Source organism: Rhipicephalus sanguineus, chromosome 1 (assembly GCF_013339695.2).
Source record: "Rhipicephalus sanguineus isolate Rsan-2018 chromosome 1, BIME_Rsan_1.4, whole genome shotgun sequence".
NCBI lineage: Eukaryota > Metazoa > Arthropoda > Arachnida > Ixodida > Ixodidae > Rhipicephalus > Rhipicephalus sanguineus.
The window spans coordinates 113826420-113970598 of NC_051176.1; the positions used below are offsets into that span (position 1 = coordinate 113826420).

Genomic DNA, 144179 nt, shown 5'->3' on the forward strand with positions numbered 1-144179 from the left:
CCATGAAACCCGCCGGCGCGCAATCTCGGAGGCCATTCGCCATCTTTCGCTGGCCGCGAAAACGAAACCAGTCACATATCGCAGCAGGGGTGCTCTCCTGGCCACTGTCAAATTTCGCCATCTTGTCAAATTTCGCAATGGCGGCATTTTAAGCCAATAGGAAAGGCCGAGTTCTCCGAGTCAATAAGACTTGACCACTGGCGGTATTTGACAATGTCCAGAATAGCCCCTCAGTTCAGGTGCTAGCTGCTGGCTTTTGGTCTTCGTTCTCCGATGAGTTCCCAATGCTTCGTGCGCTGTTCAGGCAACGAGGAGTCGTGACGATGCTGGGAACGAGGTACCATTGAGTTTAATCCAATGTGTTGGTTACCTGAACGAAGAAAAAAAAATCACCGACGATTACGATACTACCTGATGTGAATTCTGAGCGCAGCTTTGTGTCTGGGCAAGGCTAACTGTGTTTGAAGTTTTAGCTTTCCGCAAAGTATCGACTATGCCATAAATCATAATTTTTGTGAAGTAGGACAGCACTACGCCATTATCCGTCTTTCTGCGGATAAGCGAGGCACACGCTACACATCTGTAAGGTATTCGGTGCACTTTGTTGATGCTGAATGTGGCTGACGATGAAGAATTATGGCTAAGCACATTGCAGTGGGCGGGAAGCATTAAAACCACACACTCGTTGCGCAATTAGCATTGTGTAATGACTGGTTGTTATTTTTACTCTTCTGCCACGCTATATTACACATGTTAACGCGATTCCTTGCTCGACATGACGCATGTATAGGTTCTTTTTGCAAATGAGTTTCGAGAAGCAGCGTGGCTTTGTGGTAGAGTATTCGACTGCAACGCAGAGGGCCCCGTTTCAAAATCCCATTCGTTCCTGGGCATTTTTTTGTATGTCGATAGGTTACGCCACCGACGGCAACGGCAACGGCGACGCCGCTCAACGCAGGAACAGGCGCCTAAAATTTGCGCTCTAAAGGCCTGAACACACGTACGCGTTGCAGCGTGTCAGCGCGTGACCTTTTGACGCGGCGCCGCGCCCTCTCCCTAGGGGGGAGTGAGGGCGCGCGGCTACGCGAAGCTGCGCGCTCTCTCTCTCCATAGGGAGAGGGCTCGGCGCCGCGTCAAAAAATCACGCGCTGATACGCTGCAACGCGTACGTGTGTTCAGGCCTTAAAAGTACCTGCGCGAGCTGATTTCGTCAAAAAGCGCACAGCGCTTTGATTCGGAAACGACCGACATGCGCGAAAGCGCTCTAAAACCCCAATTCTTATTTCCGCGTGCAATTTAGTTGCGTTGCCTGAGGTATAAGCTAGACTTGCCGAGCAAAATTTCTATATGGGCATTTCACAGCGGAGCTGTTAAGCTTTTCGTTATGCCTGCTCGCGTCATCAGAAAGCTATCGCCAGGAACGGGTATCAGCCACAGAAAGCGGGCAATCCAAGTGGAATTCCCAATGAGGCTAGTGTTGAATAAAGGTGTCTTCGCCGGTAGGATGGAAACGAACAAAGGTTTAATGGCCAGGTGACGTTGAGTTTACTCGCGTCTATTGTGGACCGAATAAAGTTGTTTCACTCACTGAGATAACAAAACACGTCCATGCTAGGCAAACGTTCGTTTCGGCACACCTTGCGCGAGCTCTCCTCTCGTGCCCACATTTTTTTCTCTTCTTTCTTCCAATGCACATTCAACAATATTCAATACACTCCGGGGCCTGAGGTGAAGAGTTCGAGGGGATACAATTTTTGAACTGGTTGTACAACTTCGGATCCCCGTGGTAACCTTATTTTACATGCGCGGACCACTCCATCTTTACCCTTGATACATTCACTGATTATAAGCAGTTTTCCAGAACATTCTAGGAACGTTGTCCTCGTGAACAATCACTACCTTTCCCTGTTCAATGCCGTGGTTAGTATGTACCTTTCTCGAATGCGCACTGCGAAGTAGAAGTAAATATTCGCGCAGCCACCGCTTCCATAAGTGTTGCAGTACACGCTGCCTGTGAACCCACAAATTCAGAAATGTTGTCTCTGCCCTGGGCTCTTCTAGACTTCTAGGCGTAGACAGCAATCTCCCTACGAAAAATGAGGTGGCGTTAGAACGTTGGGCTCGGTTGGGCTCGAGTAAGTGAAAGTATATAGGCCAGGAATTTACCACTGCTTCCGTTTCTGCTAGCAACGTTATCAGTTCCTGTAGGTTTAACATGCGTTTACCAATTGATCTCCGAAGACAGTCTTTTACAATTCTAATGAGTCTCTCCCAAAAGTCACCCCACCAAGGAGCGTTTTCTGCTGAGAACTTCCAAGTTACCTTATTGTTCACACAATAGTTGGTAACTTCTTCTTTTCTTAGCAAATGGTGCATATAATCTAATTCTCTTGCAGCCTTCTTAAAAGTTGTGGCATTGTCGGAGTAAACAATTCGCGGTGTTCCTCGTCTAGCGCAAAACCTCTTAAACGCCATAAGGAAAGAATTTGCAGTAAGATCTAGAAGATGCTCTATATGAATGGCTCTCACCACTGCACAGCCCGCGTGTCTCATCTGATCTCCAAGGGCACGGCTTCCTGCAGGGGCGACACCTTCGTTCTCTACATCGTTCGTTGCAGCACTGTCAGCGATCCTTGACGCTGGCGCTTTAAGCTCCTCCATGTGGTGACAGAGCAACGACAGCGTAGCAGCAGCGCTGTCTTCATATTCTGCCACGGAGACATAATCTTCGGCGACTTGATCATCCGTGAGGTGTCCTTCAAGCTCTAAGTTGAGCGCCCGCAGGCCGTCGTTGCACACTTTTAGCCTGTCGTGCACCACACGAAGATCCGATGAGGAGAATTGGCTTGATTCGATTAGTTGTCTTGCCTCGTTTCGTAGACGCGTGTGCAGAGCTCGCTGAGTCGTTCGTTTGCCTTTGATGCGCTCCGTCTTCGTTGGCGAAGTCCTTTCGTCGGGTCGCTTGGATCGCAGAGTCCCGGGTTTCGGCACCATAAAATGTTGAATAAAGGTGTCTTCGCCGGTAGAATGAAAACGAACAAAGGTTTAATGACTCAGATAACAAAACACGTCCATGCTAGGCAAACGTTCGTTTCGGCACACCTTGCGCGAGCTCTCCTCTCGTGCCCACATTTCTTTCTCTTCTTTCTTCCAATGCACATTCAACAATATTCAATAGCTAGTGAAGCCAAGCTCAGGAAGATACTGATTACTATTGACCGAGTCGAGCCGAAGTAAGCCCAATTAAGCCTAATTAGTGCTAATTGAGACTAAGTTAAAATAAAAATAATTAAGTTATGTGTGATCGAACCAAGCCCACTCGAGATACTTGAGCCCAATTAACCTAATTAAGCCTAACTGAGATTGAGCCAAGCTTTGACTATGGCAAGGGGACCACGAGCTCCACTGTGACTCAGCCTTGCCCCTCTAGTGCAAGTGGGGTGCTTTGGGCGTGTTGGTATGACATGACCTATAAATTCTAAGCGCACAAACAGACGAGGACAAAGAACACGTATGACACACAGGCGCTGACTTTCAACACTTTATTGAAGCCAGGGGAACATAATATATAAGGGCACACGTGACCTTACATGACGCCGGCGCAGAAGGCATAAAATACGACACCATCAATGACTTCGCAGGTAACACAATTCTTTGAAAGAGCAATCGACGGCTTGGACACACATCTATCTCCTAAGCTATCTATCTTTTCCGCCTCAACTATCTCCCGCGAGAGTTTACTTTTGTTTCTTGTTACAATTGTGCATTTATTAAACATTGGTAAGCGCTTCTTTTGCACACAGTGATCTGCATTACGGTCAGCACTGGAAACACCAGAATCATCACAACCATCACACCAGCAGCAGCACAAGCAGATCACTGTATGGAAAAGAAGTGGTTACCAATATTTAATAAATGCACAATTGTAACAAGAAGCAAAAGGTAACTCGCGCGGGAGATAACTGAGGCGGAAAAGATAGATAGCTTAGGAGATAAATGTGTGGCCAAGCCGTCGATTGCTCTATCTTTCAAAGAATTGTGTTACCTGCGAAGTCATTGATGGTGTCGTATTTTATGCCTGCTGCGCCGGCGTCATGTAAGGTCACGTGTGCCCTTTATATTCTGTTCCCCTGGCTTCAATAAAGTGTTGAAAGTCAGCGCCTGTGTGTCATACGTGTTGCTTGTCCTCGTCTTATTGGTCTAGTGCAAGCTGCCCACATTTTTTTAAAAACAAACGAACGTAAGTCGTGCATGCGCAAAATAGCATAAGATCTATCAATGTTTGCTTGATACTGTTGCTGATCGACGAGAGCAATTGTTTACATATATAGTGTGTAAGACTCCGTCGATGGCTTAAGATGAGAAGGAGATATATTAAAAATCAGGGCCACAGGCGCTGCTGCGCGCGTCCGCGGAAAACCTCCAGTACTGCCACACGAGACTCGACCGGCGCAAAGCCCTCACATGTATCTCTATGCAAGCTTCACAAGGTAGTGTGTGCCGACGTGTATTGTCCGCGTGCGGCGTCTTTGCTTCACTTTACGCCCCTCTTAATCCCACTCTCTTTCGCTTCCTTTAGTCAGTGTGCGCTGCGAATGGCTGGCGCTAGAGTTACATAGCCGATACGGTGGAGCTGTTTGTTGGGTAGATTATCGCACTTACATTTCCACCGATCGCGGCCCTCGTATGCTGTACTCAATAGCGCACGGTAATGCAACGCCGCCGAGGAATACGAAACAAAGACTGCAATATTTTAAAAATATATGTAAAGGAACGCGCACAGAAAACAATAAAAGTAATACTAAATCCGCTCGATAGATTACGTCTACAACGCATATATGCAACTGGTATGTATCGAGCATATACGTACTCGTGCCGCTCTCTTTGCATATACAGCTAAACGGCGCGATCAGTTTTTTTTTTTCTTTTCTTCTTTTTTTTTTTTTGGTGCACTGCTCACGTACATGTCCATGCCTCGCTTCTTCCGAAGAAACGATTAAACACGCAATTGTGAAGGGTATAGAGGCACCTGTGGCTAAAATGAGCCGAGGAAAGCTGCAGAGCATTGCCTTGCAGAAACAACGCGGATTCGATATGTGACGCGTGTTTATGATCGCAGTGGTAAATGCAATGGAGATGTATTGCAGCACAAGCTTATTTTAGTAGTGTGACAGTCACACCTCCTCAGCAACTAATAGTTTCCTTGAACGCCTGCCTCAGATCAGGAGTTCACGTCACCGCAGAACAACACTTTTCGGCTTCGCGAGGCGATGCGCCTCTTGTAGCTGCCGTCAAGATGAGTTTTCAAGCACGCAGAACTCCGATATTGTGTTCTGACCATTCGGCGCTGGATTTCGAAGAATACCGCCGCATTTTTGTGGCCCGACTGAAGCTCCGCAAACAACTGCTTCTCAGCCTCTCCTTATATTGAGCCGTTAGCAGACGATTCCTCGTTTTCACCCAGCACAAAATGGCGAACGCGCCCAGTGTTGCCGGAGCACAAATCGTTATGGACATCCCCTATTGCTTTCCCGGCACTTTGTACCGAAAGTACCACTAGGTTCATGCCTTTATGTTAATTTTGAGAAAGTCCTGCTTTTCAATTTTGTTGCAATCATCGGTAAAACGCATTCATATGCTTCCCATAAATTCATGTTCTGCAAGTGTGGGTGTATATCCCAGTGGTGATAACGTTTGCCTTCAGACTGTGAGGGCCCAGCCGGCCCAGGTTCAAAACCCGTCTCACCAAGGAAATTTTCTCGGTTTTATTTCTTTATTCCCGTGACTCGCAAGCGCCCAACGCCCACGCCGGAACAGGGTCGACTCAGACAGCTTCGCTGCAAAAAGCAGCGGCCCGAAGCAGAAAGTCTGCTGGCTTGGCGGTACGTATAGAGTGATAAGCGAACACCGCACACCGTGCGCTCACCTCATCGCTGTTAATGGGAACGGAAAAGGTACACAAAATCATTTTCGTTGCACCGATCGAAGATTAAGTCACACTTACTCAAATACGCAAAAGTAAGGGCCATACGATATGCGTATATCGGCAGTAATCGTGAATTTCTGTTCACCTGTTTTCGCCGCCCTGCAAGTGAATGCTGAAATCGACGGGGCATTCTAGTTGGACCAGCTGCGTTAATCTTCACACGTGTCATCGTTGTTACTTTGTGAACTAAGCAGTGATAACATCATACGCGGGGTCAAAATGTGCGTGCGCTTGGCTTTGCTGATATGCTGATAAACGCCGCTCGCAATCTCACAGACGCGTACGTAAACGAAGGACGTGCTAGGGCATTTGTTGTTTCAGTGAAAATTGCAGATAAGATGGCATTCAGCTCTAGTGGGCATCCCTAAAGAGGCTGCTCCCGATGAAAATTCATCTACAGTGGTGCAGTGGTGGTATCCTCAGGCATGGGCGTCGGCAGGGGGTGCAAGAAAAACACTCCCCCCACACATCCCACCCAAGCCACACCAGCGCTGCGTGGTATCCAGCATTAATCTTACGCCGTGATTAGCCTGCACGCGAATGTGGGAACATGTTTCTGTGACAACAAAAGTGTTATAAAAGGCTCCAGTATGCCGGTAGTACTATAAATAAATAAATAAATAAATAAATAAATAAATAAATAAATAAATAAATAAATAAATAAATAAATAAATAAATAAAATACGCTGTAATGACGGAATCAACAGACCAACAGACTCCGGCTCCGGACTCCTATTTACAAATCTTGCTTCCTGACCCTATAAATAAAATAAAAAGTCGGCCTTCTATGTGGAGGGTAGGTAGAGGGTGCAAAATGAGGAAAGTGCTGAAAATTAAAAACGCATATTATTGCAATTTGTGAATCTGGCCGGCTGTTGCAGCCGTTTTGACATTCATTCGACCTTCACTGAAGCTGCAAGCGAATGGCAACCTATTTTGTCCCTTTTGTGTCCGCACAGCACAGCACTGGCTCGTGCCCCTTGCCGCAGTCCTCGGCTGCGCCACATTGCCCCTCGTCGCGGAGGCCGTCGGACCCTACGTGCCAACCTGGGACTCGCTGGACAGTCGACCCTTGCCAGCGTGGTTTGACCAAGCCAAAGTGGGCCTGTTCCTTCACTGGGGCGTCTTCTCGGTGCCCAGTTACACGTCAGAGTGGTTCTGGTGGTACTGGCAGGGCTGGGATGAACCGCGGAACCCAAACCCTGCCAAGTTCATGGCCAAAAACTACCCCCCAGGCTTCACCTACCCGGATTTCGCCAAAGATTTCACGTGCGAATTCTTCGACCCGGACGAGTGGGCACGCATCTTCCAAGAATCGGGCGCGCGGTGAGGGCGAGCTGTTTTTAAATGATTGTGCTTGATTTATTTACTTGAATAGTCGCATTCTTTATCGGTATGACAGAGAGGAGAGGGCGCACCTATGCGGTTTTATATAGAGTTACTGTATAGAGTTGCGCATCTGTCTTCCAAACGCCGCTAGCAACCATGCGTTGTGGAGAAGCTGACGCTCGGGCCAAGTTTTGTATTTCTCGATGGCGCCGCTGCAGCGAACTGGAGTGACACTATTCATTCACAGTAAAGTTAATCACCGGTCTTTAACACGCCAAACATGTCGATCGGAGACCCTGTAGGCATGTCGCCTGCAAAAACGGAGTGCGTCTTCGCCGCATAGCTGTGGTTGCTAGCCAGACCTATGCGCAACTCTGCTACCTAAAGGTAGCATATACAGTAACTCTAGTTTTATACAAAGTTGCGCACAAAATCAGTTTACTGTGGCCGATTCTTCTACATCGTAAAGCTGCGATGGTTTCTTCGCATGAAGAACTTCGATTCTCCTATTTTACATAACCGCCTAACTCCACTAATTGAAATGGTAATTGATTTAACTTTCCTAATTACTGTCCCAAATGATGTCTTTAACTAGGCGCTTTTAGCTGACCGATTCTGCGGTCCGTTCCCCGTTCCGCTCAAACGCTCAACGTTACCGGAGCGCAACGCGCGTTGTTGGTTTTAGCCAAGCGTCTTTCTTTCAAGGCAAGCGCGACGCCACCTGTGCATCAAAGTCAAAAGTACGTTGAAAAATAAAATAAAAATTGTGCTTATCTTGCAGCAAGAAAGAAAATTCTGTTTTAAAACAGTGTGAATTGATTTATTTTCGCGTTACTGTGGTGCTTGACGCATGAGCCTTTTATATTCTTTTGTCACCTTGGCTTGGCGCTCGACTACAATTTAAGCTACAATTATTCAATCTTATGGGCATGGGTGTCTTCATGCTGTTAGGTATACATTGTGCTCGCCCAAGTTCCGCTGTGTTCTCCTGTACCCTTTGTGTATAGCGAGTACTCGTAGACTGAAGGCTGCATTGCTCATACCGGATACAATCCACACAGCCCAAAGGGTAGCTTTGTTCAGAGAAGAGGCACTATGCATAATGCTTCGTGCAACTACAATTCTTATTTAACGACCGCCTCTTGCGTGACTAATTGCGTTATTTACACTGAGCAGTACGATTATAAACTGTTTAATCCATTTTGTTAACTGCAGGCCCGGCATTTTCTGCCTGAAGTGCACATACATACAGGTAAAAGGGTATTCCATTTCGTTAAATACTGAGCAGCTGCTTATGTTAAAGAAATAAATATTTGCATCCTTGGATTATTAATGCTGGAAAAGGCTCATTTTCTGCTCTAAAGCGGGGTTTTATCTGCTCCAGAAGTTGGACTAAAATTGCTTCGATCAATGACATGACTGAAAGTGGGAGTGAACCCGGAGATGCAAATGTGTTGTTTTCTTTATTGTGAACAAGGGTACAGATGCGCTGACTGTGCGGCACAAATGCCTGGGCATCATCTCGCTCTTGGAGTGTGGTTTAATCCTGTCTGTTGTCCACCTGCACTGCAGTGTCACCACTTCCTTGGACTGGTGGCTCAGGTTCCTCATCTCCAATCATTCCCAAGAGGAGTGATGCCGGCGACTGATTTTTGCAGCAGAATAGAGGACAATGCAGTGAAATTTAAAAAAAATTCTTACCCAGCGCAATACTATTGCAAATAAGCGATGAAATCTCGCAATAAGGAAATCACTTCCGGTACACCATACTTCTCGTCCTGTGTGGAGCCACTCTGAAAATTTAGGTTGTGCTAACCCATTAAGCTGGTATTGAGTTTGACGAACAATGAGAAAAGCAAGTGAGAAGGAACAATGTCTACGCACTTGCTTGTCTCCCTTTCTCACGGCCCTTCAAAAAACAGAAATTTAGATTAAGAGTGCTTTCGACTCTCTGAACACAGTTACGAACAGGCACTACGAAATAGGAAGCAAAACGTAATCACATGCTCACATAACGGCGCACAGCCATGAGCATGCAGTAAGCACTACAACACTGAAAAATATTTGAGAACAACACAACGTTAGCAGTTTTTCGCAAGAATAGAACATCAACATGTCATCAGAGATCGCCAAGTTCTTTGGCGTCATTATGTTGTCCTATAACATCACATTACGAATTCATAAAATAGCATCGTCCATTTGCATTGCCTCCGTGATTGGTGCACCAATCACGGAGGCAATGCAACGCAATAACGGAGTCCTATCACCAAGTGCAGCAAAGGCCGGCGTTATAGTCAGTGAAAATTCTTCCGTTCCAGACCTAGCAATGCAAAGTATGAGTTAGATGAGCTCACGCAGTATGGACGCTTACCCCCGTATTCAGAAGCGCTTGAACTTAGACGCCGCCTTTAAGGCAGCACAAACGCGTTTCAAACGCGCTGCCCTGGGGCAGCGCGTTCAGCGCGTTGCCTTGTGGCAAGTCAAACTAAAGAGCGTTTCTGAATAGGTGGAAGAGTGGCTGCTGTTAAAAACTAAATTGCTACTATTGTACATGAAATCGCTTACTTGCGAAGGTTTGCGGAGTCCTGTTGACGGAAGTACCAAGGAAGCAGCTCGAGACGCTCCTTTATGGCCCGATGTGTCAGCTCTCGATGTGCAATGACGTTTCGTAGAACGTCATCCCACATGCACGGATTTTCAAAGTGATTGGCTTCGACGACTTCTCGGAGAAGGCGCAGATCCTTGTGTATCCTGAAGTGCCGTCTGGTCTTGCGTGTTGGCCGAACAACCGCTATGTTTTCCGAGCAGCGCGGACTCGCGGCACAAAAGAGGCTGCCATTTTGGTTGTTTCTCTTCGTGTCACGTGATCCCTCGCTCGCTAGAGTCCAGGCTGACGGCGACGGTCCGGTCACACGCTCAGCGCCTGACCGTCTGACGCATGCGCAGTGGCGCCGCCACCGACTGGCTGAGCGGAGCGGGAGGCAAAATACGGTCAGCTAAAAGCGCCTACTATCTTTAGGTGCCTGTGGCTACAGAAGAAGTAATTGTGAAGACATCGAACAAATATCGCATTTTCCTGATTTTGGAGGATTTTGGACACATTTCTTCACACACCCGGTATGGTGGCTTCATATGGCTGTGTCTAACGATAACGGGCCTATCGGTCAATTCCCCTTCTTCTGGCTTGGTTTTAGTCGTTTATAAAATGTAATGTAATAATTTTAAAAGGATCGATAATTGTGCTAGTCGGTACGTATTTACAGGGCCCCTCACCAGGTTTGACAATTTTGAGCTGACGAGCGCAATGCATGCACTGGGCGTTCACGATTACGTCTGCCAAAATTTGCAACGCTACGCGCCGCGTAAATGGGTCAAATTTCAAGCTGAACGCTGCTTTCCCTTCCTCTCGCGTCCGCGCGCCCAGAGAGTGAGGGGATGACGTACATGAGAGAATGGCCCTACGTAGATGGTAATGCATTGACGTCGCTCCTCTACGTAGACGACTGTGCTCTGACGTCGCCAACAGTAGCACGTGACATTGCGATAATTATTTGACACGACGTGTAGTTTGTGTAATTTGTTGCTTGAATGGATGAATAAAACTTGAGAGCAATAATAAAACACACAAACGAAATGTGTGCGTTTTCTTTTTTTTAATTTTTACTGCGAATCGCAGCGAGATTCGAGACTAATCTACCTCCGTTTCGCACGCGTTCGTGTTCTCGCGCTTTGCGCATCGTGCAGACGCCACCCTTTGCAAAGAAACTAATTTTCTACCGCGTTCCAGCGCTCATTAGACTCATTTATCCTCCCGCGTCTAACTAGATGTTCATGCGGCACACCGCTAGTCTCGCGTCCGTACAAATGTTGCAGCTTTCGTGCTCAGTAATAGGTTAAAAGCCAAGTGATCGGCGAGGGCGCATTCGGCATAACTTGCAGAGATGAAGCTCCAAGAAGGCCGCCACAACACCGCTCGCGTCTCGGGGGGCTCGGGCTGGTTCGGGCAGGTTCGGGCACGTCATGCGCTCGTGACATTTTGTGCGCATGACGTGTTCATGCGTATGCGTTATGTGATCCTTCTGCTCGCGTGCCGAAGAGGGCAGGGAAGGGATTTGGCTTGCGAAGGCTACACGGGGCGAGCGGCAAGGGTTTGCAGCTCGCCTCCTCGCATCATGGTTTCGCGCCGCTACAAATTATTGTTTTTCTCAGCTTCTAACCGACCGATTAGAAAAATTCTTGTGGCAAAATGCTTTTTATTGGGCTCGCAACAACTTGCAATGTCTAACTAAAATTCGTTAGGTCACCTGGTGAGGGGCCCTTTAATCAGTGAACGGAAGCGCGGAAACAGACAAAAGACGACGAAGAAAGTTCTACACAACACGAGTGCTCGTGTTGTGTAGTTCTTCGTCTTTTGTCCGTTTCCGCGCTCCCACTTCAACAGATGCATTCCTAAGTTTTCACCGGTCTTCCTTTCTTTTCGTCATGTCATTTTTCTTCTTTCTTCTTTCTTTCTTTCTTTCTTTCTTTCTTTCTTTCTTTCTTTCTTTCTTTCTTTCTTTCTTTCTTTCCTTCTTTCCTTCTTTCTTTCTTTCTTTCTTTCTTTCTTTCTTTCTTTCTTTCTTTCTTTCTTTCTTTCTTTCTTTCTTTCTTTCTTTCTTTTTGTTTGTTTGTTTGTCTATTTTGTCGTGTACTTAGGTTCAAGTGCACGTTAAAGAACCCCAGGTAGTCGAAATTTCTGGAGCACTCCACTACGGCGTCCCTCATCATATTGCGGTTTTGGGACGTAAAACTCAAACTATTATTAATAATTGTTTGCTTCGTATGCGTGAGCACTAATGCCATTGACGTGTATGTCACTACCGTGTATGTGTGAGCAGCAGTGCCTCTGAAAACTCGTTCAATGTGACAGCTGGAGGGAAGGACGATGCTGTAACATGCCAACGCCGAACAGTAAAATTATCTGTGACAAAGATCGGCAACTATTCCCTGACAATGCAAAAAACCGAAACGTAAGCTCTCTGAACGTGAACGTTCTGATGTGCTCGCGCCGCAAAGTAATGAGAAACCACAACGAGATGACGTGATGCTGACAATACAGGCCACGTAATCAGCCTTTAAGATGAGCAAACAAATACTGAGCACCGCCTGAACGTGAGCACCCACGACGTCTCTGCATGACACGACTGCGGACGTTTTACTGATTACATTTGTTACCACCAAATTCATGCGCTCGGATTGTCGTTGCCTGTTGCAGCTAACTCATCAATAAGGTAACTGCTCATATGCAATTGGTTGCTAAAAGAACTAAGCAACTACAGTGAGCGTTACTGAGCAAAAAAAAAAAAAAAACATGGCTGATCCCTCCATCATATGAATCGGTATAACACGAAAGTGAAACGTGTCTTCAAAAAGGTAGTTGAGCGTTTATTGTGAATTGTTTCGCCGCAAAGGCGAAGCAATGAATGCAATAGCAACAAATTGTATTGCCATGCGAAGAACGGCAAGCAGCTCGAAACTTGCAGCGTGCTGCTCAAGCACAAAGGACGCACCAAAAGAACACGCACAGGACAAGAGCGAACTAACAACTGTCACAGTTGTTATTCCTTTGTGTTTGAGCAGTGCGCTCCCTTAGCAAACGCGGTCGCTGCAGCGAGCGAAGTGACCTTCGTGCACTCTGTAACTTCAACGTAAACTTGCGGTGAAAGCACAAGAGTACAAACCGTCCCCATCACGAGATAAGCGCGCGCACGGTTGACCACGCCCTGCAGGGCAAAGTACAGGTGGGGGCACGCGCGTATGGCAACGAGCGGGTCGACGACCTTTAAAGCGCGCTCTTCTAAAGCCCTCTTCGCGTCCTTTGCGCCATCTCTCTGGTGATAACAAAACAAGTTCCTCCAAGCTCTGCGTACCGCTAGCGGTAAATGGTATGTATAAATAGCTCGCCGTTAGTATGCTGAAGAATATCGGCTCAAAAATATTCAAAAATAAGTTCCGTAACCATATGGAAACAACGTGATCGAAAGGGTTATTATAAGTTCGGTAATTTACAATTGAACCCTTTAAGCACCTACAAATTTCTAATTTTAAGAAAGCTTCTTCCAAGACATATGGGCTCTGTTTTACCGAATTTCATAATAATACTCCTTACAGTTATTAAACGCTGTACCTCGAAGAGAGAAAGAGAAGCAAGAAAACGTACAGATGCTAACCTGATTCACGCCCCACAGATCTCCTAAATGACACAACACTGGAATTTCGCCGCAAAGCGCCCTGTCACCTTACGCACTTGTAACTTTGCCTGCACAGCACCCTTCACGTCCTCAACACCCTACCTCAATTTTATAGCGGCCTAGCGCCAGTGAATAATTGTCTTCCTAAATTTTTGTCTACTTTGTGGTGAGACATGCGTCGTGAAACATGTGCTAAGGCGTGCACTTCGCATAACAGCGGAAGCCTTCCACGACGTATTGTACTAGTATATATACACCATCATTGAAGCAAACAAAAAGAAAATAATCAGTCTCAACCAAAGCAATCTACTCTTGCTATTCAAGGGCTTGTGTTTGGATGTACCCTTAACAACAGATGTCAAAACAAGGAACGTATAATCTTGGTTTCCCTTGCAGGTACGTTGTTCTCACCACAAAGCATCACGAAGGATTCACTCTGTGGCCGTCGAACGTGAGCTTCAGCTGGAATGCAAAGGACGTTGGGCCGAAGAGAGACTTAGTAGGTGCGGTTTTTACAGCTGCTTCGTTCCGGATGTCGAGTATGTTAAATAGGCGACAGACATCACGGATGTGTCTCTGACGCCGAAAGAAAACGGCAAAAGAACGCAGGCCTTTATTGGGCAGCCATTGAATGCGCGGTTCGTTAACTATGCTATGTCTGACTTGTTAACAGCAGAGAAACGCCATCTCTGCCACGAACCGCGCAGCAAAACATCCTGACGTCTATATACCCCGTTTAATTGTGAGTTCCACAGCGAATGGACGAGCCTGACGTAGACATCCATGCAACTCATACAAAAATGCTCTTGTGTCGAGTTGCGATTCGACAATTTCGACATCAGCTTGCTTATCTGTCGCAAATGTTCCAAGGGCAGCGCATCCTACAAGACGATGGATATATGCAGCCACACGTGGCAGCCGGAATCGATGTGCGCTTGGAGAATACAGAGGCTTCGGTGCTGAGGTCCAACGTTTGTGCTTCCAAACCGCATTAGCCCTTGAGAAAAAACTTTGCTGCAGATGTCAAGTTCGTACGAAGAGTACCCGTGACCCTACAGATTGAAATATAACTATTTTGTAGTCGTCTATTAGCAGTATAAACTACTATAATTCGTAATGTACTTTGTGTACAACACAATGGACACCGTGTCACGGCATTCGTGCGATAGGCGTCCTTCACCAGCCGGCCACGCAAAGTCTTGGAGCACGTTCTTTGAAAATACTGAAAAAGTCGGCCTGAGCTACGAATGGTGGTATGTTGATACACTGAACAAGGAACAATGCACCAGAGAGAGAGATAACAAGTCTACTCGGTAAAGATTCGCAGACGTGCGATTGAAGTGAGAATTGCACGTCTCCGTTAAGTGGTGGTATGGAGACTGCCGAGTTGTCGTGCTGGTGTCCGGCCTCCTCGATCGCGTCAGTGAAAAAGAATATAGTGAACTGTACACTGCAAGTCGTGCGCGTTTATGCCTACATGTACGATAACCTCCGAGTGGGTGCTTGAAATAAGAAGCCGATCTTTCTCGCAGGTGAACTGGCCAACGCGGTTCGATCTAAGACCGGCCTTGTGTTCGGCGTTTACCATTCTCTGTTCGAATGGTTCAATCCCTTGTTTCTCCAGGACAAGAGAAACAATTTTACCACCAGCTATTTTTCGGAGGTGAGCCAACCAACATAAGCTTTCGTTCACTCTTCGCAACTCATTCTCTTTCTTTAAATATTTTATCACGGTATTTTATAGATCATATATAGCTTTGTGAGATATGTTCAGTTTTCAACGTGATTGAGAGAAGAACGGAAACAAGAAAAAAAAAAGCTGTTATTTCTTGTATGACGATACCCTGAGTGTTTATAGCTCGCAAATCATGTACTGAAAGAAGTTTTAACATAAATAAGAAACGTAAGCCCAACAAGGACAAGAAATTGCTACCTATACTTCATCTTTCGAAGTAGGGACAATCTTTTGTGACGATTTTTCTCATTTTTATATTTCTTTGTCTTTACCCGCCGTAGAGTCTGGGTAGCTGCTGCTTCGTATCCCGGCAGCGGTGGAGCCGAATTCTGACTAAGGGTGAAATGCGAAAGAGCTTGCGTGTACTTATAGCGCACGTTGAAGAACCCAAAGTGGCCGAAATTAACCCGGAGCCCTCCGATGCGGCGTGACCTCATAACCCGTCGTTAATCATCCTGTCCGGCCGGCTCTTCGCTCTTCGCAGGTTTCTTAAGGTCGCGCAGGAGAAATTCGCGAGAGTTATCATTTCGACGGACACGTGTGGTCTTTGTTACTTTTCATGTTCACCCATATGTCTCAACAAAAGCATTGTCGCTGAAATGATAATGGCGAGGTATACGCTGTACGCTTGTATGACCCAAACGCGTACACGCTTTTATCTCAGGGCAAAACGCTCGTCGAGCTGCGCGAGTTGGTGGAGCGATACAAGCCCGAGATCATCTGGTCGGACGGTGACCCTGCTCCGGCAGAATACTGGAAGAGCCGGGAGTTTCTGGCCTGGCTGTACAACGACAGGTATAAGCGCCTGAAGGCAGTCTCTTGCCAAGAATTGCCGATGTGTTTTCTTTTGTGAAGGCAATTTAGCGCTCTTCTTTGTCGCACAGCCCCGTCCGAGACACCGTGGTCACCAACGACCGCTGGTGCAATGGCTGCAGCTGCAAGCACGGTGGATACTTCACGTGCTACGATCGTTACGATCCAGGCGAGTGACAAGTGTCGTGCGGCCAAGTGCCGGCTGGTCAGCGTTGAGCTCGCACTATGACTGTTATTGTTGTTAGTATTATTAATATCATTGTTGCCGATTTATTATTATTATTATTATTATTATTATTATTATTATTATTATTATTATTATTATTATTATTATTATTATTATTATTATTATTATTTATTTGTTGTTGTTGTTGTTGTTGTTGTGGTAGTATAGTAGTAGTAGTAGCAGCAGCAGCAGCAGCAGTAGAGTAGTAGTAGTAGTAGTAGTAGTAGTAGTAGTAGTAGTAGTAGTAGTAGTAGTAGTAGTAGCAGTAGTAGTAGTACTAGTAGTAGTAGTAGTAGTAGTAGTAGTAGTAGTAGTAGTAGTAGTAGTATGTCCCCTTTAACCCGCAGCAAGAAGAGTGCGTACCGTACTCACGGATTGAAACGCGGAAATTTAGGGCTAAGTAATGCTCTTACTTTCGTTTCCAGCGTCTACAGTTCGCCTCATATCGGCGCAATTTTGACTTGAAAGCTTACATTAGAGCCAACATTACCTTTAGCGGCCAGACTTGCAGTCACATGACGCGGTTCTCACGAGCAATTGCTCACAGCAGTCGTTATACTAAAAAAAGAAAAAAAAACAAAGCCGTCGCGTTTCATTCTGTGATTACCGTACTCATTTAGTAACAGTGGCTAGCACCGGCAGCTCATACGTACCGGAGGGGGTCCCAGCTTCGCGAAGCCGGAGTTGCGTTACTCAACTTGAACTTCGTTACAGCGCAACGCTAGACACGGACAAAAGGAAGGAAAACGAACAACACGTTTCTTCCTTTTGTCCGTGTCTAGCGTTGCGCTGTAACGAAGCTCAAGATGAATTATCCTAAGTGGTTCAACTTGCCGTCTTGTTGCGTTACTCGAAACGGCAACGAAGGTTAGAGGTATACACATCGCATAGCTTTATGCGAACAAAAATAAAAATAGGAAAAAATACGCGTTGGGTAAGAGTATGAAAAATATAAAAAGAAAGTGCAGACCGCGAACACGCTGAACACATTTCAACAGCGTGACCAGGGGCGTAGCCAAGGGGGGGGGGGGGGGGTTGGGGGGGGTTCAACCCCCCCCCCCCCGAAATTTTTCAATTTTGCTTGCATATATATACATGCACACATACAAACGCACGCACGAACATACATAATGTATGGTTGAACCCCCCCCCCCCCCCCCCCCGAAAAAAGTTTCTGGCTACGCCCCTGAGCGTGACACTAGATCATGTATACATCTACGTCCCGTTCAAATTTCCGTTGTTAACTGTGTTCCACAAGCTGAACTCCAAGCAGCGTGGTTTTGGACGCGCAGGAGTGCTGCAGCCGCGCAAGTGGGAGAACTGCATGACCCTGGACCGCCAGTCCTGGGGATACAGACGAGACGCCACACTGGCCGACGTGCTTTCCATACAGGAGCTCATCGAAACACTCGTCCAGTCAATCAGGTACGGCGCATACATAGCCTGCGTATGCTTACGTCTTTCAATGCGCGTTACAAAGGCCACGTTGCTCACCCTCTCCCTGTATCTACATTTGCCGCCCGAAGCTCGCGCGCGCTGTCATCCTTCGTGCTACGGGCCATCGCGTCAACGCTCAAAGTAGTTTAATTTGGAAGCGAGTCTGAAAGCCGCTATATTCCCTTCCCCCTTCCGCTCGTCTTGCCCTCGACAGCTCTCAATTTAAAAATATATATATATGAAATTTAAACAGAAGACACTCTGAAATTTCTTCCCCGCAGGCATACACCCGCGGTGATAGCTTAGCGGCTAAGGAGCTGCGCTGCTAAGTTCAAGGGTCCGGATTCGATTCCCAGCTACGGAGGCTACATTTTATGGGCGTGAAGTGGAAAAACACCCGTATACTCAGATTTAGGTGGTCAAAACTAATCGTATTCCCCTACAATGGCGTGCCTCATAATCATATCGCGGCTTTGGTTCTTAAAAGCACGCATTTTCTCCCGCAGCCACCGCACTGAAAAATCCATAAGCATCTGTGCCCTTATTTGTTCACGTCAAAGGGGGCATGCAAAAACGTTACAGATGAAGCCACCCTCACCGCTCTTGAAGAAATAGGTGCGAGTGGTCAGGTGTTTCGCTATAGACACAGTTATTTCTATGCGCCCTTTCTTTGCGAGCGTCGAAGACGGACACGCTTCTTCACATTACACCTATACCGTGACGTCCTCCAAGATTATGTAAGCACTGAGATTGTTCAGCTTCACGCTAAGTGGATTCCTTGATCACATTCGAAGCACAGTTAAAGTATTAATGTAGGCGGATGAAATCTGCCTTTGGTATCTGCCAAAACGTCTTAGGGGTGGCTATGTTTTAAAGAAAGCAATTTATTATTATACATTCGAAGACTGTCATCTTCGAAATGGTCTTCTTGTACAGTGATACACACGGTCTACCTAGTGTTCCTGTCGCTTCACGAATGTGGCCTGGAACTCTTCCTTCTGAAATGAATCAGGCACCTCAGTCTGCAATTAGAGCTTTATTTCACCAACCGTGTCAAAACGGCCACCCTCGAACAAGGATCATTGTCTCGTCATCGTCCTGATTCCGCCGCCGATGTTGTCATCTTTCGCAGTCATCGTCGCACTTTTCTCGTTGTTACCTCGCTAGTCATTGTTACCGTAAATGAGTCCGGAGCCCGGATAAATTGCTGAAGCCTGCCGATTTATTTGTCTATCCTAAAATAAGTATTTGGAAGTATGTACTGTCATAACAGTTCAGTTACTCTCCCCCTACATTTGTTTTTCTTTTTTCTTCTTCTTAAAAACATTGTGAGACAAGCCTTAGCTCTGTACTAAACCAGTCGTTCTCTCAGCCACATAACGTGGAGGTCTATAGGCTCAGGCCAGCCGAAATTAACTCACCCTTATTAGGGACAAACCCACTTGAAAGGCAGTGGCAGATCTGTCTTGCCAGCAAGTAGGTAGAGTTATGGGCGTCCGGAGGGGGGTGCAAGGGGGGGCAGCTGCCCCCCCTTGGAATTTTGGATAATAATTTTCTATGCAGTAGCAGTAATTCTACACAGCTTGATTAGCACACTCCAGTCCCGCATATCCGCGTGAAACATCATTCAGGATTACCAGCCAACTTTGCACGTTACATACTGCTATGGACTAATCTTGCCGGTCATGTCACGGCAATGAAACAAAAGCTACCTATGCTGTATGCACCCCTCCCCTCCCCCACACTCTGCTGATGCACCCCCCTGGAAAAAGTTCTGCGGACGCCCTTGGGTAGAGTCAAATGTTGCCCTGCACGACCAAGCCGAGAGAGCCGCACAGGTCAGTGGAGCCGTGGACTTGTCGATCCCATCCATCCTTGCCCCAATATTCCAAAGTTAAATAAGGTTTCTACTACTACTACATCTTAGTTCGACGTTTTATTCTCGCAGGCTGCGCGCTGATATAGATGGCGCCGGCAATGACGATGAGTTTCTACATGTCAGGAAACTGAAGAGTTGATGAACACTTTCGATTTACGCGAGAGCACGATCATCGCAGTCCTAGATTGTCCGCCTTTCTATAATACAGTGTAATCGAAACGAACCACTTGAGCGAAAGTCTTAATTTGCAAAGAATCGGGTGCTATAGACGAGTGGCGAAACGAAATTAGGTTAGCTGCAATTGTGCAACAACACTTCGAGATCAGCATATACTGTGCAGCGTAAGAGGCTGCGCAGCACGGCTACCTAACGGAAACTACATATATAGGCGAATCCACGAGAGCTCGTGACCGCATGTTGTCTTAGATGCGTCTCCAAGCGCTGACGATCCATGTTTGTGCTGTCAGTCTGTTGAAAAGCATTATGCGCGCGCAGTTGCGGGGGCAACATCCTCATCAACGTGGGGCCCACTCGAGACGGCAGACTGGAGCTCATCTATCAGGAAAGACTGCAGCAGCTGGGCCGCTGGCTCAAGGTGAACGGCGAAGGTGTATACGGGTCGGCGGCATGGACTTGCCAGAACGATACTGCCACTGGAAAGGTCTGGTACGTGACTCGAGATCATGGCCCCCGCTGCCCCCTCCGGAATCATGTGGCCTATTTCGATAAGTGCAGAAGAGATGGAGCATTCTGCATAAACTTTTTGCATAATTGATCTTAGTTAATTCACTAATTACGCGTAATATAAAAATACCCTAACGAGCGCCACATGGCGGCAAACCATATGTCGGTGGTTTCATTTAGTTGCGGTCAACCACTTTTTTTTTTAAATCCTTGGTTCTAGTTACGTGAAACACCCGGTATACGCTGATACATAGCGTCGGAAAATACTTTTGCTTCAATGTATGAATATGTTATCCCCTAGGAGGTTATACATAACGTCCTTGCTTATCCCTTGCTATAAATATAGTTGATACAACCTCCCATTTGCGATGATTGAAGAATTCAGCTGCACTCGGAAGGCGTCGTGTGGCGCAGAAGCCGGTACAGCGCCGTCTCTTTGGCGCTGCTAAAATCGACAGCTCTTAATAGTCCATTGCAGAGTGGGTGCCGAGGGAACAAAACGCTCTCGAAGGCAGTGGTGCAAAACATAAGCGGGGCGGGGTTCTGATCCCCTTGTGTTCAGGTTGAGGGGGAACACCCCCTGCAAGTGTCCCCCCTTCAGATTTAGCTTTAGAACATCATATTTGAATTCCGTAAAACCAACTCCGGGATCTGAGGCCCTTCCAAAGGCCAGAAACGAAGTCCAAAAGTGAAAGCAGCTTTCTGGTTCAAAAGCCACTGTAGAGCAAATTAGCTTTCTGAAATGTTACGTGTGCTGCAAATATTTATTATGCTTGGCTTTAACATGCGAAGTAAATAAATAATTGCCGATCACCTACCGTTATTTATGTCGATGCTTCGGATGGAAGCCATTGGCAATGTATAGTATGAATCCCATTCGGGCAAGATAAAACAGCGCAAAAGAAGACAGGACGCAGACAAAGACGGACAGATACAGCGCTGGGCCTTTCTCTGTGCCCTGTCTGTTTCTGCGCTGTTTTTTTATTTGCCAAGTATGAACCAACTCACCCAGGCATCCGTTTTAGCTTAATCCGACTACTGCTGGAAAATAAAGTCACCGGTGAACATGAACACGCTTTACAAAGAAGTGTCCAGGGTTAAATCGTGGGAGGCTGTTTCTAACAGGTATGCACGACGGGGAATGAAGCTGAGGCCAGAGGAAACCGTTTCCTTTACGTGTTATAACAGCAAAGTGCTAGCATTTTCATTTGATGATGTAGCCCGAATGACATATTATAACAAGAAATACGCTAGGTCTTTTCGAGTTACACTTAGAAACTAGCTTCAATGCACATCTCTCCTATTGGCTGCTCAGTACTGTTAAGTTAACTTGAAGGGGACGTAGCGCTAGACGACAAGGACAGAGAAAACGTGTCGAGTACTCTGACCACTTCGAATGCATCAAACCAACTAGCCCAAAAAGCCGTACATTTCCCGATTCGGTGCCGAGGCCCATGCTCGTTTTTTTTAAATTTTATTTCAAGGCATGATTTAGTTTTTATATAATTAAAAACAAAGCCTATATTTTTAAAAACAATATGGCCGCCATGACAAGATGTGTATGTGTCTCCTCGTGATTTTTCTGGATTTACACCACTGGTCGAAGGAAAGGTGGAGTGATGAAAATAGGATATCAAAGGATGGCCGTTCGGCTGACACGGGACAGTGGTATATGTTAGCAAAAATAAGCCGAGATGGGAGTAAATGGCTTGTCCTCTAGCGCACGCCCTGATGGGGGTTTTAAAAACACCGTCCGGACGGAGTAAAAAATTTACTCCCCAACAGGACGGGGTTTTTGGATGGACAGAGGGGAGTTTTTGTTTACATCCATAGGGGAGCTTTTCCAGGTAAATATGGGAGTAAATTTTTATAACCATCAAAAAGAAATTAGCATCGAAACACGCAAACTGGATCACACGTACACAAACATGCACACAACGTTCGCAAAGTAATACAACACTCACACTGACAACAACTCACCACCAGCGCTTCACAACCAAACTTTGGTCACCGAGTATATATAGGCACCACATCTTGACCTCCAATGTGCCTCAGATGGGACACTTCTTTCTCCGAAATTAAGCAACAAACATTCATGGCGTACGTGTAAATTTGTGATGAGCTTATAGATACCACTGAGGCACACCTATCTTTTACTATAAACCCGCCTAACATTCAACGCCTTCTTAATTAGCGAATTTTGATTATCAGCTGGCACTCTGTCGCATGGGATGTATCCGCCTTAGCAGTACTGTGCGTGAGTCTGTAAAATGCACATAATCGTACACGAACCACGAGCGGCCGTGCACGAACGCTTCAGCGGCACACATTCACGAGCAACACCGGCGAAGAAATGCGTCGCCCCGCCGGTATATACCGCGTTGTGGCCGACGGCGTCGCTAGGCCTCTCCCAGGAGTACGGCACGGCTATACGATGAACGACAGCTCGCGATCACAAAATACTTGCTGCTGTACAGTTTTCGTCGCCGTTTTTTTTACACACACACTGCCGCTATCCGAGTCCGCTGTCCGCGTTAAGCTACGGAGCGATGCACTTACAACGAACGAGACGGCTCGTAGTCGCGGTTCCTGTTGCTCGCAGTACGTCGGCGGTCGCACGTTGGTTCAATCTGTCTCGTGTCGGCGCTCGCCTTCTCGCTAGACGTTTGACAGCGGTGGTTGCATGGCGCAAAAGAGACAATTTAAGCTTATTCATTCCAGCAGCTTTTATTTTCTGTGAAACATATTCTTTGCTTCACCGGTGGCCGGTGCGAGCTCGTAGAACTCACTACGGCGACCGGTGTGGCGGTGCGAGTTCGCTACGTCGCCGGCTTGGTACCGACGACGTAGCGAAGCCTTCTTACCGCTTAGAAGTTGCAGCCGGTGAAACATCGTTTCGGTGACACTCCGAGAAGCAAGCGTTGCCGGTGGTCGGAGCGAGCGCGTCGCCGGCGCAGCTCTCCCACCGGCCGCCGGCCGGCTTGATGCCGACGACGTAGCGAAGCCTACTTCTTACTGCTTCGAAGTTTTAGCCGGTGAAACTCCAGAAACAACCCGCTGACGATCGCAACAGCTTACTTTTGTTACCGATGAAATTATTCTTCGCACTTCTTCGTAACTCGGCACGTTGAAGCGAGGTATCCGTGGCGTGTCGGAGGCTTGCACTCGTGTGCATGGGCATTGCCGCTTGACGGGAGAATAAACACGGGACAGCCAGCTCGATGTGTTCGCGGTCGGACGCTGGCGCGAGTTGAACTTGTCTCTGACCAGAACGGTTCAGTGGAGAAAATAGTCCTACACGTCTACACAAACCAACCGGCCGTTGCAAATCCTCGCTGCACTGATAACTTCGTTGTCTGTCGACAAATGCTCACACGGCGACCCACACAAGGCACTGGAGCTTCACACCGGCGTGCTACACGCACATTCACACACGCACGCACGTCACGACCAAAAATGGTTTTTAAAACTCCCATAGGGAGTTTTTAACCACGGCACGCACGTCACGACCAAAAATACTTTTTAAACCTCCCATAGGGAGTTTCTAACCACGTGACCTAAAACTCCGTGGGGAGTTTAACAAGGTCATGTCGTTCATAAACTCCCTCATTAAGCACGGGGCGTTTTTCGACGACATGTGCCGACTTCACTCCGCTACCACGGAGTAAATGATTGGGGCATGGGGGTTTTGGGGGCTCATGTGCTGGAAAAGCTCCCATCTCGGCTAATTTTTGTTTACAGTCGCCCTAAAGTTTGCCGTATAGCTATGATGGACTTAATTATGACGACGACTGCTTCATTTGGCTGGTGCAGGTATACGCAAGGCGTGACTAAAGACGGTGAAAAGGCGGTGTACGTATTCATCTTGGAGTGGCCATCGCAAAGCGTTCTCCACTTGGCCTCGTTGCGGCTGGGTGCCGGATCACGGGTTGTCCTACTGGGCGCCGAAGAAGAGCCCGTAACCGTAGTGGAACAGTCGACTCTTCGTCTGACACTGGCTCTGCCAAATCTCACCATGGACCGGTTGCCCACACCCTGGGCCTGGGTTCTCAGGGTCACGGGACCAGCCACCGGATACTGCCCCACGAGGCTCTCCGTTAATTCTATTCTGTGAGAACAGGACACAATGCCAAATAAGAGCGCCTCGATACGTTGAACATTTGTTTTTGCCAAATGTAGGCCCGTACCGGCCGTGCTCATTTTTTTTTTCTCCTGCTCATTTTGGTAGTAATGGCGACACGTTCTCTCAAGGCTGCTGCTATACTGGCGCACCAAACGGTCCAGAATGTACACTCTACGTCCCAAACAATATGATTACGAGGGACGCCGTAGTGGAGGGCTCCGGCAATTTTTACCATCTGTTGTTCTTTAACGTACACCTAAATCTAAGTACACGGGCCTCCAACATTTCTCCTCCATCGAATGCGGCCGCCGCGGCCAGAGTTCGATCCCGCGACCTTCGGGTCAGCAGTGCAGGAACATCACAACCAGGGCGCAAAGTCAGCCCCCCCCTCAATTTTTAAGGAGGGGCCCGGCCCCCCCTCGGCTGTCCGACAGTGGCACTGCGGCACCCATTTGACAAGTGCTGGAGTTGAATTTTTTGGCAGTAGTGCTTTGTGCGGGGAAATTATACTCTGCAATTTTCCGAATAATGATTTAATCGCGAATGTTTGGTTGATGGGGTGTCAGCAAAATAGAAGAAAACAGGTATCGTCGTACTGCTGAATGCAGTTCACTGAGACACTGAACACCACGAGCAACGCCTCCTGAAACCATGGGGCACCACCCTGTTCGACAGAGCTTCTTGGCGCAGCATACTGTTTCACGAGGCACCTGAGTGTGAAGCTACCTGCTCGTGAATCAGTATGGTTCACCTTGATCTGTTTAGTTTGCCACTCAATTTTCATTCTTTTAGTTGTGCATCACAAGTCTGATGTAATTGTAAAGACGCATGTATTTTGCCTACTTTATTATAGGGAAGTGGTAGTGAAAATAAAATATAGCATTGTCGTGCCTGAAGTTCTGAATCCAGTGAGTCCATTATTGTTACTTACTTTGAGATCACATATCTTTAAGCCTTTACATCCCGAGTTATTTTTGAAAAATCGTTCCCAAAATAATTTCATTTAATGCTTGGTTGGATTGACACGTTGAATAAATGCCCGAAATACATGTGCTTGTATAGCATTCATAAGCATTTGTTCAGTTCTAGAGACAGCTGGCTTCACAGCACTGTGATCATCTCAAACACCTCTCTTAACGCTTAATCTATAGCATATATATATATATATATATATATATATATATATATATATATATATATATATATATATATATATATATATATATATATATATACAGTGGAATCTCGTTGATACGATTCTGCATAATACGTTTTTCAGCCTAATACGTTTTTGTTCTTATTCCCGGCCAACATCCCTTGGAAATGCGTTTAATACGGTCACATTTTTGCCCAAAATTGGATAATATGACCGCGAAAGTGGATCTTGACCGATATATCTAGAAATTCTGCGTTTATTCGTCGGTATGGCAGCTCGCACCGCGTTCCAACAACCCACGATCTGCGCATTGCAGAGCCGCTGAGGCCACAGCAGCATCTCGGTTTTGTGGCGAAATAGTTGCGAGGCGATCGTTTCTTCTAGATTTTATATATATGGTCAAAGGTATCATTTGGGACAGTAATTAGGAAAGTTATATTAATTAACTTGTTAATTAATGGAGTTAGGCGGTTATGTCAAATGGGAGAATTGAAGTTCTTTATGCGAAGAACCCATCGCAGCTTTGAGATAAAGAAAAAGCGACCTCTATTAATTATTGCAGCGTAATGAAATTCAACCAATTTCAACGGCGAAACCGAAACCGAAGCACCGATGAGCGCAACACGCAGACGACCACAATGACGTCACTGTTCAAGACAACGAGTACAGAGGTGTATTTCTTCAGCGTTCGTTAATGTATGTGCGCCATGCGTGCTATATTAGCAAGCGCAGCCCGCACACCAGCACAACGAAGTCGGTTGATGCTCGATATAACGACGCTCACTCATTCTGGACGTCTCAGAAGAATATGGCAGTTGAGCGCTCCCGCGTTTCGGTTTCGCCGCTGCATTTGGTTCAATTTCGTTACTTCGCAATTATTACTAGAGGCCGCTTTTTCGAAACCTCAAAGCTGCAGTGGGTTCTTCGCATGAAGGACTTGAATTCTCCCATTTGACTTAACCACCAACCTCCACTAATTAAAAAGTTAATTAATCTAACTTTCATAATTAGTGTCCCAAACGATGTCTTTAGCTATCTCAAGATGCCTGCGGCTACAAAAGAAGTAATTGCGAAGGCGTCGAACAAATATCGCATCTTCCTCATTTTTGGGTATTTTCGGACACATTTCTTGAAACACCCTGTATATATATATATATATATATATATATATATATATATATATATATATATATATATATATATGTATATATATTGCTACTTTATGAGGGCCCCTCCTCCAATGAAGGAAGACTTTAAGCCCTGATCATAACCTAGACCACCGCGCTGAGCACGAGGTCGACGATCAAGAGGTCGCACGGGAGGGTTCGGAGATCGTATCGCACGTGGTAAAAGGTAGCGCCTTCTCCATCCTGTGGCAGATAAGCATCATTTGCCAGCGGAAAGCGCGCGTGAGCCATCGTCTCAGTGCGCGCTGCCTGCTACTCGCCGAACATCGCAGGCCCGACGCAGTAGCGAAGTCTTCGTCGCGGAAGTGCTTGTTGCACACAAGACTCGTAGCCGATGGCTACTTGCCGGTTCTTAGCTTTACAACCCATGCTTCACGCAGTTTCTTGTCCCGCGGTTACCGGTGCAGGCTGACAGTACTGGGCTCCGTTGCGTAAGCCCGGCACCGAGCGGTAGAGCCCCATGTTCGTCGCCTTCGGAGGCAGCCACTCTATTACAATGGTTTCAATTGAGTAGAAAATGCGAGAAAACTTCCGTTTTGAACAGACCGCGGCGCATGTGGGACTTGAAACTCGTTTTCAAAGCACGCGGCAGCGCTCCACAAGCAGCCGACGCAGAAGTTCTATAAACGTTGGCCGACGCGGCCGATGAGACCACGTGATCCTACCAAGAACGCCACGCCGATGGTATGCCGATGGTGGCGCCGGCGTTTCCAGTGGTGGGCCTCGCGGCCAATAGAATACCGAAGCCGTAAACGTGAGAGGCCGAAAGCCCCCAACAGGCTGGATAGGTGGCGCCATCTAGCGGGGCCAAGATGAACCAGGCAAGCACAAAATTGTTATTGCAGAAACATCGCGCATTCTACGTCCAGTGTAAATGCCTTGCAGCGGCATAATTACGAATGAGTTGCCTTTTTAATGATTTTTTTCCCCTGAAAAACACTAGGCGAAAACAAACGTTGCACAAAGCGTCACAAGATGTCCACACCATCGTCCGGTAACCTGGTGTTCCTACTTTCTTTTGCACATACCGGGATACTGCACATGCTAAAAACCTCTCATGATTTTGCTGCAATGGTAATTCAATATCTGCATTAAATATATTTTTAGTGAAGTTGCCATCATCATTTAGTGGTTTGTGCAAATGTAAAGGTATACGTTTACGTATACCTTTACGTATGGGGAGATACCTTTACGTTTACGTATGGGGAGCTAAAATTTTTCTAAAGCATGCGTTCCGGTAACACTGTAAACGCAATCCTTTATTCCGGTAGCTAAAAGTCCCAATGCACGAAATATCAATATGAGCTTTATAAAATCGTTATTGTGGGTTCCTGCAGCGAATACGCACTGATTAAAGTTTATTACCATGGGGTAACTACAGAAGTAATGTGAGTTACTTTCTTTCGGTAACGTGTTACCTTTTTTTTGTAGTTAACATAGGGTAGTAAAGGATTCTTGCTTTTTTTTTAGCATAATGAGTAAAGTATTTAGTTACCTTTTTTTGGTAAAGCCTACAACACTGGTGGTGAAGTGAATTAACCAGTGAAAATTAGGCTTGTGCGAATAGTAAATTTTAGGTCCGAAGCGAATTCGAAGCGAATAGTGATTTGGTCGAAGCGAATTTCGAAGCGAATTCGAATAGTTTATATCACATATTAGAAAGAAAAATGAGCATATTTGTCATGACCCAACTAACCAGCGCAATATTTTTAAAGTTGAAACAAGGCATATGCATATGTCATTCTCTTTGGTTCAAAGGGAAGTGGAAGTAAATTTGAGTAATAGCAGGATTTGACTTTCGGTAGAATGCAAATGATAACCTGTAAAATATGTTACGTTTTAAAATTTACTATACTTAGAGCATATAAGCCGGTATCACAAGCTTTTAAACTTAAAAAAAAAATGATGAATCGATGTGAGGGTAATACAGTAAAACCTCATTAATTCGAACTCTGTTACTTCAAAATCCCGTATAATTAGAAGGGTTTCTTTGGCCCCCTATTTTGCAATGTAAATTTGAGTGGATAATTTGAAGCGGCGGTCAGTACCGGCCCGGTTAATTCGAAGACTTTGGGTGCCATATGTGCCATTCCCCGATCCAGCCGCAAATCCGCAAAATGATGGCCCCTAGGAGCCACAAGGCAGTGCAATGTAGCGATACTAATGAGTGACAAGTGAAGCATACCAGCCTCGCTGCTGCCCCAGCGCAAGAAAAAAACTCAACAAAAGGTGGTCTCGTGGTCAGCTGAAATGTGCGCCTGCGGAAAAGACGCACTGCACTGGAACACAGCGGTGACACGCGGGCAGCATGCCGCATGCTTCTCTCAACGTCAGCGCGTCATGATTTACCCATTCTTTCTGGGAAAATAGAGAAATTAATAAAGGGCGGTCTGACGGAATTCGCGATGTATGCGAACCTCCGAATGGCGGTTGTTCCGGCAATTTGCGCACTTGCACTGCTGGCAGAGTACTTGCCTGCAACGCCTACTTCGAAAACCCAGTTCGAAATCTTCAATGATGATCTTCTCCACCCAGAACACATCGCGAATTCCGTCACACTGGTCATTATTAAATTCTTTATTTTACCAGAAAGAATGGGCGAATGGTCGCATCATGACGCGCTGAAGCTGCGAGGAGCAGGCGACATGCTGCCCGCGTGTCACCACTGTGTTGCAGCGAAGCACGTCTTTCCCGCAGGCGCGCATATCAATTGACCACGAGACCTTTTTTTTCAGTTCCCTTTTTTTTTTTTTTTCTTGCGCTGGCAGCAGCGAGGCCCGCCGTTTCCCCGGTTTAGCGGCAAAACTGGGACCAGGTATTGCTGGAAGACATAACCCTTGTAGCCGCAAACTAGCAGGAACAGCAAACGACCACCTCCGATTACTTCCAGCATAGTCTATGCTTCCAGTAATTTAAATTTCCTTGCATCCCGCTTTTTGTATGTTTGGTTAATTCGAAAACCCACTTAATTAGATTTTTCACAGTCCCAGTGACTTTGAATTACCGAGGTTTTACTGTACGTTCGTTTATACTTGAAGTGGGGCTTCGCGGCAGTGCGGATATCTCCTGGAAAGGTGTACTCACGGTATAGCATACCTCCACTGCAGTGAAACCACCTTTACAGGAAGTTACATGCGGTTTATATGTCGATTCGTTCATTTCGAATACTTCGAAATTTCCTAGAATTTAAATTCGTTTCGAAGCGAATTCGAATACTGTAATATTGGTTCGAATATTCGAAGTGCTCGAATATTCGCACAAGCCTACAGTGAATCTTTCTAATTAGTTGCCCACACAGTGTAACTTCCTGTGCATTTAACTGCAGCTCCTTCCTGAAATACACCTCAAATGCAAAACAGTGCTGGGCATCTGTCAAAGCTATTTGAACCAAAACAGACCTGTGGCATGTCTGTCTTCAGTGTGGTTGTGCACTTGCACTAAAATAACCATTGGTAATTGCACACATGCATTTGCATCGTGCCAGTATGCAAATGTTATAGGATTAGAAATAGTGATAAAATAAAATAAAGGTACACACCAAGAGGTCCCGTCTCTAATAATGAAACATGATATGCTTTATTTATAATACACGGTGCTGTTATTGCTTATTAACAAATGATGGACTGAATGAAGGTTTACAGCCACTCTTCACTATCTTTCTTCTGAATCACTTGAGTCCTCCTCCATCTCTGGGGCCTGAAGAGAAAGAAGAAAATGTAACACAGTGAGTGTTCCACCTACTGTTTCAGAAATTCTGTAAAATATATGCTGCTAAATGTTTCGACACGGGTGCCATTATATCACGCTCCAGTCCTTGCACAAAGCTGCAATTGTCGCTTCGGCTATTTGTGAAGTAACCAGCACGAAAGACGAGACCAAAGACACATGTACAGCAGGACCAGTGCTGACCTACCAAATGAGCTTTATTCGATGAAGGTGCTTTTTATAGTGTCACTCGTTACCACCGTCAAGAAGCCACATGCACAAAAGTAGCCAGTAATAACAACAAACATGACTGCTATCTCTTAAAGGGGTCATAAAGCACCCCTTGGACTTGTTGAAAAAACTCATTCTGCGGAAAGCTGACACGGCTATGAGCTGCTCAGCCAAATATTGCAGTCATGTGCGCCGCGTAAAGGCTGCAAGCGGAGTGCGAAATTGCTGTTTTCTCAGGCACCCTCTTTTCAAACAGAGGCCGGTCCTCACTCTCGTCGGTGGGCGAAGCGGCTGACGTTGCGCATCTGCTTCTCCGCATCGCAAAAGACATAGAATCGTCATTGGCCGATAGCCGTCAAAATCGAGAGTGGCGTTCAGATCAGATGCGCTTCTTGCCACGGGGTGCCGCCACTTGCCGGCGCCGCACTCCTCAGTCTGCTAACTTTACATGGTAGCCACACTCGCGCACGCGAATCACAGCGGGAGAGCAATCGCATTTCATGACGTGCGCTGATGTAACTTCTTTCCCCCGTGCCATCCCTGCCTTTGTAGCTACCAGTGCGCTCGTTGGGACGAGAAAAGGGAGAAAGCGCTGAGAGCGTGTGCCAAAGCCCCGTAACTCTGCTCGTTCTTGACGGATTTGAGAAATTTTTGCGGCAATCGATTCGGGAGGCAGCAAACTCAGATACTGAGGTCATTAGATCATTACTTGGAAAAGTGGTTCATGACCCCTTTAACAAAAAACAAAGCGACAACGCAGTTGAATATACAAAAGCGCATGGCAATTGTCGAATCACTCTGAAATCACAAATTATCACTGCGTAAGACGTTGGTGTGCACATTAAGCATCTCGTTAAAACACAGCAATGCGCGTGCTCCTCCCAAATCAGCACAGAAAGGCAAGAATTAGGGTGACTAAAACATGGCCATCGCCATCAATGCACTATATTTCGCCATTTTGCAAGTGGAGTGCCGTCTTCACTGATGCACTTCTTTTGTGTTCCAAACAGGCCTATAAACAAGTCCATACAGGCCTTTCGAGGGCCGAATCTGAAAAGCATCCATGAGTGGAGGAGTGACTCGTTCAGCACATACAGGAGCTCTGACAGGACGGTTGTGCAGTGTCCTTGGACATAGTGCAGCATGAAGCACGAGGAATTGCCCATGAGCACTCAAGCGAAAGGTTTCAAAACAAGTTAAAGCTGAACTTGATGCGACACCATGAGCTCCCCTTGAGAAGGCGAATGATGTATCAATGCTTGCCCTCTGCCTATGCAGACATGGCAATGAATTTTCACTACTTTGTTGTATGCCTTCAGCAACAATGGAACTTTTTTCTGTATCAGGTTGGGAATGTACACCGAACTCCTCTCTGCTTTGACATGCCAAGAAACACGACACAGAAGGGTGCACAAAGTGTGGTATCTGGCGTAGAGAAGTAGAGATGCGCTGCTATGTTGGCAGCGACAGTGGAGGTGCAAAAGCTGCCACCTTTCGTAATTTTCAAGTGTTAGATGCAGCCAAAGGAAAATTTCCCTCGAGACGTCTATATTGGGGTGCAAGAAGAGGCTGGATGACTGTGGAGCTAATGGTGAATTAGACTGAGGTGGTCAAAGGTCGATGGCCAGGTGATCTCCTTGTAGAAAGTGCATGCAGCAAGTCCAGAGACATGGACATTGACATTGCTGTGATTCCATGCGGCCTTACCTAAGGGCTGCAGCTTTTGGAGGAGGAGGTAAAACTTTATTTGACCATGGGATTTGGGCACGTACGTCCCAGGGTCCCTGCACGACCACACTGAGCAGCTTTGGATGCGTCTATGAACAATCGTTTAAGGTTTACGCCGTACATGTACAGCATCATCTAACAGGCACCAAAGAGCTTATGCCGCACATGTACGTCATTGCCTGTATGTTTAAAACGCGCGCCTTTTTCGATCATATCTCTTGTGCTGTCACACTTAGGGAATATGTGGAATTTTTTTCATGCGTCGATATCTCTCCATTGTTTTCTTTTTTTCTTTTCAAAGCAGAGCGCCGGCTTTCGCTCACGCATCCAAGCAAGCGTGCGCGGTGCGGCTGGTTTCGGTTTTGTCCTTCGGGTGGTTATCGCTTCTCGCGCCTGCAAAGCTGATGGCTCTCTGGTTTCTAGTCTCTCAAAGGGTGACTGCTTGTTACTCTCTCGTTTATTGCTCTGCGGGGCATGATTACATCTGTTTCCATGTGGCGCTAAATTACACAAACGATGCCGCCGTGGTTGTGCTTCCTGTTTTGGGGACTCCGAAACGCTAACTCCGTCTCGTTAGCGATAAGACGAAGGATTATTATAGCTTTCTCACTCGTTTTGCTTTCCGGATGAGCGCACATGATTCAGTTTTCTGCCATGCGCTCACTCACGCAGTGTGCTTACGCTATGGAAGTGCGCGCCGGTTGCTCTGCTGATAGTGAGTCGAGCAGCGATTCTTCCGATGTGGACTATTCTCCAAGTGCCGAATCAGAATCTGATTCTTTAGACGTCAGTTCGTCAGACGAGGATTTACGTACGAGTTCAGACTTGGCTGATGATGAAGGAGAGACATCTCGACAATCACACGCTGAAAAGTTTTTAGTTTTAGAGCAAGAACGTTTTTTACCAGAAAAGTACTCTGGTGTGCTTATTTTTGTATGTCTGTGTGCTATGTTTAATACAACGCATAATTTTTATTTATAAAAAATCGTATACATGTCTTTTTTAGGATTTTGCTTGATGTTACTCACAAATACTAAACCATGTGCATGTGCCCCGCCACGGTGGTCTAGTGGTTATGGCGCTCGACTGCTGACCCGAAGGTCGCGGGATCGAATTCCGGCCGTGGCGGCTGCATTTTCGATGGAGGCGAAAATGTCTGAGGCCCGTGTACTTAGATTTAGGTGCACGTTAAAGAACCCCAGGTGGTCGAAATTTCCGAAGCCCTCCACTACGGCGTCTCTCATAATCATATGGTGGTTTTGGGACGTTAAACCCCAGATATTATTATTATTATTAAACCATGTGCATGTAAAAAAATTTTTTTTGACTTGATAGTCACGCAAAATGTTTTTAGACAATTTGTTTCTTAAACAGAATCGTCTGAAGAATTTAATACAGCAATAAAAAAATACACATTTTTGGAGTGCATTTCGCGAAAAAATTCGACCCTCAAAGAGTTAAAGAGAATGTTCTAAGGCTTTACACAAATTGGATGGCTGGAGGACAGCATGCACTCACTCCAGGTGGCAAAATTACGAGGCGGTCAGTAGAAATGCTGTATGGCTGGATTTCTGAAGCATGGTGAGTGGTTTCGGATGATGTCATCAGGAAAAGCTCCAAGAAGACTGGAATATTTAATGGACTAGATAGATGCAAGTAAACACTACATGTTACGAAATTTAGACTAAAAAAAGTTAGTCCACACTCAGTGATTATGGGTTGCTCACCGCCTCAGACTCTTAATAACGAGAGAGAGAGCAAGGAGCATGCATGGCATCTCTGGCAGTATATATTTGTGTGCGTGCGTGCACAGTCAATGATTCCCGCCCATTCATTAGAAAGGCAAGTACATAGGTAGCTTGATTTTACATTTATGGTGCATTTATTGGTAAATGGTGCGCGAGTGGCCACATTCCTGACATACGTTGGAATTGTAACACGTGAGAATGCCAACCGGAAATTCTACCGCATGTAATGAACGGACCCCAAGCTTTGTGCTGGATTTTGTAAATAAAAAAGTCCATTCATTACAGGGGTAAATATGGTACTGTGCTATCGCCATGTATGTTTAACCTATCGGGTGAAGTCACTGCCATTATTTCTTTCTGACTGCCAATCCTTCAAGTGTTTCAGTGCCCCCGCCCCATTGTTCTAACGATAGATCGGCGATTGTACTGTGTCAGTCCTCGCGAAATTCAAGCGCACACAAAAGACAAGTACACAGTGTATGCCCTACACTGCGTCTTTTCTTTTGCGTGCGCTGAAATTTCACGACGGACATGAACCAACTTGCCCAACTTTCAGTTTTACTGTCTTAGTCTTAGCATAATCACAGCACTCACTATGCAGAACACTGTAACGCCCCCAATTACCATAACACTATAGTGAACACTCTGAGCGCTAGACATTATCCTGTTTTCTCTTGCCAAGTTACACTGACGCTCAACCATACATATACGTACTGCTCTTAAGAGAAAAATTCAATTTCTCCCTTACCACAGATTTGAATAAAATTGTGCCCAATTTCTAACATACCGTATTTACTCGAATCTAACGCGCACCTTTTTTCCGGTAAAATGAGTCCAAAAATCGCATGCGCGTTAGAATCGAGTACCGAAAAAAAAAAAAAAAACTCGGCTATCATATTGCCATCGGCATTTCAAAATGGCCGCCTCCTACGCGTCTTGGCCATTTCTCGTGTGCTGAGGAGATTCATCCCGTTCTGCGTTCGCATCGGCGGCATGGAAGTGCCGACTCCAAATGCTCGACGAGTGCACCAAGATGTCGCATTTAAAAGAAAAGTTATTACGTGTGCAGTGACGGACGGAAATCGGGCCGCATCGCGGTCGTTCGGAGTTCCCGAAACGTGCGTGCGAGACTGGCGCAAACAGAAGCAGAAGATTTTTTGCAGCAAAGCTTCACGAAAAGGTTTCAGTGGACCAAAGCAGGGCCGGTTTCCCGAAATCGAAGAGCGTTGACAGCGACGAGGACTCATCCATTACGCGACTCGTATCGCTGCCGTAGTGGTGACAGTTTTAGCGGCAAGGCCCGCTTTTTGACTCTGTGTTTTACTTTTTTGAAACTTTAGTTCTTTAAAACCCAAATACTTGTTCTTCTGAATGTGCGAAGTTTGACTCCTACGGACTTTTTTTTGTTCTTTTCTCTCACGTAAAATGGGTGCGCGTTACAATCGATGAATTACTTTTTTTTTTTTTGGTCGCGGAAAACGGGTGCGCGTTACAATCGAGGGCGCGGTAGAATCGAGTAAATACGGTAACTGTTTTCAACACTGTAAAACCTGAAATGAAGAGCTCTATCAAACACTGCAATTAAACTGCAAAGTGAGTGTCCACCACCACCTGGCATCATGGCTACAGTTTCAGAGATCTGCTGTACTTTACCTCTTGTACAACACTTGGGTTCTGAATGCTGGCTGCACTGTCTCCAGTTGCAGGCACCTCAGGTTGTCCAGTAGAAGGCTGTTCACTGTCAACGTCCATGGCTGTTGTGGGCTCGCTTTCAGGGGCAGGCTGTTCTGCTCTTGCAGTTTCCTTGGGGCCTTCCTTGATGGTCGTGGGTGGTTTCTGATAGACCGCCTTCTGTGCCTTCAGCTGGGCTGTGAGACCATCTAATCTCTGTTGGTAGAAATCATAGACAAACTGGGCCATCTGTGTCATGCCTGTGATCACATACGGATCTCCCTGTGGGGGTACGTTGTTGGGGCGCGCTGTAGGATAGACCTGCACAAAACAAACGACATAGGTGAGGGGGCATCATTGGCATGCCAAGTGCATCTGCTCGCACAAGACATTACAGAACTACTATGTGGAAATCAGAAGCCTAGAAGTTAAACCGCAATATAACAAACATAGACGCAATGAAATTAATCTTAAAATGCTACGTGCAACAAATTTTAATATAAAAGCGATGACAGCTATGCAAATGTTGTTTGTACCAGTGGTTTACCTGCTTTCGTTGCTATTGTTTCTTACTTTCTCCTATTTTTGTGAATAAGTATAACCAGTGAAACATAAATGATCGTAGTATATTTAAAATTAAGTTTCTAAGTTTTGCTATAATGGCATATGTTTATATAGTACTAGAAACTTGATAATAACTGTGTGAAGACAATTTCATTTTACTTGACACTTCCAAAGCATCTGTATCAAGATTTATTCAGTATTAAGTTCAATGCTGAGTACACTACTTTCACATTCAGAGGCAGGTGTTTGGATACAGTGACAAACCTTCCCCCATAAAGCTGCCCATTTCAGTGCAACGAGAAAGTTATCATTCCTTTCTTTTTTAGATGAAAAGAGGGTACTAGTGCGAAAGGCTACAAGCCTGAGAAGGCAGCCAGTCTTGGTTTCAAGAGCCGAGCCCAGGAGCACATCTGCCATCAGCTCTGCCAAGCTTCTGGATTGGCGTGTGATATGGTTACATCACATATTAGAGTGTTCATCTACGTGTTGAGACTCGCGCAACCTACTGGACGTCAAATCACATTACGATTATCTCAGAAAATGCTCCAGAAGTGTTAAATAAAATAGAGTTGTCTTCGGATAGAAGCTCCTGTTAATGAATACGCCACAATTTCAATGTATAAGAATTAAGCAAGAATGTTCTGTAAATTCATACTTGCTGATTCTGCTTGTTTGTACAAGCTATGTCCACCAAAGTATGCAAACCACCAGTGCAAGCAGTATTTGCATTGCCATCACAGCTTTTTTAGCAAAATTACCGATAGTTCAAGTTTGAGGACCTCATAAACTTAATTAATATCAAAAATAACAAAGTCGAAACAAGACAGATGTTTACAGGCTTGAGGTAATCAGCAATCAGTTGAATGTGCAATGTCACTAACGCCAACATTTGTACAAGGGCACTCGTCACTTCATGAGTGAGCCAATGTCATGCTAAAATTTTGTTCACAAATGTTAGACATACCATAACTTTTGTTCAAACGGGTTAGAACACCCATTTTTGTTGCACTGTACACAGTTCTGATTCAAGATTATTGTGATATGCTGATTTACTTTGTAATTTTCTCAGTTTAGAAAAACTGTTGCTCCTCAAAAGGCACCTGAAATATATTGTATTTTTAAGACTACACATTATATTAGAAAAATAATTTCACATTTGAAATCAGCACACAAATATACATAAACTCAGCAAGTCTCATCAAAATCGATCAAGAAATTAAAATTTTCTAAGTGCCATGTCCCTAACTTCTGTGCTTTTGGACACAACCTGGTGACTTCGTCAAAAAAAAGAAAAAAAGTTGCCACCAGTACTTTCAGATGGTACTGCCAGCTGTGACTCAAACGGCTGCACAGGCTTCACACAAACAATATCGACAAAATTACGCTAAGAGCCAGCACAATCAGTCCTCCTGTTGCAAAACCCAATAGAACAGGTTAAAAAGATGAAAGTCAACGTAATTACTTATCAAATAGAAGCAGTTGACAGGGAGTGATTAAAATGTGACAAGAATTTGATATATTGAATAAACAGCACAGACAGACATGAGAAGTCTGCAAAAGTGGTGCTGTCCTGCTGTCTGCCATATTTATTCAGGAAGTCTAATTTCAATCAACTAGCAAAAAATAGATCACTAACGACAGGATTGGCCACTTCGATCTGATAACGTACTTTACAGAATGTGCCCATTACAGAAATGATTGGAAAGTTATAAAAAGAAGTTTACTGCTTCTGCTCTGCTGACACCACTATTGTCTACCTCAGTTGCTGGCAACATGCACAGTAGCTAAGCCATACGAGCTACCAGGCAGCTAAACAAGTGGCCGTAGCTGTAGAGCAGCAGTGCCATTGCTGTTGCGGTTAGGTATCACTGAATAATGTGTATGCATGAGGAGAGGCATGAGCTGATGTCACCTGGTCCATTCTCCTTTTTTGCTTACAGAAGTCTAATTCTTGACAGAAATGAACCTTTGGCCATTATGGAGCCTTGATATGACATTTAGTTCTACTTAATCGTCTACCTGAGATTCGATTAAGAAAGCTTATGCACTGCAGTAAAGTGCTCTGATCAAAATTTCACAGTGCATGCACTATGTTAAAAGGACACTAAAGACAAATAACAATTTATGTCAGAGTGAAAGCTCAATGTATGACAACGTCTAAAACGGCAATACTATTATCAACAGCAGTGCCCTACTTACCGAGAAATTAAGCTAAATGTATCACACGATGTGTGGCACGAGTGGGACATTTTGGAAATGATCCAGATGACGTGAGAGCATCCAACTACAATTAATCACTAGTAATCAATCTAGCTGCAATAAAAAAAGAACCTTCCGACATCGAGAGACGTACACTCAAACCTCGATATAACGAACTCGGATATAACGAATTATCGGTTATAACGAAGTAAATGAAGAATAGTCTTGTAATACTTACAGTGTTAAAAATAAACGTTTATAACGAATTTTCGGATATAACGAAGTTATTTTCGTGGCAGATGTGACTTTGTTATAATGAGGTTTGAGTGTAATAAAATGCTGCTTGTTCGCTTCTGTTTGATTCATGGAAAAAGGAGCCTCTTTGGCGTTGCTATGGGGAACGGCACGCGAGGTTCAAATGTTCAGTTTTCACCGAACTGCGCTTCACCCAGCGCCCAGCTTCGCTCACGCGGTCGTGTCTCATTGGTAGTTTCGGTAATGCGTACTACCGCGTGTGTTTTGCACGCTCGTGAAAGTCGCTCTGACAGAAAGTTCGACAAAATGCCGCATGCATGTGATGTTGCCGGATGCCCGAATGGTGCACGCCGCCAGTGCACGCCACCGCGCAGTGAAAGTGGGCAACGTTGGGCACGGCAACAGTGACGTCAGAAAGACCGCTTCGGCGGGTGAGTTGAAGTGCGCTAACGCGATGCGGACCACTAAAATGTGATTTTGTTTCAAAATAAGCACTTCCTTGGCACAAAAGTAGCACTACGAGGTTTCTGGACCGCTATTTCAACAATCAACCTCGACTTAATATTTGCCTTTAGTGTCCCTTTAAACAAGGTACATTGAATAGTATGCTTGATGTCCAACGTACCTTGTGAAACACAATCACATGTTCAACATTTTTCGTCAATGTGTATATATGAACTGTGAATGAAGTGAATGAGCAGAAGGCCTTTCTGTTCAACATACCTCCCATGGTGCCAACCAGAGCTGTGTAGGTCTTTGAAGCAAGAGGCTGAAGGTAGGTCCCAGCTCAAAGCAGTCTTGGAACAGAGATATGCGTGCAAACACATACAAGCCCAAGCGAGCCCGTGACATGGCCACTACAAGTCGGCGCACATCTCGCAAGTGCCCCACAGCTCGTGTCCGCACCAGTGACAAGAGCACATAGTCGTTCTGCTGGCCCTGGTACTTGTCCACAGTAGTCACCTGATGGGGAAGTAGAAACAGGCTGTCACATTTTTTATGCACAACCAAAATGCAAAGCCATATGAAAACTTAGCAATCGTTTCAACGCCACGAAGGATGCATTTTGGTTCATTTTAGCTATGACTTCAGTCACCACAACCATACCTCAAAACCTGTTGAAAAGTTTGGAGGACGCTTGAGCTTCGCCTTCAAGAGTAGAACACAACAGCATAATTTGGTATTGTTCAAAGCCTTCTCAATCGCTAGCCTGGCTTCACTTCCCGGTAGTAGTATAAAATTTCATTCCTTGTTTTGCTTGTGAAGTCCCAGAGGGTGGAGCCCCAAGTACAGGGCCCCATGTGCTGCTGCTATCCGGATGGCCCAGTCAATCAGTGTTCGCTGGTAGTCAGGGCTATGCTGCAAAGAACGGCTTCAGACTGGGAGGGGGAGGAACTGGGTATTCTAGGTAGGCCGGGCAGTTTGGGGCATTCCCACGTGGAATGGTACAATTTGGACACCTCCACCGTGCCCCAAGGAAAGGAATGTCTGTGAGCGTAACATTGGCCATTTCAAACTATCCTAGAATGCTTAGTGTAAGGACTGTTGCGAAGTGCCCACTATGCCATAATTCTTCCTTTTGCGAATTGGCGAAGTACCCACTACACGCCCTTAAGGCCATGCATGCACCTACGCAGCTGCACACTTTGTTGATGCTGTTGCTGCTGATGATGATGGCTAATTATGCCTAAGTGCTTTCAAATGGGTAGGCCTTTAAACCACCAACTCGTTGCACAATTAACATGTTTTGATGCCTGGTGTGACTCTATGCTTCTGCCACGCGGTATCACATGCATTAAGCATGACATCCGTACAGAGTTTTTTTCCGAAACAGTTTCAAGCACCCTGTGGTAGAACACCTCTTTGCCACGCAGATGACCTGGGTTCGATTCCCACTCGAGCCGAAGACTTTTATTTATTTATTTGCACCTATCTAGAATTTTCGCTCACGGACCAATGCTGATTTTTCGCTCATAACAAACGACACGGACACTGGGATTTCTGTGAAACGAGCTCTTTAACGCTATTAGGTTAATATGTCAATCACTAACATACACAGAATATGCCTAAATGGCACTCTCAAGTTGCAGCTCATCTCTACTGGAAGGGATGGGCTGCAATGCCACAATGACATTAAAGACACTGCACTTGGAGGCTCTAGATGTATTTTCACCAGCAGTGGTTAAGTAAACTGAACAGCAGCACTAAGTTACATTGAACTTTTAAGTTATGGTCCTGAAATACTGAAACACTCTGAATGCAAGTGGAGGTTTGGCAAGATAAGTGGCATTGCTGCCTTGTAGTAGTTCTCTGAACAGGTTCCTGGGATATCATAGACTTTGAAAGTGTGCTCAGAAGCTCACTGATAAATAACAGATGCAAAACACCATAAAGGAACTAACAAGTGAAGCTAGCGTTTTGAAAACACTTTGAGCAAATACTGCACAAACAGGTGAAAATACTTCCAAGTTACCCATATCACATTGACATAGGACAAATACATTTTCAATGCATACACACTCACATAAATAAATAAATGAGTATGCAAAAAAGAGACCCTTAGCATTTGTTGTCTTCGGTGATAATTTTACCCTGCCAAAGATATGCCAATAGAGCTTCTAAGGTACATTCTCAACTAAACTGATTAAGTGTTACTGATCGTTGTCCATTCCAGTGCATTTAATCTAGCCACATTAGTCCTCAACAATCTATTAGCCCTCAACAACCAATTGAATGTGGCCATCACAATAAGGAACTGAACACACACCCTTGTCTTTGTTAGCAGAACACCAAAGTCACTCATCACCAGCAGCATGCAGCAATGTGGTTTTGACAAAAGCTCTGTAATGACATGACACATGTTGGGCTAATTTTTCCACCACAAAAAAAAAAAAAAAAAAAAAAAAAAAAAAAAACGGTAGGCAGATATCCTTGCTCATCATTAAAAAAAAAAGAAACAACTCAAATACTGGGTAATACTCTCATCCAATTAAATTACAGCGATGTAGTCAACCATTACAAATATTTGCTTTGCAAACCTTACCTTCAAGGGACAGCCAATGAGTGGATTGTCTTGGCAGCGCTGGTGCACAACATCACGAATGAGATGTTTCTGTCCATTGTATGTGGTCAGGATGGAGATCCGGTCAGCAGGGTAACCCAAGAGCCTCATGTACATGAACACAGCCACCACATACTCGGCCTCTGCCAAGTTCTGATAAAAGTAAGGGTTCGGTTCTGATTCTCCTATTCCATTGAAGTCTCCCACATCAACAATTTGGTAGTCAAAGCAGAAACCTGCATTGCCAGTTCGGTACTCTGGCCATTCTGTAACATGCGGCAAGTTCCCCAGGTTCTGGTATCGCCAATTGTACAGGTTGCACAAGCTGGGCCTTGATCGACCTTGGCCATCAAGCTGAACTACGGGCACACCCAAGCGCACAAACCTAGTAAACAATGACTGCTCCATGTTGCTGTACTTTTGGAAAGCCATATTCTTTACCACAGGAGGCAGCTGATGATGGTCTCCAATCATGATCCATCGCTTGAGGCGATTGTATCCATCCTGGGGCGTCTGCAGAAGCAGAGGAATGAAGGTCTCAATCTCCAAGATTTGAGCAGACTCTTCCATAAGGATGTTATCATACTTAAAGCCCAGGTCAACCAGCTCTCTGCGCTTCAGTGCTGCATGGGTGCATGTCATGGCAATCACTTTGGCCTCCTTGACAAGGAGGTACCGTGATCTATCCAGGCCACTACGGAGTAGCTCAAATGCCCGAAATTCTTCTAACTGATCAAAAATGTCCTTGATGTAGCGGAAACAGCTCTCTGCCTTCTCCATATCCTCTTCAAAAGATTGACCATGAAACAAGGGTTGCGGCGCGTTGCTGAAGAACTTGGTGAATGGAAAATGTTCCTGAATGTCCCGAGTCGATGACTCCGTTGTGCTCAATTTTACTTTGCTGAGAAATTCCTCCCACCGTGACAAAACCTGTTTAGGAAAAACGCAATAATGTAAAGGCAACAATTGTTATCTATGAGGCTGTATGAGATATTAACAAAGATTCTTCAGAAATTAAGCATAATACTACCAGCCAAGAACCTATCACAAGTATTGTCAACAGGTTCTTGTAACCATTTTTAGAGCCCGAGTGTCAATGGAAATCTCATTATGAAAGAAAAACAGCATTAAAAAGACCATTGAAGAGCCTTTTTGTTAAGGCAATACCTCTGACACACAGGCAATAATACAGAGTCCTATGAAGCAAACCAATTTTCTTGCTATGAAAGACACCCTACCAAATGTAGTTTTTAAGCTGACACACAGTATGACACAGCAGCCTTTAAATGTTTTCTGTGAAATCTGCAATGAAAACGATGGCACTACTTTCTGACCAAACCAACAAAAGATTGTTTACCCGACCAATGAAACCTAACATAAAAATGAGCAGAAACAATAATTTATTATCATTAATGCCAGTGACTAAACAAATGCTTCAAGAAAACTATTTGGTTTAACCCTTTCCCTCCCATTAACGAGTATAGTCGTCATGAGGTTTTGTACCAAAACGACTGATGACTGATAGGGGGTATGTACTTGATGTCATCCATGAGGAGTGCTAGCGGCAGGGTCGCCATTTTGACGGTCCGCGCACTCGCCGCACACGCAAAAAACTCGCTGCACGCGCTGTATCCAAGATCTGCATGGCACAAATGACTAGAGACCTCCAGAACACCTCCTGCATGCCGAAGCATGGACAGCACGGACGGCGTGTACGAACGGACCTCAAAGATGGCGGGCGATGGTGTTGCCGCCTTGCGGATCAAGGCTCAGACATACCCCTATACTCGTCATCGACAAAAATTGGTCCCACATGGAACCAATGGCGACTATACTCATCATACTTGTGTTTCTTGACATTAGATAGCCACACTCAAAGTCGGAACACCCCCTAGAAAAATAACACGAATCTGTGCCTCCTTACATCTACATAGATCTACCCTTTGCTCACTGCTAAGCTCACAAAATGGGTCAAAGTACTAAAACTAATTTTAATGGACTTGCCTGATAAAGGTAAAAGTAGCCAGCAGTCTCGCAAGTGTATGCAACATCACCAGTCACACCAAGGCTCTCCTGTAGTCGGCTGACTTCTTGAAGCAGCTCCAGCCGTTTTGCTAATACATAGTTCACTCTGCCGTAGCGACTGAAATCCTTCTCCGTTTCCAGTGCCTCTTCTCCATGGCCCAGACGAAGCAGGTGCCTCTCGTCAATGTCCAGCATCATAATTTTTTCAAAAAGCTGGTTCAGTGCCTGATTTGAATGCGTTACCAACAGTGTTCTCTGCTCTGGAAAATTATGGTACAAATTAGAAATTATCTGCACAGCCACATCAGTCTTTCCTGTCCCAGGCGGGCCAACGATAATAGTAAGACCTGGCTGTAAGCCAGCACGAATAGCTTCGATTTGTGTTGGAGTGAAAGGAATAGCATTTTTCTTTGTCCGTTCATTTGGATATGGCCCTCTGCTCACAGTGGTGTGCGGTGTGACCAATATTTTTTCTTTCTTCGGTTGATCCTCAGTAACCGTGACACTCTTCCCTCTTTTTGAGCTCTCTTTTAAAGATGCCTGTTGCTGCTGCTGGACATTGCAAAATGTCACTTTGAAGGGAGGTACAAGTAAACGTGGATCATTAACATCCACAGATATGTCACATTTCTCCTCAAAGCTTGCCCGAAGGTGGTCCATGTTGAGAAATGTGTCATTGAAGTTCAACACCGGAATCTGATTGCTCATTTTTGAGTAGTGTGCAGCACCTGGATCACCATAACCAAGAATGATGTCATGCAACCAATCTGGTACAACACACTCGGTGTTCATCAAGTCTCTGATGGTTTCCAGAACAGCCTTAAAGTTGTTTTCTTTTGGCTTTCTCCTCATCAGTATGTTGAAAGTATCATAAACATCTTCACCACCTTTCACATTGTGATCCATATCAATCTTGTACTGATTGCAGTCCATCCACACTCGATAGGTCCTCGAATCACCTGGCAACATTGGCTTTGGCTCTGGTCCTTCTTCAATGACCCTTCCATTCAGATCAAGTAGCCCTTCAATTTCACAGCCACGCACATAAGTCAGGCCTACCTGCGGTACAAAAGGCTCCTTGTAATTGTAAGGAGTGCCAGGTAGACAGACAGGCCGCACCGTGATAAGGAAGCATACGTCATGTTTCCTTAGAGATTCCCATTCTGCCTTTATTTCTCGACGAACATTCAGGTGAACAGTGACATCTGCACGAACTTTGGAAGGCTGCTTCTCCCCAATGTTTGGCTTGCCCACTTCCACAATAGCAAAATTCACAATTGGCTGCGCCATCCTCGCCCAGCCACCAAACATGACACCTTCATCCTCGGTTTTCCAGGGTTTCAGGCGGCTGACTGAATCTTCGATGTCCTGTCTTATTTCGTATGTGGACTCCAGACGAAAAAGGTGAAAGTTGCGCAGCAAGTAATCATGCAGCGTGAGAAACTGCAAGTTGAGCTTCGGCAGTGCTAGGCAGCCTTCTCCGGAAAAATATTCTGATGGGACAACATTCTCATCCCATATTATTGACTCTGTAGGATACAAAGGCATCTCATTCAGGCTTTCCAACTGCGACTGTCGTCTCTCATGTCGGGAAATAAGTAGTTCTTGAAGAAAGGTGTGACTGTAAGGGGACTCATCACTTTCTGAACTCAGTGGAGGCACCAAAAATAGCGAAGCTGCAAGTCTGTGCAGGTCTGCAGCTTTCAGGGACCCGAAATGTTTTAGAAGTTTATCACGTGTGTCCACATTTGCAACGTTGCACAATGCAAAGCGCCGAAGGTCGGGGAAGTCTTTAAATGCTGCCTTCTGAAGTGCTGTTATGTTGTCATAATGGATCTGCATCATGTCATGATCCGTGAGCTCTTCTCCTGTCTGGTCACTTATTTCAAATTTCGAATAGAACTTCAGTCTGTCCAAGAGCTGTGCAAAGAGCCTGCCTTCTTTCCTCTGAGACAGTGTGGACAGTCGGCACTTGACAACCAGATGAGAGTTGTCCATGATGGTGTTGAAAAATCGCCTCGATGGAAGCAAGGCTTCGAGGTCTATCATAAACTCAAGGAAGCGTTCACAATAGTGAACTACCTCCAAAGCCGGCTTGTCTAGCTCCGGAACATCTTTAGTTGGTGGCACAGACTCCAAATATTTGAAGAATCGACCGATGAGCCTCGAAAGAAACTCTCGCTCATACAGCAGGTCCTGATGCGTCTGCTCATCAAGCTTTTTGTCGCTTTTCTCGATGTAAGCCCAAAATTTCTTCAACTTTGGAAAGCGCTTAAACTCGTGCTCTCTTCGCTCGGGTAACAGAGTCCTCCACGCCGACAGCGATACCAAGCGCTGAATTTGCTCTCGTATCAGGCTAACTTCCATGCTGTTAAAGCAGTTGATCAGGAATACCAACAGTGCAGTTTGTTCTCGCAGAGAAAACGTGAAATTCTCGTCCAGCGCACTTTCCATCACTTTTCGAAAGAAGGATGGAAAATGGTCGGGCCTTGCCATGAAGGTTTGCCATGCTGGAACTCTTTCTCGGAATTTTTCGTTTACCATGACAACGATGGACATCAAGTGGGCCGTCGATGCACTTTTAGGATCGTAGTGTGACCATAAGTAGTTCTCCAAGTACTGACTGAACTCGAGTAACATGACTTTGCGGATCGCAAAGCCCGACCCGATTATTTCCTTCTGGTATACGTCTAAAATTACCTTCGGGTCGTATTCCTTCCATGAGGCCTTGTTGTGGGGCACCCAATATTCTTCTGCTAGCTTTGTTATAGCGTCTGATGCATCTGAACGTGACAACGACGACGAAAACGCCGCCATGTCTGCATGGAGTTACACAAAACGTGATACGTAGAAAAAATTGTTTTTACAATAAATTTGTCCAATAAGCAAAAATATTTTATACTCAGCGAGACTTATTAAGCGCTTAAGGTTTTATGGCTAATAAATAGCAAGATATTTGAAACTAGTGTCAATTATTAAGAATAAGCTGAAGCATGTGCTGCTTCACTTAGTCGCATTGCCGAAAAGGCAGAGGCAAAGAGAGGTGCGAGGTTAGCGAGGTGCACTGAGTGCACCTTGTCAGTGTGTTGTGTTGGTTTGTTTCGTACTTAGATACATGCCACTGAGTTATGAGAATGACTGGAAGCTTTATATTCAAGTATATATCTGGACCTCGCCTATATAGGATTCACAAAACTGCAGACCGTGAGGTAAGCATGGCGTTTCAAAACTACATGACAGCGTAGAGGTCCAACGCACTCGGCGTTCTCGTTTTAGGGTTTTGCAGTACGTTGCATGCAGGCACAAGACTTTGAGTGGTGGTTATTTGCTCAGATATTTGTGAAAGGTGGAGCTGATGTAAAAGGCGCACAACTCGAACATGCCAATTGCAGTATTCTCGCTGCATTGATTCAGCACAGCCTGTGATTTGCACGCGCCCGCGATTTGTGTTTCCTCACACGATGTTGAGGAAAAACTTAATTGCTGTTCTTAGGGGTGAATGTCGCTGTATCATTGTGGCGTTCCGTTTTCCTTATCTTCTGAATAAGAAAAGCGCTCCCAGGAAACGAGTTTCTCGTTCGGGGTTCATTCAGGGTCACGAATGTGAACCGCTTTTCATGATGTCTCAAGAACGCGATTTCTTGCTGACGCTTTTTTATATGTTTCGTGCCAAGTCGGGCGGCAGATTTTGATCTCGTAGATTCTGCTTCCATGTACGCGTGCATCGGCTGTCACTTATCTAGGTTGAATCTTCAGTCCGCCCCGCTCCCTTTTATCAAGCCACATCTCTGACGCAGTGTTTTTGTTGCGAGTGTTGATATGCGTGGACTGGCATCTAGTGTTGAATTAGCGTTGTAGCATATCTGTTTACTGCTCGCGCTAATGTATTAGTTCTGTGGTGAATGGGGGTGAATACGTATGACGTTTTCGTTGTTCTCCAGAAATTCTAAAGCTGACAGTTTTCTTACGGTGTTTTCCTTTTGGTGTATATCCTTGACCGGTCATTTTAATAGAACCCCCATGAAGTGCATTTAGAACTCGGTATTTTATTCTTACCGCCTTTTACTTTCCACATTTGTAGCAGCCTTTTGTTGCTCCATCTAGTTACATGATTATACACGTGAGTTACGTGAGTATGCGAAAGGTCTCGGTGCACAATAGCTGAAAGGAAGGCCTCCTGTCAAAAGATTTAAATTGTAGCGTTTCTTTTTCTAAAAGAGCCAAATCCAGAAACCGGAACTGGGCTGAATTTTATAAGAGCGTAAAGCACACCTAGGTATCTCTCACTTTTAAAACAATTGTAATGAAAATGGAGCAATTCCTGATTGTAACATAAACTCCAAAATGCAGTTTCGAATCGAAAATGAGCCAAATTTAGTACCTGTTTGAATCAAACTGAGCCAGATCCATTAAACCAGCGCTGCATCAACAATAGTGTCCAAAACAACCAACATAGCCACATCCAATCTGTTTCATTTCTGTCCTAGTTGCTTTGCTGTCGTGTTTTTGTTCCACACTTAGTTTTTCTTGGGCGAGTGGGTACTTACTGAAGGATATGATGTTGTAGGGGCAACACTCAAATACAAGGAGTAAGAGGCCAACTTTCCTGCTTCTTTCTGCCTCTTAGTGTTTCTTTTCAAGTTTTGCGCCACAATATCGTACCCTTCTTTCACTCCAATACTGTATACTTGAAATAGAAGACAACTGAAATGAAGGTATTGGGCACCGATCTTTTCCTTGAGGAAGTGATCCGAAACGGCGCGGCATAAAAGGAGCTAAGAAAAAGAGCTAAAGCATTTTTGAAAGCCTTCAATAGATGCCCAGAACAAGAAAACGCTGCCTACAGTCTAGAATGGTGCGCCTCTTTTGCCAGGAAAGACGACTCGCTCTTCAGTTCTAGTCATTACCAATAAGCCCATGCAACAAAGGCGGTACTGACAGAAGCACAAGGATGGTGCTAATTTTACCGCAAAATATTGCTATATTGTTCATTCATTGAGATTTAGACGAGTACTTTTACGAGCTAGTTCTATGCTAAATTAAATGTTCCACTATAAGCGCCAAATCCAAATTTGGCTCGAATACTGACGATGGTGGGCTATTAGATTTTATCCGCAATATACATTTGAGAGGCTTTGGTGACAAGAGCACACTGACAAAAAATAGTTGGAGCAGGCCCCGCCGTATTGTCAGTACCGAAAAACTGCATTTTCTCAGTTTCATTTAAAGTTGATTTAACTCTTTAAGAAAAAAAAATGCCACACTTGCATAAGCATGTTAAGCAGGTTACCGCAATGCTGTGGTAGTAACAAAATGCACGAACAGCTGCATTTTAATGCGTTCATATTAGCAAGCAAGTTTTTCATGCAGCACAGAGCACATACTCTTCTGAGTAAAACGTCAATATGTTTGGACTTGGCTTCAGATATGTTGCTGTGGCTGTATGTATCATCCTGTTTTCAAGGCACTAGGAAATATTTGTTTTGGCAGTCGTCCATGAGGTTTTGCTGTGGCAGTGTAGGGCAAATATTTGTCCTACACTTCCTTATCCGTCACGTACTGCACACATTAATCCATGTACAGAAGACCTTCTGGACTACTGCACAATGGAGGAATAGGTTACAGTCTAAAGCCAGGTGTTTAAGAACTGTGGCACATGACGAGCTTGAAGGTTTATTTCATAGTTAGCCTGTTATAAATCTACTGTAGGGTGAAGGACCCTGCTGAAGGTAACCAGCTACTTCTGTCCTGTGTCAACCAGCGGTGACCTCGGCCTGCAGATTTTCTCCTTGTTCATTCATTCTGTTGCTTACGTACCCTTAAAACTGTTGTATGCATTCTGTTACGAGAGACCACCATTTATCTGTTAATGGGTTTTGTGGCATTTTTAAATCCACTTTCTCTTATCTTAAGTGAAGTATCAACACTATAAGATGGGATGAAACGAAAGAACACAGACCACTGCACTGTTGATTCGTTTCGTCCCATCTTATGGCGCTGTTTTCTGCGTATAATGGTGAGTCAACCAGCCCAAATGTGTACCCTTCTGAAATGTCATCCACTCAGATGTGATCCCTAATCCATACTGGTATCTATTTCCTAACATAACAATATTTAGTTGCATTGTTCATTGACCCACGGTGGTAGTTTTGCAGCTGTGGCATTGCACAACTTGGCACAAGCTTGCAAAATAAAATCCTGGCCACTTCGGCTGCATTTCATTGGGGGGGAAATTGAAAAAGCACCCATGCATCATACATTGGGTGCACATTTGAAGAGTCCCACATAGTACAATTCAATCCGGAGACCCCACTACAGCATGCCTTGTAATCTAGTTGGCATTCTGGCTCACAAAAGCCGCAATTCCATCATTCATTGCACAGTCCTTGGCTTCCAAGTTTATCTCGGGAGTTTTGGCCCTATAGGTTACTAGCCGTTTATTGGTTTTGCAACCTGTTGCACAACTGTCACTCTTCTGCAGATCCTTAGGCAGAGCCTAATTAGGTCCATGTATATACGTGAAAAGAAACTCACTCGGGTAGAATATTTTAAAATGCTAATAATGCAAAGTGTTACTGATGTCATAGTCTGCCGTGACAGTTTAAAGACTATTTTTGTGGCAGAATAGACTGGTTATACACTTCTCAAGAATGCAGATGACCTGCCATCCCTGGTGAGTTTTACAGCTAATGTAGACAGGAGGAGATGGAAGAGATCTAGCTTGTGCATGGCACCATGATTTTTGTTTTTAAGCATAGAAAAAAAAATGTTGAGGGTGCGCTAAAACTGCTCGAGGTAGGCACTCGTCCACTCGTCTAACACACATAACCAATGGTGTTACAACTAGCCACGAGCCGCCCTGACCACCTCTTTCTTACAGAGGGGGCTTGATTTCTTTTAATCGCTATTGCTTTTGAAGCCGAGGAAACGTAAAGGAAATCAAGTCATTTTACCGACGTTTGTCTTGGCTCTTATTGTCTGTTGCCTTCAACATGATTATTATCACACACACAAACGCATATCTGGCACCTGCATTGATATTTCAGAAAATCCACATTGAAAAACACAAATTGTGATGTATTAGCCAAAATATAATTGTTATGTTATTCAGCTTGGATTTCCTCAAATGTATATAAACTGCAGATTACCACTGCATTAAAAGAAAGAGAGTGAGTTTATGGTGTTGTTATAATTAATCTATTCTATTATCAACCCCGAATTAGGTTAACAATGTTTGGACTTGGGCAAATCATGTTCATAGCATGTTTTAGCTATCTTAAATGTGGAATCATTAGGGACTTCTAAATCATAACGCTTTAAAGGGGTCATGAACCACTTTTCCAAGTAATAACCTAATAACCTCAGTATCGGGAGTTTGCTGCCTCCTGTATCGATTGCTGCAAAAATTTTTCGAATCCGTCAAGAACAAGTGGAGTTATGGGGGGTTTGGTGCACGTTCTGAGTGCTTTCTCTCTTTTCTCGAGTGCACTGGAAGCTACACAGGGAGGGATGGCACGAGGGAAAGCAGTTACGTCAGCGCGCGTGATAATACGCGATCGCTCTCTCCCGCTGTGATTCGTGTGCGCGAGTGTTGCTACCATGTAAAGTTGGCAGACTAAGGAGTGTGGCGCCAGCAAGTGGTGGCAACCCGTGGCAAGAAGCACATCTGATCCGAACGCCGCTCTCGATTTATGTCGGATATCGGCCAATAGCATTCTGTCTGTCGTGTGATGTGACATCACACAGCAGGTGCCCCACCTACCAAAGAGAGTGAGGACGGCCCTCTGTGGGAAACGAGGGCACCTGAGAAAATGGCAACTTCGCGCACCGTGTCTAAACTCTCTTTGCCGCGCATGACTGCATTATTTGGCTGAGCTCTGTTCATGGCAGTGTCCGCTTTCCAGAGGATGTGTTTTCTGACCAAGACAGAGGGGTGGTTCATGACCCCTTTAACTATTGGTAGGATTCAATGACTCGGTGGCAGGGGACCCACGGTTGAAAGTGCAGCTTCATCCCTCTTTTGCTGAGCCCGGTGACGTTGCTGTACTCCAGGGTCGTGATCATGTAGCCGATGTCCATTGGGCTTCAAATAGCTGGAAGTGTTGGCCTTGGCTCAAAAAGTTGGCCTCGGGGGCCTTATTGGATTTGCAAATGTGCGGTCATTCACTGACCACTTTCAAATGTGGAGGGACGATTGCGAAACTTTGGCAAGGAGCAAGTTTTACATTTGCCTCATGCCCCCTTGCCTCCTCCCCATCAATATTCCTATGACACAAGCTGCTTGTAACATGTAGTAAGTGTAGCTGAACATGGTGTGGGATGCAAAGTCGGTGAAGGACGGATCCCAACATAAAACAAAACGATGTTTATTAACGTAGTAGCAGCAGCAGGGCAAGCATGCCGATGCTGCGCTTCGGAAGGTTAGAGAAACAAACATGAAATCAAGCTTGGTAGCTTGGGTTATATAGCCAGCAGTGGTGACGTAAGCCTCCGACGAAACTGCGTGGCGCTGTCGTTTATCGGAAGCGTGTTGCAGCAAGTAGCTGTGTCACGCCGGGCTAATCAGTGACGAGACGGAGGCTGCGTAGGTCTGTGCGCAGTGGTCGCCACATCACCCCCCCGCGGAGTGCAGAGCCCTCAGGGTCTGTAGAAATCTGGGAGGCGTACCAGACGTCCAGAGCGTGTCGTGAAAGGAGCGGGCTGCGACGTCGGTGGCTGTGGAAGGACGCCAGTTGAAAGAGTGGCGCTGCCAGGTTCGTTCGCCGCGATGTATGCGGGCTTGAGTCGGTCAATCGAGACGCGGACGTCGTTCCCGTTCAAGCGCAAGGTGAAGTTCTTGTCGTCGCGATGGACGACTAGATAGGGTCCGCTGTAAGGTGGCTGGAAAGGCCGGCGGACGGTGTCGTCGCGGAGGAAAGCATGCGTGCACGATGCTAGCTCTTTGAACACAAAAGGTGTGGGCTTGCTATGGTGGGCTGCAGGGGACGGGCGTAAGGCAGCGATGGTGCGACGGACTGTGTAGTGGCTGCGTAGGTCTGTGGGCAGTGGTCGCCACAATGGTATGAGTCAATAGATGATCATGCACTTGAGAACCAGATGGAAGAATGATAACTTTTTAAACAATGTAAAATGTCACAAGGTTGCTTTTAATCTTTCAAAACTAAAAACAGTCTGGGAGCTTAAGGGATTGGTCTGAAAGGGGGATTCTTCTATAGCTATTCAAGAATTTTTATAGTAACTTCTACCAAAAAGAAAATATTTAATGTAAAAGAAATATGTAAATATGTATGTGTTCTACAGGATGTGCTTTGTGTTCCAAGCAAGGCACAATAGATTGATTGCGGAAATAATACTGAGTTATGTTTTCATATACTAAAATATTTTCTTGTGGACCTCATCACCTAATTCACGGGGTGCTGTTGCGTGTAGTTCAACTAAGGGCGTATTAAAACTAGAAGTGTTATTTCTAATGTTCAACTATGTTAGAGCTGGTCGGTTTTGTTAATACCTACACAGTGAGGCAATAGTGAAGCTATGCTGCAGATCATACAAATATTTCCGATTTTGTTGGATTTCCATTTTGTTGAGACAAGGCAGTAATAGGCAAGCATTACCAAGTAATCTTGCTGTAGTAGAAATTAAAAGAAATGGTTCAAAATAATTCTTGACATGACACACACTGTTGTAGGTTAGATCAACTCTTTAGCCTTTGTCTCACTTTCATTTTTAGGCACTAGTTTCTATTTTTCTTCTTGAGTCTTGAGCCCTTCATGCTTTTGCTCAAGGAGCTGCTGCAACTGCTTCCTTGAATTTTTATAACAGCCTTTCTGTTCCGTTGAGCCTATTTGCGTTGCGTCTCTTCCAAGAGGTACAGCCTCCATCAAATTTAACCAAAATATGCCTTAAGTGCAAGATAGTCCTGAAGATTTCTCGGTGAAAGTGCTAGTTTAACGCCTCACTCTTCCTACCTTGGATGTTTTACAGATTGTGTTTCCATCATGTTGCTATTATTGGGCCATAATTGTTGGGGTAAATAGTCGCAACAGAATGGCCATTGTTGAAAATTAAAGGTTGTGTTTGCATTCACATGCAAAATTGTTTATGAGCTCATTCCATTCTTATAGTAGGTGTCGGGTGTGCTTAGTACATGATAGAATACCACATTTAAGTGTTTCTGGGGCCATTTCCTCCTGTCCAGGAATTGGGGGTCCTTGTTAAGCAAATCGTGGTTGTCGCTAGGTAAAACAGCAAACTTCAGTGATTTGAACAGAGAAATCTTGTAGAAGGGGTCCAGGACAGTGCTAATTGTCATACCTGAAGTCAATTTTTTTTTTTTTTTTACTTTGTAGCAGAGGACACTATGGTGACTCTGACTAGGTGCAGTTGCTAGTGGCTATGATGTTGTTTCCAGCTTAGTTTCATGGGCTTGAATCCTGTCATGGCAGTTGTACTTCGATGGAGGAGAACCGCACAAACACTTGTGTACAAAGGTTTAGGTGCATGTTAAAGGAACCAAATTGGTTAAAAATTATTCTGGAGCCCTCCTGAAGGCGTCCTCTATAATGAGGTGGTTTCGGCACATAAGACCCCAGAACTTTATTCAATCTAATGGTGTGTCAGCAGTTGTAACATCCTGCTGCACAGAAGGCAGTCACAGTGCTGTGCTACAGTGAAGGCTTAAGGTATTGATGCCTGCGAAGTGACATTTCGGGGCACTAAAAAAAATGTAAGAACCCAAATGTACTCCACAGCATTCCACTGTTACCACTATTGGTTTATCATTGCTGGGTTGCAACTGTTGAGCATGAAAGGAAAGTGTTGTCATCCAACCATTTCTGTAGCATGAAGCTACTGAGGAAAGCCATATGGGTTTCTGAGAAAGAAGGCCTTGCAGTTGAAGAAAAATTTGGCCTGGTCCAACCAAACTCCAACACCTTTCCAGTGTAGTCACTCTACCAACCAAGCTAATCAGACAGGGTGCTAATATCCAGGATGCCAATTTTCTCCATGTAATTTGTGTATTCAATGTTGGGTGTGTTATTTGCTATTCAAGAAGGAAAATCGGCTCTCTTACTAGCATTGAAAAGCTATTCCACATTAGATTAATGCGTTATCTGAAAAAATTTAATCTTTTATCTTCATAACAATTTGGATTTCGTCAAGGATATTCAACTGAGCTGGCACTAATTACCTTGACGGTAAAAACAAGCTATTGACAGAGGGTTACTTGTGGGATCTGTGTTTATCGATTTGACGAAGGCTTTTGACACTATAAATCATCACGTACTACTTGCTAAACTCGAATCGTTTGGTATGTCTGGTCCGCCACTAAATTTTATTAAAAGCTACCTCAGTAACCGGTCTCAAATGGTACATGGTAATGGCCATCTTTCATCGCCCAAGTTAATTAGCGTAGGTGTTCCACAGGGATCAATTTTAGGCCCACTTTTATTTTTGATGTTTATTAATGACCTACCTACCATTCTTACAAGGACCAACTGCATACTTTACGCTGACGACACAACCATCTTTCAATCATCTAAATCAGTTTCTACACTCCAGTCTGCCCTCAACACAGATTTACATAACATAACTTTATGGTGCCAGGCCAATTATCTGCAGATCAATGCTACTAAAACTGTCTTTATGGTGTTCCATTCCCCGCACATTTCCCTTGACTTACAACCTTCCCTTCACATCGGTAATACCATCATGAACATTTCCAGTGAAGCGCGGTTTCTTGGCGTCATCTTAGATAGCGAACTAAAATTTCATGAACATGCCGCATCACTCGTTAAAAAGATTGCATTTGGTATCCACGTTATCATCAAGACACGAACTTATTTTCCGCCTCACATCATACGTGCTTTGTATTTTGCCTGTATCCATAGCCATATTTCGTATTGTGTATCATCTTGGGCCAACACATATTTCACGCGCATCGAACGTTTGCAGTGACTTCAGAATCAAGCAGTTAGACTAATGACTTTCAGCCCATTTTACTTCTCCTGTAGCTCGTTGTTTCCTCAGCTTAATATACTCCCATTGAGACAACTATTTTGTCATAGAATGTCCATAGTCGCCTTTAGACTCATCAAGCATGACATTTTTATCGCATGTATTGATCATCGTCACTTAACTAATAGCAACATCACCCGGTTTTCCCAGTGCAATAATCTTCTTTTGCCTGCCGTAAAGACAAACCACGGCAAGTTCTCAACCTTATTTACTAGCATAGCCATTTGGAATTCATTGCCTTTCGAATTGAAATCATCGCACAACATTCATATTTTCACCTCGCACAGCAAGAAATATTTCCTTCAGGAATTAATCAACTCATCCTAATTGTGTAATTAACTGTTGTTAGCTCTCAACATTTCTGTGCTATTTTATTACTTCAATTTGCCTTTGTATAGCTGATAACACTGATAATGAAACGAGTTGCATTTGTCACGTAGAGCTGTTCACTAATATTGTTTTTTATTTCTTTCCTGCTTCATCACTTGCTTTTGATTATTTTCATGTTATTTTTCAGTAGTGAGTATTACCATTATGTTATGTATTGATCGTATTTTTATTGTTAATCAAGCTTATTCAATATTACTCACATGTCCGCATACTATTGCTGTATTTTTTGTAATTACCCCATTCATGTAGCCATAGGAGGTCCCCCTGTCAGTTTCTCTGAAACTTTGGGACCTCCTGCTGTAATACGCTAACCATGTAACTCAACTGAACTATTTAATAAACTTGACTTGACATTGATCTCTGCATCTGTTCATTTGGAGAATTTCAGAAGCATTTTTGAATGTTTCTTTTTTTAACAGGGCCACAGCTACGAGCCAAATGGAGTGGAAGGGTACAGCGATAATATAATACGATCCGTAAGTTTTGCAGTAAGTGTTGGCCACCTGCATCGCTTACTAGTGTTGCTTGGTGTGCTTTTCTACTTCCCTTGTTTGATGTGTGTAACGTCATTGTGCTCTGCTTGTCCTTTTAATATTTTTTTACTGCCTGGTTTTGCATACAGCCTCTTTTCCTATTTTTTTCTTTTTAAGCAACTGCTTGAATGTCTTGCTCTCCGATTTTCTGCATGGATGCCTGCCTCTCCGTTATCTCTTTTTTTCATCCTATTTGTTGTCACTTGTACCACATTGTATTGTACGGTGAAAACAGCATCACATCTTGCATGGGATTTTAATCCCTCTGCAGGTTGCATAATACTATGTGGTTTAGGAAGGCTTTGGTTTGGGCGAGTTGGTGCAACATCTGCAAAGTTGAACAGCAAGCACAAAAGATGAACACACAAGAAAACATGCACACACAGGACCAGCACTGGTCCTGTGTGTGCCTTCTTTTCTTGTCTTTGTCTTTCGTGCTGTTTAACTTTGCATAAGGCTAGCTATTGGTGTAACATCGCGTGATCAGTGTCTTCATGGCTAGAGCATGGTTGGCTGAGGATTTCTTCTTTTAGGGTATTTGTCTTAGGTCGTCTTCCCACTACATTATCGCGCTTGACGTGAACGTCTTAGGTCACTAGTACCTTTTAATAGCATTTGAAGCATTGATCGAAAAGTTACATGTCGCAGTTGCTGTTTTTTTTTTTTTTTTTAACTTCACGGCCTTTCATAGCAAAGATTATCTTTTGTAGTATCTGTAAAGACCTTGGTGCCCCATGGCTGCCTGTTTTCCTATATAAAACCCAGTGATTAATAAATGGGGTGTAATTTGAATATCCTTTCTGCATTTGTAAGCATTTAATGCTTTTTTTTGTGTGTGTAAAAGTGTTGGGATTCCTTGCTGCTAAGCAATTATGAAATGTCTGCACTACTGCCATCAGATGAATACACAAGCTCTTGTGATCATGAAGTGTTGTGGAGGATTGGCTACTGGGTCAAAGGCAGTATTGTGCGCTTGCTTGTGATACCACTTGAAAGTGGATATAACCACTACAACCACATTGCTGGAAATGACAAAAATGTTAATTACACCTACTGTCTACAAGTGCCACCTGATAACCATGGCTAGTGTTCCTCAGTAATTACACCTGCGAGGTGCTAGCAACTGCAGAGTGTTCATGCATTCAGATTGTGTGATGACTGATAAGCCATTTCTATCAATTGACTGATCTGCCAGTAGGTGAATTGATTGGGCATTGCTCCAATCTAAGATTTGGAGAAAAAAAATACATGAAGCCTGGTAAAAGTAATCTTTGCTTGGCAACGAATATGGTAAAAATTCAGAAAGTAAAAAGTAACTCGCTTTTCATCTGGCTCATTTGGAGTAGTTATATTTTCTACCCTTAGGTCACTGAAATTGGCGCATTGGTAGACACAGCCTTGCTCAGACTGAGGTGTCCATTTGCATGAGTGACTACCAGTGGATTGGTGCTTGTGTGAATGAGTCAGTTAAATTGCTCAGAGTCAAATGTTTCAATTATTTTTACAACCATGATACTCTATGCAAGGCTGATCCCACATTATTGTTGAACAAATGTGGCATATTTGTGTCCACAAGCAGGGTAAGTTGTAACTATTCTAATCAAGTACAGGTTAATACAGGACTAGTGCCCATTACATAAAATTTATATGTAGGGTGACAGCTTGTTCGCTAAACACCCACCACCAAATGAAAACTACAGTGGAAATTAAAACTGTCATATTGGGAACATTTAGACACAATTTTCAGCTACTTCTCTACATAGCTGCCACTCTGATTGAGACATTTGTCGTAGTGTGGTACCAATTTTGCTATACCTTAGTCATAGAAGGCAGTTGGCTGTGCTTTCAGCCAATTCTCTGCGCTGGTTCACAGCTCGTTGTCAGAGTCAAACTCTTGTCCTCCTAGCCAGCGTTTCATATGAACAGAGAGATGGTAATCGGAGGGAGTCAAGTCCCGGCTGTATGGTGGATGATCACACAGTTCCCACCAAAATAACCATTGTCGTATTTCGAGTGTATGCTTTCAGTTTTGTTTCTCATGGGAATACATGCTCATCGTTTTGATAGAGAATCGGCCTGCACGAATGCAAGTTGGCAAACCTGTACAGTACCCCTCTTCCCCCCCCCCCTTTTTTTCATGTTGGATTTTTTTACTGCATGTGCTCGATCATCAGGTGCACAGGTTTCCTTTGCTAGGTCCTTGCTTACAACTAGTTCAATCAATTGGGCAATGCCTTGTTATGGAATTATGTAGTGTTCATTATTTGCAAGAGTATCTAGGTCTACATATCAGTTAATTACAAGTGCTCGACACCTGTTTCAGTGTCTCGGAAAAAAAGCTAGGTTGAATAAAACTGGTCTCATCATCGATGCGCAGTATCTCTCTGTGTAGTGCCATGCACTGTGAGTATTGCAATATTGAAACGTAAATAAGTTTCCTCGATTTCTCTGTGCTGAAATTTGAAGTGGTGTTTGCATTTTATGCAACCTGATGCCACGCTTCTGCACCTTACACTTAATTATTCATAAAAATTCAACGGTGAATCACGCTGGAGCCAACATTTCAACTTGAAATGTTGGCTCCAGCAACATTCTCTGTTCTACTATTTTTAATCACTTCAACCCTTCATCTTCCTTTGAACTTCGGTCTTGCTTCGCTTGTGACTGTTGTACAGTGCCACCGCCACATATGTGTCAGCCCATTTATTGATCATTTCTTTTTTTTTTTTTCGCCACCCAAAATTGACAAAAAAGCAGTCTGTCGAATGGCGGCAGTTACAAACTAGGACGTATCCGAATCCCGTGCTCTCGCATATCATATATCCGGATATATACGAAATGGACCAATGTAAACAATGTGAATCCAGAGCCACTCTGGAGCATATGTTATGGGAATGCCGAGGGATTAGTCACAATACCGAGATCGCGGCCTCTAGTGACAGCCTTCGCGCATGCTGGGAAGCCGCGCTGCTCAGCTCCGCCCTCGAGGATCAGCTCTGGGCCGTCCAGCGGGCCGAGGAAGCCGCCAGGGTTCAAGGACTCCTGGCCGTCTCCTAGGCGGGTCCATAGGCCCGCCCCAACAACTCGCAGGACTCAGAATAAAGTTATTTCCTCCCCCTCTCTCTCTTTCTCTCCCATCTTTCCACTCCCCTTCCCTTTCCCCCGGCATAGGGTAGCCAACCGGACTGCTGTCTGGTTAACTTCCCTGCCTTCTCCCTTTTGTATTCCTTCCTGCCTTCGGTCTTGCTTAATTAGTAACATGCAACATTTTCTCCTAATCAGCGGTCCTTGCGTTGATTTTCTAAAAGTTAAAGTATGCGCTGGACGGCTGTTAATATGTCTGCATTATCGGTCATTGTCAAAATATGAGATGCCTTTGGAGTGTTTGTCAACTGGAAGTTCAATGGTGTGCATGTATCAGGATAGTAGCTTTGCCACTATAAATGTGTTTTAAAAATATATCCTGTTTGAAATACCTGATGCATTTTCCTACAAGCTTTTCCAAGATCCAGGAGGAATATTCTCATTAAATCTTGAATTCATTACTGTGCAAACATAATGAGAAGTTAAAGCTCAAACTTCACAACTGTGTTCCTATGAGCCAAAATAAAAGGCCAGCACCACAGTTGGCCATAGCTAATACCACTGTCACACGGCAAATCTAATGTCATTTACAGCTAATGTCATTCATTTGTAACGTCATTTGTTTGCTGTCACACGGGGAAACTAATGCCATTTTATGAAAACGGCATTTCCTGTCGAATGAGTTCCCGAAACACATTCGATTTCGGACCGAATGCGTAGTCTTGACGCCAGGGACCTTTGAGGGAGATGACTGTTGACTTATGTATACGCAACTTTTGCAATGCGTAATTATCTTATTCTTTACTAGATTAACTTATTACTTGTTTGATGATGTAACAGCACGCGCAAAAGTTTCTAAGAGAAAGCTACTCTCAACTACAACGGCTGGACGCCGGCCATGTTTCATTTGTGCTCTCTTGTTGTTGCTTGTATCGCGAGTGTATCGTCCGATTGCACGTGTTTTGGGGATCAAGGTGGTGGCTACACGAATTGGCTGCAGCCAGAGTGTCAGTCGTGCTCCCATGCTTCAGTTTACTGTACCCATGCCCGGTCATATCGTCGGCCATGTTGGTTTTCGCTTGGTTCTTGGCTTGACTTCATTTGTGTCATGCAGCTGTGGCAAGTTGTGTAAAACGGCTGCGTTTATATTCTTGGGGCAGCTTTTAGTGATAGAAAATTATTTTCCAGGATACACGCATGTTGGATGCAAGTTTTAAGGGATTTTTATTTCTCCCAAATTCACAGCTCAGGAGGGCTAAGGTCATGGTCATCATTTTAAAATATTTGTTTTCATCGTGTGACAGCAGGCAATTAAAATGACAATAAGTTCACCTCATGTCATTCGTTATAAATGACGTTAGATTTGCCGTGTGACAGGGGTAATAGAACGACAGTACCACCACGTACTTCCTATGTTAGTAACTGAAGTGGGTCCGTACAATAAGCAATAAAATTTTGAAATGTAGAAAAAAAATGACACTGAGTGGGAGGCCATCACAACCTATGCATCCCTTGTTCAGCGACATCAAGTCTCATCTTCCTGTGAACCTCTGGATTGTGAGTTATGGATTTTGAGTGATTCAGACTCATTGAACCTTAATAAAGTGAGATAGTGGTACCACAAGTGCGAGCCTATGTGTCCGTGAGTCTTTGGCAGTCTGAGGGAATCTGAGTGAGTACAAGTTGCTAGCATAATGCTGTAGTTACAAGGGCAATTGGCATCACTCTGAGCAAGTGCACTTGGCTGCACATTGTGTTACACTTGTAGCATGCTAGTCAATTGCAAAGTGCAATTTTGTATATCATAATCACTAGACACATTTGTTTTGGGTAATGTTTACAAAATAGCACTGCGTTATCGCTAAAAAGAACAGTGTGAATGTTAATGTGTATAGCAATTTGTGTTGTGGCATTAAATTTGCTGCAACTTTAGAGGCTTAGTGAACACGCTGTCAGTGAACACGCCGTTGAGTCTGCTTTAGCCCGAGCGAGCCTGGCTGTTCATGATTTTAGCGAGTCAGAGTCCAAGTGAGTTTGGCTGAGTGTGAATGAGTTCTAGTCATTTTGCTGACCTCTGATAATGATATCACTCGGCCCGCTGACTTGGGCTCGCTTGACTCTGATTTGCTGGCTGACAACACGTCTGACTTGTAATCACCATCTTTAGGTAAAGGTATTTTTCCATTAAGAGATGTGTGTGTGTAACAGTGACAATTTTTTAATGTCAAGAGTGTAACTGGTTTGTTTGTGGGTATACTTAGGCATGCACATATCGGAAGCTTTAGATATGGAAGGGCACAGTGTTAAAGGGGCCCTTCAACATTTTTTTTTACTGCCTTTTGTCACACTGGAGTGTGTTGAATGCTGAGGTGAATGTAAAAAGAATTGCAAAAATTGGTGTGCGGGAAAGTTTACAACCCGAGCAGACAATGAGAATAAAATGTTACCCTTTTGAATTTGTCTTTGCCAGTGACGTCTTTGGCTGCTTCCTGTCACCACATGCCTTTCATAGAGATACCAGAAGTCTCCTCATGGTGGCCACTGCACAGAGCACCTAGAATTGTGATAAAAGAAAGTAGGCGTGCAAACGTGGACAAAAGAGAAGAGATCAAGGCAACACAAATGCCTTGATCTCTTCTCTTGTGTCCACGTTTGCATGCCTACCTTCTTTTATCATTAATCCGTACCAACTAGCTCAACTTTGTCATTCTAACCCATTTTTGTGTTGCAGTTTTTTTTAGAAAAGATATATTTAAAAGCAGAAATTCTTTTGTGCCTGGTAAAGGATAAAGAATATTTTTTTTAGCGCGCAATAGTGTGACGTAGCTGGGACCACAGGAATGTTACTCTAACGCTCTATAGGACTCATTCAGGCTCACTCACAGGTTGCCCCGAGTGAATTTTGCGTTAGTCTGCTTATAAGGTGAGTTTACTGTCAGTGAGCATACCTTACTCTTTCATGTTTAAGTCATGAGTAGTTCAGTGGTGTGTGATTTTTAACAAGCTTGAGTCTGAGCCCCGCTGAATCTGACTTGATTGAGCATTAGTGAGCCCTCACATAATGGCTCAAAATGCTGTGCATAAAACTTTGGCTGAAGGGAGTTGCAGCAGCAAGTCTAGGTCTCTTATATGCAGCATTGCTGACATATTTTATGTGATCTTGCTCATAAGTCGCTGATTTGGGTACACGTTGATGACCTTGCACTAGTAAGGTGCAACGCTTCCCTGAAGCATCTGTATCGTCTGTGGGGTGATATTGTGGTCTCGTGTAGTAATCCCTTGGAAAGTGGTGGCTGTGGCCACGAAAATTTTGATGGGCACCTTTATTTTTTCCTCCCCTTTTGAATATTTGTGTGGTGACACGGGATAAGCAGGTGTGCTTCCGAGAAGATCACACAAACCAGTGCAGACACTTAAGTACAAATTGCTATCACAAATAAAATTTTGCATGTTCAGACGTATAGAATGCAGATATGTTGAGTGAGGGGCTTCATGAACTAGTGCAAACATATTATTTGTTACTGCAAATATCTAAATATTACTTGCCTTTGCAAGTAAAATGTATTTTATGAGGAGTATGAATGAGCTTTATCTTTTTTATGGACCTGTGGGCCAACATTTGCATGGGAGCATATTAAATTAGTATAGCATTGCCATTTTTCAAGATCACTGAACTTGTAGATGAATTCACAACACAAATTGTTATGAGTGTTTCGATTTATTAAGTTCAAGATGCATACTAACTTGATGTCAGTTAGACTTTTGGTTCCGGTAATAAGGGAACCCTGTAGCTATTATAGATAACAGAACTATAGTATACCTACCTGTACCAGTATATTCATCATTATGCATTTTTAAACTCGTATTGAACGCCCCGCCACGGTGGTCTAGTGGTTATGGCGCTCGACTGCTGACCCGAAGGTCGCGGGATCGAATCCCGGCCGCGGCGGCTGCATTTTCGATGAAGGCGAAAATGTTTGAGGCCCGTGTACTTAGATTTAGGTGCACGTTAAAGAACCCCAGGTGGTCGAAATTTCCGGAGCCCTTCACTACGGCGTCTCTCATAATCATATCTTGGTTTTGGGACGTTAAACCCCAGATATTATTATTTAATTATTAAACTCGTATTGAACATATGTGAATGTGATAGCCCTCACATAATAGTGTGTTTCTTGTGATGTCTGTGACTTCACAATGACATTCAGGGGCTCGTGCTCTGGTCTGAAATTAAAACTGAAACCTTGGTCGTCATTTTTTCTTGTAATAATGAACCTATGATGGGGAAATCAAAAGAAATAGTGTTCTCATACAACAGTTTAACCGTAAATTGATTTAGTGTTTAACTTTAGTGTCCCTTTAATGTGGCTGTGTTTCTTGATTGAAACTTGCAAATGAAAAAGTTTTATCCTTGAGGCAGCAATGACTGTACTTTCCTTTTGACTCACACAACATCAGTGCTGGTGTAGTGCTTTTGTGAAAGCCCAAAATTGGTTCTGTGTGCCACACTATCCATACTAAGTTTCTGGTCAACTGCCATGTATAATGCATAGTATGCCACATTGTTTTACATATGCGTAACTACTTGAGGAATTCTTTTCTCTTTTTGAAATCCCTAATTTAGCTATTGTTACGTACACTGCAATGGGTGTTTGAAATGTGCATGAGGAACTTTTAAAATTTATTTGCTCAATTCTTCACTTTTCCTTTGCCTTCCCCTGCATATGCCTACACAGTAGTGCAGACGCACTTTTGCTTTTGTATCAGCATCTTATGTTTTCACGTTTGGCATATCCTGTTTACATGTTTAACCCACAATAGCACTTTTTCCTACTTTTGCTTGTATAAATTTGCATCAGCATGTTTGTTATTCCATCATTGACAACACTCTGTTGAGTGAATATGCATAAGCCTTCACTGGGGAGGAGCCTTTGATGTTACAAGATCGCTATTATGACATATACATCATTTTTGAGAATGTGCAGGTTTGTTGCTGAGCTAAAGAAGCACCTGTCATCTGTGTGCTGCTTTTGTGGCATACTTTATACATACGTTGTTTTAGTGAGAGCTTCCTGGGTGCTGTCATAGACTTTTCCAAACTGTTGTGAGCTTACGCAGTAACATGCTCTCTGCATTTGCTTTAAATAGTAAAAAAAATTAACATTTCAACACCAGTGCAAGCAATGGAAAAGTGTACAGGACTCGTGTCAATTCCTTAGCATCCCTGCCATATTTGCTTTAAGTCGACATGCTAACCAAGGAAAACAGATCCGCTCAGTGTCACAACTACATAATATGAAATATTCGAGATTGATCCTTTCCTGGCTTGCAAGGCATGCGGAATTCTTTTATTATTGTTCTTCATGTTCCACAGCTGTCACTGGCATGGTCTATAGGTGTCTACACTTCACCTATAATTGCAGCAGTCTTGTACCGAAGAGGTAAGTTGGGATGTTAAAGGGCCCTCATTCCACTAATACACATAGATGGGGTTTGTTTTTGTACTACAAAGAAATTGATTGGCACATTGTTCAAACTTTCGTGTTTTATAGGGCAATTAAATGAGTTAGAGCATCCTGAGTGAAGTCAAATGTGCTACCATTATTGGTGATAGCCAGTGAAGCAGGCATAGCAACAGATATAGCCAGTGTTGTCAGTTCTCCTCCATTTCATGTTTTCACTTCTTTTGGATTTCTTTTCACGGAAGGTTTCAATTTACTGCCACTGTGCAGTTTTATTGCTCTGGCCTTTTGTCCTACATTTTGGAATTCCTTATATTTGCGTGGTATGGAATCTGCTTAGAGGCTGTTAAAATTGAGCCTTCGATAGTGTCCAGTCAGACATTTTCTAGCATAGATGCTGGCAGTGTCACTTCAGAAATACTTCCATGTCCTCAACCACTGATAAATAAGTTGCTTATTACAGTTCAGAATCTTTTGCAACAATGCTCAACAAAAAAGCAGATTCTTTGGTTGTGTAATTTAAACGGTTATCACTTGATCCAAAGCCAAGGAGATTTAGAACATTAAAAAGTAATAAAGTCTTAACTTCCCTGTAGTCGCATATGTCCAAGCATGAGGTGTTCTAGATATGGCTATATGACAACAATGTGTTAGGTTGATTGAAGCACTTTTTTTATCTGTGCATTCAATATGTATATGTACACAATTTCCATAAGCCTACTAAGTGAAATATGGTGGTCTTCCTTTTGTGGCAGACACCTATTTACTGCATCCAGCTGTGACTACAACTGGCCGAACATAATTTTCATTTGCCGTTCAGCTTCAAAAAACCAGATTTTTCTCTAGATATCCAAGGTTCTCAGTTCAACAACCTGTTCTTATGCAGTCGGCATCCCTTAATTTGACCCTGAAGAGACTGAACAAATTGACCAAATTATCTTGCAGGTCGAATCAAGCAAAGGGCAGAAAAAAAAAACATCGCTTACTCATTTGGCAGTATTTGCTGAGATTTCAACATCTCCCTGAATCATACACATGCCCACATTTAATTGGTGCCTACTCAGCCTTACCATTTGGAAGTCCAAATATAAAGAAGGTATATAAAATCGACCACCTGGAAAAGTTAATTGGTGGCTCTTCAATGCCCCGTGTCTCATTGCTACCGGATTCTGAATATATGTTTTGAAACACAAAAAAGAAATTGCTTCCCTTTAACCAATATACTTTCGGATCTGGCATTTCTTATTTTGTTGCAGCAGGAGGGCACTTTATGAAATTGAAGTATGACCAACCAAATGTTGTTTGCTTCTTTATATTCGATAATTGACTGTGTCTGTATGTATGTGCAGGTTATGTCACGTTTGAAGGTGTTTACGCTTTGACCAGGCTGGCAGGTGTCATATGTGTGGTCATGGTTGGCACCATTTGTTTGAGAGGTAAGGCAATTTTTTAAATGCTGTTGCTGCTCAGAGAAGTGCTTGGAAAAAAAACCTGGAGCATGGAGCCTTCTTTAACTTTTAAAATGTTGCAAAAGCATAGGTCAGTCATGCTCATTGAAGGGCCTATGTTCATAGTCACGTCCACTCGACCTCGTGTCTCACTCACACCTGCAAAATGACCATGAAAGGGATAAATTGACTTCCGCCCTCTTGTAGCACGAAGATGCAAAGGAAACCAATACGGGTTTTTCAAAAAATCAGTTTCACTGCAAGGGCGAAGCAGTGAATGTGATAGCAACAAATTGGAATATTATGTAAAGTAAGGTTAGCAGCTAATTCTTTTGGATCTGATCTCTCGTAACTCTACAGAACGCTGGTTTAAGCGAATGCAGTTGCTTCAAGGAGCGAAGCACTTTTCGTGCTGTCGTCTTAACGCAAAGTAAGCGGCAAGAGCACAGCACGTATATGAGCCATCTACTGATGTCTGTTGAGATAGCAACCGCGCCCGAATGATCAAAGTTTGCAATTGCTGTCGGAGCAGCGCGAACTGACTGAAGTGAATGACTGAAATCTGGACGCCGATTCTGAAATATAGAGCTTTTGTTTCACTGTTATGTTTTAAAACATTGCGACCACAGGGCTGCCTCACGAAACAAATTCTTGAGAGCAGTCACATCTGTGTAGCTCATGAGCATGCTTATCAAGAAAATAAATAAATGTGGGAGGAAGACAGTCATGTGTGGGTTGAGCCGCTAATGAGAGGTCCGCGGGCTGCATGTTTGAGGCCCCTGTCTCACGTAGTTCCTGACTGGTAAAAATGAAGTATATTGTCCTCTGAAAGGGCCAGAGACCTTACATACCATGTTTCAGGAAATTTCGTTGAGTGAATAGGGCCAAATACGAAAAATGCACTTTCAAATTCGTGAAGTCAAGCATAGGGATATCGGCACGAAATCTAAAATGAAGGTTTGACCTTGATTTTCTCCTCTTAATAGTATACCTATGGGTGGTTACTATTAATAAACCTATGATGGTTAAATTAATGTCATCAGAGTTCTCATAGTACAATTTCGATTCATTGTTTCACTTTTGTGTCCCTTTAAAAAAGCAGTGCTTTGATAACCTGTGTAGATGTGTATAATTGCGATATCTTTGTTATGATCATGCTACTCGCTTTTATTTGCAAAAAAAATTTTTTTAATTTATGCACAAGCCACATTTTGAACATTGAAAGATGAAAGCTGGCCTGTCTATATTGAGCACAACAAAGCCAGTCTATGTATGCTGAGCCATGATCATATCAATCACTCAATCAAAATAGTCGTGCATTGGTGCACTTTGCACTCGCTGTTGTCATCAAACTCAACGTCTTTGCTTATACATGGTAGCTTTATGTAGGTGTTTTTATAAAGACAAACACGCAAAGCTTCGCTAGGTACTTGGTTAATATTTTATGTTATCAGCTACTGCTCAACCCTTATGCATCAGACTTTTTCAAATTATAACCCTTGTAAAAGTCTGCAGCCTGTACTACCTTTTCCCCAACTTTGAATGTACTTGGGTTCACTAATTTACATGGAAAGTGAGAAAAATAGTAAGTGGGAATTGGCAATTACTGCAACAGACAATTCATAATGGTGTAATAGTAGCGCAAAAAAGACGAGGACAAGAAAGTGAACACCACAAGCGCCTCGTCTTGTCCTCGTCGTTCTTGTCCTCGTCTTTTTTGCGCTACTATTACACCATTATGAATCAGTACCAACTAGCTCGCCTTTCCGTTTTGCAACAGACAAAATCTCCTCTCAAATGTGTGCATATATTTCCTGTAGAAACAGCTGTCTTGCATGTGGGATTTATGATACCTTCTACTATAGCACACTCATCTTTCAATAATTTGCAGAGGAACCACTTGACGTCACTTTCTTATACAACTTCACATGTTGAATTTTCTGTAACTCTTTTTTCACGTGACTTTTGCCACAGGTTATGTAGTTTTTAACTCTGAATTTTTTTCAGGCATTGGGCGTATTGCCAGTTCAGACTATGGCCAGTTCTTGCGAGCTCTCCAGGCTGCACAGCAAAATCTAAGCAAGGAGTCGAAGGTAAGATTGCCTTTCAGTTGTCTTCACTCTATGGCAAGAAATTGGTTCTTGGACATGTAGGCCTCTTTTCTTTGCCTTTGTTTTTTCAGGCAGAGCTTGCCAAATATGACAGTGAGTTCTATGCCTGGCCCATTGACTTTCGTTGGAATGACCCACTTGTGTAAGCATTTTTCTTTTTTTTTGTCTACTATGGTTACACGTGTGCACACCTCTGTGTGCTCTTTCTTTGTGTTAGCTATTACAAGAAGTTTTCACTTATTAAGCCCTAGGCTGAGGTGCACTGATATGCATGTCTACCTGGAAACTTGCTTTTTTTTTTTTTTCATGGTCTTGTTGGGGGGTCGAAATAACCTTAAATACTAAATGTTTTATAGATAGTAATATGAAATTATTTTTTTTCTTTTGAGTAGATAAAGATAAGACTTGCATGCATACTTGAGCTTCCCATCTGTAATGAAACTAAAACTCAAGTTCCACATGAAGTCGTTTACTGTGTGACATTGGTCATGAAGACAAACCTTGGTTAATGAGGTTTCATGGGAAATGTTCATGGTTTGTTAGTCTATAGTGGTCGCATGTATAAACATGTTACAAAAGATCTAGCATTCAGAAAAAATAGAATGCATGCATTTTACATCTCTCAAGGGCTCAAATAGCCACAACCACGCCTCAAATATGTAGCTCAAGGCCTGTTGCCTGTATCTTGAGTTGTCGTTTTCTTGTGTCAAATGAAAGGCCAAGCCCTCAAGAGCCATGAAAATGTACTGCTATGCATGAGTGCACCCTGAAAAAGTAATTTATAGTGTGTTTTAAAAGCTAGTTTTGGTTCCTACTGTACCCTGATGTCACGATACAGTATGAGCTCCTCGTCATGTGCTCACGCAAGATATCGCGATGTTTCCATGTACGCTCCGCACCGTAGCTCCATTAGGGACGCACAAGCGGCCATTTTGAATGTTTCAGTGATGTACAAGCAGCCATTTTGGAAGTTTTGGTACATGACGTCATACAACTAGCCAAACTGCTGCATGAAGCCACCAGAGTTAGTACAGTAGACTCTCAGTAAACGGAAATCTGTTAAACGGAACTGCTGCTTAGACGGAACAACTGAATCTAATATAATTGGTTTCGTACTTGGATTCTGCACTCCTTTTAATCTCTCAGTAAACGGAACTCCTGTTAAATGGAACACATTTTCCTGGTCCCTTCAGGTTCCGTTTAACGAGAGTCTACTGTATACTCTAGCCTGATGTCAAGGTAGTGTCGATGTCGTAAGGTGCGCCTTAGGAAAATTTACTTTAATATCAAAATAGATGTCGCTAGGTGCGCCGTGGGAAAATTGACTTTATATCAAAATAAAATATCAGCATTTTCTGAGCTTCACACTTGCTCAGAGCTGTCTCTGTACCCAGGAAATTTGTATGGCAGAGCAAACTCGCCTTCGAAAAAAGGTGTCAGTAGCTCTTTAATAAAACATGACTCAAAATTCTTCAAAGAGGATGTAAAAATATTTGGATCATTTATACTGTGATGATTTAGTGCGTATGTTAAAGTGAAACGAAGGCTTTGCTTACCATATAGCATCCTTGTTCGGGGAACGCTCCATATTTGTTTGCTTCTGGTGTAGAAGCATTTTTCATGACGTTAACGTTCAGCAAGAGTCTTCAGCAAATCGAATAAGCTTTACGGTGAGAATCTAAGGCAGTAGCGCAAGCGATACACTCACATAACATGTACACGTACAATTTTATGCTGCTCAAATAAATTTGCAAGCTCTACTCAAAGATGTGCAAACATAGGCACAAGAAAAGATAAGAGAACAAAGTAACACAAAGGTGTACTGTCAACTGAAAGGGCACACTGTGGCAGAAAATAAAGTAGACACGATAATTTATCTGCACATGTGCAGCTATCATAGTGCTACCATGTGCAGCTATCATAGTGCTACCTGTCAGTCCGACACACCTTTCTTTTGTGATCATGGAGGTGACCTGGGCAGCCACGTGTTGAATTCCAATGGCAGATATGGAGCAGCTGACTGAATCGGCAAGCAAACACCTGTCTCTGGCGTAGAGCAATACCTCCAAATTCATGATTGGAACCATTGGAACATAGTCGGCAGCTGCTGGAGCAAAGCGGGAGAGGAAGTTCAACCACCGAATGCAGGCTGAATATCCTGTTGAATGACCACTTGTAAGCAGCGGTGTCAGCATCGCTGTTTGTGCCTGAGTCATCGCATGTATCAGAACTTCGAGCTTTCCAACTTGGAGCTGTCGCTATTGAGTAGCAGAAGCAATGCCATGTGCCATGCTCAGTCGCCCATGTCGTTCCTTCATTGCCACAAAAACTCATGGTGCCACCAAGCAGATAAACATGTCAAAAGACAGCTGAAGGAAATGCGTTGCGCAGAGTTCTGGTCCACTCCACCAATTTTTTGGGGGAGCAACGCTTCCTGCTCCACAGAGTGACAGCTGCTTTGAATTCATTCTGACTCTCTCATTGGAACATCGGGAACATCTCATTGGAACATCGACTTATGCTCTTACTCTGTCATTGGAGCAAACTTCCTCTGACTCCTTCTGAATATATATACTAGTATATGTCTCTGACTCTGCCATTGGAATTCAACATTAGTCACAGGCATAGCTGATGTCATCTGTCCTTGTTAATTTCTTTATTTTGCTGCATTTCTCTTTGGCTTATGTTCCAATGTTTGCAACTGTGCAGTCTTGTTCGCGATACAGTTCTGTATTCCTTGTACTGTTGTGTCATGGGAACTTGCTCAAGGTAGTTGCTGGATCAAAAAACAGCTTTGGTTAACTTTCAGTCAAGCATCATTGTCAGAGAAGAGAAGAAAAAAAAAAGAGGGTAGTCAGCAATGTCTGAATAATAGCTTGCTATCTGTGGTGACCTTCCTAGCAACCCTGCATGGTCAGAAGAGCAGTTCCTTTAGTTGCAGTTTTAATAGCTATAACATGACCTGACACACAGTTATGCTGAAATGCGTTCGCTGTTACTGAACATGTCATTGTTCAGTGTTCTTTGCGTGATAGAAGCATGGAAACTGTGCAAACGCATGTTGCAAGTTGGAATTGATGGAGTGTCTTTGTATCACGATACGTGACCAGGAGAGACATTCTATTAAAATTAACACATCTGTAGTCAGATATAACTTTAGAAGTCCGCGGCATTTCCTCCTCAAAGACAGATGTACGCAAGCCTGCACCAACGGGCGTGCACTCCGGACTGATGTCATGAGCCAGACTGCCGGTGACCGCGTTCGTAGGCCATTGCCGAGCGCATGAGCGCGACTATTTCTTTAGTCGCAGAGGCGATCAGCTGCCGCGCTTCAGCCCTCTGGGTAGGGCCTTTCTGGACTTTTCAAGTCGTATCCAACTATAGACTAGTAGTCTTCTTTATCTGGAATGCTGGATTGTTTTGTATAAAGCTGGCCTTGCTATATATTTGTTGACTCTTTCAGTTAAAACGTGTACATATATGTGCTATTTCTGAAAGTGTGCCAAAGGTGCTTATTGCTATGCTCAGTCAACTTTTTGCTTGCGCCAAGATCCATGCTTCAAGGTCAAATTGATCAAAAGAACAGACTTAAGTTGGTAGTGCATAATTCAGACAGTAGCACAAAAAATTACACAGACTGCAAAGGATCAGGACGGGACACAATGCTTTGTCCCGTTTTGATCTTTCGCCGTCTGTGTGATTTTTTACGCTACTATTTCTATTATGTCAAATTGATGTTCTACCACTGTGACGGTAGCTACCCACCAGTGCTAGTGATTGTAGCATTGCCAAGGTTTCTTATGTCATGGAAAAGAGCACGAATTTCATGCACATAATGCGTACACACAGAAAGAATAGGAGCTTGTGAGCAAAAAGCTGACAAGTCCTTTTTATTTTTCATGCCTATTTTACACAGGAAAAAGTACAGTAAACCAGAAAGTGTAAATGAAACAGCGGGAATAAATATGTATGTATTCTTGCCTTTGATAGGGACAAGAGCAAACCACGTGTTGAAGTAGAACGCCAGCCATCAAACCAAGGAAGCTTTTTTGCAAGCTTGCGTGCTTTGCCATGTGAAATACTGAGGTAAGCTTCACTTATCAGCAGAGCTTTGTAAAAGTGACCAGCATTGTTCAGCAAAGAGTTAAACGGGTCCTGCTACACTTTTCCACATAATCATCGATTGATCTCACTATGCATGTTGTTGCTGCAAGAAATTTTCGTATCTGTCAAGCATAACTGGAGTTAAAGGTATTTGCTATAAGCTCCGAGTGCTTTCTCTCTTTTGTCCCGATAAGCACACTAGAAGTGACACAGGGAGGAATGGCAAGCGGGAAGCTACGTACGTCAGCGGGTGCTGTTGCCTTGTGCATTTCAAACAAGCCCAACACTGGCACGTGGCGGCACCCTACAGTAGCTGCGGTATGTCCGCAGCACGACAGCTGAAGTCTGGGCCGAGCTGCATGAGAAGCTGGTGCACACTGGCTTTCTCCTTTGTCAGGTTTACTCAGTGAATAGTGGCCAAATCCAGATAGCACATTTTGAAGTGGTTTTGATTGCCTAAATAAAAGCGATATCTGCCAAGGTGTGTAACTTGTGAGGCGCATTGGAAAGAGCAAGTGTGCGCTGGCAAACATACTGTTGATTTTGGAATTGGTGATGTACAGAGGGAGGTGCTGTAGTAGCAGGCTCAGTACGAGACAAACGACAGACTCAGGCACGTAGTGTTTGAAATAGCACAGATGTAGCATTTTAGAAGAACTTCTTGCTGGGCGAGTTGGTGCATGTTCGTGGTGGGAATCGTTGCGCATTCAATCGGACGAACACAGGAAGGAAGGACAGAGTAAACGGAAAGAGTGCAATTTCCGTAGCATGCCCTGTGCCACCTCACATGGACGTAGCTGAAAACAGATGACATTTGGCCAAGACCGGAAGTGCACAAAAATGATACTTTTTCAGTGTTTTTACTAGATAGCAAATGCATACTTTACTTGTTGAACTTAAAGTGAACAGTAGAACTATACCTAGGGATATTTGCAATCACGAAATCGGCCAGTGACCGTGTTCATCCCGGTGGCTTCGTGGTCGGTCCCTTTGACTGTGTAGTTTGTGGAGAGGAGAGCGAGTGATTTGCAGCTGTCTTTGAAATGAAATTGTAAATTCCCTACTACGTGCAGTGCTATATTTGGCTCACATGTTCAGAGGAGCCTTGGCTACTGATTAGCAGCATTCTCTATGTTCATAAAGTGTTGCAGGGCCCCTTTAAATGCTGATATTTGGTATAGGATTCTATGGTAAGGCTATGTACTATATACATGCATATAACTAACGCTATGCATAACTAACACTGAAATAAAAGTCAAAACAGGTTCGTTCATAAATCAGTGATTACATTGCATGTGTAGATTTGAACCTGATATGTTATTATAAAAGAAGCAGCTTTTCTGTGGAAAATTTACGCTTGAACACTTTAACCCTTTGTGGTCCAAAACTTTTACCCAGTTTCTGGTCGTTCTGGTCCAAAAATATTTCGCCAGGTCTGATCACCGTGAAACATAACTGCCAACTCTTCCTAATTTTCCGTAAAATGTACGAATTTCGACCTCGCTTACGATTTTACGAATGTTAGCTGAAATTTTACGGAAACCGTATCATTTCCGATAAAAAAAATTAAAAGTCCATTAAAACAGCGTGGCCTTCGTGATCAGCTACTGCGCATTGCCGTAGCTAGTTGCGGAGGCTCCGAAAACGGCGCTGTGTTATCATCATCAGCAGCAGCTGCTTCAACATTTAGCGACTTCTGTCGTCTTCTCGGGGGGTGGCTACGAATCCATACCGCCTTGGCGCGTACGCAAAGCGCAAACATGTGGCAGTGGGCTTTGTTCGCGGGTCGGCGGTGAGGACTACATTGTTCGTGTCGCTTTACGTATGACCGGCTGCCGCGTCCGACGCAGTAGGGCTGCTGTGTTTAAAGGGACCGACAACTGGCCAGAACGGGTGATTAGATCCTGGTGGAAATGAAAAGGCCGTGAATTATAGTGACAGATTCCAGAATACTTTTCGCGATCTGAGTAGGATTTATATTTTTAAATCGCGTTTAAAAGTAACAAAAACCGGTATGTCGCGCAGCCTAGCGTGAGCGCCATGAACCAGACGTATGCAGTCTTAAGCATTTTGTTGTACGTAGTTTGTTGTACACGCACCAGAACGAGGGCTGAAAATTTGAATATGTATGTTATTGGCAATTCCCGTTTGTTTCTAAGGTAAAAGAAGTAAAGCATGAGATGCGGCGCTGCTTTCGTGGCTTCCAGTGAAACAGGCTGCAGCGCATGCGCGCGGCGTCCGGCGGCGTTTCCCGCGTAGCTCGACTCTCGTCTGCTCTCGTCGTATCGGACTTTTGAAGAGTAGCTTGTGAGTTTGCGCTGCTGCTCGCAAAATGCCATCGACTTACTGTTCTGTGGAGGATTGCTACCACTTCATGAACAGCACTGCTGGTGTATCCTACCACTTGTTTCGTTTTCGAAGGCTTAGCTTGGCTTGGCTTGACTAAAATGTGATAAAGCGACCTGCGTACGGCCAAAGTACTTCTGTAAGAAGCCCCAGAAAAACGCTATAACTATTGTAAAATAATTTAATAGGCTAGAAAGCAGTAGTCGCGGCACCGCAGGCTTTGCAAACGTAACATTGCCTTTTCATACTTAGGGCATAACTTGTCACCACTGCTGGCGTATAATCGCTATCACGCTCACCTCTCACTGTTTGCAGCATGTGATATTAAGACTGCATAATCGCTGCAGATCGAAAAACCCTGATTACAAATGTTTTACGCCGTTCTCCGCGTTACCACTCCGTAATTAGAAGCTTTGACCGGTAAGCTTCCCATTGTACTCAAGAAAACGGGTACCACAAAAGTTGGTTGTCGAATCCTTTAAGCCCAGGTGCGACGTGTAGTGGGCACGTTTGCGAGCTGTTCGAGGTGTTGACGGATCGCTCAGGTTCCACAGAATTTTATTGGTTATGCTGGGCATTCTCTTCATTCCCCACAGTAATGCGGAATGCGAGAGAATATTCAGCACTGTCAACAAAACTCGAACAGAGTTTCGCTCATCTTGTCTGTGAAGAAACTCTCGAGAGCCTGCTGATGGTGAAAGGGCACCAGAGTGGAACAACTTGCTTTGAGCAAAGCTACACGGAGAACTTTCTGAAGCGGGCAAAGTCCGCAACAGCAAAGTCACTGCAAAAATAAATTGTTGCCCAATTGAGTTGTTGCTGATTACTCTCTGACCGATTTTACTTATGGTTTCAAAAACATGATTAAGCTTGTCGCCAAAGGCAAAACCCTCCGAACTTGAAAACAAAAAAAAGTCACAGTTTCACCGCAAGGGCGACGCAATGAATGCGATAGCAACAAATTGTAGTGTTACACGAAGTGAGGCTGGCAGCTAACTGTTTTGTATCCGATATCGCGTAACTACAAAACGCTGTTGTAAGAGAATACGGCCGCTCCAGGGAGCGATGCTGTCCGCATAGTCACTTCGCGTTGAGAGCGCAGCACGTAGAAGGGTTTACGAGCCACCCGCTGTGATAGCTTTCGAGATAGCGCGCGCCAGAGATCGCGACTGCGCCCTTAGATTCAAAGTTCAAAGTTGCTCCTAGCGCGACACCCCCCACCCCCCCGTGTCTTTTAAGGCTCATTAAAGAAGGGCGGCGCGTTTCCTGTCTGCTTCCACGGCAGGCCTCCCGAGCGGGGTGATGTTATCGCATGCACCCTCCGATCGACGGAAATGGGCCGGCTCGTTTGAACTCTGCTTCGGCTGCGTTCGTCGCCCCCGCTCGCGCGCTTTTACCCCGCGGTAGAACATACAATGCGCGGGGGGATCTTATCAATTTGGACTTCATACCAGAAGGACATGACGGCGACGCCAAAAACCCGTCGAGACTGTCCATATAATTGCTATCGCAATAAAAAGTGGCCCCCCCTTCCCCCCGCCGCATGAAAATTTTACTAATTTCTATGTCGCCAGGTTGGCAGGTATGCCGTGAAAGAAAAACAGTTGTGCAAGGAAAACTCATCAGATGTTTATTTTTGCAGTTGATATTGTGCCCGAGTCTCAGTGACATTTTGGCAGCATGTGGTGCCTGACTGTGGACTACTGTGGCCATGTTGTGTTGTCGGGAGGGCCCTACAACGGACCGCATAGGGTTAATCAGGGGGATGTGCATTTAGCCACTAGCATCTGGTGAAAGCTGCTTTAGTGTACCTTTTCGTATTATCGAGGGGGTACTTTTATGGGTAGGTTCCGTAAAAATGAATCATTGCTAGTAGCTTAAGTTATTTCCGCTTTTTAGGGAATATGAAATTAAGCTTCCTAATTTTATTTTCAGCTACATTGCAGTGCACACATTTGGTCGAAGGATGATGTATCCTGGAACAGTCCAACTTCTCCAGGCTGCAGTTGGTATGCGTTTTCTTATCCTACTTGATACTTTAGGAGTTGTTGGCAGCCTCGTTTCATAAGACAACAGTTTGCGTGCTTTCCACTCACGAAGGACTCAACAAATGGTAGAAGACAGTTAAAATGTACATAACTCACTGCTACGCGTGAAAGTAAGTTTTCATACATTTTCTGTCAGAGCCTCTGAGGTCACAGAGTTGAGGGTGTTGTACATAGACTGTCAGTCAGATGCCATAGCTAGGCACGTGATCTGGCCACGTAGAGTCACCGAGTTCTGCTCCACAGCCATTGAACCCGAAACTCTGTGCTTGCGGTAACCACTCCACGGTTGATGCATCCGGCCTCTGCGTGCTCGGGGACCAACCCCTGAGTGTGCCCGTCTGCACACAGCGGCGAGGCTAGGCACCCTCGTGCCTGGTTCCTGGCGCGGTCTTCTCGCAGAGGAACAAGTGCGATTGCTCTCTCTAGCTGAGGCGACAGGACTAACGGCTGCGGTTTTACCCATGGACCCGACACCCAGCGAAGGAGAGCACTGCCCTGGAATGCAGGCTTGCGCATGGCCCACGTCACGGGTCACGCTCTGTCGAGCCACGCTGCACACAAAATCACCATCCTCTTCACCACCGCATGGCGTATACGCAACTCTCCACCGCACAGCGCACATATTCTAAAGGCACAATTCAACACCGCACGGCACACTGTTTTGTTTTTGTGTATTTTTGTTCTGCGCACACAACATATTATCACAGTGTACACCTTGCACATTACTATTCATGCGAAAACAATGGGAGTTCCATTTTTAAGACATTAATGATGCCAATTGTTACTTTCATAAGGAGAAGCATGCCAACAAAATGTGAATAAAAAAGTCTAGAACTTATACAGCCTGATGCTAACCACTCCATGTCTGCTCCCCTTTGTGTGTGTTTTGTTGTGTGACATTTTTTTTCTTTGTATAGTGCACCAAGTTGTCTCGTTTGCCTTAAATCGATGCTTTTCTCACTGTAATACATATTTCTATCTCAGTGTGCTTTGCGCTCTTCATTTTATGATTTTTTCCCCTTTTTTGACACTGCATAAAATGTTACCAGGGTGTATTTGATCTGGTATACTTGTAATGTTTATCTTACTTTCTTGTTAGCTTTTATCACAGATTTAAAAGCTCTTTCTGAGCTACAACAGTGTAACATTTAGTCACTTCACAAAAACGATACTTGGTGTTCATGTGCAACTACTGGAAATTTGCGGGCATTGTAGAATAGAGAATCAATTTATGCAGCCATGCATTGGTCATGCCAGTGGAAGTGAGAAATTTGCTGATAAACAATGGTAAACTTCTTCATAAATTCATTGAATAATTTACTTCCATCATTAACTATGTGTGTAGTGGCTGTGTTGTAATAATCAGATAAAAATAAAGGTTGCTCAAGATGGGTTAATATTAATAGGGAATTCTGCAACAAGAACCTATATACAGTAAAAGCTTCTCAATTCGGATTTTACGTGACCGGAAGAAATGTCCGAATCAACCAAATGCCGAATTATCGGAAGTATCAAGAAGACAATAAATGTGTGTCTACTATTACATCAATGCATTTTCATTTACTTGATGAATACACAAATTCAATATTATTTTGCATAAGACCAGTGTAAAAACCAAAATTTGTCATTCACGACTTCGTTCACAATGTGGCCGCAGCTTAAGGTCCCTGCGTCTAAGCCGAAACTTGCTGTGAACCCATCCCTTATTATGTACTGCCACCACCAACACCACTACATACACGTGGCAATAATTTTTTTGCTGGATCGCAACTCCGGCGCTGGTTTTTTTCAACTGATCGTTCGTTCATCACGATGTAGCAGACGAGTTCTATGCCAGCATGCAGACCCAAGGCTGAAGCTCTTCATCTTCAATAGCTTCCATCGTGTTTGAGTTCTGTGACACTACGCGTGCATTGCCCGGAGTCAAAACAAAGCTACTGAGTGCCACATTCGTTGGGACGAAACTGTGGTCATCAAAGACACTATCAGTCCATGCAGTTCTGAAAGCACGTGCATGGCCTATGTGCAGAGTCTAAACGAAACTGCTGAGCACCACATCTGCAGCTTAATGAACCTGGCTCTATAATGCAGAATCATGAATGGCGACTACACAGTTCTGAAGCCACGCGGCGAAAACGAAACTACTGCTTGCTGCAGCTTTGGCCCCCGTAGCTATGGAGACAATCGTGGATAGTGCCCCCGCAGTTCACGCATGCCAAGTAAAATCGAAAAAGAAACAAGTTTGCTGCAGCTGCTGAAGCCTTGGTCGCCAACAATGAGATTGTGGCAGGATTGTGGATGGTGACCATGCCTTTCAGAAGGCCTTTGTGAACAACTGTAACGGTTGTTCACGAACGTTGTTTTAGCTCCTTTGCATTGCACATTTGTGGCGCTTCGTGCTTGGCGCGCTCAAAGGATCGTCCAAATTAACAGGGTTGCAGCCAAATATGACCAAATTAATGAGAGTTTGATGCCATTAAACAATACATATGCTTGCTGGGACCACAGGACACTTCCGAATTATCCGATTTTCCAAATTAATGGGGGTCGAATTAAGGAGTTTTCACTCTATATGTACAGTACCCACGGATTGAAACAGGACAATTTAGGGCTAAGTAATGTACATACTTTCGTTTCCACAGTCTTCAGTTGGGGTCATATTGGCGTAATTTCGAATGCATAAATCAGAGCTAACATTATCTTTAGAGACCAGATTCATCGCAACATGACGTGGTTATCTCGAGCAATTGTGCATACCAGTCGTTATATTTAAAAAATTTGATGTCGCGTTTGAATCCGTGAGTACTGTACATGGATCCCTCAGCATGCAAGAAATGTTTCTCAACTAACTGTAATGTTAAGTGGAACACCAATGTATTCACCGCACAGACACTAATACTTTATGATTGGTATTAAAATTCTGAGCTTACATAAATTGTGCACAGGCTTTAAAAAGTGGCTGCCTGGTATTCATCGTTGCAAATATGGCGCGTGATCTAAAGTCAGTCACTGATTATCGGTAAATGTATTGTTTCTGTTAGAATGAGTAACACGTCACACAAATAAATCCTTTATACTCCTTATTCATTAAGAATATTTGGCAGTCCTATTGAACATTTGGCACTTTCTCTATGTTCTTCTGTGCGACTGAATAAATGCGCGATTTTAATTTATGTACTCTGTTTATTTTAGCACCTATGCTCGTTCAAGGTAGAGCGAGGCTGATTGAAGAGGTGAGAGTTGATGCTGCCCATGAGCTTTGAACATTCCTTACGGCATGCAGCTTCCCTTGGTGTCCATTTACTTGATACTGCTACCCTTGCCTCTGTTTCAGCATAATGCCCTGCGTCACAAGTTGCTCACCCGAGATGGGAATGAGATCGATTCTGTGTTTGTGGACAGAAGAAATTCAACTGTCTATGCAAACGGAAACATTCTGGTAAGGTTCAATTCCGTAGTTATTAGCTGCGCTTACATGAATGCTACAGTGTTGCATTGCATCGGATTTCTTGTGCATTGCACTCTCGTAACCTTTTTGAGGCTTTTTGAAGGTTAGAGTGCAGGCAGGCCTTTTTGAAGGTTAGAATGCTTTCAAAGGTGGCAGTTCTGAAGGTTTCCATTCCAAGGAACACAATCCATTTTGTTCTCTAGGATTGCCACGGTTCCTCCGCATTTTGTGCAGACAGTTACTAGTAATCGTAGTTTCTAAAAGCTCCACATGAATCAAAGCGTAGCCATTGTCACTACAGGTAACATATTGTCCTTGCGGTGGCGCAGAATGAGGACAATGCCTACTTGCTGAAGTGCTTGCACGAGTTCTCCCAGTCTCCTTTCAGTTAATAGCCGAAGCGTGTCAATTTCCAATTATACTGCGCTTTCTAAACAGTTTTTTTTATTTGTCAACACGAGAATATCTTTTGCCGCTGCAACAAAATCAACAAAGGCCCAATTATAAACTCAAAATAAATGCGCAGAACTGCGTCTCCATGCGCGTCTCACGCACATAAGGCAAGTGGACTCGGTAAATACCATGCGTGTTAAAAAAAAACTGCACCATGTGCCTTTTAAAAGCCGGAATACTTTTTTAAAAACCTGCTAATCTCAGGGAGACTACCAGTTTCACGATGTGAGAAAAGGGGGCTTGGCTGCTCGCCAGTTGGTCTCAAAAAACTGGTCCTTTTGGCTCAATCAAAATGTGAAAAAAATGTGTGGGGCACTGGATATAAGGCCTTATCATTCCACACAAACAAAAAAAACAAATTTCGATTTAAAAAAAAATTTACCCTAACTTGTGTCCTTGAGAAATACAAGGTTTAAGGTAATCCAGGTTTCTGTTATGGCATAGGTCTCTCATTAGGGCATGCCTCATAGTCGGAATGTTTTTGCTTGGAATGGATGAATAGTAAATTTGAGGTTCAAAGGGAATAGTGACTTGGTCGAATAATTTCAGTCAGATAGTTTGAATAGTACATATAGCATAATATAAAAAAAAAAAGATGAGCATTTTTATCATGGTTAAGAATTGGAACTAAGCTTGTGCGAAGTCACTTTTTTTAGTTCGAAGCAAAATGCAAACTTATAACTGTATCAAGATTCGTGTAATAGTAGGGTGAAAGTTTTACACGATAAAATACATTACGTTTTGAAATTTTCTAAACCTAGTGCATATAAGCCCGTATAACATGCTTTTAAACTTAAAAAAAAAAAAAATTAAATGAGGCGCAGGTAAAATATACATTTCACCTTAAAGTGTGGCTTCACAGCAGTGAAACCACCTTTTCAGGGGGCTCACATGCAGTAAGATATACATCTATTTGTTATTTTTGAATAATTTAAAATTAGAACATCTTAAATTAGTGTCAAAGTGAACGCAAATACTATAATATTAATTTGAATATTCAAAGCTATCGAATATTCGTCCATGCCTAGTTTTCGCACATTATTTGTTCCAGCGTTATGGCTGCATTCATGCAAAACAGTAACATATGTTGATGACGGTGAAGGCATTGCAGGTTCTCTTGCCTCCATTTCATAGTTTTTATAAGTATTTAGCTGCTCGACAGCATTTGGTTGCCTGACAGCCCTACTGCTTTTGGTTACAGGTTGTGTGCTGTGAGGGCAATGCAGGCTTTTACGAGTATGGCATTGCAACAACCCCCATTGAGGCTGGGTACTCCGTGCTGGGCTGGAACCATCCTGGCTTTGCTGGGAGCACTGTAAGCAATTGATTCTAGCATGGTTGATTGTCACAGGTGGTCTTTCTTTGTGAAAAGTCGTGTTCTTTTTTAATGCAACATTGACACATAAGCACAAGCATTTGGATGCGTGTAAAATTCTTTCCTGATGAGAAAAATGTTACGCTTTTGTTTTTGAAAGCTTGCATAGTAATTCTCTAATAAGTATGTCATGGTTGCAAAACAGGCTATCCATCGAAAGAATGCTAAAAGAAGCATACCTTCCAAAAATAAATATTTGAAGTCTCATGTCAAGGCATAATCTGTAAAAATGATAAAAAACAGTTTGACAGTTACGTGCTTTCTACTACATTACACTGTTACACTAATAAAAAAAGAACAAACCATATTCAAATGCAGTCGAATGTGGATATATCGAACGTGAAGACAATCGCTAAATAGGTAGAGGGACACTAAAGAGCAAAATGATTTTTCTCACATTAGTAAAGTAGTGTTCCACGATACCAAAAACACCACGCTTGCTGCGAGAAGACGCTTAATAAACGAGAAAACGCGCAAAAAGAAAATACAGATGGAGACGCCATCTTGGTATCTCCACACCATTTGCCGTGACATCGCATATTTTTGACGGCGCCTGCTTGGGTCTATGTAGTTCCTAATCGGTTAAATCTAAGTACATTGTCCTCTGAGGGGGCCAGAGACTTGACATAAGGAGTTTGTGGAAATTTCGTCGAGCCAGTGGCGCCAAAATACGTTAAATGCTCTTTGAAATATTTTACGTCACGAATTACAAAGTTTGGCATGAAATTTAAAAATGAAACTTTGAGCTTGGTTTTCTCCTCTAATAATAAACCTATGGGGGTGAAATAAACTACACAAGAGTTCTCCGAGCACACTTTATCAATCTAAACCAATTCATTGTTTCTCTTTAGTGTCCCTTTAAATAGTATACCATTAAAGGCACGCTGAACACATAAAAGCTACTCGCTTGTGTTTCATTCGCGGCTTCTTGGGAAACACGTGTGCTAGATATGGAAGCCATTCCCTTTCTTGAAGCAGCATAGCCATCCAATATCGGATTGTTATTGGTTTGGTCAGTAGTAGAATGCTTCACCGCATTCCACAGCTGTGTTGCAGTGAAGCTTATGAACGCAAGCTTGTCATACGAATCGCGAATACCCTTGTTTGGTGAACTTTCCATATTTTAACAAGCCACCTGCTCACCTTTCCTCTATGGCCTGCACTACCCTTTAGCAGTGCCCTGTTTGGCATAGAACATCTCTGCCAGATATTGTAGATACTGTAATCAAGGCCTAAATATTGTAAACATTCCTATAGCCTTTGAGACAGCACAAGAAATCACTTGCTCATCAGCAGGTAGAAAATGAAAGTTGCCGTAGTGCACCTGACAATGTTCTAGGCTAGTTTTGTGGTTCTGTGTTGTCTAAATTCAATCTCCTATGATTTGACATTGTCCTCAGACTTTCTGCTGGTAGGATAAACACGCCTGAGAATAACCTTAAGCAGTTACATCGTAATCGGCTTCATATACAATCACTGGCGTAAGAAAATTGACGCTGGTGATTTTTTTCACGTTCACTCTAGGGTCTGTTTTGTTTACTTTTTTTTTCCCAGGCATCCACTTGACATTAGCTGTTGATGTTTGTAAATGGCACAACACATTGAAGTCTATTCCTGGTCATTGATTTACCGAAATGTGTAAATAGTGCATCCATAAAGTAAGGAATGTTTCAACTCTTTGATGCTTGTATGTGTATTTTCCACATGCGCAAGGGTGGAAACACTGCACCGATTGCACCAAACTGTGCCACCTTTCTCCATTAGATGAGTGTAGGAAGAAATGGCTGAATTTGTCTATGTGCACACTTTCACATAGCCTTAGATAAGTGCTGTTGTTCAACATCCACATCTTGTTAATCAAATTTAATTTTATTAGTCTACAGTAGAAAGCACCTAAAGAAAGGGTTTGCTTAGCACCATTGGAAAAATGAGCAGAAATAAATGTTTTACCCTTAATTTATTATGTTGCAGTAAACTCTAACTCAAGTGTCTATGAGGGACGAAAAAGTTGTAAGCTTTACAGCATATCCTCATTTGCTTAATTTGAGCACTAAAACAACAGCAATTCATGGCAAAGATAAGTAGTTTCAAAATTTGTTTGCTGCATTCAAACCCAGTTATATCAAACTCTGAAAGGGATTGTGAAAAAGTTCGATTTATCAATAATTTGAGAATAGAAATACATAAAATGCCTATCTGAAGCTTATCTGAAAACTCCGCACATCTGAGACAGCCTCTTGGGATTGATAAAAGCAGGAACTTACCAATTTGCTTCTCGAAAGCTGCATCGAAGGTATGAATGCCTGCTAGTTATTTTTCATCTGTGCTTTCCTGTGGAACACTTGTATCACACCAAGATGCCTTCTGCGTTCCTTAAGCAGTGTGGCAGCCCTCTTGCCAATAAGGAAGGGCCACAGGTAGCCTGATTCACTGCATGGTGGCCAGTGCTCAGCACTGTTAGTGTTCTTTACCGCATTATGTGGCTGTGTTGCGGGGAAACTTATTAGAGAAAATTCATCATTATTGATTGCAAAGAAAATTCCCACTGCATAAGCCATCCTTCTTTTTTGTGAGACACACTCCTTGCGCGTTTTTCCCTCATCGATCACACAGCCTTTCAGACCCAGTGCTCTATTTGACAGCATGTGCCAAGCAAATGTCATTTCTTTGGCGTAAGTACTCCCAGGGATGCAAGAAGTGATTGTAGGCCAATTGGGAGAAGTGAACTTGCAGGGGTGCAGCATTTGTTGTACAATTGAACGGGGAGATGCATTGGAGGTTGATATACTCATGGTACGGTACTAGGCTTTTCCAGAGGATTTTCAAGAGGATGTTATGACTGCTAAGTATATACGATCATTCAGTATATCTGCATTCAATATCTCTCAATTCAACTGCACTTGGTGCCACTGCTGCTTGAAAATGAGTATGCCCAACTCTTTTCAGGGAGTGCCTTTTCCAGACCAGGAAAAGAATGCTGTGGATGTTGTGATGCAGTTTGCCATACACCGGCTGGGCTTTGCCCCTGAGAACATCATTGTATATGCATGGTCAATAGGAGCTTACTGTGCCACCTGGGCAGCCATGAACTATCCTGACATCAAGGGGCTGGTCAGTGGTCTTTTCACTGTTCTTTCTTCAAAAATATTTACTACGAATTTGCGTGCTGTACAGCAGACTGGGATATTGACAAGAGTTTACTGGTTACTATTCAAGACGAACTAATTATCTATTTTGCAGTGTAGTGCCACTTGGGTGCTGAGCATAATTGGGAAGAGTATAAAAATGATGTTACATCCTGCAATCACAAATGTTACACTTGCCCAGTGTTTACCAAGTTTCATATTCACTAGGCTGCGAACTTTATACAAGTTCGCTGATGAAGGTGAAGAGTGTGATTTAAGGGAGCCCTGCAACACTTTTTCAGCACGGTTGGAAAACGCTGCCAATCAATAGTCTAGGCTCCTTAGAACATGTGAGCCAAACATGATAGCGCAGCACATGGCCTAGAATTTACAATTAATTCTCAGTCAGCTAGAAATCACTCGCTCTTCGCTCGACAAATGATGCCATAAACCTAAATGACTGCACCATAAACACAAAGTCCGCAACAATTGGCCGATTTAAGCATCGTGAGCTGCTTAGGTACCACAGACTGCCTGCACACTCGCTCGCTATCACACTGAAAGTAACCTGTACACTTGAAGGCAAAAAAAGTGCTCTAGGTCATGGCACGCGCTGGCGAATGGACATAAGCTTTTTGCCCCCTAGTCAGTCCCCCCTCCCTGCGTAGCTTTCAGTGCACTTGCTGGTAAGAAAGGAAAGTGCTTAAAGCTTGCGACAAATTCCTGTAACTCCGCTCATATTTGGCGAATTTAAAAAATTTTGCTGCAGTCGATTCATGAGGCAATAAACTGCGTTAATGAAGCCATTCAATGATTACTTGAAAAAGTGTTGCAGGGCCCCTTTAAGTTGTCTTCACAAGGATCAGTGTTACGTTGCCAGAATAATTTGCATTTGCTACTAAAAAACAAAGGCAGAAGCAGGCTTTGTGTAGCTTGTCCAGGAATGGGTAGTAAATGTGTATCATGAGCTTATAAAATTGCTGAGCAAAATGTTAAGCTTTTCTTCTCCTCAGCTACCCTATGAAAGGTGAATGCAAAAAAGAAAAAGTGCAATTTAAAATGGGCTTGCTACTCCTTTAAAATAGATGTGCACACACGTAGACATAGCCAACAGATTTTATCATAGACACTTAAGTGCTTGAATTTGTTTCCATTTTTATTGTTCTTCCACTAAGCATTATCCTGTCTACCTTGACATAGCAGTAAAATCTGACTTCGTATAATGGCTTTGTTTGACTTTCAGTGGTATTTGCAGTCTTATGAAGGCTGGATGCAGAATAGCGCATGGTGTGCCACACTTGATGGTGGTTCGGTGTAATCTAGAGGTCCTTCTCCACTGCTGTGTCATCCTTCATAGCCTGTATATTACTTTAGGGCATGAAAAGTAGATCGCAGCAAAATTTTAGATCAGCTGAATTGGTTACAAATAAGTACAAATGAGTGGGGAATGGATCGGAAGCTTGCTTTTTTGCTAGACACAACCTAATGAAGCCAAGGAAAGCATAGGGGCCATTATTTGTAGTTTTTAACAGTAGTTTAGTAATTATACATAAATGGAAAGGAAATAAAGTGGGCAAAAAAGAACTTTCCATAGACAGGGAAATGACCAGTGTCGTAGCTCAAGTGCAATTCTGTCAACTTATAATATGGCTGCATGCCTTTTTAATCTTATCATCATTGCAATAGGTACTTGGTGTGTGGGACTAGTCCAGGATGTAAGAAACAAGCACACTCTGTATGCCTTTCAGGCAAGTGGGTAGAGCCTTCAGGGGGTTCCTTTGGAAAACAAATGCCATGTGGGTGTCCCGGTCAGGCCAGGACTTGTAAATCAAAGAAGCCATACATAAAAACTTATGTAATCTCTTTTTTTTTTGTTCCTAATTAAGATGAGCGGGACTCAATTGCACATTGCTATACTGCTGTTTTTTGCAAACAGATACTGGATGCTACCTTTGACGATGTTCTTCCCCTGGCTGCATCCAAGATGCCTCCTAGCTGGGGTGAGCTGACACTTCTTGTCATTCTTGCCGAGTCCTTTGCACAGGCTCCTCTATAGAGTTTTTGTTTAGTGTTTTAGCCTCTGGGGACCATTGTGAAGTGAAATAGAGCACTGCTCCCCAGACAAGTTTTGAGTTGGTATGAAAACTGCTTGTAGGAACTGGAAACCAATGACACCACCTGCCCTTTATTTTATTAATGAATAATACACTCTTGAGGCTCATTGTGGTTATTCTGAAGGCAGAGGGAAATACCGTATTTACTCGATTCTACCGCGCCCTCGATTGTAACGCGCACCCGTTTTCCGCGACAAAAAAAAAAAGTAATACATCGATTGTAACGTGCACCCGTTTTTCGTAAGAGAAAAGAACAAAAAAAGTCCGTAGGAGTCGAAGTTTGCACATTCAGAAGAACAAGTATTTGGGTTTTAAAGAACTGAAGTTTCAAAAAAAGTAAAACACAAAGTCAAAAAGCGGGCCTTGCCGCTAAAACTGTCACCACTACGGCGGCGATACGAGTCGCGTAATGGATCAGTCCACGTCGCTGTCGGACAACTCCTTGTCGCTGTCAACACTCTTCGATTTCGCGAAACCGGCCCTGCTTTGGTCCACTGAAACCTTTTCGTGAAGCTTTGCTGTAAAAAAAATCTGCTTCTGTTTGCGCCAGTCTCGCACGCACGTTTCGAGAACTCCGAACTATATCCGAACGACCGCGATGCGGCCCGATTTCCGTCCGTCTCTCTGCACATGTAATAACTATTCTTTTAAATGCGGCATCGTGGTACACTCGTCGAGTATTTGGAGTCGGCACTTCCATGCCGTCGATGCGAACAATCTCCTCGGCACACGTACGAACTGGCAGAAATGGCCAAGGCGCGTAGGAGGCGGCCATTTTGAAATGTCGATGGCAATACGATAGCCGAGTTTCTTTTTTTTTTTTTTCGGTACTCGATTCTAACGCGCATGCGATTTTTGGACTCGTTTTTCCGGAAAAAAGGTGCGCGTTAGATTCGAGTAAATACGGTACACCAATAAAATTATGGCAGCTTCGTACTAGTGGTGCCAAGCCTGAGGGGAGAGCGGAGCTGGGGGGTGGCCTTCCTTGTTTCTCTTTGTTTTCCTTTCTTTCTTCGTTTCTCTTTCTCTCTGTTTCTTGTATCTTTTTCGTATTGGTTTCTTTCTAGCTTTCTTTCTCTCTCTCTATCTATTCCTTTCTCTTTCTTGAGCTCAGTGAGCTGAGCTCAGTGAGTACCTGGTGCACACTGATTTTGTCCTGCATCAGCTTCATTGGCGGATAGTTGCGAAATCCATATGGTGTGTATTTAAATGAATTCAATTAGCTAACACAAAGTGTTGCCTGGCAAGACATCTTGCTCGTGAGGTGCGTAAAAAGGTGAAGCACGCAATAGCAAGTGTACCAGTGGCTTTAGAAACAACATTGTGCATAGATGACTATTGTCCCAGTGCCCTTTGTGCAAGACAAGTGATCAACTCTGGCATCTAGTGTTTGAAATAGCATGGGTGTAGTACTCCACTTGTTACCTCGCATGAACGTAGGAGAAAACAAAACAAAAGTAGAAAGCAGTTGATCGAGACTGGAAGTTAGTCTTTTTTGGTGTTTGGGAAGAAAGAAACGTATATTTTTATTTATATAAATCGAAGCAAAAACAAATTTGACCGAGCATATTTTTGCATAGTTTGCTGAGAGGAGAACGAATGAGTTTCGGCTGTTTTTGAAACGAAATTGCAAGTTCCCTGCTGTGTGCAGTGCAGTAATACTACTTGACTTGCATGTTCACAGGAGCCTTGACTGCAGATCAGCAGCATTTTCTATGTTAAAGAAGTAGAGCTGTGCGAATAGCAAAATTTTGGGTGCGAAGCGAATTTCAATATTGAAGTGTGTGAAAATCGAATAGAATATTTTTCGAATACTTCGAAGCGAAATTGCAGAAAAAAAAGTTAGAGAGGATTCCTAAGCATATTCTTATGAGATAGCAACATGAAAGTGTTTCTTTTCGCTAGATTGATGAAGCACTGGCGAGGTGGTGTTTCATAGTTGTCTTATCAAGAATGAGGCAATGTAGAGGCTGAATTCTATTTATGTACATGATTTGGTGCAACCAAAGTGTTGCCGACAACACGTGATAGGCAAAGATGCCATTTCCTGAGCCTCTCCTCCTCTTTCAACTTCTGTGGAAGCCCAACTGATGTGGCGTGGCGGACAAGGGTGTGCTCCCTTCAAGTCCGGAGTTCCAAATCTGCCTCGTAGACGTCGATATATAAGAACATCTGAAATTTTGGATGCTAAAAAGCTTCGGCGTCCGATTTTTCGGACTTTCTGCCCAAATTTCAGGCCCAAAACAACATTAATTGAGCCCCCAACTCTGTCACATCTTTCATCTCCATGTTGGAACCAGCGTTTTCTTGAGTTAATAGATTTGCGACCGTAGCGGAGCTTGAAAGGCAGCTTTGCCGCAATATGGGGTTGTGATGAGGTGAAGCATATTGAAAATCTAGTGACCACTTCTGATCGGACGTTGACTGTGTCTTGGCAAAGTTCGACCGTAACAGAGCTTCAAAGGCAGCTTTGCCGCAATACCGGGGTGTGATGAGGTGAAGCATATTGAAAATCTAGGGACGACTTCTAATCATACGTTGACTGTGTCTTGGCAAACTTCGACTAATGGAGCTTGAAAGGCAGCTTTGCCGCAATACGAAAGTGTAATGAGGTGAAGCATATCGAAAATCCGAAGGGGGTCACTTTCAATCGGACGTTGACTGTATTTCTTTTTGGGAAGTTGGAATAGTAAAATTCCAGTGCGAATCGAATAGCAAGCACTATTCAAAAAATATTCGAAATTTCGAATATTCGCACACCCCTATAAAAAATTGTTGCAGAGCACCCTTACAGTAACAGTATTGAAGCATTCATAGAATATAATATCCTATAATTTTTTCAAGAGAGAATCTGGGGATTCTGATATTTGAATTAGTACACTAAAATTTTGTGTATGTGAGCGTATATTCTATTTTTGTTTGTTTACAGAGCCTGTCGTAAGGCGAACAATCAGAGGGTACCTGAACTTGAACAATCTCGAGCAACTCAACAGGTATTTCAAGAAATATCACATTATCATTAGTGCCCTTTTGGAAAGGGTAATGCCATTGCATCTTAAATATGCTTTTGTTTTAAACTTCCCTTAGATACGGAGGCCCTGTTCTTATGTACAGACGAACACGTGACGAAATCATTTCAACACAGTAAGTGTATTGCTTATCGTAACAGGCAGGGCGTTTGTCAGAAATATTGAACTAATATGCTCCGTCTGCAGGGAGTCTGCACAAATTGTGAGCAACCGTGGAAATGACCTGCTGATTGGTTTTCTGAAACATCGGTAAATATTGGAGTATTACTCACCACCAAACTTTCATGTAAACTTTTGTAGAATACCTTTTTTTCTGAAAGGTTTACATGTGGACAGAGAGTGCTAACCAAGAGCCCCTTATTCTTTGCAGATTCCCAAAGCTTGTGACAGAAGAGACTCTTTGGGCACTTCGAGACTGGCTTTCAGGAGACAGGGGTCACCAAAGTAAGACCTTTTGCAATTAACAGGTCTTCTTAATTGCAGGTCATGAAAGGGAGTACTGCTGACAAATTTTTGGCTCAGTGAGAGATCTTGTACCACAGGTGGCAATAAGATTTTCAGTCTCCTCGTAATGCGCTGAGTACCGTTTGGAAAACCTACTGGAACACACCAGCCAAGGATAACAGTGCAAACTACAAACTGATTTATCGTCAGGGAAACTTTACCCATGTAACTACATGGCCTACAATCAAGACAAAACAGTAGATGCGCCATATGATCAGCCACTGCCAAGTGCATGGCTCCTTGTTTACGTTACAACCTTGCTAGCTTATCTCGGGTCCCATGAGCAATACTAAAAACGTGCCTGAGCATAAAGGTATTCTTTTCCTCCATGGTCCTAAGAGCCTCCAAGATTTCTTTAAATGCTCTAGATTTCTGTGATGGCACTCAGCAGCAGCTTGCATCATTTAAACTGACCTATTCACACTGTTTCTTACGTCTTCGTCTTTAGCGCTGCTTTAATAATGCTTCTTTTTTTTTTAATTCTGAGGTGCTGCAAACACTGTGGACGTATTTGTCGCAACATGTGTGCTGCATCTGTTTTTATAAAATTATCGCTTTTGTCTGAAGCTTTTTGCCATCCCATTCACTCCATTATAATGAGGGTTGACTGTTTTAATATGTCCCTTGCTGTGCTCTCTGTCAGCATGTTCTTTACACATTTCTGCTGGACAGCTGGGGTACGTAACTGGCTGTTCGTTAAACGTATAAGCACCCTGCAATGGTGTTATCTGAATCAACAGCAGTGCCAAAACCCACAGCCCAGCGAGCAGAAGCAGCAAAATTGAGCCAGAGCCCTGACTACGTGATACTTGCGTCTCCCCCTTTCAGACTGTACATGCTTGACATGGCCATCATTGCATATCCAGCGTGGAGCACACACCTCATCTTTTTTCCTTAAAGGGGTCATGAACCACCTTTCCAAGTAATGATCTAATGACCTCAGTATCGGAGTTTACTGCCTCCCCGAATCGATTGCCGCAAAAATTTCTCGAATCCGTCAAGAATGAGCGGAGTTACGGGGGTTTGGCGCATGCTCCCAGCGCTTTCTCTCTTTTCTCGCGCTGACGAGCGCACTGGAAGCTAGACAGGGAGGGATGGCACGGGGGAACAAAGTTACGTCAGCGCGCGTCATGAAACGCGATCGCTCTCCCGCTATGATTTGCGTGCGCGAGTGCGGCTACCATGTACTGAGGAGTGCGGTGCCGGCAAGTGGCGGCACCCCGCGGCAAGAAGCGCATCTGATCCTAACGCCGCTCTCGATTTACGTCAGCTATCGGCCAATAAACATGCTATGTCTCTTGCGACGTAAACAGGCAGATCCGCGTCGTCAACGTGCAGACGCCCCACCCACCGACGAGAGTGAGAACCGGTCTCTGTTTGAAAAGAGGGCGCCTGAGGAAACGGCAACTTCGCGCTCCGCTTGTGGCCTTTACGCGGCGCGCACGACTGTAATATTTGGCAGAGCAGTTCATAGCCGTGTCAGCTTTCCGCAGGATGTGTTTTTTCAACAAGCCCAAGGGGTGCTTCATGACCCCTTTAATTTTTTTAGTAGTGGGACATGCGTTCATCAAAACGGCCAGGTCCGGACTAGAAGGGGCCCACGTGTACGCCATCTTATGTGTTCTGGGAGCATCTCATTTTCATCATATTCCTAGCGGCTAATCTCAATAATACTGAGCCGTAAAATGAGAGCTACACAGCGTCCTCCGGTCAGTACAGGGTGCCTATAGCTCAACCTGAAGATGAAGTTGTTAGAAATGGTTGCCAGTTTTTAGAGTGGACTTCTGGTTATTCACATTATGACATTCACCTCATAACTCCTCGGTAGGTGTCCTAGGCATTGTGCAGTTTTGGGGAGTAAATTTCTTAATCTCCTAAAGAGCATGGTGCCTTGTCTTTATAGTGGTTCTTTGGAACGAAGGTGGTGTGGATGAAGATGCCTGCATGGAGAAGCTGGCGGCCTACATCAGGGACCATGGCCCATCGTTCCCTATGCTCATTGGTGAGCTTCTTTTCCCTCTTCCTTGTCTTTTTTTTTTCTTAGAACACAGTGCTCTTGTTTTATTAGGGGTATGACAATACGTAGTAGTTTTTGAAACCGAATTCAATACGAATCAAATAGTGCTGGGTGCATATCAAATTACATTGAATGTAGAATATTTTTCGTACGGCTTGCAAATAAATGTACAGCGTTCTTTCTCATCAATAATATCAAGTGGTTTTCATGTCATGGCACTTGCAACATAATAAAGTTTCTGTCATTGACTATAACATCTATTTCTGAAAAACAGACATTGAATTTGATCCCTCTACTTGGTTGGTATACTATATGCAAACTTTCAATTATTGCTTAATGTACCACACTGGAAATTAGTCTTAATCTGCATAGCAATGAGCAGCTGAGTTATGTATGGGGAGCTTTTGGAGGGAGTAGGGCTACTTTTATTGCTTCATCATGTGCATTCTGTACTTAAGACATTTATCATAATATTTGTCTTTTCTCAATGTTCTCATGTTTTCAGGAGATGGCCTGAATGTTGATGTCAAGATACAGCTCATACTCTTTCTGGTAATATCATTAATACTTTCGATTCTTTCATTACTAAACCATCGTTGTGGTAGCATTGAGGCATCACCAATTCCTGATTAGTGCCATTATGTGAGGTGCGTCTGCTCTAAAACTGTTCTATTTGACTGTCACACATGGTGCCCCCTATGTGTGCTTTGTTGCTCTGCAAGGCAGTGTCATTTAGCAGAAACAGATTGAAGTAGCTCGATTGCTTCAAGGCAGAGGTTACATGCACATATAGTTACAGGATCGTGCTAGGTAATATTTCCTTCCCTTCCTTGGATGAGCTGATAAAAACTGCCATGGACAAACTCGGCTTATTGACAGTACCTTTCATTTTTTAGCTGGGCCTCGTGGACCAGCTGGTTTAATTTGTACTTCATAGTGCTCCCGGTAAATTGCAGCACACAGTTCATGTGCAATTGCAAGCACGACTAAGTGAATTCATGCAAAGGAATTTAAACATGCTGGCATGTGGGGTCTTCAAAAAATAACTGTTATTTTTGGTCTGAATTTGGCGTAATGACATGGCACCAAAGGCGTTAACAACCTTTCACCAAATAAGTTCTGAATTATTTACTTTAGGCCACACATTGCAGTTATGGAATTGAAGCCCAGCAATAATGGAACATCTACATAATTAACCGAAATCCTTGGATAAGTGCCAGATTGGAAATATTGCACTCTCGAAATCTGTGTCTAAATGCACTGATGTTGAAGCTGTTACTTATCAGCACTGCATTTTTCCTGTATTGATAGTCTTAAAATGAACATCACTGCATGTTGCTGCATCATTCTGGCATGCAGCTGCGTGAGCTGGTGTTTAGCACAGGACACTTGCTATGTGAATGTGACTTCATTACATATCTGGACTTGGTAGTTGTGCCTTGAAGTGACCAGTTCGTAAAGTTATTTGTGAAACTGTATTAATGAGCTAGGGTCACACTGGAATTTATCGTGCATTTAACATCTCCAAGTTATTCACTTCATATAACAGAATCTGCTACCTACTACGGGTGAGCCTTAAGCAGTCCATTTCTACAATAAGGAATTGTCTGGTATCGTAGCGTTACATAAAAAATAAATAAAATGTTGCTCTGTTATGGTCCCTAGCAGGTCATAAACATGATATAGTCTTTTATCTCCAGTATTGACAGACTTCTGCTGTACGTCTTGCTCAGTTTTTCCACGGTGTGAACAATATAATTTTAAGAGAGCAAATTTTTGGGCAAGTTGGTGATCCATTGTGTGACTAACAGCGCAAAAAAGGACAAGGGACCAGGAAGAAACACCGACGAACACAGTCGTCTGTGTTTCTTCCTGGTCCCTTGTCCTTTCTTGCGCCGTTAGTCACATAATATAATTTTATTTCACTTGTCTGTGCCGGCAATGGGGAACTTCTATAAGGAAGCGACAATATGAACAAATGGGAAGATAGCCATCAGTGGGGAACTTCAAAAATTATTTTCTTGCTTAAAACAAAAAAATATAATGATAAAGCTTGCCACGTGAGAACAACTATTTGTTTGCTTTTGATCGAGGTATAAAGCTAATTTTCAATTGGAGCACCACATGGTGTGAATTGTCTCAACGTGGACCAAATGAAGATTTTGTCAAATTTGTGATTATTTTCCCATAAGACTTATAAACGTCACTGGATGGAAAGTATTTTTAATGCAAAATATGCTGCTTTGCCTTCTGTAGAGTAAGTAGTGATTACTCAGATAATCGTACATAGCGCACAATGGCGGGGGAAAATGCAAGCATAGAACATTTTAGCAAAATTTCTGGAGGTGTGTATACGCCCCGCCACGGTGGTCTAGTGGTTATGGCACTCGACTGCTGACCCGAAGGTCGCGGGATCGAATCCCGGCCGCGGCGGCTGCATTTTCGATGGAGGCGAAAACGTTTGAGGCCCGTGTGCTTAGATTTAGGTGCACGTTAAAGAACCCCAGGTGGTCGAAATTTCCGGAGCCCTCCACTACGACGTCTCTCATAATCATATCGGGGTTTTGGGACGTTAAACCCCAGATATTATTATCTGGAGGTGTGTATGGCAGCAGAATTGCAGTAATATTATTGAACTTCGAACACCTTACACAAATGGCTTTGCTTAAAGGGTTACTGACACGAAAATTTTCAGTTGTCGTTTTCTTGCATCAAATGAAAGGCCAAGCCGTCAAGAGCCTAGAAAATGTACTGCTATGCATGAGTGCACCCTGAAAAAGTAATTACGGTATGTTTTTAAAAGCTAGTTCCGGTCCCTACTGTACCCTGACGTCAGAACGCAGTATGAGCTTCTCATCACGTCCTCGCGCAAGATATGACTTTTCCATGGCCGCTTCGCACCGGGGCCCCGTTGGTGACACACAAGCAGCCATTTTGGAAGTTTTGGTACTTGAGGTCATGACAAGTAGCTAGACTGCTGCGTGAAGTCACCAGAATGAGTACTGTAGCCTGACGTCGAGGTAGTGTTGATGTCGATAGGTGCGCCATGGGAAAATTGACTTTAATACCAAAATAAAATATCTTATCAGCATTTGCTGAGCTTCACACTTGCTCAGAGCCGTCTCTGTATACAGGAGATTTATACGGCAGAGTAAACTTGCCTTCGAAAAAAGGTGTCAGTACCCCTTTAGTATGTAATACTAAACCAAATTTGGTATAGACACGAGAAACCATACTCTCAGAATAAATTTTCTGACGAAAGTCACATTCAGATGACATTCTGCAAAATTCAAAAGGCTCCCACTTGACCAAAGAATTTTTCGAACACATGAGATGGTTGCCAACATGGCTGACATTTGGTGTGGAATGACCTTAGAGAGAAGAGCAAGTGTTCCATAATGAATTGTCCAGGGCATCAAAACTTTGTTTTATTTACTTCTATGTTGACCATTATTGAGTGCCCTCTATCCATTTACATACTGTGTGCTCATGTTTGCTTGCATGTTTTTCTTGATTTTCAAAATGCATAATTTTGAGTAAGGAGAGGTGGTATTGGGTGCTTATGTTAAAAAAAAATTGTGATGCTTAATAAGCATTTTTATGCACTGTTCACCCCAAGTATCTACAAGTACCATAATTGTTGAAGCATTCTGTTCTCACTCTAAATCTCTGTGGATCAATTCCTAAGTATGGAGGCTACTTTGCTTGTGTTTTTACAAATTAATCCAAAGTCCCCTGCTATGGCATGTCTCACAATTATATCGGGGTTTTGGCACGTAAAACCCTAAAATCTTTATGCTTTGTGTTTGCAGTCTGGCTCTTTAATATGTATAATATTGTTACGGGGAAATACAGACTCGAAGGAATAGGAATAGATATATTTACAACTGGTTAAGTGAGCAGCGCTGCCGAACAGCTCGCACCAGTCTATATTGTTGTCGTCCTCTTCTTCGTCTTGTTCACCGCAATGCCACTGGTACGTAGCAATATGCTTGCAGAGTAGCTTGACATTTATCTTGACGTGCACACAAACCTGCTGTGGCTTAGTGGCTATGGCAATGCTCTGCTCAGCTGCTGAGCTTGTGGTTTCAAGTTTGATCCTGGCCGCAGTGGCTGCATTTTTTTAAATTTCAAAATCCTGCTTTTAGGAATAGTAATTCGCGTTATCAAAAATGCACATGCAAGTTTGCTTCATGTGTAAAGTCTAACAGAGAACGCTGGTACGGTCTGTGAATCCAGCGGGGGAGGCCAGGTGGACCGATTTTTGGTGGGGGCGAAATGCAAAATACTTGGGTAGTTTTTTTTATATGGCTGCATAACAAAGAACTCCAGGTTGTGAAAATTGATAGTCCCCCACAATGCTATGCCTCTCAATAAATCATAGTTTTTTCAGATGAACCACTGAATTTTTTTTTCATGCACATGCCATCCAGATACTACTATTTTTGTGTATTAGTACTGCTATTTGTTAGGTTTTGTGCACTTTAATTATCTGCACTGTGCCACACTTGCAGGCCCGCAAGCACATGGTGGACTTCAACTCTACCCACTGTACACCGTTGCCGTCAGGGCTGTTCCAGGCCCCATGGGACCTGATACAGGCAGCTGACCCCAACGGTCGAGGTGCGGATGGCTTTTGCCGCGTGTCAGCTGACATGTGCGGCCCACCCCCTTCGGGAGATGCGCCTTGAAAAGGGCTTTCGCCAGCGCTACCACTGCTGGTGGGCGCTCTTTTGTCACCTCTGCACTGCTGTTCTTGGTGGCTGGTGCAAATGTTTTGCACACATCTGTTATTGGCTTTCATACTTTGGCTTTCGTACTCTCGCTGTTTAGCACTGTTGGCATGCTTGTGGTGCATGCTGGGAATTACAAATTTTACCAGTATGCTTCCCTCCCTCCCACTCAATCTCTTTCTCTCTTCATGCCTATTATTATTGTTTTGGAGAAGCTTAGTTCACATATTTTCAGAGCCCTTCTTGATATGCTGCAGCATGTAGACCTTGTTTGGCCTAACAACTGTCATTGAGTTGAGCATTGTCTGCTATAGCATGGTAACCTCGTAACTCCTGCTTTCTTTCTGACCAACTGTCTGTAGATGCAGGCTATAGTGGCTAAAGACCATTCATGGTCATTCATATTGTTGCGGTTCGCCCAGGACAGGGCTTTTATTGCCACAAGTACAAGTACTCTGTTGTGCAAGTACAAGTACAAGTACTCTGTTGTGCTCGAGAAACTGATTTGGGAGCCAAGCTCGCCAAAATGTCTTGTTCTTCTCCAGCAAGTGCTCACACGCTCAAGCAGGTTGATCGTTGTCTTTATTGTCACCTGGACGGCGGCATTATCGTCCCTCCAGAGAGAGCACTGTCCTGATGTTCACTCAGTGCAGCTAGTGAGAAGGTGGATATGGGTGGCAATCTTGTTTAGCTATATTTGCTAGTATTACCGTAAAAACCCGCATATAGCTCGGACCCGCATATAGTCCGGGGTGTAATTCAGGGATAGCAAACGTGAGAAAAAAAGTTTTCACCCGAATATAGTCCGAGCAAAATGGAAAAAATGCATTTATTGACATTTCATTAATCGTCGTCGTCGGACGCACTCTCTTCCGAAGCTCCCTTGTCGGAAATGTTCTCCCACAGCACATCATCCTCAGTGCCATCAAGCGCGTTCGAGATGGAGCACTTTTTGAAGGCGCGGCAAACGAGCGCCTCTGGAATGCAGGCCCAAGCCTCGACTATCCACGAGCAGAGCATCGCTGGCGAGGCCCGTTTCAGCCGTCCGGCAGGGGTCACTTCAGGTTCTCCGGACCTCATCCACTCCACGTACAGGCGCTTGACATGGTCCTTAAATGGCTTATTAAGGCACACATCAAGCGGCTGCAGCTGTGATGTCGTCCCTCCCGGGATGACGACGAGCTCGGTGCGGGAGTCGCGCAGCAGTCGCTTTACGGAGTCGGCCAGGTGACACCGAAACGCGTCGAGCACAAGCATCGAAGGCAGCCCCAGCAATGCTCCGGGCCGTCGACACCACACGGACTTTATCCAGTCAAGGACTAACGATTCGTCCATCCACCCCTTGTCCTGGCAGCGGACGACGACATTTTTCGGGAACTTCTCCCCCTTCGGCAGCGTCTTTCGTTTGAACACCACGTAGGGTGGCAGCTTGCGACCGTCAGCCGTGCAGGATAACATTACAGTCACCCGCGTCTTTTCGTTTCCAGTCGACCGCACGATAACTTGCCTGGAGCCTTTTTGATGCGCCGTCACCGCCGAGGGCATATCCAGGTAGACCGGCGTCTGATCCGCGTTGCCGATCTGGCCCAGCTGAAAGGGGACTGCCTTTCGCAACGCAATTATGTACCTTTGAAAAGCCACAAGGTGCTCTTCGTAGCTCTCTGGTAGCTTCTGGGAGATCGACGTACGCCGACGTAGGGAGAACCCAGCGCGGCGCATGAAGCGAGACACCCAATGCTTGCTCGCTTTGAAATCCTCCGGCTGAATGCCTTTGTCTCGAGCGATCTCCCTTGCCTTCGCTTGTAGCAGCTCGATGTTGACAGCGAGATGTGCAGCTCGCTGCTCCCGCACAAAGTCTGTGAGTTCTCGTTCCACGTCAGGAAATGCTCCATTTTTTGGTCCGCGGAAACTTTTTCGCTGGCCGCTGCATGCAAAGAGGGCTTCCTTCTGCTTCCGCCAACCGCGAATACTCCGCTCGTTGACTCCGAACTGCCGCTCCGCGGCACAGTTGCCGATGGTTTCGGCAGCAGCGATAACTTTTCTTTTAAAAGCAGCCGAGTACTGCCTGCGCGGTCCTGACATGGTGTAAAATCACAGGAGCAAAATCGAGGCCGTCGTTTTCGGCACCAAGTTGAAGCAAAGGCCACTGACCGACTGACCAACCACTGTTGCACGCGGGGGTCCGTAAGACTAACGCCGCTAACACTACCTAGCGCAGAAGCGCGCAGACACCTGATGATGATAGCACCGCGCTATGCCGAAACCGAAACTGAATTTGGGCCGAAAATTCTTGGGACCCGCATATAGTACGGGGCCGAAATTTCGCACCCTAAAATCTAGAAAAAAACCCCGGGCTATACGCGGGTTTTTACGGTATATGTTTGAAAAGGCAGTCATTTCACACGTTTATATTTATAGATCGTTATTATGTTACAAAGGTGGAGGTAAAAGTCAAGTGCAATTTCTTGTACAAGGCAAACTTATTTCATGATGTTGTATATGAGGAATCATCCGAGCTTGTTCAAAATGAACCCCCCTCCTCCTTTCTTTCCCTGTCTATGTGTGCAATTCTTTGGGAGAACATTTGGAAAGAAAAAGTTGCGCTCTTGCAATGTTTCTTTAAAGTTAATACATAACATTGAAATATGTTATCCAACGTAGTGTTTGTGAAACCGAAATTGAAGGTGCTGGCTTCATCTGTAACATGAAAATCCCCAGACATCCCTTATACTTTCTTTGGCATTATTGTCTGTTAGTTCTCATTAATGAAAATGCCAGAATCATGTAATATTTTCTACCTTTTTTTACATCTTATCAAGTACAAATGCCTAATAAAGGCTTGAAGGCATTTCCAGCTTGATTGCATCTGGAATTGCATCTGAGATGCTCTGATATCAAGTATGAACCACATTTGAGACTCGTTTACCCTTTGCAACGTTCGTGCTTTGAAGGAACAAGGGATTAACTTTGGTGTATTTAGATGCTTTATTTTTCTCATTTATGGTAATGTAGCAGCTTTTGAATGGAATACCAATCAAAATTTTAAAAACTAATACAGTGGAACCCCGCTGTTACGTTCCTCACTGCTGCGTTTTCCCGGCTGTTACGTCGTTTTCCGCCGGTCCCGGCGTAGCTCCCATAGGATACAATGTATTGGGAACCCCGCTGTTACGTCGTAACTGTCGGACCGTTCCCGTATGATACGTCGCGAAGTGCGCTCGGAGCCGACCGAGTGACTACTAAAGAGAGCGGCCATGGTGCATTTTCACGCAGCTTGGCCTCGTTTGACCGTAATATTAGCCGCATGAGAGGCGCAAGCAACAGAATCTTTCAATTGATGCAAACAAAAGCATGGCCTTCGAGATTCAAATTGCAAAGATGGCGTCTATGACGTAACTGCGCGCGAAAGCAAGGCCTTCGAGATTGGCATTTACTATTGACAAAAGCATAGCCTTTGATATTTGTATTGCACAAACATGGCGTGTATGACGTAATTGCTTGCGAAAGCAAGGCCTTCGAGATTGGCATTCACTTCTGCCATCGCGTTGGCGTAGACTCATCATCATCGTTATTTGTCGGAGAACGGGAGGAGTTCGAGCTGATTGGAGCTTGATGGTTGTGCGTGCGGTTCGCGGTCGGACTCGCCGCGCCGGTCGTGATTGCGTGTGCTTAGTTCTTTCATGGCTACAGCTGTTGGTGTTAAAGAAATCACATACGTTGATTACATTTCTGTGGATGAGGCCGTCCGAAGCTCCGCGCTTCTATCCATCGACTAGATCGCGGCTGAGCGCGCCAATTTTCGTGCTGCTCGTAAGAATTGAAATAAAATTCTGTACCACTAAATATTTTGCCGTTTTTCCTGTTTTTCGGCTCTTACGTTTCCCGTCTCTTACGTTTATTTCCTACGGTCCCTTCAAAAACGTATCAGCGGGGTTCTACTGTATTTCAAATAGGTACAAAAGCAAAGTTGAAAATAAATGCAACCCTTACTAATATTACTGCACACCTAAGCTGGGTACTTACGCATTGTATGATCAGGGGGATAACATGAAGCATGATACAGCGAGCAAAATTCAAGCTACTACCTGCCTTTGCAACGGATGTGCCAGCCTCCCGCAATCCCTGGATGCTTTGTCTGTGGTCCACTTCAACTTGCCACATGAAGGGGTAAAATTATGGAACAGCTGGCGCAACGAATACTAACAACCCAAATCAACTGCCATCTGGACTACCAAAAGGGTAATCCAAATGGTAAAAAGGATCGTGCCTGTCACTCGTTATTGATATGCTCAAAAACAAGGGGATTGTAGTCACAATACTGCCCCATCATTGGTCACTTGTGCTAATCTTTTTTCGCTGAGCCTGTGTGGGCTTGTTACAACGGATCTGCAGACAACGTACTTTTGAATATCACTGACTGTTCCTCCCACATAGTTTTATTGGCCTGCCTATATAATTCCAGCAACATATTCTGTTTTGAACAGACCCAACTAGTAGCAAAACAAACTACAGTCAAACCTCGTTAATACATACCCGCTTTAGGCGTACTAACGGTTGAAACGTAGTTGCGATGAATCCCCGACCGAGTCTCATAGAGCCTAATGCATTCGCTGACCGCTTAAGCCGTAGTGCTTCGTCCTACGCCTACCGGTTAGTGCGTACCCTGCGTCATCGCGATAAATTTTTGTGCCATAAAATTTTACTGCGCCGCTGAATTTCCCGACCCCCCTATGTGCCGCCAAAGGTTTTCCATCTTCGAGAAGTGCGTAGATCGGTCGATCGCAGATTCCGACTTCCGCACGATTGCGACGGCGCTTTTGCGAGTAAGCACCGGGAAAGAACGAAGGTGAGGCAGCGGCCACCGAAGAACGCGCTAGCATGACTTATCGCCGACAACCTTATAACAATAAGTATCTTCAGATATTTGCTCGGGCTCGTGTGCGGCGCAGCACTACTTTAAACCTACAGTGGAACTTCGATTATACGACTTTCAGGGGACCGCGCAAAATCGTCGTCTAATCCGGGCGTCGTATAATCGAAAAACCGAGAATATAGGCAGTGACGGTCATTTTTGCCCCACAACAGCGGGCACATAATGCCGAAGAAAGTCCGCGGCACAAACCTACGCTGCTCCGAGGAACGTAGATTAAATTAATTGAAAAAATGACAACCACGCATTTTATCGGAGGTGTGAACGAACCTTTATTTCTCACCTTTTAAAAAAATCTGTGATTTTCTTCTGAGAGTTTGCCCAGCCACGACGCATCAGCTTTCTTTCGATAGCTGCAACATCTGGCAGCAAGTCGCCGATCTCATTGCGTGCGCAAGCAAACCGCCGAATGTGGTCGACGTAGCACAACACGTCCGCGTAAGTCGGAACGGACACGCTAGCCTCTGCAGCGTCGTCTATCTCTTCCTCGTCGGAAGTTCCCGCAGTGTCGGGACGCACAGTTTCGATAATGTCATCCAGCGACACTTCACTGCACACTGCAACGTCGTCGTCGGCACCAACATAGTCCGCGAAAGATCCAGGCAGCTCCAGGCTGCCGAACTCTGGTTCATCGTCAACAGGCAGTGCAGCTTCACTGGTAGAACAAGCACCACTTCTATTAAAGCCGCAGTGCCTGAAGGAGTTGGCGATAGTTTCTGGCGTGACTGCGTCCCATGCACTAGCAATGTAGTGCATTGCATCAAGCACAGAAAGCTTCTTATCCAACTGCTTGCGTTCCATGCCCGCCAGCCGACGCTGCACCAGAAACTTCCGATATTTCTGTTTCATGCACTTGATGACGCCAGCGTCAAGTGGCTGCAGCTGGCTAGTGCAATTTGGGGGCAGAAATACAACTTTCACATTTCTCAAATGCGACATATCTGATGGATGGCATGGCGCATTGTCAAGCAGAAGAAGAATCTTTCTGTTCTTAGCCCCCATTTTGGAGTCCAGCTGCTGCAGATATGTAGAAAACATAGCAGCCGTCATCCAGGCTTTCCGGTTGAACGTGTACTGGCACGGCAGCCTTTTCAAATTCTTGAAGCATCGCGGCTTCTCAAACTTGCCGATCACGAGGGCAGGAAGCTTTTCAGAGCCGTCTTCATTAGCGCAAAGCAATACGGTAAGACGCTCTTTGCTTCGCTTACCCCCGTGACAGCTCTCTCCTTTGAATGCCAATGTCTGTTCTGGCTCCATATTATAAAATAATCCAGTTTCGTCCGCGTTGAACACGTCGGACGGCTTGTATTCCCGTATCAATTCCGGCAGCAATGCAGTCCATTTTTCTACAGTGTCGGAGCTGACTGACGCGCTCTCTCCACAGCAGCGGCTGTACACAACTCCACTGCGTTTTTTAAAGCGATCCAACCAGCCATTGGAGGCTTTAAAGTCGTCAATGCCGCAGCGCAATGCAACTGTCTCAGCCTTCTCCTTCAAAATTGCGCCATCCACGGCGATTCCTGAACTGCGGGCCTGACGCAACCACTCAACGAGGGCCTTCTCCATGGCAGCATATTTGCCATCTTTCGCGGCCTTCCTGTTCAGGCCGAACTTTGCCGCATTTAGTGGGATGCTGTCCTTCTTCGCGAGGATCGTTTTCAGCGACGACTCGGGAATGTTCAGGTCGCGGGCAATGCTGGCCTTTGTTGCTCTGTTCCGCTTCTCTGCCTCCTCGGTTATGCGAAGCTTTTCTCCGAGCGTCAGCGGTTTTCGGTTCCGCGACATTGCGAGACGCAGCACTCGCAACCAAGAATTCGAAAGCTTCCTCGCACACCAATGTCCGAACACAAAAAATTTTGCACGTGGACACAGCAGCTGCGGCGCAGCACAACCAACCGATGAGGCAAACACGTGAAGGAATGGCTGAATGGCAGCACGGCAGTAGGCCTATTCGATTTGCAAGCTTCGACCAATCGCGAGCGGCTAAAACGCCCCAGCCCTCTGGTAGCTAGACAGCGGCGAGTTCCGGTTCCCGCGGCTGTTGCAAACATTGGCTCAACAATCGCCGTTCAACACGTCCGGTATAACGACACGAAATCTAGTGAAAGTTATCGCATACTAGAAAGCGAGCTCGAAATTATCTGCCATGTTATCTGCTCACAACGGTCACTACAAAACCACCCAAAAGAAGAGAGAGAAAAAAAAAAGGCGACAACGGAAGTGCGCAGTGCAATGCGACAAAACGAATGCGCTCCGGCTGGCTCCGGCCAACATTGGCTCTGGCTAGCTATGGCCGACCGCGTGTCGAAAAATTGAAGAGGCCCTGTGGTGGCAGCGCGGTTACGAACTCGGTTCCTCGGTTTCCCGACTTTTTTCGCCCGGCCGCAGTGTGTTTGCGTGCCAGCCCGCGTCATCGTAGGTCTTTTTTTTTCTCGGACAGTCCAGCGAAGTGTCGTACGAGGCGGGGCCGGCGTAAAATTGCGTCGTACAATTGAGGTTTTTAATACATTATTTCTATGGGGGTTTTGCCGGGACCAAGCCAATTCGTCGTAAAACGCGGGTCGTCGCAGGACCGGGGGACGTATAATCGAAGTTCCACTGTACTGCACGCTTTTAATAGGCGACAACCTGAATGCGCTGGGCCGCCGATCGCTGCCGCCTCGTTGTGCGGGGCCGTGTTCAAGCACGCGCCACTTTGTAGAAACGAAAGCAGCTCGCTGTTGCGGAGTTGAGCATTGCTGGTCGCGGGCGACGAGAAACCTCTTTGCATTGACGCTATCACACTAAACGCACGCGTACCTACAGCAGGCGTAGTGTTGTTGTAACCATACTGCACGTTTTTATTGGGCGACCACGCAAACGTGCTTCCGTCCGCTGCCAGCACCACTAGAACGCCGCAGAGTGCGCATCGCTTGCAGGAAGTTTATCGCCGCCACTGCGTTAACTGAACCAGCTACTCACCGCATTTGTGCACGGTCTGGGGCGAAGTGGGTACGAAGAACACTCTCACGGGACAAATGCGCTCGTGCAGTGCAGCAAACGGCCCGGCAGTGACAGCGTGAGCCGAGAAAGCCACACGCTGCACGCAACTAGCCAGGAGACGATCGGCTCCATGCAGCCGTACCGCGTTTCACTGAAACTGTGTCAGTTTTCGTTTAGTAGCAGATCGCGGTACAGATGCACACACATATAGCCGACACTGTCCGTTCCATCGCTATGTCGGTCACTGCGTATACCGGACCCTGTAATAGTTCCGAAATGCTCCTTGGCGTCGCCACCACGCGCTATCGGCACTACCGGACGGTCGTGCGAGAGTGCCAGAATCTTAAAAACAAAGAAAAAACTTTGCAGTGGGTAGTTCAGGCAATATTTGCTGTGGCAGTGTATATATACATATTTCTTTGCTGGCGGCGATGGCATACGCGAGGAGATGCAACTTATTACTTGGTGGTTAATGCGTACTACCGTTTAGTGCGCAGTTATGCGGCGTTCCCGGCAGGTACGCATTAACAAGGTTCCACTGTATCAGTTGTAACAGACACAGCAAATCTTTTCCTGCAAAATCCGAAATACAAGTTATACAGTAGACTCTCACTAAACGGAAATCTCGTAAATGGAATTGCTGCTTAAATGGAACAGCTGTCTCTCCTGCCCATCGTCGGCACCGTCGTCCGGCGACACTTCGGCATCGCTGGAGTCGGGTACAACAAAGCCACTGTGCCTGGAACAGTTGGCAATGGCGTGCGCAGGCGTGTTCTGCCACACATACGCAAGAATGCTAACTGCGCTCAGGAGACTCGCGTCGTATTGTTTGCTGACGTCATGGCACAGGAGCAACTTCTTGTCGGCAGAGCCCATTTTTCAGGGCACGCAAAATTTCTACTTTGGTGGTGAAGTCCTTCGCCTCGTACTTGGGCCGCTTCGCCGGCGTTGCCATCGGCGGAGAGTGCATTCACACGAAAAGTCAGCACAAAAGCTCCAGCAACAATCAAGCTAAAGGAGCCGTACTGAATCGTTCCTCGATAAAACGACGTTCAACGATGCAGCACACCAACGGGAACAAAGCAATAAAATGGCACCGCCAACAACAACACACGCGAAGAAAAGGCGTTCAACCAGTCTCAAGTCAAGCCAAGTCGACAATTGATGTCCATGGCGATGCTGCGTTTGAGCTTCACTTCTGTTCCGAATTGTTCTTTTTTCGTTTTCGAGCCTCGCCAGCGGCCCGAAAGTCGCCGAATTATCCGATTTGCGGTCAAATCTGTCCGAAATAACGAGCGCCCAGTCTCATAGAGTGATGCGTATATTTACAGGGACCAGATGACGTGTCCGAATTAACCGATTTTCCGAATTAACGAGAGTCGAATTAACGAGCTTTTACTGTAATTGACTAAAATGTCAGGCAAGCAAGGTGGTTAGGTCTCCTTTAGAGCGGACTTTTCTATTACGGACATACCAAATTCAATCCGACTTCAAACCATCATTTAGCATACTTTCGGGACGGGAACAGCGCGCCGCGGGTGTTGACGTACCGATTTAAGAACGAAGGCCGCCGATCTCCGGTCTGTAAATGATCAGCTATGCCTAGCTGTAGCCACAAAAAATCGGCGCGCAGCGTGCTTGGTGTTGCGTTTTGAGACGCTGACGCGCGAAATTGCTATCCGCTGCCGCCGCTTCTCCCAGCGGTCGCTGCGCAGCGAGCTTGGCCAGGGGGTCCGCTGCCGATGCGCAAAATGCCCATCCGCGGTTTTGAGGAGCCAGCAGGCGATGCGATTCGTTGCTTGCGACGAAGGACATTGCGGCTTCTTCGTTTTCGCATGTCCGCTAGCGCGATGTTCTTGCCCGCAAAGTTCGGATTTCTCTCGTACATTGGCACCGTGAACGGAGTTAGGCCTAGCCACGACATCGAGTAGAAAGCTCGGTTGCGATGTGCGTGGCCACGGTGCCCGTTTCAAAGTACGTCATGCTCGATTGCTAGTACAAAGGGTTGTCCCGCGGTGGTCTTCGTCATAAGCTCCAAAGTGCTGATAAGAACCTCTAACAGCGGGTCCAACGAGTCAACGCTATTACAGTCGCACGTCTGCGATGTTCGTGACGAGTGCGGCGCGCTATCATAATCTGATGATTGAGCTTCCGCTTGCAGCTGCCAAGCTAAAGCGTTCTCAATTATCATCGACCCGTGAACATAGAACAAGTGCGAACGCGTCACTAAGTAGCGCAATTTTCGACAGCTACCACCTCGCAACGCACAAGCAGCAGACGACGATCCTGAAGCGAGCATCACGGCAGAAGCAGCCAATCGGAGGCCTTGAATTGAACTTCAAGCATGTGCTTTTTGTACGCTTGTTACTGAATAGAGAAGCTAGCTGAAACGGAGAACTTGAACACGGAGAAATGCTCTTTACGACGAGTCCAAAATGGTGACGACCGGTTGCGCCATTGCCAAGCTATAATTTTCAAAAACGCAGTTTTTTTTTTGCTATTTCCGCAATTTTCGCCAAGTCGGCAGACTCAAAATAAAATTTTATAGCACTTCTACGTAGTTTTCAGTGAAGATATCTTGAAATCAGATAGGAAATGGGCTACAGAAACCGAAAATGCCATTTTCCAAAAATCGCATTTTTTTTGGTCTCCCGTTAAAAATAAGACCATGTTTGTGACTCGTAATTCTCTCCAGTTATAACAGACCCATTCAGCGTTAACATAAAAGTTGTTGTAACAGTACTTGGATTTTACATACTCCCTTTACAACAGACCAAAATCCTCTTCACTATGAAGGTCTGTTGTAATGAGGTTATACTGTATAGTGTTAAAGCGAATCAGCCAGCTACTCATGACAGGAATAGTACTAAGAGTAGGAAGCATGCTGTCACATAGAGCTTTAACAGAGCAGTAGTACTCAGTTGCAGTGCTTGCGCCTGATGTAGTTGCAGTTCCTGCCTCGTGCTCAATTTAAAAAAAAAAGTATTTTTGTTTATTTCACAGCTTCGTACTGCTAGTTCTAAAATGGAGGTGATAAACAATGTTTTGTAGTTCACCGTGTAGGCATTTGAGGAACTATATTGTAAGGGAATTTTCTTAATCTCTTTAGCCAGTGATCGTACTTTGGGCTATGTCTTTAATAAGGATGTGATTGTCGCCTAAATATTTTATTAATGTATACGGATAGAGCAGCAATATTTTTGTTGTTGTTTTGCAGAGCGGACTCCACCACTTCGAGCCAGAATGTAGAAGAATGTGCTTTCTTTTGGTCCTGGATAAGCTTACATGCACCCTGGAACCATTCTGGCACTTGTGTGTTGTGGTTCTTGTTTGAAATCCATTACCTTTAAAGGTTACCCATACGGGAGCATGAGGCTGTGCTTTCTAGTTTGTTTTTGTCTTCTCTTAGCACACTGTTTGTGCTTTTTTTTATGTATTCTATTCGTACACTGTGATATGACTAACTGCAGAGAAAATGGTTTAGTATTGTTTGACAACAGCTGGGTTCTGTTCAATTTGTATTTTTTAAAGGCTACTCCTAAAACATCTCGGCTAGGTGGGAAGGTTAGGTGGATGTTAGAACCTATGTAACTTTGTTCTCCTGCATTTTACATTCCCATGGTAAGTCTTCATTTCACACAAAATCCGTTGAACAAACGGTTCTGGAAAGTGTGTCATTAAATGTGATTTCTGGAAGTTGAGTGGTGGACACTCGTGAAAATAGTCATTTCTTGCCTTTTATGCCAAGATGTTGGCCAACATTTTTTTGCTTTTACCTTTTGAAGTAGTATTTGAACTGTTCATGCATATAGTGATGACTTTTGTGCCGCACATCTAAATAAATGACAACAGAGATGTCATATTGCTCAGCATTCATTGCACCAAATTAGATGAGGTTTGCCACCAACTGTAGGCAACATATGTTAACCCACCATTACTGCAACTGGTTTTAATAAATCTGCTGATTTTAAGGACACAGGTGCATCGTCACTAGGCTTGTGTGAATAGTAAATTTTAGGGTCGAAGCGAATTCGAAGTGAATAGTGATCTGGTTGAATAATTTTGAATCGAATTCAAGTAGTATGTATTACTTATTGTAAAGAAAAATGAGCATATCTGTCGTGACTCAACTAACCTGCGCAGCATTTTTTTTAAATTGAAGGAAAGCATGTGCAAATGTCACTCTTTTTGGTTCAAAGGGAAGTGGAAGCAACTTTGAATAAGCAGGATTTGGCTTTCGGTAGAATGCAAGTGATAACCTGTAAAATATGTTACGTTTTAAAATTTACTATACTTAGAGCATATAAGCCGGTATAACAAGCCTTTAAACTTCACCAAATTGATGAATCGATGTAAGGGTAATATGTTCATTTAACCTTGAAGTGAGGCTTTGCGGCAGTGCGGATTTCCCCTGTATAGGTGTATTCATGGTATAGCACCCCTCCATTACAGTGAAACCATCTTAGGGATTGCATGCGGTTAACCCTTTGAGGGTTGAATTTTTTCGCGAAATCCAGTCCAAAAATGTGTAATTTTTTTATCGCTGAAATAAATTTTTCAGGCGATTCTATTTAAGAAAAAGATTGTCTAAAATTTTTTTTCGTGACCATAAAGTGACAGAAAAATCATTTTGGTGTTACATACACATGGTTTATTTCTGGTAAAGTCAAGCAGAATCCTAAAAAAAAAACTTACCGTATTTATTCGAAAATAGGTCGGGCACGAATATAGGTCGACCCCTACTTATAGCACTCTACGAGAAATAAAGAAAAAATATTCGAAAATAAGTCGACCCATGTTTTTTTTTTTTTTTTTTAGATACAGGAAAATTGAAACATAGCACACCTTTATTTACAATTAACTTAGCGCCCTAGTCGCTGCCGGGAGTGTCATGTTCGTCAGATGTGGAAGGAAGGTTGTCGGATTCTTCGCAGGCATCCTCGGCATCCCAAATGACGTCGACTTCGCTGCCATCGATTGCGTTGGAAATGCAGCACTTTTTAAAGCCAGTCACGATAATTTCCGCTGGCAAGTCTTTCCGCGCGTCCTTCACCCACGTCGCAACTTCATTGAGGGAAGCCCTTCTCGCGGCGTCCCGTCGGTGTCATTGCAGCATCCTCCTTCAAGCCACTCTTTGTAACTCTTCGCCACCCGGTCCTTAATGTAGCCGGGACGTCATACCTAGCGGTATGACGACCAGGTCTGTTGGCCTTCTGCAGGGCCTCCTTGACGCCCGGAGCCTCAGTTCTTTTTCAAGAGCCTGTCAGTTGCTGGGCCGCTAAAAGCACGACGCTATCCATTGCACGCGAACAGTCGGTCCCGCTGCTTCCGCCAACCCCTAATCAACTTTTACGTCGAACTCACGCTGAGCGGCACAATTGCTGGAATTCTCGGCAAAAAGTATCACTTGACGCTTGAAGTCAGCTGTGTAGCTCTACCGACGTGACACCGTCGCAACCGCGCATTTGCAAATGCGAACCGTCACGTCAGATCAAACAACAAACAAAGAGTGAGGCCTTAGGCCAGTGCCAGTGCGGCTGCGCGTCGGCAGGCAGCACGGCTAGGGGGCTAGGGACTTCACGGCCTACCTAGGGAAATCACGGGTTCCAGCGTAAACATGGCGGAGCGGCTGCATTTCGCGGGGGCTTTGAAAAGGCGGTGTGCAGCTATTGCACAAATAACTTTTTTTTTCTTAGTTACTTAGTCGGAAAAGGCGAACGGGTACAGTTTTTATACCAGATTTTATGGTATATAATGTTCGTATGTAGCAAGAACTGCTTGAAGAACAGCAGGCGCGGCAGTTGAACGCCATAGGTGCGGTGCTTTTGGTCGCTTTGATCGCGAATATAGGTCGAGATTCTTTGGTCACGAATATAGGTCGATAGCTGATTATGGGCAACATTTTTGGGAAAAAAAGGTCGACCTATATTCGAATAAATACGGTAACAGTTTTTTATAAATAAAAATTATGCATTGTATTAAACATAGCTCACAGATATACAAAAATAAGCGCACCAGAGTACTTTTCCGGTTAAAAATGTTTGTGCTCTAACACTAAAAACTTTTCAGCGTGTGATAGTCTTTGAAGCATGGCTCGCCGCGCACGGTTTTCAGATGTCACTCCTTAATCGTCATCGGAGTCTGAACTCGTGAAAAAATTCTTGTCTTACAAACTGAAATCCAATGAATCAGATTCTGATTCATCTTGATATAAAAGTAAATTTTTCTATGGCGCACCTACCAACATCGACACTAGCTTGATGTCAGGCTACAGTACCAATTATGGTGACTTCACGCAGCAGTCTGGCTAGTCGTGATGACGTTAGGTACCAAAACTTCCAAGATGGCCGCTTGTGCGTCGCCAAAACATTCAAAATGGCCACTTGTGCGTCACCAACGCAGCCACGATGCGGAGCGGCCGTGGAAACATCACTATATTGTCTGAGCATGCGATGAGAAACTCGTACCGTGTTGCGACGTCAGGGTACAGTAGGAACCGAAACTAGCTTTTGAAAATGTACTGTAATTACTTTTTCAGGGTACACTCGCGCTTAGTACTACCTTTTCTAGGCTCTTGAGAGCTTGACCTTTCATTTGAAGTAAAAAAATAACTGAAAATTTTTGTGTCAGTACCCCTTTAATATATGTCTATTCGTTTGTTTCGAATACTTCAAAATTTAGAATAAGTTAAATTTGTTTCGAAGCTAATTCAAATACTGTAATATTCGGTTGAATATTCAAACTGCTCGAATATTCGTACAAGCCTAATCTTCACAGTTAAAGAAAGTGCTTTGATCTCTTTCTTTCATCCATTTATACTCATATTGTATCAGATGACCCTTTGAAAAAGCAAAGCTTTCTAGTAAAGCCAGGCCATTGCTGTAGGGCTATTTGGGACAAGGTGTGCGATGATGCAATGCATATACGTTATGTGTGCACATGTACAAATGTAATAGAGAAACGGATCGTGTGAAAATTACTCCCTGCTAAAGGAATAGCTTCGAACATGCAGTCGTGTGACTAGTGGCAAGTTATGAAGTTTACGGGGTCGTTTCTTGGCTAAATCACTTGCACCGTTGCTTGGCGTAACCTGTTTTTCTTGCTTGCTTGCTGGCTTGCATTTCATATTGTCACACATAGGTCGTTTAAATTTTCTTGGTGCATGTGTGTATTAGTTATCTAGTTAACACTTTATTGAGATATTACATTGCAGTGGCAGCGAATAATCTCTTTACTGGGTGAACTTGTGCCCAGAAAGACTACCAATACAGTCGAACCTCGTTAATACGTACCCGCTTTAAGCGTACTAACGGTTAAAACGTAGTTGCGACGAATCCCCGACCGAGTCTCATAGAGCCTAATGCATTCGCTGACCGCATAAGCCGTAGTGCTTCACCCTACGCCTACCGGTTAGTGCGTACCCTGCGTACCGCGATAACGTTTTGTGCCATAAAATTTTACTGCGCCGCTAAACTTCCCGACGCCACAATGTGCCGCCAAAGGTTTTCAGTCTTTTCGAGAAGTGCGTAGATCGGTCTGTCACCGATTCCGACTTCCGCGCGATTGCGGCGATGCCTTCGCGGGTAAGCATCGGGAAAGAACGAAGGTGAGGCGGCGGCCACCAACGAACGCGCCAGCATGACTTATCGCCGACAACCTTATCACAATAAGTATCTTCAGATATCTGCTCGGGTACGCGTGCGGCGCAGCACTACTTTAAGCCTACTGCACGCATTTAATAGGCGACAACCTGGATGCGCTGGGCCGCCGATTGCTGCCGCCTCGTTGCCGCCTCATTGTGCGGGGCCGTGCTCAAGCGCGCGCCGCTTTGTAGAAACGAAAACAGCTCGCTGTTGCGGAGTTGAGCGTTGCTGGTCGTGGGCGACGAGAAACCTCTTTGCATAGACGCTATCACGCTAAACGCACGCGTACGGTACAGCAAGCGTAGCGCTGTTGTAACCATACTGCACGCTTTTATTGGGCGACTACGCAAACGCGCTTCCGTCCGTTGCCAGGACCGCTAGAGCGTCGCGGAGTGCGCATCGCTTGCAGGAAGTTCGTCATCGCCGCGTTAACCGAACAAGCTCATCTGTTCTCATCGCCGCATCTGTGCACGGTCTGGAGCGAAGTGGGTACAAAGAACACTCCCACGACAAATGCGCACGTGCAGCACGCGGCCCGGTGGCCCGGCAGTAACGCCGTGAGCCGAGAAGGCGACGCGCTGCACGCAACTAGCCAGGAGACGATCAGCTCCACGCAGCCGTACCGCGTTTCACTGGAACTGTGTCAGTTTTCATTTAGTACCAGATCGCGGTACAGACGCACACGCATATATCACGGAAAGCCAACACTGTCCGTTCTGTCGCTACGTTGGTCACTGCGTATACCGGACCCTGTAATATAGTTCCGAAATGGTCCTGCCGTTGCCACCGCGCGCTATCGGCACTATTGGATGGTCGTGCGAGAGTACCAGAATCTTTTCTCCAGTTCGGGAAAAAGAAAGAAAAAGCTTTGCAGTGGGTACTTTAGGCAATATTTGCTGTGGCACTGTATTTATTTCTTTGCTGGCGGCGATGGCGTATGCAAGGAGATGCAAATGTTTACTTGGTGGTTAATGCGTACTACCGTTTAGTGCGTAGTTATGCCGCGTTCCCGGCAGGTACGCATTAGCGAGGTTCCACTGTACATGAATCGGGATGCGGATGAGTGCAGGTGTCTGTTGCTGAATTTCGGCTCGTGGGTCAAGTCTGTCTGCTATCTGTGCACGTATCACGGCACAGTCTGAGTAATCACGTGCTCACTTACACATGAATAGATTGAACTAAGTGGAACCTCGAATATACGTCCCCCGGTTTTGTGACGACCCGCATTTTACAATGAATCGGTTTGGTCTCGGCTAAGCCCCCATAGAAATAATGTAGTAAAAATCTCTGTTATACGACACAATTTTATGCTGACCCCTTGGAAACGCATTAATTACAATGTGTGGACAGGTGTCTACCTCTGTAACGATCATTTCGTATATACATAACACCTTGCATGGGCTAAAGAAGACGGCCAGTCAGGTCTGTCTAAGGTGTCTTTTTTCCCTTCAAGAAAAGCTAAAGCGGTTGTGCTTACCCGGACATTGAAATGCCTAGAGGGTGTCGGAAGAAACACCAGAACGATTCCCTGTGCAGGCGGAGTAGGCTCCAATACTTGCACACACTAATATATTGTACTCATGGCTGTCCAACTTTCTATTCATGTTTCATCGCTCACGCGCCAGAAGTGGTAGTCAATTGTTAGTGTGTTTACTTTTCTCTTGAGGATAACTGTTATTTTGTGTTAACCCCTTCGTATGAAGACCGGTGAAAAAAGGACTTATCTTTTATGTTCTGATGAAGTATCCGCTGCTCTGAAATCAACTCATTCAACTAACTGCTTCGTAGACGATGGAGGCGGAAATGCTTGAGGCCCATGTACTTAGATTTAGGTGCACATTAAAGAACCCCGGGTGGCCGAAATTTCCCAAGCCCTCCACTACGGCGTCCCTCATAATCAAATAGTGGTTTTAGGACGTTAAACCCCAACAGTTATGATTATTAACTGCTTCGTAGAGTGCCTCTCTGCAGCTTATTTTTTGCACCATTTCATATTAACAAAAACGCATTTGAAAACAGTATTTAAATAACTAGAAAAGCCTCAACATTTTCTTTTCCTGCAGCGTGCATTTCAATGTGCTGACACTACTGTTAATTTGCAATGCTGCTGATTTTCGCAGGGTGGGTATGACACTAAAATTGGTTCAAGTTGCTCTTTCGAGCTTAGCAAGATACACTCGTATAGAATCTGAGTGACAGCATTCAGTAGCATAGGAGCAGAAGCGGGTCATTAGCGTTTTTTACTTATTCATGTTGCAGGTATAATGTCCACTTCTATAAAGAGGTCACATTTTGTAAGGCCTCATTATTTATGATATCCATTGCGCCATGTGGCCGATTCTGGTGTTCCGGTTAATGACAGAGATGAGAATAAAAAAAAAAAAAAGCTGTCAGTGTCGCATGAAGGGCAGAGCATTGGCAATAACTAGGCTTAGCATTGTGCTTGGACTCCTTGAGTGGTGTTAAACTCTGCATGGGTGTGACATGTAGGCGTGGTTCAGCACACAAGGAAACTCCTGATGGGTTGAAGGAACAGTGGTGGTGCAGGTCTCTCACCTCGACACTGCACGAGGTGAAACTAATGTGATCAAGCATGGCCAACACAAATAGGCTCCTTGCTGCTGGATGAATTGTTTATGTTGCGTTACATACTTGTAGTCTACGTCAATGCGACATAAGAGTGATGACGAGGAAGCGCTATAACGCTAGATGAGCAGACTCGCACTAGCGAGAGTGCTGGGATACTACCAGAATTCACAATTGTGGAAAGCATGTGGTCAACGTATAGTGTTTGCCTGGAGGCTTACATTGAACTACAAAGAATTGCAGAAGCAACACAGAAATGTGCACTGCTCATGTCATTGCCCATGGACAGCACAGTAGGAGGGGTCGGTTATGATGTTGTCGGACATTTGGAAGAGCATTGTGTTCGTCCCGTAAGTCAATGGGATCGCTGCAAGCTATGCTTTCATCATGCGCTCACAAAAAACTGTTGAGACTGCTCATGACTTCGATGTGGAAGTTAGATGGCTTTCGGAGAAGTGCCAGCTAGAGACTTTTTGGAGAACTACGTCACTGGATTGCATGTGAAGGGACAGAATTATGTGTGGCGTACACAATGATCTCCAAGAACATTTGCCAACTCAACGGACGCTTGCAGTGGGACAGACATTGTGGTCTCTGCACAAGAAGTTGCCAAGAATACAAGGAGCATGCACTCTATTAAGCCAGGAGCTGTAAATTTTGCGTGCCAAAAGAACGGTCCTTAAAAATTGCAGCAGACGCTGGATAAATGCGATGTACTATATGGATGGTGTTGTGACGAACCTCATGCAGAGGACAAACGTAAACAACTTTGCATGATGCAAAACAGTTGCTACATAAGAGTGCACCTGGGCTGAAGTTGCCACTCCGGCACATCTGGCTGCCGTCAGGTAACACCAGCAACACCAAGGCTAATGGGCAGTGGCAGCTGAAAAGGACACAAGCTGGGATGATAGTGAGGCCTGTTCACCAGAGTTGGTTCAAGAAGCGGTCATCCACAAGTTTAGGCCACCTTACAGAAACATCAGCTGGAATAACTTCTCTTGATGCTGATGGCTGTGGGATCTCCCATGTCATTTCCTAGGCTATTTTCTCACGGTACAAAGCAAAGAACAGCCACAGCTGTGGAAAATGGTGTTAAGACTTTCTTGTCCTTTGGGAGAACTTCCAGTTGTTGGACAATTGAGCACAAGGATCATGTGCATTGGGAAAGATATTCCAGGTACGGTCAGTTGCTGACAGCTTGGAAATGTACCTGAGCATGCAGCCAAATTGAATGGCTCCAACACTGAACTAGATGCGCGGCTGAGCAAATATGCCAACATACTAGCTCTAGGACTCCGTTTATATAAGGGACCATCAGTGACATTTCAGCTGAAAGAAAACTTGTGTCCAGGTGTTTTTTTTTTTTTTTCATACTGTACCCTACACCTTGACAGACAAGATCTTGGGAGTGCTGGACCGTCTGTTGACACACTACGTCCTGATGCTGGTGAAAACTGCTCAATGGGCAGCACTAGTCGTACCCATCCTAGAGAACACGAAGTCTCTGTTGAGTTTGTGGGGATAGTTGTATGAATTTCAGTGTGCCCACAGCTGTAAGGCAGTAATCTTTACCTCCAGTGGATGATACTGTTGTAAAGCTGAATGGTGGAGAAGTTTTCACGACTTTGGACTATGCCAAGCCTACAACCAACTACTGTTAAATGAGGACGTTCAGAAGATGAACACTTTTAAGGGCCTCTTCTGATTTAATTGACAGCCTTCTGACACAAGTTGCACTCCTGGCATATTTCGGAGGGAGACGGATGGACTGCTGGGCAATATTTTTGGTGTATAGGCGTACCTGGATGATATTGTTGCAGAAAAGAAGTACGACTTGTTACGGATACTGAAGGACCTGCATAGAGGCTGCAGGAGTATGGTGTCGAACTGCTTAGGTTAAAGTGAAAAATCTCAGTAAAAGCCTCATTTCTCTGCTATTGTATTGACTAAAGTGGTTAGTGGCCAAAGGATACTGACATCAAAGCCATTCATTGTTGAAGCCCCAGAGTTGACTTCTGCAAGATGAGCAAAGGTGTTTGTAGGTCTTTTATGGTAAGTTCTTGCTAAACCTGGCCACCATGCTGGCTTTGCTATGGACCCTTTCAGCTGAAGGTAGTAAGAAGTGGCAGTGGAGATGGGAACACAGTGGCTGGAGTGTGATGCACCGCCAGCAGGCATTGGAGTCGTTTTGCCTTACCACAAAAAACAGTGTAGACTAATCCATCGGATTCCAGTCCAGCAAATTCACACGGGCAGAGCCTAATTGCAGTTAAAAAGAAGCACTCGCAGTCTTGTCGGTGCAGCATGGTTTAACAACTACTTGTATGGACACGCCATTAGTCCCTTACTGGACTATTCAATCCAAGTAAAGCATTACCACCAATGGCAGCTATTGGAATTCAGTATTGGACCTTCGTTTCTTGACAACTGCAGCTATACATTGCTGTACTGCAAGGGCAGTGAGCATTCAAATGCCAATGCCCTCAGTCATTTACCATGGCCAGTTACAGAATTCGAAAATGGTTATCCCATTGAGTAGGTATATGCTTTGTATGCTGAATACCTGGAAGAAACATATGCCCGCAAGGTGGACCAAATGACTGACTGAGACATAAATCATCAACAGGTCAAATTATGGATTTCTGAGGGATGGCCACTGTTTGTACCATAGGGTCATAAACAGCATTGACTGCACTTCAACAGAAGAAGAGAACTCGCCGTAAGCAACATTTGGTTACACTGAAGACATTGCATTGACCTACCCTTAATGCTGCGCTGGCCCAGCATACGTTATTAGACCTGCCACATGAGATGCATCTCAGTATGGCTTGCATAAAAATGCATGGCCAGAGAGCTATTTTGGTACATGGGACTAGAATGATATCAAGTTACTGGCAAAATCATACTGTACTTGTGCGCAGGCCTAGATGATGTAGCCAGCCACTACAGAAGAATGATTTCGTAGGTCGCCTGAATGGACAGATTATATTGAAAGAAAATGGATGGAAGTGGTGCCAACGAAAATTGCCACATTGGAAACGTTGGTTAAGACGCTAAGGTCAATATTTGCATGGTTCGGGCTTACAAAAATGTTCGTGTTGGACGATGGCCCACAACTTATAGGCATAGTTTTTCGCATGTTCTTGGTGTGCAACAACTTGCAGCGACTCGCAACAGCACTTTATTGCCAAAAATATAGTGGATTAGCCGAAAGAGCTGTGCATGTGCTCAAGGAAGGACTAAAGAAACATTTGGGAGAGGATCTGAAAATGCGGATAGCACATCGTTCATTTTGGTGTTGCCGAACACCTGACAAGGATGGCAAGACACCTGCAACATTTGTTGTGTTGCCAAATTAGAACAAAGATGAACTGCATTACACCCAAGGAAAGGTTTGCAGACAGCCCACGATCAGTGTGTACGACAAAATTTGGTGCAGGTGAACCAATCTGGATGCAAAGCTTCAGAACAAGTCAAAGGCGGATCCCAGTGGTAGCGCATGATCGACAAGGTTCCAGGATGCTCTCCATGGACTTTGCACAAGGACATCAGCGGCAGCGTCGGGGCCAGTTCAGACACAGAGCTGAATCGGAGGACGACTCCCTTGGTGAGGATAGCCAGCAGGAAACTGCAGAAAGTATTGGTACAATGTCACGAGATAGCTCGGAAGAAGGCGTGCTGGAAATGGGTCTGTCACCCTTACGAAGATCGACACGACCACGACGGCCACCTGAACGTTTTGGCACTTAAGGTGGGAGAGGTTATGTGTCGTCAGCAAGACATGACCAATACAAATCGCAATACAAATCGTGTCATTTCAATGTAACAGGCTTGCAGCATATAAGGCACTGCTTAATAAAGTGTTTTTGCATTACTCATGCTTCTTGTAGTGGACACAGATACAAAAGACCGTCAGCATTGTGAAAAATTTGCCAAGCATCTCAACATGCTTGCCTGCATGTTCTTTTCTACCTTAGGCACTAGTCTATGGTGTAATGGTTAGTGCACAGCATTTCCAAGCTAGATGCCCTGCCATGCACACCTTTAGGTCTGATGGAATAAAGTCGTTCCTCCACTGGGCTGAAGCTTTAGTTTAAATGTAGCCATGTGTCATGTTTATTAGCATGCACACGCATACAAGGGCGTTGGACGAAATGCATACATGAAACGGGAACGCCCACAAAAAGTGAAAATTCCTACTTTACACATTTGTAAGTTGCAATCATAGTGCTCTCAGTCATGCCATGCATTAATGAACAGTGCTTTTGAGCAAGTGTGCTGCCACAGAGAAAGTCTGGTAATGACGATTTCACGTCGTTTTTCTTTTATGTATTCGTAGCATGACCTTCGGAGTCTATGCCTGCACGACTGGCCTATTATATTCCCTTCAGCGGCGGTGCGTACAATTGTACACATCCTTCAGAGGCGCGCCACGCACCTCCTCTTTCTTCAAATGGCTTGAAACACAGTGTGCACATACGTACAGGCTTCCTGAGTGGACAACTAGCAGTCATTTAGCTGCAGAGGATCACTTTGCTGGAGACACTACCATGTTCAACGATCGTTCGACGTGCTGCATTCTAGGACCAATGTCAAGAGTATGTTTTTTCTTTGCTCGAAACGAATACAACCAAAAAACAAACTGTGCGTGCATTTCGAGCCTAATGTTTGGTTCTTTTTATTCAAGGATTGGAGCTGATTGACTGCAGAATAATTTTTAGATATTTAATTACACACTAATTAATGAAGCTCTCACAAAACACATTCCTTCATTTTCTTTCTTGGAATGTAATACTGAGTGCGTTCGAATCATGCCATGTGAATTGGACGCATTTGCAGACAGTGCATCGTAATTTGCGCCTGAAGCGGATATAGAGGCAGCACGTAAGACTTGATACGTGTGAGTGCATCGCACTTTTAATGTGCAAATGCATTGTCACATTGGTATTTAGTATTTCACAACCTTTCTTTATGATGTGACAAAAGTGATAGCTTAATAAACATGAAAAGGTGCTGTTTAATGCACATTTAAAAAAACACTAGTGTTTCATCATTATAAGTTATCTATACATGTAATACTTGCAAAACTGATGAATTTATAATTTACAGCTATGGCGCAAAAAGTTTTCTCCCATAAAGGGCTGACAACATGCTTTTAGTTGTCTTTCTGTAATATACCTGAATATTTCATTGAAACCTTGGCTAAAGTTAGCTGGTGCATCTAGTATACTAATAGTCTTGGAATTGGTATGCGTTTGTGGCAACTAGGAAACATTTCTGAAGTGCTTGTGGAACCACTTGGCATATTTAGTCTTGGGCCAACATGAAGCGAAAGGAACTTTTGAATATATGCTGTGCTTGTTGAAATTTGTAGTAAATGTTGAAACAATTCACTCTATGGATATTGTCACGTGGGTCGTGACGTCGACAAAGGGAGCAGTCGGCGTGTCCAAGAAGAAACTCTTTATTTGGCCGAACTTGTGGCCGGGAAACGAAAAGTGAAACTACAGCGATACACACTGATAGCGGCGTCGGCCGTCGAAAAACTGCTCGTGGCTGGGACGCCGTATTTTATACATCACGCATCGAACTTTCCAGTCTTATCACTGGTGGTGGCGCAAGCTCTGGAATAATCTAGACTACTCGCGTCCTGCGCGCAATCTTAACAAAGTGATCTACTACAATCGCGAAGCTTCTCGAACACTGCGGCGTGGTCAGCGTCGAGCGTTGCTACCGTTCTTGCTGTCAAACCCGAATACATCAAAATAAAACAAGAAGCGGGCGTGGCATTGCCCCCCCCCCTCTGAAAAAGCATCGTCCCGATGCTTGACAGAAAATATAATAGGAAAAAAAAAAAACAAGAACATACACAACTAAATTACAATAACAGAGGAAAAAGTAGAGTCCCCAGGTTCGCTAACGTACAAAAAACGGCTTAAGGCGCACGACATCGACGACTTCAGGTCGTGCACGGCGTCGCTGGGAGTTCGTAATGCCGTCCGGGATGACCTCGTGGTCAAGAGCGCCGAGACATCGAAGTACCTTGTATGGCCCGAAGTATCGCCGACGAAGTTTTTCACTGAGCCCACGTCAGCGTATCGGCGTCCAGACCCAAACACAGTCGCCGGGCTGGTGTTCCACGAAGCGTCGTCGAAGATTGTAACGGTGGCTGTCCGTCATCTGCTGATTCTTGATGCGTTGGCGGGTGAGCTGTCGGGCTTCGGCGCGCTGAAGGTAAACAGTGACGTCGAGGTTTTCTTCGTCGGGGATGTTGGGTAACATGGCGTCGAGCGTCGTTGCCGGGTTCCTTCCGTAGACCTTGTAGAGCGTCATCTACGTCGTTTCTTGCACAGCCGTGTTGTATGCGAAGGTCACGTACGGAAGGATGGATCCCAGGTCGTGTGTTCGACGTCGACGTACATGGCCAGCATGTCGGCGATGGTCTTATTTAGGCGCTCGGTGAGGCCATTGGTTTGTGGGTGGTAGGCGGTGGTCCGGCGGTGGATTGTTTGGCTGTATCTCAGAATTGCCTGAGTTAGGTCTGCAGTAAAGGCGGTACCTCTGTCCGTGATGAGGCCCTCTGGGGCGCCATGACGTAGGACGACGTTCTCAACGAAGAACTTGGCTACCTCCGCGGCACTCCCTTTGGGCAGGGCCCGTGTTTTGGCGTAGCGGGTCAAGTAGTCGGTAGCTACGACGATCCACATATTACTGCTAATCGACGTTGGGAACGGGCCCAGGAGGTCCATCCCGATCTGCTGGAACGGTCGCCGAGGTGGCTCGATCGGCTGAAGAAAGCCCGCTGGTCTTGTTGGCGGTGTCTTGCGTCGCTGACAGTCTCTGCACGTCCTTACGTAGCCAGTGACGTCGGCGGCAAGGCACGGCCAGTAGTATTTTTCCTGTATTCTTACCAACGTTCGGGAAACACCGAGGTGTCCTGCTGTCGGGTCGTCGTGCAGGGCCTGGAGGACTTCTGGTCGCAATTTTGAAGGCACCACGAGAAGGTATACTTGGCTCGAAGGGATGAGAAGTTCATATTTTGGAGAACGCCGTTGCGTAAGAAAAACGACGCCAGTGCTCGCTTGAATACTTTCGGAACGACGGCGGTCTTGCCCTCGAGGTATTCCATAAGGCTTCTGAGTTCCGGGTCGGATCGCTGTTGCTCAGCGAAGGCGTCGGCACTTATGGTTCCCAAGAAGTAGTCATCATCCTGGTCCTCGGCGGCGGGTCCACGGGGGCACGAGACGGGCAGTCAGCGTCAGAGTGTTTTCTTCCAGACTTGTAAACGACGGGGATGTCGAATTCTTGAAGTCTCAAGCACCATCGTGCGAGGCGACCTGAAGGGTCCTTCAAGTTAGCTAGCCAACACAAGGCGTGGTGGTCGCTCAGAACTTTCACGGGCCTGCCGTACAGGTAGGGGCGAAACTTGGATGTAGCCCAGATGATGGCCAGGCACTCCTTTTCTGTCGTGGAATAGTTGATTTCTGCCTTTGATAGCGACCGGCTAGCATAGCTGATAACCCTTTCTATTCCATCGGTCTTCTGCACAAGGACGGCGCCGAGTCCTACGCTGCTTGCGTCGGTGTAGATTTCCCTATCGGCGTATTCGTCGAAATGCGCAAGTATCGGAGGCGTCTGCAGGCGTCGTTTCAATTCTTGAAATGCTTGAACTTGCGACGTGTCCCGCCTGAATTCGACGTCGGTCTTCGTGAGTTGCGTCAGTAGCTCGGCGATCCATGCAAATTCCTTGACGAAACGTCTGTAATAGCTAGCGCACAAGCCCAGAAATCGTCGTACGGCCTTCTTGTCGGTGGGCGGCGGGAAGGCAGCAATGACAGCTGTTTTCCGCGGGTCCGGACAAACTCCAGACTTGCTAATGACATGGCCCAAGAACAAGAGTTAGTCGTACGCGAAGCGGTGCTTTTTTGGCTTTAGGGTGAGTCCGGAGGTCTTGATTGCTTGAAGTACAGCTTCAAGGCGCCGGAGCTGTTCGTCGAAGTTTGAGGCAAAGATAACAACGTCATCCAAGTACACAAGGCACGTCTGCCACTTCAGTCCAGCCAACACGGTGTCCACAACCCGCTGGAACGTCGCAGGTGCCGAGCAAAGACCAAAGGGCATGACCTAATTGAACTTGAAAAGGCTGTCTGGTGTTATAATGGCGGTCTTCTCTCGGTCTCTCTCATCGACTTCATTTGCCGGTAGCCCGTCTTGACGTCCATCGACGAAAAGTACCTCGAGTTGTAGAGTCGATCCAGGCGTGTCGTCTATCCGTGGGAGAGGGTAGACGTCCTTCTTCGTGATTTTGTTCAGGCGGCGATAATCGATGCAGAAGCGTAGGGTGCCATCTTTCTTCACTAACACCACGAGTGACCCCCACGGACTCTTCGAAGGCTGGATGATGTCGTCGTGTAGCATTTCGTCGACCTGTTTCTATATGGCTTCGCGTTCTTGCGTCGAAACTCTGTACGCGTGCTCTGGAAGAGTGGCGTGGCACTTTCCTGTGTTATGATGCAGTGTTTTGCGACTGGGGTCTCCCGAATTCTTGACGAAGAAAAGCAGTGCTCGTATTGCAGGAGTAGGGTTCTGAGCTGTTCTTGCTGATGCTTCGGAAGGCTCGGATTGACATCGAAAGCTGGTTGAGGAGCTCGGTTAGTCGGAGTAGATTCGGTAGAATCGGTGAGGGCGAAAGCACTGGTGGCTTGCACAATTTCTTCAATGTAGGCAACCGCCGTGCCTTTGTTCACGTGCTTGTACTCGTTGCTGAAATTCGTGAGCACCACTGTTGCTTTACCTCCACGCAGCTCGGCTATTCCTCATGCGACGCAAATCTCGCGATTGATCAACAAGTGCTGCATGGTCTCCTTCAACGACGCCTTCAAGGTTTGCCGATTTTTGAATGCCGACAGAAATGATGACGCTGGTGCGAGGGGGGAGCATGACATGGTCTTCGAGCACTTTCAAGGCGTGCTTTCCTGGTGGCGTGTGCGGTGGTAATGCTTTTTCTGTAAATAGTGTTGTCTACTCGGATCTCAGGTCGATGACTGCACCATGTAAGCTTAAGAAGTCCACACCGAGGATGACATCTCTCGAGCAGAGCTGTACCACTACGAAGCTCGCGGGGTAAATGCAGTTGTTAATGGTGACTCTCGCTGTGCAGATTCCCGCCGGCGTCACTAGGTGACCTCCAGCGGTCCGAATTTCGGGGCCTTCAAGCAGTCCTAACATAGGCATATCTACCGGGGGGCCAAGGGGGGCGCTAGCCCCCCCCGCCCCCCCCTTCCCCCCCACTGAGAAATGTTGGGGGGGCGGAGCCCCCCTCACTTTTGACAGCGGTTATTGTCGGCTGCAGACTGGGAAACCAACAAGTCAGGCAAAGTTTTACTTGAACGCAGCAATAACGTAATTTTGTAATAAAATTTGTCCTACGATTCTGCTGCGACGACTGTCCTCCGTGTATCATGACCACGCACTGTAGGCTACCTGCGGTGCGGGCTGCCTATTCCACGCTTGTGCGTTTTGCGCTCGAGCATTGTAGAGGAGGTTATCGCTCAGCAGGCGCTCCATAACATAACAGCAATCCAGGCACGTATCTAGGGGGGGTGCCCTAGCCCCCCCCCCCTTAAATTTTGTCGAAGGGCGCTGTTTTACCGAGAATAAATGATGAAAATAGGTATTTTTCTCAAATAGTCAAGGCCTGGCCTTCAGCAAGTGCCCCCCCCCCCCTGAAAAAAATTCCTGGCAACGGGCCTGCAGCAATTTGTCATGATTTTATTTTGTTCCGCCTGGCCTGAAATTTAAGTAATCCGCGGCGCAAATATGGGCGGGAACCAGTAAACGTTTCATAGCCCAATCAAACGCGCTCCTTTTTCAGGAAATTCAGTTTCTTTGAAAACGAATGGAATCGCCACTGCTCCATATTCAAGCTGCTACGAGTTGATGAGTGTGCAGAACAGGCCCGTAGCCAGGGGGGGGGGGGGGGCAAGCCCCCCCCCCCCTCCGAAATTTTGATGACACATGGTGTTTTATCGAAAATAAATCATGAAAATAGGCGTTTTTCTCATAGTCAAGATTTTCAGCAAGTGCCCCCCCCCCCCCCCTCCGAAAAATATTCCTGGCTACGGGCCTGGTGCAGAAGTGTCCAGTATTTTAGTTGTGCCTAGCCAGGACAGCTAAAATAGATTCCCACTTTAGTCTCCGATTAGCCTGCTTCACTTGGCTTATCATATGGTAGCCTGCAGCGATCGTGACGGCTTGTAACAAGGCAGCGGACTAGAAGCCCAGCTTTCAAGTTTGCCCTGTAGCTTGATCTACCTCACCAGGGAGATGATCAGCGTCCACGGTTTTCTGGACTAAGAAGGCTGCCTATACCTGCAAAGGATTGTGTCTGTGCCTAATAATGTTTATTTCTGTCTCTACCTCTTTGTCAGCAACGATGAGTTCACAGAGAGTTGTAGACACGCAAAAACAGCTCAAAATCGTTATATTACAACTGAAAGTATCTATTATACACATATGAATCCATCTCGCCGGCTCCTATAGCAGCCGCTGCCAATTTGATTGGCGGGCAGCCTTCTTAAATTACGTTCAGAAAGAGACACTGTCTGGCTATTCCGAAAAAAAAAAAGAGTTATTGTTCAGCACTGTAATTTGCTGCTTATTTCGCACACTTCATTTTAACGCCGCGAGTTTTCGCAGACTTGTGACGTCGCGTAGCAAGGAGGCGATTTTATGGCACATTGAAAATTTTTGACGAATAGCGAAGAACCAAGGGCAAACAATACACTGTAATGAAAATAGTTCATTCAGTCATGCGTACGTGGTAATTACGCGGTGAGTCACTTGCGCGTCATTTGTTGCGTCGTTTTACGAGCAGGTGCTGTGAGCATGACCAAGAAAATTTCGACCAATCATTAGCATCTAACGACCTATACAGAAAGAAACAATGCGGGGTAGTTTAAAGGGGTCATGAAGCACCCCTTGGGCTGATTGAAAAAACACATCCTGCGGAAAGCTGACACGGCTATGAACTGCTCTGCCAAATATTACAGTCGTGCGCGCCGCGTAATGGCCACAAGCGGAGCGCGAAGTTGCCGTTTCCCCAGGCACCCTCTTTTCAAACAGAGGCCGGTTCTCACTCTCGTCGGTGGGCGGGGCGTCTGTCCGCTGTACGTCGCAAGAGACATAGCATGCTTATTGGCCGATAGCCGACGTAAATCGAGAGCGGCGTTCGGATCAGATGCGCTTCTTGCCGCGGGGTGCCGCCACCTGCCGGCGCCGCACTCCTCAGTACACGGTAGCCGCACTCGCGCAAGCGAATCACAGCGGGAGAGCGATCGCGTTTCATGACGCGCGCTGGCGTAACTTCCTTCCCCCATGCCATCCCTCCCTGTCTAGCTTCCAGTGCGCTCGCCGGCACGAGAAAAGAGAGAAAGCGCTGGGAGCGTGCGCCAAACCCCCGTAACTCCGCTGATTCTTGACGGATTCGAGAAATTTTTGCGGCAATCGATTCGGGAGGCAGTACACTCCGATACTGAGGCCATTAGATCATTACTTGGAAAAGTGGTTCATGACCCCTTTAACGCTATAGTCGCCCACATTTTTTCAAGGAAAATTTGAGCTTACACAGTTTACATAGGCTATTTACTTGGAGGAACCGGGGGGGAGGAGTAAAGGGCCACTTCACCGCTTTTCCGTCCCCCCCCCCCCCCACCCAAGCTGGGAAAAGTAGGAGGGCAAGGAACGAGACCTAGTATAAAAATTCGTAGTCATTTATAATCTTATAACTATACCCAACCTGCTCAACGTGGTTTGCTTAAGTATTAACTCTGAACTTGGTCTTATTAAGAAAGACTTTATATTAGCGGGCTCTAACAGTAAAGAAATGGGCACTCGGTTTATCCTGAAGACTTCTGCGAAGTACCTGGGTTTGTCAGCCACATGTTTTGTTTAATAAATGAGAATTTAAGGTACTAGGGTCATAGCAGGTTCTTCATACTCATCGTATTTACAACGCCAAACTAAGACTGGGAAGTTTACTGATGCCATGCTCAGATGATCGGGCTAAATTTGGGTGTACTTTTTAAACTTCACAGTAATATTTCCAAAATGTTATTAAACACTCCTGTGTTGTCGCGGTATAGGGCGGCCCAGCCTGCACAATCTGTTTGTGCAGATTCTTCCTTTAAAACAAACAGTTTTGAAAAGCAAGTCATCTGTGAATATAAAAAGTCACCTCAAATCAAATATATATATATATATATATATATATATATATATATATATATATATATATATATATATATATATATATATATATATATATATACGGCGGACAGAGTGAGCGACGCCAGCCCCCCCACTCGCGAACGAGTTGGTACGCCCCTGAGTCCTAACTTTCTTCAACTTCGCGGCGAACGTCCAACTGATGACAGATAGTCTGCTCCAGTATCTATGAGAGCGGTGACGTTGTGGCCGTCGATGAGAACGTCGAGGTCGTTAATTCGTCGCCCTGCGTTGCGGTTAGGTCGCGGCGTCGAATCACGGCTACGGCGGTTTGTCCCGCTGCTTCGACGTTGCGTCGTCAGATCTTCTTCGGGGCGCGAAGTTGCGACGTCAGGGTTCCCTGCGGCTTGCGGCGTGTTCTTTAGATTTCGTCGCGGCGTCGTCGGCGGCGGTAGAGGATCTTCGTCGTACAGCAACCGCACCTCCATCGGTTGCTGCCCTTAGTTTTCCTGATACGGGCTAGATGACCGGGCCCGGGTTGGGCCAGTGTGTGGTAGGCGTTGGGGAGGGACGTGGCGGCCTGGCGACGGCGATTGGGAAGGTCCTCGGGGTGTCCACTGCGCTCCTGCGAGGTAGTCGGCGATGTCGCGTGGTCATTCACCCCGCTGTGGACGTGGCGCGTCAACGGTGAACCCACGCAGTCCCATCTGTCGGTACTGGCAGCGGCGGTAGGTGTGGCCAGCTTCACCGCAATGGTAGCAGAGAGGGCGGTGGTCGGGGGCGCGCCAAACGTCGGTCTTCCTCGGGGTGTTGCGCTGGCCGATTGGCGGGCGGTATGGCGTCGGTGGTGGTGGCGGCGTCTGGCGAAGGTACTGCGGCTGTGCGGCGTCTTGACGTGGGCGTAAAGGGGGGGGGGGGGGGGGGCGCTACGTCGGGCTGCAGCAGCGTAGCTCGAGGCTTGCGGCTGCGGCGGTGCTTGCGGAGGAACACCCAGTGACTGGTGAATTTCCTCCCTCACAACGTCAGCGATCGAAGTTACTTCAGGCTGCGGAAAAGGTGCAAGCTTTCGCAGCTCCTCTCTCACGATTGTTCGGATCAATTCGCGCAAATCGTCAGAGCCGAGGGCGTGAACAGCTGTGCTGTCTTGGATTGAGCGGCGATTGTACTGGCCGGTGCGCATTTCCAGAGTCTTCTCGATCGTCGTTGCCTCCGATAGGAATTCCTGGACGGTCTTGGGTGGGTTCCGCATCAGCCCAGCGAAGAGCTCCTGCTTGACTCCTCGCATGAGAAGGCGAACTTTTTTTTCTTCGGGCATGGTAGGGTCTGCGTGGCGGAACAGCCTGGTCATGTCTTCCGTGAAGAGCGCCACGTTATCGTTCGGCATCTGCACGCGGGTCTCGAGCAGAGCCTCAGCCCTCTCTTTGCGTACGACGCTCGTGAATGTGGCGAGGAAGCTGGCACGAAAAATGTCCCACGTTGTCAGGCTTCGCTCTTGGTTCTGGAAGCAGGTCCGAACGGCGTCTTCCAAAGCGAAATAGACATGCCGTAGCTTGTCTTCGTTGGTCCAGGCATTGAAAATGGCGACTCGGTCATAGGCTTCGAGCCAGCTTTCCGGGTCTTTGAATGACGATCCACGGAAGGTTGGCGGTTCCTTGGGCTGCCAGAGAAGGATCGGTGCAGGCGGCACAGTGGCTGTCATCGTCGCTGTGGTCGAGGTCAGGGTCTTAGTTTGCCAGGTCTTTTCAGGTAGAGGCCCGTACTCTGGCGGTAGTCCTTGTTGCCTGCGGCTTGCTCGCTGCTCGGCGTTGGCGTCGATGTCATCTTTGCGACTTGGGCAGGGTTCACGGCTTGACGGGGGCGTCCGGAACATGGACTAACAGCACTTCCATCAGATGTCACGTGGGTCGTGACGTCGACGAAGGGCGCAGTCGGCGTGTCCAAGAAGAAACTTTATTTGGCCGAACTTGTGGCCGGGAAACGGAAAGTCAAACTACAGCGATACACACTGTACACTGATAGCGGCGTCGGCCGTCGAAAAACTGCTCATGGCTGGGACGCGCAGTTTTTTATACATCACGCATCGAACTTTCCAGTCTTATCACTGGTGGTGGCGCAAGCTCTGGAATAATCTAGACTATTCGCGTCCTGCGCGCAATCTTAACAAAGTGATCTACTACAATCGCGAAGCTTTTCGAACACTGCGGCGTGGTCAGCGTCGAGCGTTGCTAACCGTCCTTGCTGGTCAAACCCGAATACATCAAAATAAAACAAGAAGCAGGCGTGGCAATATTAATTAAAATTTGCTTCTACCTACACAAATTTTATAAAATTGAGTCTTTACTGTAAGATACGCATCTTTTGAGTCATCAAGTCGATAACAATTGGGGAGCTTCACTTATGTTTGAAATAAAGTTAAACCTCGATATAACGAACTTCAATTAATATAACGAAATTGTAGATATAACGAAGTGTTTCTGTTTTTACAAAGCTAATGTCCATAGGACACCATGTATTTATTGCCTCAATATAATGAAGCCCGCTTTTCCGCGATTTCAATATAACGAAGTTAATGTTACCGTGGAGGAATCCGAGGCAATAAATTGAAACTTTCGATGGTGCCCGTGGTTATATGGTTGACTTAAGCACGTTTTTTTGTGAACGCATTTTTCCAAGTCGCGCGACGGAGAGAAGCCGCAGAAGCAGAACAGCGTGTTTTCAGGCTGCGGAGGAAAGGGTGAATCTCATTGCTCTTCTCGCCTCTGACGAGGCGGAGAGTGAGAGCATGCGACCGATGCGTGGCTTACGTGAATCCTGGCACTTCGTATTAGAGACCATTGAACCGTCCCGACACAACGCGTGGCTTCGTATTCTGCGCCACGGGTTCCGCGAGTCGTCGACGTCCGATTTTGGGTTTCACAGCGCAGTTCCCGCCCATGCGTTCTCGGGGGGGGGAGGGGGGGGGGGTTGATTTTGGCCCGCTCGCGTCTGTATATAGACAAAATGGACAAATGGAGACGGGGCATTGTACCAACGCGGCGGCGCTTGCTTCGTGGTAATGCTAGGGTGCCTTGATGCCCGCGCGCTCAGCGGGGGCGCGCGCATCGAGGCACTCTAGGTAATGCGGTCAATGCCGTGGTGCGGCTTCGCTATGACGTATAAAATCACTGGAACGAGAAAAGTACCGCGACCGTCCGGCCCGCCGCCATATTTGGTCCATCGCGACAAGCTGCGGCGGCGCGGTACTGGTTTTATGTGGAATAACGCATGTTTCAAAAATTGCGTGCGCTTATGCAGCCCCGAATAAGGCATACCGTTGTTCTCTAAGTAGGCAACTGCCTACGAAAACTGGCCTGTTTTTGTCTGTCTTTATTTTTTACACAACAGAAATGAATATCGGTTATCACAAGCAACTACCGCATTACCGCCTTGCATGCATTTAGGTTTTTCCTGAATTTTCTTGAGCAGCTCCTCATTCTCTTTCTTTAAGGCGAACTCAGCCTGCAGACCAAAAACCCCTTGAGCAACTTATATGCAACATTGTGGCTGGCTGTGAGTTCCACAACATGCAGCTTCTTCATTACAGAGATTGTAGTGATTTCATAGTGATAGCCTTCCGTCAGCTCCATTTCCTTTAATGTAGCCGCGGCCGCTTCTCGCAAGAGAGTTGAAACTGGTGCCGAAGGAACGCAGAGAGGATGTTTCCCTTAACCCATATATGCTCAGTGTCCTACATATGGGACGCTTCTTTGATGGACATCGCTGTTTCTTTAGCTGATGACTATCGCCACCTACAGCACATCAAGCAGGACTCAATGAGGCCTGCTTGATGTGCTGTAGGTGGCGCTATTATATATATATATATATATACAGAAAGCGAAAGCATGACCGTGCAGAAGCGTCGAAACGTCACGAGTCCGAGGAAGAAAGTCACTGTCAGCAGTCGCTCACGCCGGAGAAGCGAGCGGTCAGGCGTCTGCAGCGGAAACGCGAATGCAGCTTCGTTGGTAATCCGTCCCCATGTGAATGTTGCGGCCCTACGAAAATTTTATCTCTAACTACGTGTGTAGTTACAGGCATCGGTAGCCGTGGATCTGGTAGCAGCAAACGCAACAAGCTCCGAGTTATCTTGCAGGCGGTCGCGATCGTTCAGAAAACGGACGTCGCTGACAAGGCTGGAATCTCGCAGGCGATATTGATAGGTGAGGAAAAAGATGTCGCCGATTATTTGGTGATATCGCAGAGCTGACTCTTCGTAATCATAGGCGTGCGCAGGGTTCCCCTCCAGGGCTGGGGGGGGGGGGGGGCGAAGTTTTATCGCAGTGCCCCCCTATCAAGTCAAAGTATGGGGCAGACATTGCCCTCCCCCCCCCCCCCCCCCTGCGCACGCCTGTTCGTAATATAATAATAATTGTTGGGGCTTAACATCTCATTGACTCTTCGCGATCACATACTCGAAAGAAGCTATTCTGGACTCTCTGAAGAATAGAATACATTCCCAGTGAAAGCAGTCGGAACTTAGCTACAGGCCCATTTACCGAAAATAAGTTCTTTTTTTTCTATTTTCCCCCCGCTAATGGCACTGCTGCTACGAGTTTTGAGCAGCCGAGAAATACAGTTTTAGTATAGCGTACGCTATACTTTTTTCGAGCTGCTCAGAGTTACCAGCCGCATTGCTGTCAGCTCTATGAAATTATGTGGATGTTCTGGGATGGAGTCAACTTGGAAGATTTTTGTTGAGCTAATGCATAGAGGCAACCGGAATTCGCGACGCCGTAAAAGGGCTTTTGCCCGGCGCGCGATGCCGTAAGACAGAACAGGGTCACCACAAAAGGTGCCGTAATTAAGGTTGTCTCCTTGCTTTCATGCGATTTTAGAGCGCAGTTTTTTTTTTTTTTTTTTTGTGGCGTTCAGCGGTCATCGAAGTTACGCGTTGATCGGACTGAATGGAAAGCAAATGGTTCGGTTCGGTGCACGTGATAGCATAGGCGGCGCACCACTCTGGGCAACACTAAAGATAGGCAACACCCGAGGTTTCGATGGCAAGCTGCGGCGGCAGAATAGGCTCGATAGCTTCGCTTGACATTTCTTACAGTGCAGTGGACAGGCGTAGTCTTTTTCTTGTTTTGGTGTGAGGACTTTAGCGGTGCGGCATCACATCGTTGTCGCCGGATCTCAGTGTCAACAAAATTATTTTTTTTTACATCATTGAATATAGTTTTCTCGTACTGCCGTATTATTCAGATATTCTTGCGACACTTATTTCCCCGTAAAAATGCATCTTTCGGAGACTGTACATCGCATGAAAGGCCGAATTTCAATTTAGCAAACTTTCGATATGACGAAGTATATTGTCGACTTAACCGACTTCGTTATATCGAAGTTTTAACTGTATTCACATGTCAGCGATACTATATAAACCGTGCTCGAGTCTCCACCACACACGAGGAAGTTCACTCGGCCATGTGCATGCAGCTTTGTACCTGGCATATGGTAACACCATGGCCAGCGACACAAAAGTTTATCTAGATCTACAAAGCTGCATTCACAATAGCACCATAGTGACTGTCACATTTGGGCCAGACTTGCTCACTATATATTCCGAGCAACTTCTTTACACTGGTTGTAGCATAGTATTGTTTTTTTAGTAGCAAAAAAAAAAGTTTTGAAAGGGAGACATCAGCGTCTATCATTAGGATGTGGAATAATGCATGTAGGGCTTTTGCTGCTGGCCACAACCTGGCCACTATGCACAGTCATCCATGCCTTGGCGAACGTAAGGGAATTTAAGGGCTCGTTTTTTTTAGACACAACCTTTATGAGAACCAACAGACAATCAAGCTTGATTGTCTGTTGGCTCTCATTAATGCTTTGACGAAGTAGCCGTCGTTTGAAAGTATGAGTAGTCGCCAGTCGTGTGACCGTTGCATATCAACTGCAGAATCATTGAATGAAGGGCCATCAACTCTAACCGAGGAATATCGGTGGCGCAACGTGATTTGCCGCATAATTCACATTCGTCATATCACGCAACAAATCGATACCAGATCTTGTGTATATATGTCTGGAGCAAGAGCCCGTAATTCTCCGAAAACTGCCAACTCTATGAACTGGTGCAGTTCGTAGTGCACTATAAGTACCGGTTAAGTTGTCTTAGAGCACTGAACCTCTCAACTGTCAGAAACAAATGAGAGGTTGTGTTGATGCTTGAGCATTGAAGATGCCATGTGTGAGCTACACAGTCTGTAGGTAGATTTCCATATGCGCGCTTGGAATCCTAAGCCCCAAGTTTTCAGATGAAATGTAATGCCTCTCTTGGGATATGCCCATTGCTATCATTCTGAAGGAGCAGATTAATTTCTCTTACTTCGTTCATTACAGCTGCTGGCATTTCAACACGCACATCGTCATCATCATCATCAGCCTGACTGCGCCCGCTGCTGGGCAAAGACCTCTCCCGTGTTTCGCAAATCAACCCGGTCCCGTGCTTGCTGCGGCCGCGTTATCCCCGCAAATTTCTTAATATCATCTGCCCACCTAACTTTCTGCCTACCCCTCGCGCGCTTGCCTTCTCTTGGAATCTAGTGTGTTACTCTTGATGACCAGTGATTATCTTGCCTTCGCGCTACATGCCCATTCCTTCTTGATTTCGACTAAGGTGTCCTTAAAGGGGCTTTGCAACACTTTTTCCAAGTAATCTTCGAACGACTTCATTAAATGAGTTTATTGCCTCACGAATCAACTGCCGATTTTTTTTTTTTTTTAGAATCCGTCAAGTAAAACGGTGTGACAGGGATTTGTAGCACGCTGTAAGCGCTTTCTATCTGTCCCGACGAAAGCGCTGGAAGCTAACCAGCGAGTGGTAACACGGGGGGAAAGAGATTAAGTCACGCGCGCACCGTGATCTTGAGCGCTTTTGTTTTTCTTCGAACGCGCGTCTTACTTTCAGTGGGATCGCGAGTGAGCGCGCGTGCACGTCGCGCCATCCCGCGGCCGCCGAGGTAACTGTGCAGTTCACGATGCTCAAATCGGCCACTGGCCGTAGACTTTGGGTTTATGGAGCGATCATTTGGGTTTATGGCATCATTTGTCGAGAGAAGAGAGAGCGATTTCTAGCTGACTTTGAGAATTAATTGAAAATTTCAGGCCGCGTGCTGCGCTATAATGTTTGGCTCACATGCTCTCAGGAGCCTCGACTACCGATCGGCAGCGTTTTCTGACTATGCTCAAAAAGTGTGGCAGGGCCCCTTTAACACCTCTTCGTTCCCTCGAGTATCTGTTTCCTAGAACAGATACATCGGCTCTAACCGAGGAAGCCGACCTTATCATTGATGCCGTGAACGATAATCTGGCAAGTATCATTACGAAGTATGCAATAGAAGGCAGAGGTGCGGTCGCTATACAAGACACTGGCAAGCTTTCCAAGGAGACAAAGTATCTCACCAAGAAACGTCAAAACATGAAAGCCTCTAGCCCAAAAGACAATATAGAATTGGCAGAGCTTCAAAGTTGATCAATATGCGTAAGGTCATAGAGTTTCCTACAATACTTACTAGAGGGAACTCTGGCGCTAGTGTCTATGGGAGCTGCAACGCATGGCGCTTCAGCCAGCATGGGAATGATGGGTAGTTCACGGATTTGTCTAAACTTCGTTCTTTCGGCTCCGTTTGGCTCCGTGTCGGCTGTATCCGCTTTGTCGCAAAACGAAGTTGAGCAAGAGTCAGCAGTTACACTTCACTTTAACCTTTTTAGGCTCACCAATTGAAATCCGGTGAGTACACCGTGAGTACAGCGCTCTGGGTGTGTGATCGACGCCGGTATCTGCGCGTTTGCGGCCGTCACTTCAAGCCGGAAGAATACCGCTGAGCGCTTGCAGGATAATGTTGAGCAACCAGCGGCCTCGAGTACAGCGCCTTGAGCCACTGCAGTGGGTTTGAACCATATGATATACATATAGCCTTCTAGCGGCCGATGTTTTAGGACCGGAGAAGCACCAAACATCACACGCAAAGGTAAAGCGTTGCGCATGGCGCAAGTGGGAAGACCTGCCGCTTTCCACGACAAGACGCTGTCACGATGTGCCTTCATTCAAAGTTCGTCACTTCTTTGTCACGTGAAGTTCCGTTCTGGCGGCCGCTCTGAGGTAACGGAGCGGCAGCCTTTCCTGCGCGCCGGGCAACACCACTCGTGGAAGGCTGAGTGCGTAGATGTTCTCTGGCTGGGCCCGCTCGGTTTCGATATCGCCATTGAATTTCGATTATGAATATCTGAAATTACGTAACATTTTCTTGGATTTATAAATAAAATATCTATGCCATAAAGTGTGACAACCTACAGCTTTCCCAGATAAACTGTCCTCAAGCAGTCAATTAAGAAACTGATTAATAAGTTTTGTTCATTGGTCACTTAAATCTAACTTCGTTTAAATGACAAGGTATTTCCGCCTCGACGGAGAGTTCGCCTGGGGAGATATGTTCCTGACTGTTGAAGTATATATATAAGAAAAATCTGCATTGTGTAAAAAAAAAAAAAACCGCTGCGTAGACACACACATACGCACACGCGCCGAAATTAAATGAAACAGTGGCAACGCCCGTGGCGCTTACACAATTTCAAAAAACCCTTTCACGGACTCTTCAAAGAGGTCTCGGCTGCTGACCCGAAATACGAGGGTTCGATCCCGGCCTCGGCGGTCGCATTTCGATTAAGGTGAAATGCTAGAGGTCCGTGTACTGGGCGATGTCAGTGCAGGTTAAAGAGCCGTAATCGAAATCTCCGGAGCCTTCTACTGTACGGCGTGCCTCATAACCACATCGCGGTTTTGGCACGTGGAACCCCGTAAAAATATAAGGATTATTCAAGGAGGTGGACATCACTTGCATAAAAAAAACTTAAGCACATGCTTGACTGCATATATTATTGAAAATTTGTTACCTATTCAGTTTTGCAAAGAATAATCACCTTTGAGGAATCTGGAGGGACATATTTGTTCTGCATGCCAGATATAGTATAAATTCAAATGGGAAGCGTTCTTTCTGCAGAAAATGTCGCAGTGTTGCCCGGAACGCCAGTAGTGATAAACGATGAAGCATTATCTGCACCTCTGGACTATCAAGGGGGGCAGGTAATCGTCAAGCCCTTGATGGTCCAAGAGGCCCAAGAAGGCAGATAACGCGTACGGTAAACTGCCGAAAGGACAGTTCTCGTACGTCGTCTTTGGCTTCCGAGGAATTAGGTGCACGGGTTTACGTAATAATTAACGGCATGTTTAAGGTATAGTTTGCCTCCAATTCAATGTATTACTCCTCCAGGTAAACGCGTGTGATCTTAACCGCTGGGTTGTCCGATGAAAATAAATATCCTAGATATGCATTATTTGCGACATGATTTGAAGGTGTGCACATTAATGACGCCAACGTTGGTCAGTATATTAACACGTTCGGCCCCCTTAAACCATAGGAAGCCGTCAATTCGTACCCTGCTTCGGTGCTGGCGTTTGTTTTCCCAGCGACCAGGCCCGAGTTAAATATTGGCGCTTTACCGTGACGCTGCATACAGCGATATTACTTACATTTCTGACGAGCAGTTGTATGATTGCATTAATATCAGAGAAGAGGCGCCCGCTGAAGTCTTGCGCCGACGCGCTGTGCAGTGAAGAGAAACTGCGCGCAACCTTCTGGTACAGTTAAATTTCTTTTTCTCTCCTAAAGCAAGGATGACTATTTTAAAGCTTCTCTGTGTAGGTTAATATGACAAAGAATTCAACACAGTGATGTATGAGCCATATTTTACCTGGACCGGTACACTGCGACAATGAAGCCGCAGTATATAGGTCAAAACACTGTTTTTTGCCACCTTATTCACAGTTTTGCCACAACGTTTCTGCTTTGTATGTTCGCGCAGTATTTTGGTTACTTAGTGTATGCACTTGTAAAGCCACCCACAGCGTGAATATACTAATCGTGGAAGAATAAGTGTTTCTATTTATTTATTTATTTATTTATTTATTTATTTTATTTATTTATTTATTTATTTATTTATTTATTTATCATGCATCCGTTATCGGCCCGATAATCATTATCATGTGGCCTGCGATACACTGGACAAACAAGCATATGCCTGAATGACAGGACAAGAGAACATGTATAGCATCCCTGGTAGGAACCCCCTCCGCGGACATCTCGCTTTTCATCACCGCCAATGTGATGGCACCGTAGATGTTCAAGATATCAAAATCTTAAGAAAAAGTAAAGACGAGCTGACGCGCGAAATCTTAGAAGCCATGGCCATTGACCGGAGCGGGCAATCGTGCATCAGTGCACCATCAGTACTACTAATAGAAAAACAAAATGCGCTGAAACAATCCGTAAAGAAGAAAAATGGGCAATGAGCGAGCAGTGCATTGGCAGTGTATATCTGTGAAAATGAGAAAAAATATCAATAAACTTTTAAGTGATAGCCCAGTGGTGTGTCGTCTTCCTTCGTGTGTCCTCGTCAGCGCGTTTGACTGGAAAGTGCAGTAATATGCACATGGTGTACTAATTGTATGGACATGACTATACTTAGGCCATTCTTGGGAAAAGGGGGCGACGATCGGTCATCGGAAGCTTTATCGTATATATCCTCCCGTTTTATTAATCTGCAGTTGTCTTGCAAAAAGGCGAAACCTTTACTTGAAACTCTTAAACTGCAGAGGTGTTATCTTTTGCTGAGATGTCCTTCAGGGAACTCTTAAAGAGGATGTTGACGTAATACGCTTCTCAATCTTGTTTTTACCTTTTCGATTTTGCCTATTTCGGTTTCTGCTTATGAGTATGAAAACGGTAGCATATATCGACCTATCTCGTACATTATTTGCATGCTTAAGTGGCTTTAGAAGCCATGGTGACTGTATAGCGGAGAAAGAGATGCTTATTTGTGCAACCCATCTGGGAGCACGGCGCAGCGTCCATCCAATAAAGTTAGCAGACTATGGCATTATTTTAAAAGCATGTTCTTCTTTTTAAGGCGAAAGCCTTGGATTACTTATCAAACGCGAAAATTGACCGGCGTCCCCAGTCGGCGGCGTGTACGCGAGTGATGCAAAAAATAATCACGTGATGACGTCATCATGAGTTCACAGATTGCCGAAATTTGTGACGTCATCACGACGTTACAAATTAAATAGTCGTCGACGTATCGCAAACATGTGACGACTATTTAATTTGCATCAAAAGAACCGAGAATGACACATTCATTCTGCAGAGCATCGTTAAGTTATGTGAAAGAGCACACAAGGGGCTGGAATTCACATATATGAACTTTCAGTGGAAGGTAGATTGCAGTTCCTTGACTTGGAAATCGAAATGGGGGATCAACATACTTGTTGATCGTACAGAGTGCGGGTGAAAACGGGTACCCTTCGGTTCGGGGCACCGAAAAATAATAAAAAGAGGAATCGCATTCGCGTGCTTGAAACAAACTAGCACTTGTGAAATCATGCCACCAAAGGGTAGTTGAAAGCATTGCAGCCACGATTAAGAGACTTCAGAGCAGCGACGATCCTAAAGGGATGATTACACAAACTTGTGAAAAGCAGATAGGAGAACTCAAACGCAATTCTAAGGTTGATAAAGCCGCTATAGATAAAAACAAGAGGCCTGTCGTTTTAATAATAATAATAATATCTGGGGTTTAACGTCCCAAAACCACGATATGATTATGAGAGACGCCGTAGTGGAGGGCTCCGGAAATTTTGACCACCTGGGGTTCTTTAACGTGCACCTAAATCTAAGTACACGGGCCTGAAACATTTTCGCCTCCATCGAAAATGCAGCCGCCGCGGCCGGGATTCGATCCCGCGACCTGCGGGTCAGCAGTCGAGCGCCATAACCACTAGACCACCGTGGCGGGGCGCCTGTCGTTTTACTATATGTGCACAATCTTTCGCACAGAATGAGAAAAATCGCTGCGCGACACGATGTTAAGGTTATCTTTTCAGCCCCGCAAAAGCTGAAAGGCTTTGCAAAAAAATCAATGCAGGTCGAATGACCCAAAAGCCAATTTGCAAATTTAAACACAGAGATAGGTTCGTCGAGTGCACGAGAGGTGTGACATAAGATTCCCTTATCGTGTGGTAGGTGCTACGTCGGACTGACGGGACGATGCCGTGATCTAAGGCTAAGAGAGCATCAGTACGCCTACCTGCAGCTATGAGCTATAATGCTGCCAGGAGCAGCTTATAGCAGCTGCTAGTAACTTAGCGGCGCATTGCAAGAAATGTTCTTGTAATGCATTTTTCGAAAGAACAGCTGTTGTAGCCCGCTCCGAAGAAAAAACTGTTCGAGAAATTTTAGAAACGCTGAGCATTATGGAAGAGGGCGCGGATGTTTGGGTTAGCGCTCCTCTACCGTTCTAGCGGCGTCCGAGGTAGATTTTACGAAAAGAACGCGCTAATGTGAATCTCTCGCGTTTGCGATAGCGTCCTCTTTTTACTTTTTTACTTTTTCTCTCTCATTCTCCCTTTCTGGTGCAATTAACGCTCTGCGCCGTTAATCTTATTTCTGAGCTTCTGCACATGCTCGTTTGACACACCCCTTTCTCAGGGTCACGTTTTTACGGATAGTAAACTGCAGTTTGTAGTTTGCGCTCGACGTCTTGTGTCCTGTATTTTATTCGTTCTGTACTGTGTTTGTGTTAACTAAGTGAACCTTTGAAGATGAATGAACACCAACTAGCCCGCCTTATAGCTCTCCTTATTAAGCGAAGCATTCCTTTGGTAGTAAACCGGGGTGCCGCCATGAAAAAGATTAGAAAAGTTCAATGATGAAACGTTGGATATCCACACTATCATGCGGAACTATGATCAAGACGAAGAATTCAGTAAAACATGACGTTTGAAAAAGATGTATATTTTGTGTGAAGCCTACCCTGTTTACTCGCGTAATAGCGAACTATGTAACGTTGGCTTACTGTTGACATATCATGTCCGCTATCATAAGAATGTAAAAAAATTAATGCACGTTCACTATACTTACGCCTCTGCCTCGCTACGTTAAGTGCTGCATTCGCAAGGACGGTTGCCTTAGGGAAATTCGCCGCAAATATTTTTTGTCAGAAGATATTCCTCAGGTTCAGCAAGTACCTCGGCCTTATCGTTCACAAGTCACTTTCAACCTTTAATGCGTAGGTGAACGGTAACATCGAATAAACACGAACACCAAGCAGAACACGGCGACCTGCCGTTGCACCTTAGCACGCGGGGTGTTGGGCTGCTGCGCTCCAGGACGCAGGTTCGATTCTTGGTCACGGCGGCTGCATTTCGGTGGACGATACCGGTGCACTTCAATTTAGGTACACGTTAAAGAACCCTAGGGGGTCAAAATTAATCCGTAGTCCCCTACTACGGCGTGCATCATAATAATGTCGGGGCTTTCGCACGTACATCTAAAAAGCTTAATTTATTTTTAAGGAAACAAGAGAGGACAAACGCCGGACTTGCAAGCGTAGTTTACCGAAAAAAGTGGTGTCGCGGCATCGAGTATCCTTTGCATGTGTCAGCTTCCGCCAAACTAATCTGGAAACATGGTAAGGTTAGAGGCAAATAAAATCTGTCATTTTATTTATTTTTCTTGCTGGGGCTTGATTTCTTAAGTGCGCTTTGGTTTTGTTTAATATTGCTGTTTGACAAGGTGGATGAAGGAAGAAAATTTTCGAGGGCTGGTTTCTTTGTTTGACACAACTTTAATGAAATCCAGCAGATAATGAAGCCAAGGAATGCATAGGGGACGTCAGCTGTATTGGTTTTAAGCGTATTTTAATACTTACAATATAGATGCGAAGAAAGTAAAGTGGGCGAAAAGACAACTTGCCGCCGGCAGGGACCCAAGCTTCGGATTTCGTGCCCAATGCTCTTTCGCGCCCGATCTGTTTCGAATGAACACGGTACTACGAATTTTACTCCGTGTGCTTGCCCAATACATTGTAGCGCTATCACTGTTTCGCCTTTCTGACAGGGCAGTTTGCAGTTATTTGCTGATGACTGCGTAATTTATAGATAAATCAACAGTCACATTGATCGCCTTTTAAGAGATCCCATAGCACACTAGCCGACCGGTGGAGTAGTTGGCAGCTGGCAGTTAAAATCTGTGGCCGCCCGTAACTTCCTCAAGAAACAAGGAGTCCTCTAACTGCACTTATGGCTGGCAAAAGTGAGAGAGACGGAGAGAACCAACGTTATTGTTATAGAGACCAAATACTTTGTGTTAAACATCCGACCACGAATGAACATCACAATCACCACTGCTGCACTGTGAAATCTGCACTGTTCAAGGCAATCACTTCTGCGCATCAAACTCCTAGCCTGCACTGCCCTCGTGAAGCCAGTGTCAGCGTATAACAACGCAGTATGGCTTCTACGCTTGATTTCTAACAAAATAAAACTAGAAAGCGTTCATCATAAGGCTGCTAGGTATCACCTACAAGAAAAGGAAAAAAGAACGAAAAAGAACAGAAAATAAACGTGCCGCGACGCGCCTTAACTTAAATTTCGTCACTCGAAGTTCTGGTCTGAAGCAACACAGCGGCCACATTTCCCGCGCGTCCGGCGCGCTCGTTTCGATATCGGGACCTTGGATCGATTATTAACGCGATGGCGTTGGAGACCTCGTTTCGCAGAAATTTCGGTGTAGGTGTCGGTGTCGTTGGTTGTTAGCGAAAAATCACCTTGTCCATGACCGAAAAATAGAAAAGGATGAAAATAAAGTAAAAAGTACAAATCTTCGGGTTCGAGTGAGAATCAAACCCAGGCCGTCTGCGTGGCAAGCACTTGTTCTACCACAGAGCCACGGTATTGCTTTAAACTGTTCCGGAAAGAAGCACTATGAATGTGATGTAGTGGAAGGAGTCTCCTTAACGCATGTAATATTGCGTGGCAGAAGCGTATACTATAGAATCGCGCCAGGCATCAAAATATGAATTGCGCAACTAGTGGGTGTTTTAAAGGCCCACCCATTACAAAGCGTTCAGACATATTTAATCATCAGCAGCTGCAAAAGCATCAACAAAGTGAGCAACTGCGTAGGTTCGCGCGTTGCCTTATCGGACGCGTATTGCGCACTTCGCTGATTCGCAAAAGGAAGAATTATGTTGTAGGGCGCTTCACAAGTGTACTTGCAGTAGACACTCTGTGATAGTTTGAAACGGCCAATGTTACGCACACAGTCGTTCGTTTCCTTACGGCACGGTTGAGGCATGCACCGAGAACCGAAGCCAGGCTAGCAGTTCAGAGGGCGACGCGCGCGGGGCGCGATTACGCTATCGCGTTCTACTCTTGTTGATATTTCAAATTTCGTGAGATTTTTCTTTTTTAAATGAGTATGCCGCTTATTGTAATGGCCTACAACTTTTGCATGTAAATAACTGCCCTCAAGGTGGTAATTAAAATGTTACTTAACAAGTTTATATTAGTCATTTCACTGTTAGTTTAGCAGCGGCAAAGTATCTTCGAATTGACGTAGAGTTT

General features: G+C 45.0%; 3 protein-coding genes across 5 annotated transcripts; 2 read left to right on the forward strand and 1 right to left on the reverse strand.

Moving 5' to 3' along the window:
* The first annotated feature begins 6324 nt into the window (after positions 1–6324).
* LOC119396333 (alpha-L-fucosidase) lies at positions 6325–24485 on the forward strand. Its single transcript, XM_049412029.1, has 9 exons — positions 6325–6340; positions 6868–7312; positions 13942–14048; positions 15078–15208; positions 15945–16075; positions 16165–16262; positions 17612–17744; positions 20131–20301; positions 24133–24485. The coding sequence occupies exons 1-9, from the start codon at positions 6325–6327 to the stop codon at positions 24431–24433; spliced, it is 1533 nt and encodes a 510-aa protein (XP_049267986.1). The 3' UTR covers positions 24434–24485.
* Positions 24486–30351: 5866 nt separating this feature from the next.
* LOC119396339 (RNA helicase aquarius) lies at positions 30352–46789 on the reverse strand. The gene is made up of 5 exons (XM_037663521.2): positions 43952–46789; positions 41930–42877; positions 39610–39849; positions 35851–36189; positions 30352–30481 (listed from the first exon to the last, which is right to left on the reverse strand). The coding sequence occupies exons 1-5, from the start codon at positions 46787–46789 to the stop codon at positions 30437–30439; spliced, it is 4410 nt and encodes a 1469-aa protein (XP_037519449.1). The 3' UTR covers positions 30352–30436.
* Positions 46790–46985: 196 nt separating this feature from the next.
* Positions 46986–110085, forward strand: LOC119396345 (phosphatidylserine lipase ABHD16A). 3 transcript variants are annotated; one of them, XM_037663551.2, is made up of 21 exons: positions 46986–47181; positions 56800–56868; positions 65369–65435; positions 66806–66892; positions 68912–68997; positions 69087–69157; positions 73006–73101; positions 77401–77474; positions 80706–80746; positions 80848–80952; positions 82616–82729; positions 85736–85900; positions 87851–87914; positions 90958–91021; positions 91116–91172; positions 91244–91306; positions 91428–91501; positions 93465–93563; positions 94084–94130; positions 98093–98299; positions 109441–110085. In XM_037663551.2, exons 1-20 carry the CDS (start codon positions 47101–47103, stop codon positions 98267–98269), a joined length of 1701 nt encoding a protein of 566 aa, XP_037519479.1. In that variant the 5' UTR covers positions 46986–47100; the 3' UTR covers positions 98270–98299; positions 109441–110085. The 3 variants fall into 3 exon arrangements, with proteins under 3 accessions (XP_037519479.1, XP_037519494.1, XP_049271915.1); XM_037663566.2 differs by having other exon boundaries at positions 46999–47181; positions 98093–98201; XM_049415958.1 differs by having other exon boundaries at positions 46999–47181; positions 56800–56856.
* The last annotated feature ends 34094 nt before the right edge of the window (positions 110086–144179 follow it).

Bases quoted from the DNA above. Each gene is read 5' to 3' on its own strand.
- LOC119396333 (XM_049412029.1), top strand. The intron at 15,209-15,944 runs GTGAGCCAACCA...CTTTTATCTCAG, and splicing joins CCACCAGCTATTTTTCGGAG to GGCAAAACGCTCGTCGAGCT. The intron at 17,745-20,130 runs GTACGGCGCATA...ATGCGCGCGCAG, and splicing joins ACACTCGTCCAGTCAATCAG to TTGCGGGGGCAACATCCTCA.
- LOC119396345 (XM_037663551.2), top strand. From the start codon at position 47,101: ATGAGAATGACTGGAAGCTTTATATTCAAGTATATATCTGGACCTCGC. The intron at 77,475-80,705 runs GTATGCGTTTTC...TGTTTATTTTAG, and splicing joins ACTTCTCCAGGCTGCAGTTG to CACCTATGCTCGTTCAAGGT. The intron at 91,022-91,115 runs GTATTTCAAGAA...AACTTCCCTTAG, and splicing joins AATCTCGAGCAACTCAACAG to ATACGGAGGCCCTGTTCTTA.
- LOC119396339 (XM_037663521.2), bottom strand. From the start codon at position 46,789: ATGGCGGCGTTTTCGTCGTCGTTGTCACGTTCAGATGCATCAGACGCT. The intron at 42,878-43,951 runs GCAAGTCCATTA...TTTCCTAAACAG, and splicing joins GCTACTTTTACCTTTATCAG to GTTTTGTCACGGTGGGAGGA. The intron at 36,190-39,609 runs GTATGTTGAACA...TGTTTTGTGCAG, and splicing joins TCTGGTTGGCACCATGGGAG to GTCTATCCTACAGCGCGCCC.